The sequence below is a fragment of the Pempheris klunzingeri genome, chromosome 19, assembly GCF_042242105.1.
Source record: "Pempheris klunzingeri isolate RE-2024b chromosome 19, fPemKlu1.hap1, whole genome shotgun sequence".
Taxonomy (NCBI): domain Eukaryota; kingdom Metazoa; phylum Chordata; class Actinopteri; order Acropomatiformes; family Pempheridae; genus Pempheris; species Pempheris klunzingeri.
This window is the reverse complement of record NC_092030.1, coordinates 20,719,246-20,841,141: the sequence shown is the minus strand read 5'-3', so window position 1 is coordinate 20,841,141 and position 121,896 is coordinate 20,719,246. Positions and strand designations below refer to the sequence as shown.

The 121,896-nt window shown below is 42.3% G+C and overlaps 6 protein-coding genes across 6 annotated transcripts; 2 read left to right on the top strand and 4 right to left on the bottom strand.

The window, feature by feature from the left end:
* Positions 1 to 3,178: 3,178 nt before the first annotated feature.
* Positions 3,179 to 27,486, bottom strand: zfyve16 (zinc finger, FYVE domain containing 16). Its single transcript, XM_070850653.1, has 18 exons — positions 27,397 to 27,486; positions 23,067 to 23,175; positions 20,604 to 22,696; positions 18,891 to 18,987; positions 13,911 to 14,087; positions 13,670 to 13,809; positions 12,549 to 12,765; positions 11,565 to 11,687; positions 11,311 to 11,466; positions 10,988 to 11,212; positions 9,694 to 9,776; positions 8,842 to 8,946; positions 8,049 to 8,199; positions 7,277 to 7,357; positions 6,992 to 7,154; positions 6,050 to 6,155; positions 4,855 to 5,031; positions 3,179 to 3,873 (listed from the first exon to the last, which is right to left on the bottom strand). The coding sequence occupies exons 2-18, from the start codon at positions 23,134 to 23,136 to the stop codon at positions 3,715 to 3,717; spliced, it is 4,323 nt and encodes a 1,440-aa protein (XP_070706754.1). The 5' UTR covers positions 23,137 to 23,175; positions 27,397 to 27,486; the 3' UTR covers positions 3,179 to 3,714.
* Positions 27,487 to 29,000: 1,514 nt separating this feature from the next.
* LOC139219282 (ubiquitin-conjugating enzyme E2 L3-like) lies at positions 29,001 to 33,561 on the top strand. Its single transcript, XM_070851093.1, has 4 exons — positions 29,001 to 29,079; positions 31,575 to 31,670; positions 31,769 to 31,955; positions 32,346 to 33,561. Exons 1-4 carry the CDS (start codon positions 29,053 to 29,055, stop codon positions 32,498 to 32,500), a joined length of 465 nt encoding a protein of 154 aa, XP_070707194.1. The 5' UTR covers positions 29,001 to 29,052; the 3' UTR covers positions 32,501 to 33,561.
* An 855-nt stretch (positions 33,562 to 34,416) lies between these two features.
* On the bottom strand, positions 34,417 to 44,968 carry ckmt2a (creatine kinase, mitochondrial 2a (sarcomeric)). Its single transcript, XM_070850066.1, has 10 exons — positions 44,895 to 44,968; positions 43,044 to 43,233; positions 40,884 to 41,082; positions 39,952 to 40,047; positions 39,646 to 39,867; positions 37,821 to 37,906; positions 37,360 to 37,483; positions 36,723 to 36,857; positions 35,764 to 35,889; positions 34,417 to 34,731 (listed from the first exon to the last, which is right to left on the bottom strand). The coding sequence occupies exons 2-10, from the start codon at positions 43,190 to 43,192 to the stop codon at positions 34,615 to 34,617; spliced, it is 1,254 nt and encodes a 417-aa protein (XP_070706167.1). The 5' UTR covers positions 43,193 to 43,233; positions 44,895 to 44,968; the 3' UTR covers positions 34,417 to 34,614.
* Positions 44,969 to 46,540: 1,572 nt separating this feature from the next.
* Positions 46,541 to 79,641, bottom strand: rasgrf2a (Ras protein-specific guanine nucleotide-releasing factor 2a). The gene is made up of 29 exons (XM_070850251.1): positions 79,360 to 79,641; positions 66,050 to 66,156; positions 62,299 to 62,446; positions 61,045 to 61,134; positions 60,695 to 60,948; positions 60,527 to 60,606; positions 59,867 to 60,060; positions 59,672 to 59,781; positions 59,471 to 59,589; positions 59,226 to 59,389; positions 58,006 to 58,072; positions 57,766 to 57,902; positions 57,595 to 57,677; positions 56,874 to 57,122; positions 56,637 to 56,729; positions 55,147 to 55,655; positions 54,337 to 54,462; positions 54,154 to 54,243; positions 53,943 to 54,049; positions 52,665 to 52,777; positions 51,770 to 51,830; positions 51,634 to 51,663; positions 51,337 to 51,440; positions 50,039 to 50,123; positions 49,716 to 49,913; positions 49,557 to 49,636; positions 49,318 to 49,435; positions 48,464 to 48,532; positions 46,541 to 48,362 (listed from the first exon to the last, which is right to left on the bottom strand). Exons 1-29 carry the CDS (start codon positions 79,639 to 79,641, stop codon positions 48,267 to 48,269), a joined length of 3,963 nt encoding a protein of 1,320 aa, XP_070706352.1. The 3' UTR covers positions 46,541 to 48,266.
* A 15,602-nt stretch (positions 79,642 to 95,243) lies between these two features.
* ankrd34ba (ankyrin repeat domain 34Ba) lies at positions 95,244 to 96,872 on the top strand. Its single transcript, XM_070851068.1, has one exon. It carries the CDS (start codon positions 95,244 to 95,246, stop codon positions 96,870 to 96,872), a length of 1,629 nt encoding a protein of 542 aa, XP_070707169.1.
* A 1,433-nt stretch (positions 96,873 to 98,305) lies between these two features.
* On the bottom strand, positions 98,306 to 118,755 carry marveld2a (MARVEL domain containing 2a). Its single transcript, XM_070851067.1, has 19 exons — positions 118,683 to 118,755; positions 116,822 to 116,913; positions 114,755 to 115,732; positions 113,891 to 114,111; positions 112,567 to 112,599; positions 112,247 to 112,416; positions 111,358 to 111,529; positions 110,110 to 110,160; positions 109,067 to 109,181; positions 106,764 to 106,816; positions 106,642 to 106,691; positions 105,758 to 105,844; positions 104,067 to 104,724; positions 103,817 to 103,984; positions 101,585 to 101,715; positions 100,950 to 101,135; positions 100,070 to 100,241; positions 99,189 to 99,230; positions 98,306 to 99,056 (listed from the first exon to the last, which is right to left on the bottom strand). Exons 3-19 carry the CDS (start codon positions 115,713 to 115,715, stop codon positions 98,958 to 98,960), a joined length of 3,369 nt encoding a protein of 1,122 aa, XP_070707168.1. The 5' UTR covers positions 115,716 to 115,732; positions 116,822 to 116,913; positions 118,683 to 118,755; the 3' UTR covers positions 98,306 to 98,957.
* Positions 118,756 to 121,896: the final 3,141 nt, after the last annotated feature.

Below are 121,896 nucleotides of genomic sequence, written 5' to 3'. Positions count from 1 at the left end.
ACCAGCTGCTGTTCTCTAACAAGAAGCTTCACAGCAACATTCACAACAGGTTTGATCCATGAATCCACCAATACATTTCCTGCTTCAGTTAGAATTGGTATTTAAACAGTCCTCCTCATCCTGCTGTTCACATTCTGACATCATGAGACCAAGACGACACCTAACAGTTGATCAGCAGCACCTCAACACTGGAGGCTTCAAACAGGAAGTCCTCAGACGGAGGTGTTCACTGAGCTTAGAGGGTCACAGAGTGTCATCAGGAGGTTGGAACAGTGATACAGAGACTGGAAGAGTCACAGAAAGGAGAGGAGTGGACGTCCTTTGGCCACGTCCCAATTTATTGAGACACTGAACATGTTTTGTTGTGGTATACCTACCACTGTTGGTAGATTTTCTTTCAATAAATTGTTTAAGATGAATAAAATCACCATTGCATGCTTCTACTTAAATGTCCTACTTTCATGATATAATATCACTGTAGCATTCACTTTTTACAGTTTCCATATATTTCACCTGAAAGTTGAATATCCCTAACTTTTAGTGAGTAGTGTACATTAAAAGGGAATTTAAAGCATGAAACCGGTCTGGTGCTTTTCACCGTGTGGTAAAATGATCCAGACGTCACGTGTAGAGGCTGCTGCTGAGCTCCGGGAACCAAAAAACGGATGTTGTTTTTCCAATATTTTGGGAAATATTCGTATTTTCTTTCACGTGGGGAGTTAGATTTTAAAAAATCTGTATAACTTTCACTTTTCACAGACTAAAAACTGTGCAAGCATAAAGAAAATCCACTTTTCAGCAACTTTTTGTTTAGTTTATACAAAAAACGAAGCATAAAAACACCCAAGTTTCAGATTGACAAGGTTTTGTGCTGAATTATTATTCCAGTAAAACCACAACTTTGCTTTTTTTCCTCTTACATTGGTGCACAAAAACCAAACAAACATATAACGTGCTAATTGTTGAGCTTAAGAGGAGCCGACTGGTGGATTTTCTTCATGTTCAGACAAAGCCAGGCTAGCAATTTCCCCGTTTTCAGTCTTTATGCTAAGCTAAGCTAACCATCTATAGCTTTACATGAAAAATTCAGATATTTATATAGAAAGCCAATAAGCTTATTTCCCAAAAAGTTGAATTATTCATTTTTAATGTTCTGAAACAAACTGTACATTTATAATCTTATAAGAAAAAATAAAATGTTTTCAGAGACACAGAATGTGATGTAGAGATCCGATCATCTCTTCAAGTGAAGACAAAATCATCAAGAGTTTACCAACAGCTGCTCGATCAAAGAGTCGAGCAGGAGGCCGAAGGGAGTTAAAATGAGGAGCACGACTCTTAAATTAACATGAGTTTCATTCAGGACGGTATTTTCCCGTCTGTCGCCACTGAGCGGCGGTTAAACTCACTCCAGCTCGGTCCAACAACAACCGGCCTCATGCAAGAAACACTCGTAGACACAAGATTCGTTCTCAAGTGTCACAAACCAGCAATTAATGAGAGGATTTGTTTGGTTTTTTTGAGTTTTCTCGCATTTAGTGAATCACAGCTGATAATTTTGGAGTTTAAAAACACCAAATACACCAAAAACCACCAACAGCTACAGAGAAATTCTTGTAAATGTACCTTTTTTTAATATATATCATTATTATTTTCTTTTTTTTTATATTAATGGCGTATTTTGGCGTGACAACTCAGGTGAACATCCTCTCATTCACCTCCACGACCGTCGTGTCCAGATGTATTTTTCTTTAAGTGAAAGTTAACTTCATGTCAGAATATTCCTTCCTTGTTTCTGTCACAACGGGACTCAAATCTGATCATGTCAGCAGAGTGGAGCTCTGAGGTCATTAAAATACAGCTGTATTTAAGGAGAACTGGTGTCTAAATGACTAATGGGTGAAAAAAAAAGTGTTGGAACTGGTCCAGTAGATCACCTCAGCCAGCAGCCACCAAACGGGCTGCAATGGCTGCAACGTGATCCTTTGGGACAACTGCACCTGATCACAGTAGGTCCACTAAAAGAGCTTGTTTGATCCACTGACAGGCTCAGAGTGTTATTCTAAGTGTGTGACAGCATCATGGAAAGGATCCCTACAGAGAGAGACCTGGAAGATCCTTTTGGTTTAACCACAAACAGCACACACACCAGACTACATTCAGAAAAATAGTGATTTAACCTCCCAGAACGAGGTGCAGAAGAGTTGCTGGTTTATTTGCTGTGACTTTGGTTTTTGAACATGTCAGTTCAAATCAAAACTAACCTTTGACACCAAAACTCACACAAAACCACAAACAAACTCACTAACTGAGGCAGCTGTAGACCAACAACTCACATGTTCTGCCATTATATCGCTCCCCTCAAAGCCACCACCAGACTCCATTGAAAAAAACAGTAATTTTACCTCCCAGAACACAGGAGTTGCTCATCTACTGCAGCCTCGCAGGTTCGTTTGGTTGTGTTATTGTGTGAATTTGTCATTTTAAAGGATCAGTTTGGGCCTGAATTCACACGTACAAACACTTCAGTTATACAGCTTTGTTCTGCGATGAAAAATTACTGTCTGGTGTGTGTGCAGAGAGCGATGTAACGGCTGTTTGTTTTTAAACCAAAAGGATCTTCCAGGTCTCTCTCTGTAGGGATCCTTTCCATGATGCTGTCACACACTTAGAATAACACTCTGAGCCTGTCAGTGGATCAAACAAGCACCTTTGGCAACAACATTACAGCCATTAAAGCCTGTACAGATGAAATCTACTGGACCAGTTCCAAAGGTTTTGTACTTAATTTTGACTCCAAAATAGGTTTAAAATGTCCAAAGATAACCTTGAATACTTTGGAGCTGTTTTGACTCCTCTAACACCACAACCGACGGTGCTTAACAACGTGCACTCGCATCAGTCATCAGGCTGAAACGAGGATAATTTGTGCGGCGCTTCGTGACCTTGACTTCACAGGAAAAGACACCAAAGGACCCGAGAAGTGTTCCTGCATGAGGCCCCAGTGTTTTCCTGCCGTGAAATCAACACAAACCAGCATATGAAAGGAAATCATAGTACCTGGAGAGGAAATGAGATGCGATTTCTTTTCATCCTTCTGTGCTGCGCATCTTTTCGGACGGGTCCAGCTGTGGATCACACGTGTCACCTGTGAAGTACTGAACACTGCAGTAGCCAGTAATGTCCCTTGTTTTAATATCATCATTTCATTCAATAAGCCCATATTAAAATATAATAAATACATCCAAATGAGAGACATTTCGACTTCGAGTGTCCGTGGGAAACATTCACTGAGGTGCTCCGAGCTGACGGACGCCAGCAGGGAGCCTGGAAGGCAGAGCAGAGGAAAACGGTTTCATAGTTTGGTTGCATTTGGTCATGTCGTCGTATTCCTTGTTTAGTGTTTGGCTTCTTGTGTTAAAGCAGCTTCGGTGAGCACACGACACACAAACGTACAAGCAGCTCCGCAAGAGAAAACCCAATTTACATCCCTCCAAATACATCGGAGCGGGCACGTCGTCCCCGCGGCTACTCGCCCTCCCCCACCCTAATGTTTGGCTGCATGTCCGACTGTGCAAACTGCTGCGTTAGCATGTCCCGCTACAATCAACAGCTCCTTTTTCTGTGCTCAACCACCTTCTGTCGAGTGGAGTTTTCATCTATTTATTTTTTGTGTGTCACTCCAATGTGCGCTGAAGTGTGTCGGGTCTGCGTTTAGATGGTGTGTGTGATGTAGAAGATGAACTCCATGTCCATGGCAGTCTGCGGCACGCTAGCGCTACCTCCGTGGATGACGGGGATCAGGGCGCTGTCCAGCTCGTTCATGTAGCGCTGAGGGAGGAGCCTGCCTCCGGAGCCGGCCTGGTACTCCACCTGAGAGCAGACGCACACACAAACACTCACTCAGCACGAGGGAGATGCTCCAAACACAGCAGTGTGTTACGAATCATAAAGGATACAGGATGTTCAGTGTGCTAACGATACGTGACCCAAACAATTACTATTAAAATATACTAGAAAACACATTTGATTTCTGTCGTGGCCAAAAAGCGTCACTGGAACCTGTTCTGAGGGACCAAAGTGCTAAAAACTACTAAAGTGAGCTCTAGTTAACGCTTTAAATCCCACCGTCCCAGAAGGAGCCGAGCAGGAAGCCTGACAAACAAACAGCAAAGAGAATCTGCTCAGTTTTCAAAATAAAAGCCCCCCTGCAGACTGTTAGTGGTTTATTCCAGCAGCACATCAGTATTATTCTCTAATGGGGGGGGCACCAGGCCAGACGTCAGCCGCTCAGAGGGTTTTTAACACCATGACGACCAGAGGTTCATCTTGGATGTGGAGAAACACTCTGACTGTGACTTTAGCTGCTGTCTGTAGCTGCAGCACAACAAAGCAGGAAGTACATCCAAGAGACACATTTAAAGCTGCAGAAGAAGAAACGCAGCCTGTTTGATCCCGTTAGAAGCTCCAACATCAGTTTAACAACCAAACCAGATAAATCTGAGCAGAAAGATCAGCAGGGAAAAACACTCGCTGCCGGGACAGGACTCAGACGAGTCCAGTGGGTTTTCAGGGTCAGTGTGTGTGTGAGCGGCATGATACTGTTGGAGCTGCTGGAGGTGGAGGTGGAGTCCTGACTCCTTGAAGGAAACAGAAAGGTAAATTTCCTCCTCTACTGCAGCAAAACTAAACATTTCAGTAATATCTACAGCCTATAACCCATTGTTCATGGTGTATTTTTCAAAATAAAAGCTCAAAATGTTATGTTCTCCCTCTGTTTTACCTGTTGTAGCCAAACCTTGGCCTCCGTACCGAAACCGTGAATTTTGTGTCTGTTTCAGCTCTAGTTTTTACCATATCGGCCTGCGTAGAGATGCGTAGAGAGAGCGAGTTGATGCCGCTGGAGGTGAGGACAGCGAGGTGAGGAGTCAGGGCGCTGCAGGCGGCCAAAGACATCTCCTTCTGAAACACGCTGCAGGACGACAGCACGGACACGAGGCTGCAGTCTGGAGTCTTCAGCTGGTAGAACACCTGGAGGGACAGTCACACATTCACTCACCTGGTGGAACAGCCACAGTCACCATGAAATACTTTATTGCTGCCATTCAGTTAGTTTGGCTCAATCCAGCTTTTTTGACCTTCAGTTTGTAATATTGTGGATTACATCCTGTGATATGCAGTGTTTTGGATACTCCTTTAATATTCTAATGATATTTTTGTTCTTCTGAAGGATTCAAAAGCTGCTTTTTTGCTGTTGAAAAAGGTTTTTTATTCATGTCAGCATGTTAAAAAATAGAAACTAGGATTGGGCTCATGTAAAAACTTTCAAACCGGTTTGATATTAAGCCTAAAACTGGACCGGACTGGTAATACTGGATTTTACCACTAGGTGTCACATGTGCCTTTGGTAATCCTGAGAGGAAAATGATGAGAGTGTAGCATCGCCTCAATCCGGACAACAGAACCTTCCTTTCTCTAAAGTTTAGGATTAAAATAAGAAAAATGGCTTTGAAGGAAGAAGGAGGAATCAGCAGGGTCGTGATGAAGGTTAAAATTAGCCGGCGTCTGGTCCATCCTTGCTTTGTTTTTAGCCTTGGAGGCTAACAAAGCTATCATTAGCATCCGTCATGTGTCCAGTTGAGTAACAACAGACTGTTTGAGCAGCTAAACGCCCACATGGAGCTCCGTGTCCCAGGTTTGTCTGCTTGTCTGAAAGGTTTTGGGCTTTGAAATCCTCTGGACCGGATACACATGACGGACTAAAAGCAAAGATCAGTAACCTCACTAGTTTATGTCCTAAACAAACATGATATCATGTTAATTTCATTGCCTTATTGCTTATTGAAAGAAGTTAGATTTAGTGCCATCGGCTCACTTTTTAATTTGTCAGAACGTCTCATTGCAACAAATGCTGTGTGTAATGTGTCAGTCCGAACAAAAACAACAGACAACCCAATGTTAAACAGACAAACTGTTGGCTGAAACTGATAAAACAGGCTCCACAGATCACACTGGGAAGGACGTGAAGTTAATTAAGAGGAAGATTCACCTCCGTGCATCTGATGGTGCGTCCATCTGACTCAAACTCTGTGTCCTGCTGCATCCTCACACTGCAGACTCCATCCAGAGGCCTCCCGTCGACCCCGCTGGTTCTGCTGCAGAAAATCACATTACACATAAACAGACGATTACGCGGCTAATGAGGATAATCACATTTACACAGACAGCGAGTCCATTCACTCATATATGAGCAGGGAAACTCCATCGGTGTGCGTGCGGTTAATCATTTTATGGCTATGAGCTATCGGCAACCGACAACAATAACCAGGCTTCTTAAACCCAACAAGCATTTACATATTTACAGAGCTCTTACTTTTTAATTTGAACTTAAAAGGATAAGTTTCACGTTTTAATACAAAATCCCCTCTTTGTGTTACTCCTTCTTTACAGCTCAGCGCAGAAACAAAAGGAGGGGGTTTTGTCCTCTTAATTTGATTAACTCTGCCAGCTGAAGCCTCAAAATAGAGTCAAATAAACTGAGTTCATGCTACTTTCTTCTTCTGTTGCCAGCTTAGAAGCACCTCCTCAGTGCTCGTGTTAACGACGTAAAGAAAGAATAACACCACAAGAGCAAAAACATCTGACGCCTGTGTCCTACACCGTGTAGATTGCAAGCAGCCCCCTGAAGCAAACTGAGATTTTGGGCCATATAAATAAAAACGGAGTTGATTTTAATACTAGAAACTACAGCAAAAAGATTTAAAGGGTCGATCCACCCAAAGAAAGATAAGTACTATTAGCTAATTTCACGTAGTTTTGGTGCTTGAAATCAAACTGCGACGTTAACCACGTGTTTATTACTGTTACCATGACAACGTAGGACCAGGAGGAGGACCAGGGGACGGTGCGAGCTGGATTAGAGAGAGTATGTGGCATGACAGTAGTGCAATGGTGCACAGAAATGTGTGTGTGTGTGTGTGCGTGTCATTACCCCGTGTTAACGGGCGAACTCCGGTCCACCCAGCGCACAGTGACGTTTTCTCGGAGCTCCCCTCCGTTGTTCCTGCCGCAGGCTATGTGGAAGTCCGTCTGCTCCTTCAGGGCGGCGCGCAGAGACTCCATTGTCTCCGGAGGGATCTGCACCATCAGCCCATCTGACACACAGAGACAAAATCCCAGTTAGGTCGGTCACACGTGGTGAAGGTTTAGGCCGAGGTGCTGTGCTCCTCACAGCCTTGGTTTGATGGAATAAGAGGCGATAAGTCAGTGGCTTTACCTTCAACAATGCTCGACTTGGCAATGAAGCCTGAGGAGGCTTTCAGGGCTCCATTGAACACCACAAAACTGGCCCCAGTCACTGTAGCAAACCACAGACCACCAGAGGATTAAATACTCATGTAAAACTGAATCAAGAGACAACAATAACCAGTGCACAGTCTTATGGAAAGGATCCCTACAGACAGAGACCTGGAAGATCCTTTTGGTTTAACCACAAACAGCTGTTACAACGCTCTATTCAAAGAGACCAAATTTCATTGACAAAAACAGTAATTTTACCTTGCAGAACACATGAGTTGCTGGTCAGCTGCTGCCTCAATCGGCTAGTTTGTTTGTACCATTGTGTGACTTTAATGTTTTGAAGAGCTAACTCAGATCTGAACTAACCCTTTAAAACACAGAAGTCACAGGAACTAGATCAGCGACTCCAGTGTTATGCAAGATAAAATTGCTGTTTTTGTCACTGCAATCTGGTGGCTTTGAACCGAATGATATGACTACAGTTATAATGCATATATAATGTACAAAATAGGGCACAAGTAGAGTTAAATTACACAACGTACATTGTTCTGCAATGTACAATTACCATTTTTCTCAGTGGAGTCTGGTTATGTAAATGACAGCCATTGTTGCCTATTCTCAGCTAACTGACATGATCTACTGGACCAATTCCAAAACGTTTTGTACCTATTAATCATTTTGAAAACGACATATAATAATGTATAAAAATAGGACTTACAGAAGTTATCCTTTAACACAAACTCTCTCACCTGTGCGGGTCTTCCCGGGCATGCTGTTGGCCTGCGTCTGATAGTTTCCCTCCTCGTTCTGGAAACACACCAGGTGAGAGTCGGCCTCGGTGCTAAAACGTGCTCCGATACTGATGACGTGCTCATTGGATGCATTCACCACCTTCTGCATCTGTAAGGAAGATTATTATATAGACAGTTAACCATCTGTAGTGCACAGCTTATTATTTGCTAGCATACTTACTAGCCGCTCTATATATTGTGAGCCAGCAGCTGCAAAACGAAAGGAACACTTTGAATTGAAGGTGTTGTATCTGGACACAACCATTAAAGGATAACTTTGGTACTTCTTAAACTTCGGCCCCATTTTCATATCTTATATATACATTATAACTGCTGGTATACAATTTGGTTCAAAGTCACCAGACTCCATTGGCAAAAGCAGTAATTTTACTTGGCAGAAAAGACTGGAGTCGCTGATCTAGTTTCTGTGACTTCTGGGTTTTAAAGGGTTAGTTAAGATCCGAACCATTTCTTCAAAACACCGAAGTCACACAATAACACAAACTAACTAACCGACTGAGGCAACAGCAGACCAGCAACTCCAATGTTTTGCAACTTAAAATTACTGTTTTTATCAATGGAGTCTGGTGTGTGTGCAGAGAGCGACAGAACAGTTTGTGGTTAAACCAAAATGATCTTCCGGGTCTATCTCTGTCATTTACACACCAAATTATGTAAAAAATAGAGATGTGGATCTTCCCATCTAACCCTTGGCAGGAAAGCGAATGACTTTATTGTTCAGCTTTCTGACCTCATTGAAGCTGCTTTTGGGAATGTCGATGTAGCTGTGGCCCATCTCCATGTGGATCCTCAGACCCTCCACAACTGACAGACTGTACTGGTAGTTCCTCAGGTCCTGTGGAGACAAAGAAAAAGAAACAGCTTAAGGATACTGAGCCATGTGGTTATATAAACTATTTTCATGGTTGCACGTACAGGCAAACAACACTGGGCATAAACAACATTAATATGTACGGCAGCAAATGTTTTAATTATTATTTTAAAACTTCATATCTAAGCGAGTAATAGGGATAAACCTTTCTGTTAAAGAGTAACATCCTTTTTGTTTTAACCAGAAACAGCAATTACATCCTTATTTTCAAAGGCACCAAACTCCATAGAGAAAAATAGTAATTTTACTTTGCAGAACATGGGAGTTGCTGGTCAACTGCTGCCTTGATCAGTTATTTTATGTGTTACATATATATTGTGTTGGATCCAAACTAAGCATTTAAAACACCACAGTCGCACAATAACACAAACAAACTAAAAGATCAAGGCACCAGTAGACCAGCAGCCCTTGCGTAAACTTACTGCTTTTGTCAATGGAGTCTGGTGGCTTTGAATGCGGCGATATAACCGCTGTTTCTGGTTGAACAAGAAGGATCTTACAGGTCTAGCCCAGCCTTAAAAATCCTGAAATTATCCTTTAATTAGACTGAACCACAGCAGTGTGGGGTGCCATGTGGGAAATAACCCAATTCTTCAGAATGATTAACAGCGGAGACAACCTTCTCTGTCATTTAATTAAAGGCAGTTTAAAAAATGGGATTAAAACAGAAATACACAGCTTTAGGCATCAGCCTTGTGTTTTAGTACTTACAGCCAGTAAGTTCATAATTGTGTGTCCTGTCTCTCGAAACACAGAGTCCCGAAAGCGGATGCTCATCAGTGTAGTGGGATACACTGAAAAAGAGAACATATTTGGTTTATTACATTATATAAACCATAACATTTCTGGTTAGTGACACTAAAAGACCTCATTTACAGACATTACTGTATAAAGTTTGCTTTAATAGGTGAAAACAATTATTTCATTTTTCATCAAGGGATGTTTCTCCTCAAATAATTCTGGATTAAAATAAATCAAATTGCCATAACTAACCTTTATTTTCACTATTGATTCATTTTGGTGGTTATTTTCTCAATTAATCTACAATCTAATCGATCACAACTTCTTAAATGTCTTGTTTTTCTCTTAGTAGTCCAAATACTTCAAAGATATTCAGTTTGCTGCCACATAAGATGAAGAAAAGCAGCAAATGTTCATAATTGAGAGGACGCAATCAGGACATTTTTGGCATTTTTATCTAAATATGTTCATATTAATCACCTAACATCAATTGATTAATCAACTAACTGTCTCACTTTTAGTAATTGTGGACAAACGGATGGAAAAAAGTGTTCTGTAACAGTGCACTTTACATTAGAGTCCACAGGTCCTCGAACCCAAAGCAGATGATTACTAACATTGCAAAAAAAAAACATGGTTTTGGTCAATAAACATTCTTTTTCATAATATTCCCTAAAGCTGTTCCTCTCTCGTTGCTCACTTCAAAGCCACCAGACTCCATTGACAAAAACAGTAATTTTACATCACAGAACAGAGGAGCTCGCTGTGCTACTGCTGCCTCACTCAGTGAACTCACACGTTAGCTTGGATCAAAACTGTCCATTTAAAACACCAGAGTCACTCAATAACATAAAGGAACTGACCGATCAAGTCAGCAATAGACCAGCAAACCCCTGTGTCCAGCGAGGCAAAATTACTACGTTTAATCAATGGAGTCTGGTGGCTTTGAGGCAAGCGAGGAAAAAGAGAGAGAACAGCTTCAGTTCCCAATCAGGAAGGGCTGTCTGACGTCCGCATACAGCAGTGAAAATATTCTGAACATAACACACACTTACATGGATGCTGATTTATTATAGGTGGGCCTTTTTTTAGGTGGCTAAAATCTGTTTTTGTGCAGCCCCTGTCCACAGCAGTACAAATTTGTTTTATAAAAAATTCTAAATTATCCAGACTATCCCATTAATTCCATGGCTTTCCAGAAATCCCATGATATACAGGGTACAGTACAGGTACAGTATAGAAGGTCACACACACACACACACACCACTGTATTCAGCTCCCAGCCGTAGAAGCAGCCTGAGTGGAAAGACTTTGGCCCACGGCACCTCCAGTTTCTGGACGAGCAGGCCAAACAGGAAAGGCTGAAGTGGGAGAGTGAGGCCATCTAGAGGCTGACAGGTGGGAGAGAAGAAGAGCATCCCGGCGTGGTCTTTACTGCCCAGAAAACTGCTTGTAAAAGTCACGTTGTCCAGCTCCTCCAGAAACTTCCCTGTTAATAGAGCAGAAATGATTTAGTAGTCTTTGTTTTCTGTCCGTCTGAGAGAAATAAAGACAAACAAAATGGCCTTTACTGTGTGTGTGGTCTACCTTTTTGGGCTTCTTGGTAAATGTTGAGATAGAGTGTGAAGAGGTCTTTAGGGAGAGTTTTTTCTTCTGGCAAACACTCCAACAAAAACACCAACTCTCTCTGCCCCAGAGCCTGCAGCCCGGTGGAGCCGAAGCACCAACACTGCCGGCTGCAGTCTGACATCGGATCAAACAAAAACACAGGGAGAGTTAACAGGGTCTGCAGGAGTGCCTGTGAAAACAGAGGAGAAGAAGAAGAGAGAAGATCCACTCACATGTCACCAGTTTGACATTGACCAGCAGGTTGGGGTTCAGAACAAAGGTCAGAGGTCGGGGTCCTCCCTCTTCTAGTAAGTGCAGGATCTGACACGGGGCAGGACTTTCCTCGACCAAGACATCTAAAGGGAAAACACAGCAGAGCACATTTTAAGTTACATGCGTACAATCCAAAGTAATAACCTAATGAATACCTAATCTAGGCCCTGTCTTTTTTAATATTTTGGTTTATAAATGACTAGTAAGCACAAAAAGTGTTGGAATTGGTCCAGTAGATGGCCTCAGCAGGCAGCCATGAGATGGGCTGCTATGGCTGCAACGTGATCCTTTGGGGCAACTGCACCAGATCAAAGTACATCCATTGTTGATCAAAAGTGCTTGTTTTTGGCACTGACAGGCTCAGAGTGTTATTCTAAGTGTGTGACAGCATCATGGAAAGGATCCCTACAGAGAGAGACCTGGAAGATCCTTTTGGTTTAACCACAAACAGCCGTTATGTCGCTCTCTGCTCACACACCAGACTCCATTGGCAAAAACCATAATTTTACCTCGCTTATCATGGGAGTTTCTGCTCTACCTCTGTGATCATTGGTTAGTTTTTGTGTTACACAAACATTGTGTTGAATCCAAACTATTCATTTAAAACACCACAGTTACACAATAACACAAAAACAAACTCAACGATTGAGGCACCAGCAGACTTAAAGCACTCGTGTAAAATTACTGTTTTTATCAATGTAGTCTGGTGTGTTTGCAGAGGGATTCTTTCCATAATGCTGTCACACACTTAGAATAACACTCTGAGCCTGTCAGTCCACTTTTAGTGGACCTACTGTGATCAGGTGCAGTTGTCCCAAAGTGGGGAACTGCTGTTACAGCCCATTTTGCTGCTGTTGGCTGAGGTGATCTATTGGACCAGTAAAGTGGTTCATGTTCAAAAGGAGCAATTTAAACCATGCAAATACACTGAAATAAACACAGACCTCCTGCTTCATCCTCTCCAGTGGTGATGAGCAGTGGAGGGAGCTCGTCCTCATTATCCGGCAGCAGACTGGGGACCCTCCTCACTGAAGAACTGATTCCAGAGAGCAGAGCATAATCCCAGGGTCCAGACATCGGAGGTCGGACCACCTCTGCCACCCCAGACGCTTCGGGGGCCGAGGAGCCGCTGCCTCCAACCTCCGACCCCGCTGAGCCAGGCTGAAATGAGAGGGTGAGTCCCATTATATTTCTGTGGATTCAAGTTCAAGTTCTTTTTTTTTGCCATGTGTGCAATAATCACAGTGAAGCGGTCACCGGCATGGAAAATCTTACATCTCATACATATCGTATTCGTATTGTCGTATTTGTGGAAAGTGTGAAGCAGAAAAATATCCTATTAAAGGATAAAACACACAAGTCACACACAAATTACTTTTTAAATGTTGTTTTTGTGAATGGAGTCTGGTGGCTTTGAAGAGAGCGATACTAACTCTTCAAAAGAGTCACCAGATTCTATTTAGAAAAACAGTAATTTTATCTCACAGAACACAGGAGTTGTTTGTCTGCCATCACCTCAATCAGTGAACCAACATGTTAGTTTGGATCCAAACTGACTCGTTAAAACACCAAAGTCACGCAATAACACAAACAAACTCAACGATCATGGCAGCGGTTGACCAGCAACACCCATGTTCTACAAGGTAAAATCTGTGTTTTTGTGAATGGAGTCTGGTGTGTGTGCAGAGAGCGATATAACGGCTGTTTGTGGTTAAACCAAAAGGATCTTCCAGGTCTCTCTCTGTAGGGATCCTTTCCAGAACGCTGTCACACACTTAGAATAACAATCTGAGCCTGTCGGTGGTAAAAACAAGCACTTTAGATGAGGCACATTTGCCTCAAAGGATTACGTTACAGCCACTGCAGCTCGTTTTGTTGCTGCTGGCTGAGTCAATCTACCTTTTGTACCTATCAGTCATCTTGAGCCCAAAATATGTAAAAACAGGGATCAGGTTTAAAAATACCAGAAGTATCCTTTCACTGCCTGAGGAGGAACTCATTCCTAAAAAAAAAAAAGTCCTATAAAGTGTCCTTGTGCTGTGAGGATGTTGTGTCCGCGTCTTACGGTCATTTGGTCCGGAGAGACGCCGCCGAACTCCTGCGAGCTCCTGCGGCTCGTCACCGACAGCTTGGTCGTGTCCGCCACCTCTCCGTTGGGCAGGATGCCATCGGCGAACCACACGCGCTTCTGCTCACGAGGACAACCTGGTGGACACAGAAAGCGGAGGTCTTTTCACGGCTACAGCCCAGGAGAACAAGCCAGCAGTGAAGCACAGACTGGGTGCGGTACTTAAGAGTGGTCATACTGTCGTTGTTTGGGTGTTTGAGAACGGACACAGGCACCATGACGGTCGGTGGAGGAGAGTTAAGGGTGCCGGCGGCGCGAGCCTGCTGCAGAGGGGGGATGGTGCTGCAGTACTCAGATGGGACGTTGGGGTTTGGACTGGGACCCGCAGGACTCATCATCCGCTCCAGGGCCTGGGCTACAAGGAGAAAGGTGTCACAGAGATGTGCTCATTTAGCACAAACTCACAGCAAATCACTTCTATCTACTGTTAACAAAATATCAGCCCCAATACAGGTTCGCTTCATGTTTTTAGCCTAACTGGGGTTTGGCTCTACGGACGGAGATGTTGGAAAGAGAAAGAGTGTCCCCATCGCAGCTTTTTGGAGTTTTTTTTAATCTTTTAATCAACATAAATTACATTTTTCTTTTGTAAAGTACTGAAAAACTCTACTGATATTAGTTTAAATATGAATCTAACTCTCATCAGCTTCAAAAGCCCTTTCTGTTTAGTGTTAACACGCACATTTTTGTGCCTAATCCAGGACGTTAAACATCGACAGCGTGTTCGCATTTTCACTGTGAGCCTGTTAGCATGCAAACATTATACATTTAACTCAAAGCAATGCTGCTCCTGTAGGAGCGCTTTGAGCTACAAGCTGCAGACTCTGCAGAGCCTTGTTTAGTTTTCGTCTGTTAAAGAAATTAATGTCTCAATTTGTTATGCCTTTAAATCTAAGTCTCAAAATTAAAACCTCAAAGAGTGGCCAGATCTGTACCAGCAGATGGTTTAGTTTGGTTTACTGCTTTAAAGTTTCTGTGGCGGCTCAGAAAGGACGATCAAACACGAGTCACAAGTCGCAGCTAAAACTGATGGATAGTGCCGTTTCTGCTGGCCGTGTAAGGACGCTAATTTAGGCGAGTGTTGCTAAAGATTCTGGCTGAAACAACTGGAAAAGTTGATGCAGTGGCTGATATCAAGGCCTGTTGCTGTGATGTTGTTTTCAAACCTATTTTCTGCCCTCTAGTTAATCTAGCTTAATGTAGCATAGCGGTAGCTCAGTTCTTTAGTCACACAGGACCGCATCACACCCCGTTTATGGCCTTCGTTTCATTCAGTTAAGCCCTAAAGCCACTTCTCTTCACGCTTCTCTCTTGTTTTTAACATTTCCCAGATGTCAAACAATCTAAATCTTTGTTATTCTACTGTTTTTCTTTGACTCATTTTGTGTCAGCGATACAATAAATCCTGTATGTTAGATTTCTGATAATGGAGGATTGTGATGGAAGAAAGTGTGAAAATGAAGATGTGCCTGAAGCGACTGATGATGAGGATGATACTCTCCGATCATCTGATATCACATCACATGATGTAGAGGCAGAACTGGAGCAGGAGCATGACTGTGCCAGCTCAGAGGACATTTATAGACCAGACTGCTGCTGTTGTAATGACCACTGGGCAGTGACTGTGATTACCGTAATGACTCATTTGTGTTTGGAAACTGCTTATGCTTATGTGCAGTACATCCTCGTAGCTACAATTAATTGTTTTCAATGTTAGGACTTGGAAAAAGCTTGATTTGTGCGGTTCAGTCACATGTTTCTTGAGCGAACCGTTATGCTAGAACAACATCAGGCACATTTAAAGGGATAGTTTGGATTATTTGAAGTGGGGTTTGAATGAGGTCCTTCTTCATAGCCAGTATATCTCCTACAGTAGATGGTGGTCGGCATGGCCCAAGTTTGGAGAAGCATGTACTGCTGTGTATGAGGGCAGAAGAAAAACAGATTTTAGCCACCTAAGAAGATGTATCAAGTGTATCAACTCTACAGTTAGAATATTTTCACCGCTTTACCTTGCCATCAGAAAGCCATATTTGATGGGAAACTGAAGCTGTTAAATGCATCTACGCTCTCTTCAAAAGATACCAGGTTCCATTGACAAAAACAGTGATTTTACCTTGCAGAACACCTGGCATTGCTGGTCTACTGTTGCCTTCATTTGTTAGATTCTTATTTGTTATTGTGTGACTTTGGTGTTTTAAAGGGTAAGTTTTAGATCCGAACTAACCCTTCAAAACACCAAAGTCACAGCAACTAGACTAGCAATTCCCATGTTCTGCTAAGTAAAATTAGTGTTTTTGTCAGTGGAGTCTGGTGGCCTTGTGGAGAGCAATATAACGGCTACAGTTCCTTGTCGGAAAGGACTGTTTTTCAGCAAGGTAAAGCTGTAAAAACAACCTAAAGGCGTGCGGACCTCCATCTAATATAGGTAACACACTGACTAAAGTTTAACAACTCATACAACCCCACTTTAAAAAAAAAAATCTGAGCTATCCCTTTAACATTTGCATGACAGCTCGGCTTCACCTGCAGAACGAAGGTTATTGCAAACAGTACTGACGTGAGTTATTACTTCCAGGAAAGCAGTTTGTGACGCCTTCCGGTTGCACTCCCAGAAAACGCTGACGTGGCACTCGTCTACATTATATTGATCAGCCATATATAGATCTTTACTGATGGATTGTGTAGTGACAACAACTACAGCGTGGCTTTCAAAAGCGCAGGAACATCAGGAGGAGGAACGCGGCTTAGATGAAGTGATTCAGAGCCTTGTTAGCGGAAAAACAAAAAGTCTGTTGTTAGTCCCACAGCATCAGAGAGCTGTTTCACCTTGTTCTGCAAGGAAAGGATGACACGGCACAAAAAAAGTCATCCAGGGCTCGAGGCAAAATACTTCAAGTACAATTACAAAATCCACCGATGACCCCATTTCAAGTTTAGCGCTAATACACAGACTCTTCCACGTTAAAATGCACTTTAAGTGTCTGCATGGATCATAAGAGCAACGACAAACCAGCAGTAGCGACACAATAACAACAGTCGGACGCCTCTTACCTCGTCATCCCCTCTGCTAAAACTCAACCAGTCCACATCACTGCCAGTATATTCCTGAGTCTGACTTTAGACGCTCCCATCACTGCCCTGCCGAAGCCGCTCCTCGCCTATTTCCTCCCTTAGTGTGTTATTAGCCGCGTTAGCCTGTTAGCGTCAGGCTGGAGTGTGTGCGGTGAGCCTCACATCCATACTGATGTGAGCCATGGAGAGCCGAGGGAGGGAAAGGAGAGAGAGAGAGATCACATCACACTCGCTCGGGCGTCCGCCGGCCACAAAAAGTGGATCACCTCTTTCTTCTTAATTTAGACATCGTGTGTGAGCATCACATGTCTGCTGCATTGGGCGGATGCTGTAGTGCACGCACACACACACACTAACACACACACACACACACACACAATCAAGGACAAATGCCAGTGTCCTGCTATAACTCTCCTCTCTCTCTCTCTCCATCCATCTTCCCCCTCCCATCTCTCTCTCCCTGTCCATGCTGCAGTCCTTAAGACCAGATGCGGTGCCTCTCTGAAACTCGCCTTTTATAATCAAAGCAGACGTTAAATCGCTGAATTTAAGGCGCAAATCAACGTGGTGCTTGTGCAAAGACACAATTCTTAACATGAATGTTTGAATGTTTAATTAAAAAGCCCCTGAGCTGCTGTGTGCTGCTGTTTGGTGCCTTAAATATTCATAAACTACATAATTAAAGTGTTGCTCTGGTGTTATTAAGCTTTAATGTGTCTGTTTTAGGATTTCACCATGATTCTGCTCCGATGTCGGGATTTTAAAAAAAACTTGGTAACTTGGGGGCAGCAAAGCAAGATGTAGACACAACACTGACATATTGATATGGCTGTCACAATTATGACATCATACATGATCATTAATCACTATAAAAGTGTTCGATAGACATTTCAAAGATCTCACTTTTTGAGTCACTTTCAAGCTACACAAGACAAAAATGTCCACAATCTCAAAGTCTTTGTCATCACATCTAATTTGTTACGATAAGTTGCGAAAAAAAAAAAAAAAAGTTTTACACCCACAGAGATCAATTATTTGTCACCAGCTGTTCGTACTAACTTTTATTGTAGGTTTTATGATTATAATCATCATTTCATTTAAAAATATTGACAGATTTTTGGTTCACATAAGTGATTTTGTGGATGACGCACCAGCTTATGTTGGAAATAAGCATTTTCTAAACTTTCGAGGTTTTGTACGAATCCTGCAAATAACTTTTTGATTAATCATTTAATTGTCTTTATTGCTGTTGTGTTTGGTTTTGCCTAAATCCATATTATCAATTTTAATGGCTGCTGGCAAAGGAGCGTCAATTAAACTTTAAATCGTTTCTCAAACAACATTTCACCTCTCGCTCGGCTGCACATCTGGTGAAAAAGTGGTGAAAAAGTGGTAAAAGACAAACTGATTTTCAAAATTTAATATCCAAATAGAAACCCAAAGCCATAGTTGAAGAATAACTGATGTTTTAAACTTGGGCTCTATTTATTTTTACATATTTTAGCATCTGAAGGACTGGTAGGTACATGAGGGACAATTAGAAGAATGTGGTTTTTCAGCTTTATTAATATTGTGATTAAAACGATATCTTTTATGCAAAACTTTCTGTACCAACCAGTCCTTCAGACGGCAAAATATGTAAAATAAATACCAGAGTTATCCTTCGAATCCTGTGCAGTCACATGTTTTTAGCATAAAACAATAAATCAATGAAATCACAATATTAAAAAAGCCTCAAAAACCACATTCTTCCAATAACATCCGTCCCTCCAGGAGACACACATGAATAATCTGAGCAAACACAACACCTTAATCCACTTTCAGGGGTTTTGTCAATAACTGACAACAGATCAGAAACTAGGTGGAAAGAATAAAATCACCTCTAATGATTCTCAGTCGTCAAGCAGCTCCTGGACGCCTGAATGTGTTGATCGCAGCGCACTGCACATATTTCCATTTTAGAAAACTAAAACCGTACTTGCGGTGTTACAGATTAGCTTGGAGTGTGTGTCAACGTGTCGCAGTGAATCGCGGCGTCGGACAGTCGGACCGAGCAAAGGGGGGGGGGGGGGGGGGGCCTTACCTCTGTGTATGGTGTCAAAGCAGATGACACACACGCGAGCCTCTTTCTCCAAGTACTTCAGCTTACACTTCCTGTTGCAGCACACGGCGCAGTACACCTGCCACAGAGGAAGACAGGACGACGGTGACGAAGGAGGAGATATGCTTCAAAACTCGCACGGACAATTAATTCCCATCATATAAAAAAAAGGGAGGGGAAAAGATCAATGCACAGTAAATCTAAACATGTTGTCCGTCTAGTCCGCCGAGCAGCAGCGGTGGTGTGAACAATAACACATCCTTAACAGGCCTCTCTAATGCTGTTTTAATCACTGGCCTTTAAGGGACTTAGCTCCGTCTTTAGGACACCCGGCTCAGTACAGATCTATAGAGGAGCTGGAAAAAGATCTGCTGACTCATGCTCTCTGCGTCCATGAATCCACCGAGCTATATTTGGTCCTGGGACGTGATCCATTTTATTTAACTATTTCTGAAACACGTCATGAGAACTTCCACCTTCATTTGACTTAACCTGTGATATTAAGGTTACAGAAGAAATGTATGTAAAACAAGCACATAACTGAAGCCGATTAAATGTATCATGTATTTACATTAGACTGTTTAGTCAAATATTAACTTTAGACAGTGTAAAGGCTCTTAAAGGGTAAACTTGAGCCCTATTTTCCACATATTCTGGTGTCTAAATGACTGATAGATATAAAAAGTGTTGGAATTGGTCCAGTAGATCACCTCTGTCAGCAGCCAAGAATCCTTTGGAGCAACGGCACCTGATCAAAGTAGGTCCACTAAAAGTGTCTGACAGCATTATGGAAGGGATGCACACACACCAGACTACATTCATAAAAACAGGGATTTTACCTCACAGAACTCAGGAGTTGCTGGTCCATCGCTGCCTTGGTCAGTTAGTTAGTTTGTGTTATTGTGTGACTTTGGTTAGTTTCTTTGTATTATTTCATGTCACACAAATATTGTGTTGCATCCGAACTAGCCCTTTAAAACACCAATCAAAGCAGCAATAGATCAGCAACTCCTGCGTTCTGCGAGGTAAAATTACTGTTTTCGTCTATGGAGTCTGGTGGCCTTGAAAAAAGTAGTACAACAGCTGTTTATGGTTAAACCAAAAGGATGTTACAGGTCTATCTCTGTAGGGATCCTTCCCATAATGTTGTCAGACACTTCGAGTGGACCTACTTTGATCAGGCGCAGTTGCCCCAAAGGATTATGATTAGCCTGAAGTGATCTGCTGAACCAATTCCAAATCTGTTTGTACCCATCAGTCATTTCAAACCAAAAATATGTAAAGCCTAGTTTTAAAAACACCAGAGTTATCCTTTAAAACAGAGGATGTTCCTGTTAAAACATTGACAATAAGTCAATCAATCATCATTCTAGCTTTGAAGACCACATATGTAAAGAAAACTGCTTTACATTTTGCCCATGTTTTGCTAAATGGGAGGTGTTTCTAAATGGCTGTCAAATACTGAGCACTACTTTTAATTGTCCTCTTATTCACTTGGAACTGTTGAACAAAACTAATAGAGAGCTTCAACGATCAATCATTAGTCAGTCAGTCGATTTGACAATAGTTTGATTAACTTTTCCAACAACATTTCCCTAATTCAAGACTCTCTACTGTGAAAGTTTGCTGCCCTCCCTCATCTCACTAAACTGACTGTTTTGGGGGTTTTGGACCCAGACACCCGATGGCGCCTACCTTTCCGCAGGCTCGACAGTGGTGCCGCCTCTTGGTGAAGGTGAACTTCTGGTAGCAGTTCATACAGTTGGGAGCTTCCGAGTCTGGCACCCAGGCGGGCTGTCTGCTCCCCAGCTCCTCCGCTCCCTCCCTCTTCCAGTTCACGGACCTGGCACCGTCTGTGGGGGATTCCCCGGGGTAAGGCGGGGGCTCTGAGAGTTCGTCATACCCCACACTGTAATCCTGAGGCTCCTGAGTGGTGCACACAAGGCTCAAATCCTTAATGTTGGAATGCTCCTCTGCAGGATTGGGGCTTGTGGGTGAACTCTCCACCTCCTCTGATGTACTTGGCCCTTTTGTGGAACCACTGAGCCCCTGAGCCTGCTCCTCTTCCTCCTCCCCTGCTGGTGGAGATCTAGCAGTTTGGCAGTGTAGCTGTTTAGGTCTTGCACCTCCATAGGAGGGCTGCTGATCAGGGCTACTGCTGTGCTGGGACTGGAAAGTGTTGCTGGTCAAAGAATGGCTTAGTTCTGACTCTTCTTGGCAAGGCCCGCAAGAGTCCTGCATTAGTGATGGAGCACCGTGGTTTAAGCTTCCCTCTGCGGACACACACATCGTTCTGTCGCTTTCAGGAGACGCCAGACCCTCTAAATCCTCCTGTGTGCCTCCACCACAGCGCCGCAGCCCCTCCTCCACGAGCCTGCCCTCCAGATCTCCGTTGGACTCCGAGAGGCTCTCGGGTTGAGTATAACCTCCACTGTTGCTGCAGTAAGACACGCCTGTGGCCTGCTCTGCCTCAGTGTGTGCCTGCAGGAACGCATCCAACTCCTCGTCTGTGACCAGCAGCTCGGCCTGGTCGCTCTCAGGAAGATACTCGAAGCCAAACTCGGGAGGATCGACCGGGCTGGGTTCTGGATGATCGCAGGAGGAGAGGTCTGAGGAGGGAGCGGCAGCAGGAGGAGCAGCAGGTTCAGGAGGGAGATGCTGCCCCTCCGGTGACGCCCTGCCCTCCACAACCTGCTGGGACACAGGAACCGACAAGTCGACGGGTTCCTCTAAGCAGGACTTGTCCCCGCTGGGTTCCAGCGCTGACAGGGAGTCTGCCTCAGTGCTCTCAGAGACGTCTGCCTCATCACGCTGCTCCGTAACCTGCCCAGACTCTTCTTCTGTGGTCTTCACCAGAGCTCCACACATGGACACAGCTAGCGGCAGACACGACAGGCCCACTGATTCGCTGCCTGAGGCTCCTGCATTTAAACCTACAGGACACTCAGCCTCACCTTTGTCTGAGCCTTCTTGTGACTCATCGTCTTTACTCGCTGAGGTTGTTGTTGTTGTTTCTTCAATGCAATCAACAGGCAGAGCGCCGTCCACTTCACAGCGGTCTGAGGCGTTATCCACTGCTCTGTTTGTGCGAGCCACCTCCTCACAGTCCTCTTTGTCAGCTGACTCAGTGGTCCTTGGTGGTGGTGAATCATCGGTGGACTCGCAGCCTCTCTCCACTGCGGCAGGAAGAATGACGTCCAGCAGGCAGAGTGAGGCGGAGTATTCGCCGCCCTGCTCGCAGGAATCTAAACCCAGCAGCTCGTCTTTACCCGCACAGGCTCGCTGTCCGTTGGCGCCCTGGCCTGACTCCTCTCCATGTGCAGTCACCACCGGGCTGTCAAAGTCCACAAGCAGCGCCTCCTCCTCCTCCTCCTCCTTCTCCTCCTCCTCTGCCTCCATTTGCTTTTCCACCATGTCGAGTTCGCTGAAAGCATCGTGGCTGTTGGCCCTGACAAGGATGGCCGAGCTCGTGTCATTAACAAGGTCGCACACTGGCTTCAGAGCTCTGTCCGGGCAGGGAGGGGCGGAGCTTTTAGCTGGCCGGCGGTCCACCGACGAGAGGAGGTCCACCGCGGTGAGTGGCTGACCTTTGACCTCCCTGTCGTCTGCGTTGCGGTGGATACTGCTGGAGTGGTCGGGACAGCTGGTGGCAGAACCATAATGAAGAGAATTGAGGTCCGGGAGGTTTGGTGGGCCGGTGGACGCCTCTGAGGTTAAACACTGCGAGCCCAGTGAGGAGAAGGGGTGCACAGACGGCTTCAGGAAAACAGATTTGCATTCAAGTTCCTCTGGAATAAAAAAAGGAGAACAAAACAAGTTAAACACTTAGACATTTAGACATAAAACTACATTACTGATTTTAAGAATTACTCTATTTGTCCTGTAATTGTTGAACAAATGCAGATGTTTATAAGTCATTTTTTAAGCAAAGATGACTGAAATTGACCTTTTCCAGTTTCTTAAAGTGAGGATTTGATGCTTCTGTTACTGTAAACAGAATTATATTTTATTTCTGAACTGAACAAGAGATCTGAAAACGCCAACTTGGGCATTTAATGGGACATTTAATCTCCTTTTCTGACATTGGACTGACCACATGAACGAAAAGAGAAAACAACAGGCAGATATATACAGTCAGTACTTGTATATAACTCTTACCAGTGCTGAGCTCAAAGTCATCGAGCAGTTTGTCCAGATCACACACAGCCGCCTTGAAGAAGCTGTCCATGCTGGGCTAAAACAAAGGGCCCTTAACCCCCTCCAAGTCCTAGAAAAACACAGAAAAACATTTGTTGTGGTTCTGTGAATAGAAAGTGTTGTTCCAATATAACGCCATGTAAAACTCTCCTTGACAGCAAGAATCTGGGTCACGTCTTGACACACCCTTTGTGACATTCGTGTTTACTCATTACACATGCAGCAAATCAGAGGAACTGCACGGGACCAACCTCACTGTGAACCTGTGTTAATATTTACTAAGAATAGACTGACGCTGCCACACAAGCACATACAGCTTAATTAACTGGGGTCAAAGTTCACCAGACAGCTGAATCATGATATCACATATTTAGGGTCTCCAACAAACCCCAAAGTGGATCGAAATAGTTCAGGAAATTTAAATTTTAACTATGGATCGACTTTTTTTATGAGATGTGCCACACAAACATCGTGTATTTCTATTTTGTTTAGAGAACATTGTTCAGTTTCCTCCTTGGCACCGAGTCCGACAAAACGGACTTAAGGTTGTGAATGAGTGGAAGAACAGCCTGGCTCTGCATGAGTCAAAGGACAATTATGGAGTCAAAAAACTGAAAAAATAAGGTTTAAATCTGTGGAATGGTTGTTTGGGTTTACAGAGGATATTCAGAGGATTGTGTGGATGACACCCAAACAGGTGGAAGCATTTATGTCACTAAAAAAGACCATTTATAATCTGTGTGACTGTCCTGCAGCACTCTACAGTACTCACTGTATCAACTGTCACATGATGATAGACAGTGCGCTGCTTTATCTCTCGTCAGTACGCTATCACTCCAAAACATCCTTAACTAAAGACGACCAAAGTGCAGGAATTGAAAAAGTGCAGCTCTGGTTTGAAGTGCAGTAGATGAGGAAGTGTCCCCATTATTCTCCCACAGGCCAGTTTCACTACAAACATGTTGTGTTGAATCATGTGAGTTTTTTCCTTTCATCAGTGTCAGTGATACCCACCTGACTACTTCAGTGACTTCTGGGTAAAAGAAAATATTGTCTATACTTTGATTTTGTAGGTGTTTTTCTTTGCAACTTGTAAGAGGAGGCGCTCGTTGAGTTCTCTATAATCTGCAATGCAATTTCTATAGATTTCCTGTAAAACGTCTGGGTTTTTCCCACTGAGGCTGAAGCGCCACCACCTGAGGGGATGTCAGTAGTCACACTGTAAAGCTTTAAAAAGGACCTGCAGCTCTTCAGCTGAGCAAACTACAGAAAGAAGAGCAGCAAGAACGGTTTGCCAGAGGGAAATATTCCAGAAAAACAATGTGACAGAAGTCCTAAATCCCCTCATTTCAGAATACGAGTCAAGAGAAAAGTGTGATGATAATGTGGCACAGAGGGATTATCTGCCTGGCAGCTAAACACACAGTATTAAGATCAATAATACCGTCACTGCCACTAAGTTCAGCTCCGATAACACCACAGGGCTTTTCACAAGGATACGGAAAAGTTACCGGCTAGGAGGAGAAATTTGCACTGCTGTCGCACTGTAATTCTTCCATCATGTAAACTGGTTTTAATTAGTGAATATTTTAATGAGTCTGCTGGAAAACATATCTGTTTGATCAGATGCAGCAGCAGCAGCAGCAAACCTGGAGCTCGGGGAGCCTCAAAAGGGGGTTCCAAGGGGGAATAGGTTATTTTTACTTTTATTTAATTGACTAGGAGTTAGTGCAATGAGAGGATGTATAAGAATGATTATACTGTTCAAAGGTTTCACACTATTTACGGTTAATTTGCTGATCTACAGCACAGACAGACTCTCTGAGGCTAATTTTATCAAGCAATTTGTGGGTCCGTTGCACTAAAATATTGATTCAGGCATTAAAAAGTATCATAAAAAATAAAATCTGATATAATTTGTCCCACCACCACTAAATCCTCGTTCTGCATGACAATGATTTGCTCACATTAAGACACATTTTAGCAGGTAGGAGATAAAGAAAGGTAAATAAACTTCTCGCTGCTAAATAGACTGCTGTTTTAAACTGGGAGATGGACCAGCAGGAATGGGTTAATCTAACTGGGAACTAAAATGGGTCAAATTTTAGGAAAGCGGGTCTCTGGCATGGATGAAAATAGCTCTCTGTTTAAAACTGAGGACAAACATCAAACATCTTCTAAAAAAAATCAGCTGCTTCATGAAAAGGCGTCTGAGCGACTGTTACACAAACACTTTTTCCTCCAGAAAAAATGACAGACGGCCTTAAAAGGAAGCGTTAAATCCACAATTTGCACAGTCGATATGGTGCCAAAGACAATATTTACTATTCTGTTCTATGTGATCCGTGATGACGTGTGTCAGATTACCTTTAACGAGTCCAGATTTGATTTGATAATCCTGCATCACTCACAGAAAACAACTGATGTAGACTCTACTATAGTGTTAATAAGCTTCCACAACACTACGGCTGCTCTTTCCACAAGTCAGCGTGAGTTGGTAAAGTGTAACACACAACCTTCTCCCTTCCTCATCCTACAGTAACTCTCTTTGTCCTGCTGTGTCACACGAGTAACTATGTCGGCTACTAAAGGATGAGAATGAGGAAGTCAGTCCTGTTAAATACACCTCTTACAGTTAATCATCGCAGTAAAAAAAGGCACTTCAGTGAATCTGGAGTCACCAGTTGTTCACAAAAGGCATTTTTTTTCACAATTTAAGATGAGTAATTGATTGATCCAACTTACGTAAAAGCGTTACGCTGCTACACCTGAGGTCAGGTGACAGGTAGGATTAGGCAGCGTCCTTCCAGGGACGGAAATCTGTTAAGTTACTGGGTCAGCTATGGAAAAAAACCTCATAATAACATGTGTATTGGCCAGTGGTGATGGAGGAAGTGGTCGTAACTTTTACTGAAATAGATCTAGTGATGTAACTCTGGAAAAAATAAAAGTAAAGTCTTCAAAATATCACTTCAAAGTCTCAGCAAAATGTCCTTCAAGGATCAAAAGTAAAAGAAGCTGTAGCTCCTTTAACTGTGAGATATATAAATGTTATTACTGGAATATAATTACTGATGCATTCACACATGAGCAGTGATTTAACATCACAGCTGGTTAAGGTGGAGCTATTTTCAGCTACATTCAGAGTGGACCTGCAGCGATTAATCAGTTCTTTGATTAATCATCAATCGATTTATCAGTTAGAGTAATTTTTCAAAGACAATGAAGTCAAAACTCTCCGATTCCAGCTTCTTGAATGTGAATATTTTCTGGTTTCTTCACTCCTCTGTGGCAGTAAAGTGATTATCTTTGGTTTGTGGACATAATTAATCATTTGAGGATGACACCGTGGGTTTAGGGAAACACCGATTGACATTTTTCTCCACTTTCTGGGATCTTATAGACCAAATAACTGATCAATTAATCAAGAAAATAATCAATTGAGACAATAACGGTTAGCTGCGGCCCTGTTTTACATGCCTCCAATGATGTATCTTATTTTAGAAGTTCATCATATGTATTGTATTTATTCAAAGTTATTCAAAGTAAACAGTAAATATGCTTAAACACTTAAATGTACTGCAGTAAAAAGTAAAGTATTTGTATTTGTATATGAAATTTAAATATTCAAGTATAGTAAAAGTATCTAAACACATTAATAAATACACATAATTACCTTGTAGTGCTGTTTTTCAGGTTGCATATTATAAAATAGATGTTTACAGATGAAATCCCACATCAGGGCACAGAATCTGACGGTCACAAATACCGTTGTAACACCCATGGAAACCGTTTCAAGCTATAACTATATTATTAATACAACTTTTCCCCATTTCCCCTCTTCTTTCTGTCATTTAAAGAGCCTCTGGCTAACCTACTACACCACACAAGAAGACACATACCGCAGAAAAGCAGCTTGATTGGCGTTTTAAAGGCGTCAGGGCTTCATTTTCCTCTGTTCTCTTTAAAACGTTTACAAAACTAGCAAACATGCTAACTAACCTAGTTAGCATTACAGTTAGCTAATGGTGCTAGCAGGAAACATTAGCCCCTGACATTTAACCACAACAAACAGGCTTAACACTCATCTTGAGAGTTAATTATAGTGGCCACTAATTGTTCAAGACTGTTCTTGAACACTAGCCATGATTAAACAGCCTGTTGTTAGCCACCTGTAAATTAGCAGGTGTAGCTAAAGTTAGCCTGTTAGTTATTACTGGACGCGTTAGCCGGCTAATGTAGCTAGCTTAGCTCCCGGTGTGTTAACCTGGTTTGTTTCTGAATTCCTTACCAGCGCTGTTTTTATTCCATTTCTCCGGCGTCGTCCTCAGCGATTAATCTCACCTTCCGCTTTCAAAACAGGGGCAAACATCGCCCCTACCTTCCTCTCATCCACCCTCCTCTGGCAGGACAGTTGGAGTTGTGTGGGAAGCTAGCTGTTGGATTAGTTTTATTGGGGATGTGTGAATTCTCCACTCAGGCGGCCATCTTGATCAGACTGTGGGGAGGTCACAGGATCTGCAGCCTGCTGTGGAGTTTCTCTGCACACTAAACTGCAATTATTCTGCATAAGTGGTGCTGATTTACCTCTCTGTGGCAACACAACCCTCTAGTGCACGAATTGTTAGTTAAATATGATTTAAAAAAAGACAGTTTAATGTGCTTTTATTGCTTAAAATTGCTTGAATAATGGAAATATTCAACATTTAAGGGGGTGTAGTTGGTAACTTGTTGCCATGTGGACAGTACCACAAATCTAAAAATATCCTTTTATTGAAAACAAGACTAAACAAATCCACCTCTTGCTTGGTGAAATGTATAACCCTGTATTTACACAGCGACATATACAGTAATTAATGGCTTATATGGTCAAAAACTATTCAAATTACCGTCCTATCTGGACTGTGCTGTATTATCAGTGTATTTTCCACATGCACAGCAGCTACAGTATATTATCTTCCAGGAGGAAAATGCTGCTTCTCTACTAAAAATGTACACAAAAGTGTGCCAATATATAGTTTGAGTGGGATATCACTGTACCTTCTGTTAAAATATGATTTCTAATGATGTAATTTATAATCGAGATTATATGTTACACTTGTAAAATGTCTATAATTACGAAATATGACTAAAAAATATGTTTTTTCACATTTAAATATAATAAAATGTTGCGAAATGTAAAATTTCCAATCATAAAATCAAAAATCTTATGATTTTATGATAAGTTAAACAATACATCACCTCAGTTCACTTCTCCAAAAATGTAAAAGCAATTAAAACTCTTAACACATAAACCCAAAAAATGTACCTGCTGTCAGCTGAAACCAGCACAAACTCACCTGCTCTTATGTTATATCATTAATATTCTATATTTATATATTATATTACTATATTGCTATTACTATACCTATTATATCTACAACATATACCATATACTGTTACATATAGTATATGTAGTTACTGGTTCCTGTGCAGGGCACGATAAATATGATTCACTTTTAAAATAGGATACATCGTTGGAGGTTAATCTAACAAAGAATATATAAAGCAGGGCTGTAACTAACCATTATTGTCATTAGTGATTAACTGAGTCATGTTTTTTTTTAGTCAGAAAATAGTGAAAAATGTCAATGAACCTCAAAACCGTAAAACTTTCTGCAAACAGATGAACTTTATCAATTATTTTCAAATATCTTGCCTTCACATTTGGAGATATGAGCCATTAATGTTAGAGTAGATAAAGCTCTCAGATCACATTTTGCTAAATAAACAGACTGTTTTCCTCCTTGTGTTGTAATACCGGGTGTGGCCGTTCCGCTCCGGGCCGGTAGGGGGCGCTGACACGCCGGGCTGCCGGCTGCCGGCCTCTTAAGGCGAAACTGCGAAGAAGTCTCGGAGGAAGCGAAAGAAACAGGAAGAAGGAGGAGAAGACAACATCGGCACCACAATGGCTTCGACTAAAAGACTAAACAAGGTAAAAAAAAATCCTGATTTGGCGATTTATATTAATTCAGGAGGGTTTAGACGACTTGTTTCCCCTTTAGGCGTTCAGCTACGGCGCCGTCGAGCAGGAGAAAATGTCGTTAAGTGCCGTTCGCTCCTCAAGTGAAAGCACACTGACGTCTGGCTGAGAGGTTGGTAATAACTAGTTAATTAGTTTGAGACGCCAGCCGGGCGTGACTCAGCGGTTTTAAGCAGGAAAAACCGCCTCACAAATCGTCCGGCTTTTCTGCCCGTCTGCCTCCTCAAAGGGGGCGAGGTTCGTGGCTGCCGGACGCCGTGGAGGTGACGTCTGGGGCGGCTTGTTTTGCGCGCTGTCACCGTCTGGAGGAAGACGAACATGGAGACTCAGGCCTCATGTGGGCGATATATCACTCAATGAATAATCAATTCAATCCGAGCGAGCTCACACACACATACACACGAGTCAATAATGTCCGGATTAATAGTTAAATCTGTTGCTTTTTTAAAATCCCTAGAGTAAGTGTGTGTTAGTGAATGGGCTCATACTTACACTTTCATTATGACACATCACCACCATTTTTGGTTTTGATTTTGCTTTGTATATGTGTGTTAGTCTGGCAGAAAAGAAGAGACTCCTTCCTGAAAATCCCCCCCCATAGTTAGGTTTCACCTTTCAGGTAAACGAGGCGGAAGTGTCAGCTGACAGGAAGTGATTTGCCACCTGCTGGGGACAATAATGACCCTGTTATAAGTGCTGTAGTTCAAAAAGAAATGTTAGAAATGTTGTTTCCTACTGGAGGAGATCTGCACTGGAAAATAATCTGAAGGATTATTGATCAGGTTAAAGGAGTATCTTTCAAAATGAGTCATCAATATTATCCCATATATCCAAAATATTCCTACAGATATAAAAAGCTGCTCATTTTGTCATTTAGACCTAAATCTAAAAAGAATCTAAAAGATATCTGTTCATTTATTTCCCAACACGTTGTTTCAGGTGTTTCTCTTTCCTGTGATAATGTATTATTTGTCTTTTTAATAACCTGTCCACCAAAAGGAAGCAGTTCTACATCATAAATCTGATTTTATTACCTGTAAAGTCTCACGTTTTATAAATCTACAGCTTCCACAGCTAAGTCAAACAATACAGCACTTTGATTCACTTCTCCACAAAGAGAAAAGCAATTAAAACTCTGAACATATGAACCCAGGTACATTCACAACCTACTGTCATTATTACTATAACTATTAAATATACAAAAGCATTACTTATTATATATAATAATAATTCACACATTATCATCACCACTATCTTTATTACAATAATAATTATGCACTTTGTGTATTTTATTATATATTTTACAATATTAACCCCATTGTATACAATACATAATGTATAATGTATACAATGGGATCTATCTATCTATCTATCTGCAGGTCATGATTTTAAATACTTAAACTAACCGACCGCATCTAAAGTAGGGCAGCTAACCATTATTTATTATTATTATTTTGTGATTAATCGATTAGTGTTTTTTTTTGTCTGTGAAATGTCAGAAAATGGTGAAAAATGTCAATCAGTGTTTCCCAAAGCCCACGTTTATGTCCTCAAATCAACGATGGCCAGTTTACTGTCATAGAAGAGCAGTGAATCCAGAAAATATTCACATGTGAGAAGCTGGAATCAAGAGATTTCTGACTTTCTTTTTACTCAAACCGTTTAAATGACCAGTTTTGGTTTTGGTTTTGGTTTTGGTTTTGCCATGAGGCTGTAGTTTCTGGGGTTGTCTGTGTTAGTCACCGTGACGGGAAGAGCCGGCTCTTCCTGAAATCCCTCGACAGTCCTGAAGGTTATGCTGCCTCGTCACGTATGTATTTTTATACCACGCACACTGAGCTACACCGCTAAGCTCTCACTGAAACATTAAATTAAACAAAGGTCCGGATGATCTTGCAGCTGTAGATGGAGGAGACGCTCTGCAGAGGATAAGTGGAGCAGAGCGGATGTGACTGGACTGGATTTATTAAACAGCTCCTGTGAATCACTTTCACGAGGCAGATTTTGATCTGCTTGTCTGAAGCGTCACCATCAGTGCACTCAGTGGCCACTTTATTAGCTACAGCAGCACAATCTATCAATAAATACCTGAATCCTGCTTTTATGATGCTCACCTTTTGTTGACATTGCTGGAAATGTTTAAATGTAATTGTTTATTATTAAGCTCATTGTACTTATTGTTTGTATTTATACACCTGAGGGGGGCAGAATATTAGAAACACTTATGAATATGATGTACGACACCACCACCAACTACAGGATGATGTCGGTGCTAAAACATCTAATTAAGTTAACACCTGACTGTTATAGGCATCATAAGGGTACAACAGGTGCATTACATTGTACAGGTGTAACTAATAAAACGGCACCTGAGTGTGTAGGAACATGTATATCCTGTGATCTCTGGGTTTTATCCAATTCTTAAATCAAATTGTGTTTCTTTTCAGGAGCTTGATGACATCCGCAAAACTGGGATTAAGAACTTCCGCAGTATTCAAGTGGATGAATCAAATATTTTGACCTGGCAAGGACTGATCGTTCCTGTAAGTGTCGACCCGATGAACTCGTGTTTATTACTTGAAAATGTTGATAAAATCTCTAATAGCGTAACGAGACAACCGCCCCTCTTGTTTTCTCCCAGGAGTGTCCTCCATATGACAAAGGGGCGTTTCGGATTGAGCTCATCTTCCCCGCGGAGTACCCCTTCAAGCCCCCCAAGATCACCTTCAAGACAAAAATCTACCATCCCAACATCGACGAGAAGGGCCAGGTCTGTCTGCCCATCATCAGCGTGGAGAACTGGAAGCCGGCTACGAAAACCTGCGACGGTGAGGCGACAAGGGGGGAGGGGTGTTCACGTCTTTTCTTTTTTTTTTAAGGAAAAGTGGTCAGGATTCGAGATGTTTCTTCTCACTCCGATTGTACCAGGACAGATTTATATAAAAGGAAAAATGTAGAAATAAAATAAAGATGACTTTGACTTTAGCTGCAGTAAAGTAGGAAATGAATCCAAGAGACACATTTAAAGCAGCAGAAGAAGAAACGCAGCCTGTTAGAAGCTCCAACATCAGTTTAACGACCAAATTAACTAAAAAATGCCTGAAAAAGCTCGCGGCGAGCCGGAACGTGATTTTTATTTATTTTTTTATTGTGTAAAGTCTGTGAGTTTTGTCTTGCATGTTCTCACTCTCGCCCCCCCACCGTCGTCTCTCCTCCAGTGATCCAGAGTCTGATCAAACTGGTGAACGCCCCCCAGCCGGAGCACCCGCTGAGGGCCGACCTGGCGGAGGAATACAGCAAAGACCGCGCCAAATTCATGAAGAACGCCGATGAGTTCACAAAGAAACACAGTGAAAAGCGGCCCGTTGACTGACGACACCGCACCGACGCTCCCCTCTGTTTCCTGTTTGGAGAGTCCCCTCCTTCCCCCCCACCCCCCCCGACTCTTACAGAGACGCCCTGTTCTTGCATACCTGCATTGTTTTAGCACTCTTCAACCACTCCTCCAGTAGAGCCTCGTGTTTCTCTTTCACTTCACTCTTCGGTGAATAGGCGGGCTCTGGCCTCTAGGTGTCACCTTTTGGTTGTTTTGACTTCTTTCTACTGATTTCTTTTTAGAAAAAAAATAAGAAAATTGTCAGAGGTGGCATCCTGGAAAGGAAAATGTCAGAAAATTAAACAAAAAAAACAAAACAAGTGCTGTTCTGCTTACTTAAATGTTGAATGTTTTTACTCTCAGATTAATCATTAGCTTATGCAGACCTGTTTACAGATTTTTAAGCTCTTGTTTTGAAAAGTGCACAGCATCTAATGCTGTTGTTTATATCTGTTGTCTCCTTCCTATTTTTCTTTTTGCTTTTCCCCCTTTAAGATACACTGTACGTTGTGAAATCACCCGTTGCCGTGCATCAAAATTAAAGTTTGTCACTGATGCAGAATTTGAAATGTAGGTGAAAAGTCTCTTCAAATTAAAACTCTCCCACCTCTGTCGGCCTCCCAGAGAGGTGCATAGTGTCACCGAGCGTTATATTATTTGTTTTGCTGACAGGAAGTCGGGTGTGTTCACATTTTCAGTTTCCCAGGCACTTTTTTTCCTCGTGTTTTGTTTATTTATCTCTTTTACCAGCTCCAGTCCATCTTCACCGATGATATTTTCATTCTGAGAGCGACGCATTTGAAGCTCTGATTGGTTCTAGCACTGCGATGCGTCCTCGGCCTGCAGTTTGTCTCCGAGCAGCAGGTCTGATTGGCTTTCCTCCACCAATAAACTCAACGCCATTGGCCGTTAATTAATGTATTCTAATGGCTGATGAATAGCAGCACGGCAAAGTAAAGACTGGATGCAGTTGCACCTTTTGAGGCGAAACATTTGACTGCAGGTGGAGGAAAGAGGGTCGTTACTGAATAAAGTTTGGTGATGGATGCTTAATCAAACCTGTACTGTTGTGTTTATTAACATCAGATACATATTTGTCTGTCGAGTGGCTGCTTTGAGTTGTAGAGTCTGGTGTGGAGGAGCATTTTGATAATATCTTTTAGGCCCCAGCGTATTTACTTCTGCCACTCGTCATTTTTAGTGAATTCTTAAGGCTTCTATTGATTTTATATCTTCTTGATTTTCTTCCCCCTTTCATTGCTGTTTCAGATGTGTTTAATTATTTTAGTTATTTGAATCTGGGAGTTTTTCATTGAGTTTTTATCGGTAGCTAGTTATTTATGCTCATTTTTGTTTGACCAGAAACGGCTGTTATATTACTTTCTTCATAGCCACCAGACTCCATTGAGAAAAACAGTAATTTTTACCGTGCTGAACATGGGGGTTGCTGGTCTGCTGCTGCTTCGATCAGTTAGTTTGTTTGTGTTATTGTGTGACTTTTGTGTTTCAAAAGGTTAATTCAGATTCAACATGATATTTGTGTCACACAAAATAATACAAAGAACCTCAGCAGCATCTGTAGACCAGCAGCTCCAATGTTCTGCGAAAATTACTGTTTTTTTCAATGGAGTCTGGTGGCTATGAAGAAAGTAATATAATAGCTGTTTCTGGTCAAACAAAAGGGATCTTCCAGGTCTCTCTCTGTAGGGATCCTTTTCATAATGCTGTCAGACACAACCTGAGCCTGTCAGTGCCCCAAAGGATTATGTTACAGCTATTGTAGCTGAGGCAATCTACTTGACCAGTCATTTCAAATCCAATATGTGTAAAGATAAGGCCCAGGTTTAAAAGTACCACTGAGATTGATAATAAGATGACAGATAAGTGAAGTAAAACTCAGCAGAGTCAGTGTGTTAAATACTGTGGGCTTTATTGAAGACCTTAACATGAGGTAGAACTTCCCCCTAACTGCAGATCAGGTCTAAGATTAGGTTTCCCTAAAGAACAACCTCCTCTGTAGCGGTGGACAGACGTCGCTCCGCAGGCTCAGTGTGGGCGGGAACAGAGATCTGTCCTCCCGCCAACACCGATGGCACCATGAGTCCGGCTTTCTATTTCCTAAACTGAGCGATGGGAGCTGGGACTCTGATGTCCTGCCCCTTCTCCAGCTTCTTCTCGCACTCGATCAGGTAGTTGACCCCGTCGATCAATAGCTGGACCAGCTCCACCTGCAAACAGCACACACCAAAGTTCATTTCCACAACAACAAAACAGCCTCAGATCCTCCAACAAATTCTGGTTCACAGTTGGTTCAACTTGCAAACTGTTTAAGAGCCAGTTTTGTTGTTCTGAATCTAAATGTCTCCAATTTCACCAACTTGAACCCCAACAGCAACAACAACGGCAGAGTACATCGTGTTGCTCCTAGATTTGGGAGCCTGAAATCCAAGGAGAGGTAAAATTACAGTTTTTACGTAGCTCTCTTCAAACACACCAGACTCCATTGACAAAAACACTAATTTTACCCTGCAAAACACTGGAATTGCTGTTCTACTCCCACTTCTATTGGTTCGTTTATGTGTGTTACAAAAACATTGCGTTCTTCTCTTTAAAACACCAAAATTACAGAATAACAAACAAACTAACTGATCAAAGCAGCAGTAGACCAGCAACTCCTATTGTTCTCTGAGACTAAATCACTGTTTTTGTGAATGGAGTCTGGTGTGTTTGCAGAGAGCGATATAACGGCTGTTTGGGGTTAAACCAAAAGGATCTTCCAGGTCTCTTTCTGTAGGGATCCTTTCTGTAATGCTATCACACACTTAGAATAACAATCTGAGCCTGTCAGTGGCTAGAACAAGTACTTTGGATCACAGATCAAAGTTGTAGTTGATCTCATAGACTGCACATAAATTCACATTAACTAATAAAGGGCCTTAAAAAGTGTTAAATAGTCTTAAATATTTTTTGAATGCTGTACGCCTGATCTAAAATTCACTAGATTAACAAAATACCTGAACATTTAATCTTAATTCAAATGCATATCCTGAATTATCCTGACAAAGACAAACCCTATTACGATGTTAATATCATGAAAACCTTTGTGAGCTAGCGATTTAATGCTAGTTTTGTTTTTCACTGCCATTTCATCAGACATGGAAAACAAAGTTAAAGTAAAGATGCATAATACATTTTTGTTGATGCTTTTAAATTTGGAAAAAATATATAAAAAATTGATTGATTGATTGATTGATCTTCACCTCAGATTTGCCGAGACGGTCGTTGTTGGAAATGTCGAAGGTGTCTCCAGTAGCAGCCGTGTCCACTCCTCCTGTGCCTCTCTTCTGCAGCCGCAAGTTGTCGAGGATTTTGCTGAAACGTGGGTCCTGCAGAGTAATTTCAACCGTTCGCAGCAAATTATTTGCAAAATCACGAATGCAGGAAGTAATATTGATTACAAGTAAATACACAGAGTTCATATAAGTGCATCCTGCGAACACTTTGGGCTAAAGTTGAGATTTAAAGTTTAAAGTCTTGACCTTGCAAACGCTGGTTGACAGATCAGTCCACCACACGGTCCAGTGAATAGCTGCTCTGGAGCTTTTGACACATGATCTTCATCAGCACAGTAATTTCCTAAAACTGCTGGTCACTGTAGTTTTTTAATGCAGCCTTACTTACACAAGAGGAAATGGTGCATTTGTTGGGGACTATTTTCAGCGGTGGATTAACACACGCTTGGTGCTCTAGCAGCAGGAAGGTGTGTGTGGAGTCTAAATAAACTACCGGAAAAGTGCAGCAGTGAGGCTCATTAATGTGTTTTTAGTGGTTTTTGGACAACAGAGGAAGATGTCAGGCCGTCATACACATGGATCTCCTAAAACTTGTTCTATATTTTCACGTAATTTGTTAACAAAAAGGAAAAATATAGATCAGACTGATCAGAAATTCCATGACAAAACGTGCAAAAACATCTCCTGAGGCAGACTGTGTGATTGAAAGCTCCAGAACAGCCACTAAATGGACCTTAAATTATTGTTTTGTTGCCTCCTCCAGTACGGTGCTTTGGTATAATTATATATATTAATATTATACACAGGCCATTTTAACCTCCATAGAAAAACGACCACTGCTGGTTATAGTGTGAGTGGGACATTTGTGTGTGTGTGTGTGTGTGTGTGTGTGTGTGTGTGTGTGTGTGTGTGTGTGTGTGTGTCACCTTGCTGAGTTTTGGCAGGCGTACGTGCACGCCCGCCCTGAGGCCGGTGCCCAGGTTGGAGGGACACGTGAGGATGTAGCCCAGACGCTCGTTCCACATGAACTCCCAGCCTCTCTCCTTGATCAGAAGCTCCACCTGTGGGACACAGACAATCACTCAGTCACTCCAAAACCATTAAGATCAATAAGAAATCCTGTTTGCACTTCCTTTTCCCAGGGACACTGAGGAAGTCATGATCTGAGGCTCCCTAAATCAAAGACTAATTATTCAATTTTTAGGCAAAAAGAAAAAGAAGAAACAGTATCATCATGTCCCAGAGTCCCAGGCTACTCTGACATGATGTTTACAACTTTTAATTCCATTAAAAAGAACAAAAACATTATTTTTATTCATATTTCTGTAACTATAACATATTATCTGGATTAAAAGTACACCATTACAGTACATTATATATACTTATATTATACATTTTCTAAGTAGGAGCTGGATTTGTTTGGTTTTTGTTTGGAAAATGTAAATTTTTTCAAATATTTCTGTCATTTAAATAATTTTAAGCAATGAAAATGTGCTAAACATTCTTTATAATCGAGTTTAAATAATAAATGATGTAATTGCCGTCATCAGACTGACTCTGTACCTGTTTGAGTCCAGTGCAGAACCTCTCAAACACCCTCTTCATGTTGCCTCCTTTCTCCATGGAGATGACTCTGGTGTGGTCCTCCTCGTTCACCCAGATCAGGAAGGTCTTGTCATTGTTGTGCCTGAGGAGAACCAGCTAAAGGAACTAAATAAAGAGCTCCTCCGGATTTTCATTACCGGAGATGACTCACAGTCACAAAGGACCTGGTTTCATAGACACTCTGATATTCATGCTGTTTGTCTGGGCAGATTTCATTTGTGCAACGTCAGTTAACACTTAATTGGAAACACGAAAACCACCAACATGCATCAGAAACACGACAATAACTGAATTCATCTATTGAGCTTCACAGGATTTATAAATATATGTTAAATATATCATTAACATGGATCAGGATGTGGAAGTTAGAGCTGTAATAACCACACAGCAGACGTGCAGAAGAGCTGAATAGACCCTACCAGATGCCCCTGGCGTCTGGCCAGTCTCTGGCCATAAAGGCACATGTCAACAGTGGAGAGACGGGCTTGTCAAACAAGAAGTGGTCCTGAAGGAGGGAGGGGGTGAAGGGAAGTGGAGGCAGGTGGAGGCAGAAAACAGAGGTTGGAGGAGCGTAAAGGGGAATTTTTATATTTAGATTTTTAAACATGGGCTCTGTTTTGGTGTCCGGCAGCCGCAAAACAGGCTGCAACTGCACCTGATCAAAGTAGGTCCACTAGAAGGGCTTGTTTTAGCCACTGACAGGCTCAGATTGTTATTTTAAGTATCTGACAGCATTATGGAAAGGATCCCTACAGAGAGAGACCTGGAAGATCCTCTTTGTTTAGCAAGAAACACATGTTGTATCGCTTTTTTCAAAGCCACCAAACTCCATTGACAAAAACAGTGATTTTACCTCAGAGGTCACAGGAGTTGTTGGTCTACCGTTGCCTCAATCAGTGAGTTTTTTTGTGTTATTGTGTGAATTTGGTGTTTTACAGGCTTAGTTCAGATCCAGAGTAACCCCCTTAAAACACCAAAGTCACACAAAGACCCATGTTTACGTCTCATATTATGTCAGGTAAAATTACTGTTTTTGTCCATGCAGTCTGGTGTTTGAGTCTGAGTTTAGACATCAGAATAGGGCCCAGGTTTAAAAAACTAGTATTATTCTTTAAAGAGGAGTAGAAGGACTTCACATAAACACTGTGTATAATCCTGCAGAGGGGAGAGAATTAAGTTTAGGGAGGACTTCACAGACCAGGACTCCAGAACAGGAGAGGGGAATATGTTGGTTGGTTTGCGGCACTAACGGCTTTGGGATGGGATTTCACCAAACTGCGTTGGCCTTACCAGATCCCCCTGGAATCGGGCCAGTCTCGGGCCATGAAGGCCGAGGTGAGTAACGGAGACACAGGCTTGTCAAACAGGAAGTGATCCTTATGTGGCGCAGCGTGAAATAATAATAATAATAAGAAGAACAGAAGGGTCAATTAAAGTGAACCTACATTACCAATGGGTCTGATTGGAGAATAAGTGTGTATGCAGGGATTCTATCAGTGCAAAGCCTTATGGTAACTTTCCAAGATTAAAGTGGTGCATTTATGAGGAAAAATGAAAAATTCTCAGAGATTAAAGTCACACAAACAAAAAAAATGACGTATTTTCTTTTTGTAAAGGAACCACATCGCTTCACTTTGCACGGTTGGATCAACCTCATCATCATCATCACGCCGTGGACGCCGCCGATGGCCGTCTATCATGCTTGCGTTGGACGACCTCATCAAATTATACTTCATTAGTTTTCTTGTAAATTTATAACTTGATAATCTCAGAGAATATTCTCGTTATTTTCTCATGAATTTGTAAATTTACCACGTAAATCTTGGAGAATATCCACATTTATTTCTTGGAAATTTATGACTTTTATCCAGGAAATTCAAAGCTTTGTCTTGCAACATTACTCCTCCCTTCCCACCATCTCTGTTACCTTTCAAACTTTTACCAACAGCGGCTCTAATGTGCCGTCACATAATCCCATAATGTGGGTGAAGCTCCAAAACTGTTGAATCCTTCAGTTCTCATCTTGTGATAGCTTGACGCTGTCTGATTTATAAATGAGCAGATTAAAACGACTCTTGTTAGCTTAGCTTAGCATAAAGACTGAAAACAGAGGGAAACAGCTAGCCTGGCTGACAAAGTCCTCCAATCAGCCCCTCTAAAGCTGCCTAATGCACATGTGATATCATGTTTGTTTGGGGTGTGATGTGCCGGACTATTTCTTTGCAGCATAAGAAATAATCTCACATCAATGAGCTGCTGCTGCTCCTTCTCCGTCATGTCTCCCAGGCCGTAGTAACGTCCGGCCAGGTCTCCCTTCAGGCCGGCCAGCGCCGTCACGACCACCCGCTCCACCTCACGGCGCTCGGCCCTCGAACAGGCCGGAGGGAGGCTCAGCCCGCGGATGCTGCGGCCTGTGCGGACACGGGACGACAGGACGTAGTTCTCATCGAACACGCCGTGGGTTATCTGGAGGTCAAAAAGAAATGATTGTTTTATTCATGTAGGAGCAGCTGCTGATCTTGCAGTCATGGGTTTTTAGGGTGTAAACACCTTGGAGGAGTCCAGGTCAGTGGGGTGGATCATGGTTCTGGGGTCGTAGCCGTTGTGGCGGTCTTTGATGATGGGGTCAAAGAGGTCAGCAAACACCTGGAGGGAACAGGAGACAAAGTCAAGGGTGTTGATACCTTATGGTAGATAATAAAATAAAATACAGAGAATTGTCCTTTACTGCCTTTGATTGATCAATTCCACAGTTTTTTCCTTTTCAGAGAATATTACACTTAAATAAAATATAGATTCATGCTGAAATTAATGAAAATCTGTTTCTGTTATCTGGATGTTGGCAGCTGGAGAGATTTTAACGAGTAAATAAAACTGAAAGAAAAGTGAGTTCTAATCATTTATTTAATCTATGAAGGAGAACTTTTAAATCTGGGTCCTGTTTGTACATATTTGTAGATTAAAAAGCAGCTTTTATATGATTAGCATCAAAAGGCACCAGACTCCATTGACAAAAACACGCATTTTAATTCACACATCACAGGAGTTGCTGGTCTACTGCAGCTTCAATCAGTGAGTTTTTTTTGTGTTATTGTGTGACTTTGGTGTTTGAAATTGTTATTTCAGACCTGGACAAACACTTTAAAACTCAAAAATCAAACAAAGTCTCATGTTTTACCTTCCGTCTTCTGTCAGGTAAAATTGCTGTTTTTGTCAATGGAGTCTGGTGACTTTGAAGGAAGTGACAAATGTTTGCGGTTAAACCATGGACCTGCTGTGATCAGGTGCAGTTGTCCCAAAGGATCACATTGCGTCTTGCAGCTGCTGACTGAGACGATCTACTGGACCAATTCCAACACTTTTTGTTCCCACCAGTCATTTTGAACCCAAACTATATACGAATAGGGTCCAGGCAGTCCTCCTCTAAGACATTGGGAGATATAAGCTTTGAAACACAAACTGTGACCTTTGACCCCTCTTACCTCGTAGCTCTCCTCATCACCAGCCACGCAGCCCACCGTCTTGATGAAAGGGTGCCCGGGGTTGTCCACTCCAGTCTGGATGCACTGGTCCAGCGTCCAGTTGTTGGGGGTGAGCTTGTCCCGCAGTTTGGCATAAATGGCGGGGGTCAGCGCCGACGCCATGCAGTTGTTGTGCTTCCTCAGGTCGGGGAAGTCAGAGCTGGAGGAGAGGAGGAATTTATTTACATACTTAAACATCTCTGTGAAGGAGCAAGAGGAAAAACAGTCTGCTGGCTTGATATAATCAAATATTCAAGGAATGAGGCTCTGCTTGTTATTGCTCGGGGATTTAAACCTGTGAAAACTTGATTCTTGTGTGTTTTGGCTTTTAAGTGAAGTCTAAAGAAACGATTGTGGCTTAAAACTTCATGTTTTAGGGGAAACACTTTCATTTTTGTGAACATTAAGTTCTCATATTATCACGTTTAAGTCGATATGGTGAACATATTAGCAAACAGCCGCTTATTTACACATCTAACAGACCCAGAGCAGCTTTAACACTAATTTGTAGTCATGCTTCTGGACATCTGCCTCTTTATCTGCTAATCGCTCAACTAGTTTCACCAGCTACAGAGACAGACTGTAGACTCTCTGCAAACATACCAGACTCCATTGAAAAAAATAGTAATTTTACCTCGCAGAGCACAGGAGTTGCTGGTGTTATTTTGTGTTATATTGTGTTACACAAACACTGTGTTGGATCTGAACGAACCCTTTCAAACACCAAACTTACAGAATAATGCAAACAAACTAACTGATCGAGGCAGCAGTAGACCAACAACCCTTGTGTTCTGCTATGTAAAATTACTGTTTTTGTCAGTGGAGTCTGGTGGCTTTTAAAAGAGCAATATAACAGCTGTTTGTGGTTAAACCAAAAGGATCTTCCAGGTCCTTTCCATGATGCTGTCACACACTTAGAATAACACTCTGTGCCTATCAGTGGCTAAAAAATGTTTCAATAATCATCGGTCATCACTGTGTTCTTTTATAAAGAGACATGGTGGTAAAGACGAGAAGGTGAAGGTGACAGAAGGTCGTGAGTGTGTGAGAGAGTTGTGTGTGTGTGTGTGTGTGAGGGGGGAAGTGAGTCAAAGGTAACACAGATGAAACCTGAGAGCGTCGTGATACTGTGGGATGGTGCCAGTGCTGCTGCTGTGACCTCCTGTGCTCTTTCATACTCTCAGATGTTCACTGGCAGTGTGCTGACCCAGCCCACACGGTCACACTGATCCTCGCTCTGCTTCTTTTTATCTCCGTACAGCCAAAATGTCCTCCACACTTCATACCGTTAACCTTTGCACACTCCCCACTCAGTATTCTGCACATTTCTGCACAAACTGCCCACCTTTTTCACTTCCAGACTGGATTTATTGAACATATTGTAATTAGATATTTTCATATTCTGACTTTCTGTTTTGTATTCATGTTTTTTTTTTTACTTTCTTGACTTGCAGTGCTTGTTTTTAAACTTCTACTTGTTCTTTTGGTTTAACCACAAACAGCCGTTATCACTTTCCTCAAGCCACCAGACTCCATTGATAAAAACAATAATTTTGCACAGTGGTTGCTGATCTACCGCTATCTTGATCAATTAGCTTGTTTGTGTTATTGTGTGACTCTTCATGTTTTAAAGGGTTAGCTTGGATCCAATAAAATATTTGTGTATCACACAATAAGACCAACAAACTAACCGATCGAGGCAACTGTACACCAGCCACTCCCTAAAATTGGTTTTTTTTCCAGTGGAGTCTGGTGGGTAGAGATCCTTCCTATAACGTTGCTCCCGTTCACCTTCCATCTTTGGCTGCTAGCTGAGGTGATCAACAGGACCAATTCCAAATATTTTTCTGCCTACCTTTCATTTTGAACCCAAAATACTAAAATATAAGCCCACAGTTTAGAAATTCAAGAGTTATCCTTTAAACCCTTAAATTCCCATAAAAATGAACAGAGTCTGGTTGGGTTTTGTCCTCCATTGCTCCCTACTACTTAATCCAAAAATATCCTACAGTAATAGTATATTAGTAACAGTAAAACATTGACAGGGACCTTTTTACCCCACAAGTGATCACTTTAAATAAAATTCTGACCATCTGTGGTGTTGATGTTGCCCGGCCTCACCTGGGAGGGTAGAGCTTATTCTTGGTGTCAGCAACCAGGGAGTTGTTTTCGCTCAACAAGAAGCCGGTCGCCATCGTTCCCGCTCCCAGGCTGGCCAACAGCACAGCCGTGTTGCGGCCAGATATCAGACGTGTGAAAGAGCTCGCCATCTTTCTGCGAGTTGGTAACTCTTTAGCAAATAGCAAATGAGCTGAGGAGGAAAAAAACAAGAGAAAAGACTCCGTTTTATTCACACAGTACAAGTAAAACAGGTCATGGCAGCATTTAAAACGTAAAAATGGGCAGAAATGTTCATTTATGCACAAATTCCCTGTTCTCAGGAATTCTAGACAAGGTGGGATGAAGTTTTTCTAAAAAGGAAACGCAGCTTTAAAGCCTTTTCCAACAAATCTGAAGACACACCGGCTGCTTTAAAGACGCCCCCCAGGTTTAATACAGTAACAAGCTTAGAGCAGGAGGGGCCGCGGCAGATGCTCTTAGCCTCTTAGCATTACCAGAGAGTCTCCCACCCTCTGGAGGACACGTTTCATATGTCTGCTAATGCTGCACTGATCTACAGGCACCCAAAGAAGAAAGAGGGACGTCAGATTAATGCTCAGGAGGGAAAAAGTAAAGATTGTGTATATTAAAGATGTTAAAGATTAAAGATCTGAAATGATCCTCGGTAAAGTTTGTGATAAACATGTGTTTGTAATAGTTAAATAATCAATATATTAGCTCAGGTCAGTGAGGCCTGCAGGCTTTTGGTAAGTTAAGTCGATAAAGACATCTCAGACGGCATTAGGAGGTAATAAATCTATTATTATGGTCATTTTGGACTGAACACACAAGATTAATCACACAACAAGAGAGTTAAAGTGCTGCATTTTAAATGAGACTGTTGTGAGTAGGAAGGTCAAACTCTCATTTGTCCTTCAGAGTCCACTGAGTCTTAATATAGAGGGAAGCTGTGAAGACATCAGCGCTCCTGTTAATCCAAGAAAACATGGCTGCCAATCGGCCCCCCCGAACTGATAACTGAGTAAAATGTTCACTGGATAAATCACAGGATGGTTTTTTACCCACTTTACTCTGTGGAGGTTAAAGACTTTGGACTCTTTGGGTTCAGTGGTGACATTATTTATAGATCACAGGAGGCCAAGCTGTGCTGCCAGGATCCGGTGCCAAGAAACAAGCCGACTCTGGCTCACAACGCTGCGGCATTCAGAACTGGTCACAAGACCAGATCCTCATGAGGCCCCGTCAGCAGGATGGAGGGATGAAAGAAGAGGGGGGGGGGTGGCAGGTACAGAAGAAGAGCAAGGACAAAAACTAACATCCACACATGGAAACACAAGAATATTCTCCTGGAGAAGATAAATTTAGGTTCTGCTCCTGTAAAGCCTTCTTTGATAAATGACACTGGATCACATGGTGGGATTACAGCAGAACCACTACAGACCCGGGATCAGCCTCCCCTCCCCTGACCAGCGTGACCTTCTAACTCTGAGGGAGTCTACGTGCTGCGTGCAGGAGCAGCTTCGTCCTCTTCAGAGGACACAGGAGTTTCAAATATCACACACAGGAAAGATGTCAGAGAGTAAATTCTGCACTGAAACTTCAACAAAGAGAGATTTTTGTACCATTTGTTCAGCTACATATCAACAGTCCTGCCTGTCGTTCTCCTATCTGACTCATCTGAAGCACTCAGATGGTAAAAACCCCTCAGATTAACTATAAAACAGGCAAAACAAAAAAGTAGCATCAACAGTGAAGACACAGTTCAGCCTGCATCTGCTCTGGTAAAAGGTTTGACACACAGGAGGGCTGGAAGGTAAAAGGCAGCCTAGAGAAGAGAAGGAGGTACAGTACCTGTAGGAAAGCTGCTCTGCCGTGTTGCAGGAGGTCTCTTCTTTAAGAGCTTTTCACTCTCCTCTCCTGGGGGGCTCCACCCCCTCATGTGGGATTAAAAACTGGAGGCCAATCATAAGTTCAGAGACACACCGTTATAAACCAATAGAGGGCCACCGGCAGGAGCTGTGATTAAACGCCACCACCAAGCGTCCATATCAGCGTCCAGCTTGACCTTGATACTTTCAGTCACACACACTTGATCTCCTCCTCCTCCTCCTACTGGAGCTCTCACACACACACTGACCCTGAAGAAGAAGAAGAGCTTTCCACCACTATAACGACACATAAACACTAAACAATTCCTGTAGATGTCACACAAGAAGGCACTAAGATTTCACATGTGATTCAAAACGTCTGACTTCCTGTTGGGCTCATTTCATACCTGTAGGTCAAACTGTCAACTTTGTGCCAAGTTTGGTGAGTTCACGAGCACGCTGAGCCCCTCGGTAACGTCATTCATTGGCTAAATGACTATGATAAATAATAGTAAACCAAAATAGAGATCACAAACAAATCAATAACCAAAATTAAGAAGACAAAAGGGAAATAAAACAGTGAAAGTTCTTTCTGTGCTTGTCGAGGCGAAGTCCCATCAGGAGACAAAAATACAAACAGCGAGAGACGAATAAAGTTTTGATGCTGTTTGAATTCAGCCACGAATCACACACACACGACGTTTGTCAATTTAAAGAAGCATCATACAAGTCGAGGAAGCTGCAGTTTGTGGTAAAACAAAAGTCACGTTAGCGTTCGAGCTAGCTGGCTAGCAGCAGTAACTGAAACTGTACAATCTAATGGAGCGTTTTGTTGTATAAAATCACTATAAAGTCACTTTTGTGTTAAGAATCATTTCTGAATCACCAGTTTGTGTCTAAATATTGTTTCTTCTGTCATTTTGTTCCATTTTTTTCTGTATTTTCTGTGTAGTTGGTGGTTTTCTTTTATTTGTTTCTGTATTTAGTTGTTTCTGTTTCTGTTTTCTTGTGTTTGTTTCATTTATGTGCAACATGTTTTGCATTTTCTGTATTTGCGGCTCGTTTCTGTGTTTATTTGACTGGTTTCCATGTTTAGTTGTGTTTCCAATATTTGGTTGTTTTTTCCATATTTACAGCTTGTTTTTATATTTTATTGTGTTTACTGTATTTGCAGCCTGTTTCTGTGTTTATTTGTCTGTTTTCTTTCCCATATTTAGTTTTGTTTCCAGTATTTTTTTTTTTTTTTCTCAATATGTGCATGTTTTTTTGTATTTGCCTGTGTTTCATTTATGTGCAACTTGTTTTGAGTTTTCTGTATTTGCGGCTCGTTTCTGTGTTTAGTTTCCATATTTAGTGGTTTTCTATGTATGGTTGTTTTTTTTTCATATTTATAGCCGATTCTTTATTTTTGCATTTTCTGTATTTGCAGCTTTTTTCTGTTTATTTGGCCAGTTTCCATATTTAATTGTTTTTTACTGTGTGTGCCTGCTTTGTGCGTTTAATAGTGTTTTCTGTATCTAGTTGTGTTTTCTGTATCTAGTTGTGTTTTCTGTATCTGGTTGTGTCGATCTATCGGGGGTAACCGTACCTTCCACATAAACAACTTACAACTACATTACAATTCACACTTTTTTGCTTTTATTGTGTGTAAATATCTGAACATTACACAGAGAAATGCATGGAAAAATACAACAGCAGAACTGGAATTTAAAAGTTCATTAAAGTAAGAAAGCGAGGGTCTTATACACTAGAGCAGTGAAGCGTCCCGACATCGGGAATAAACGCCAAAATAAACGAATAAACCTAAAACTCAGTAACAGTGAACTACAAGTATGACAGTGAGATCAGGGACAGAGGGGACATCATGCTAGAAACATGTTTAGAGTCTATGGACAGTCTTTACAAATCAATAGTGCAAAGATATGACTATTTTACTAATACAGTCAACACGCTTTAAAATATGATTAATTCATCACATTGACGAGGAATTATAATAACAACACCTGTAAAATAAATGTAACTGGAGTTTTGTAGCATGTAAGAAACCTTTCAGGCCAAAATGGTTATTGAGAATCAGAGTTCTGTGTAGAAAATGACGACTGTTACAAAACTGAAAATACACAAACGTGTTTGATTGTCAGGAGAGAGAAATAAAACTATATATATATTATAAATTTGTGCCGACCGCAGCGTCAGATTGGTGTAAAACAGCAGCAGCGTAAACCTTCAGCGTTCACAGACGAGTAAACCACCAAGAACCAGGCGAGTCAGTGAGTGTTAAGGAAAATAAAATATTTAAATCGTCTCGGTGTGACACGCAGGGGCCCAAGACTGTGTGGGCTAAAGCTTTAAAGGGAAATGTCACCACGTTTTATGTGTGCTGTCTGTAAATGAAGCAATAAATAGCTCAACGTGTGCTGGATTGAGATCTTCTGCTCATCATATCCATACTTTTGGGATTATTTCAAAATAAAAGTATCATATAAATGAAAATATCACATCTTATAGTGAGAAAATTGACAAAAATTTGAGTTCCACACATTTTTTAAGGACATACGTCTCTGATCCAAGTGTGTGGAAACCCTTTTTCATCAGTTCGCTATATAGATAAGATTCAGCCAGGTGAGGCGGTGTCATCCTGCAGGTATACTTTAACACTTTAAGGACATTTTGCTGCCAATACGTTCGTTTTTTTACTTGCATTAAATCTTTAATGTGTGACTTTCACTTGTAAAAGAGTGTTTTCTCAGAGTGGTACTGCTGTTTTTACTTAAATAAAATATCAGAGGACTTCTTCCACTGGCAAACACTTTAGCCACATTCATTTGATGATAACAACGTGTCAGATCTGGGTTCACAGCTCGTGACGCTCTCCCCCAAATGGCCAAAAAAAGAAAATTCATTTAGCACACAGCAAACCTGGCGCCCCGTGAGCTTGTTCCTGGGAACCCCACGCAGGTTTATTCGGCCGCAATCATACAAATAACTCATCCGACAAAAGCTTGTGTGTACGACTACAGAGGCAGATCGTTTGGTATTTACAGTGTGATAGCAGCAACTGGTTACCTTCTAGCGCCATGTTTGGTAGCTAACATGGTTGTTTCTACAGTCGTGACTGTACGATTGTATGGCAGAGTTGTGTGTGAACGTTACAGACAGTTCATTCTGTTCACTAAACATCAGATATTCATACGACAAAAGGCACATTTTCTCCTGAGTTTCCTAAGAGCAACAACCGGTGGTGTTCTACCAAACAGCCCCTGCTTTACTGAGAGAGAACCTCAAGTTAATTCACGATCGACGGTATAAAATGAGGAATGTTTGACCGTGTGAACATGTGTGCGTGTGAGGTGAACTAGCCGGGGGGCACTCTGGGCTCGATCTTCAGCGAGAGCTCGTAGAGGGTGTCTTCATCCATCACCAGCGTCTTATCCAGGAGGAACTGGGTCACCTGGAGGGAGGCGGGACCAAAAAACTTTGTGTTAACAGTTAAAGTTGTGCGTCTTTTCATGAACAGTAAAAGCGGTGGAGTGCATCTCACTAAAAACACACCTTGGGCTGGTGCTCTATCCTGTAAGGTGCTTGCTGGAACTGACGAATCTCCCGAATAATGTGAGAAATCTGAGAGAGCAGAGAGCGAGAGTCAATAGACGATTTAATCAAACGACTAATCCACTAATCCACGATTCCCTTTAGCTACTTTTCATGCATGTCAGACTTTCTATTCTCACACACATGTGCAGTTACAGTAATAACAGGTGGTCACTTAATGCAAAATGATGCACCTGATCACAGTAGGTCCACTAAAAGAGCTTGTTTGATCCACTGACAGGCTCAGAGTGTTATTCTAAGTGTGTGACAGCATTATGGAAAGGATCCCTACAGAGAGAGACCTGGAAGATAATGCCAGTATAGAGCCACCAGACTTCATTGACAAAACCAGTAATTTTACCTCACAGAACACAGCATTTGTTGGCCTAATTGCAGTGACTTCAGTACTTTAACACACCTGTTTGGATCCAAACTCACATTCTAAAAACACCAAAGTCACACAATGACAAACACACTAACTGATGGAGACAGCAGCAGACCAGCAACTGCTGTGGTTCTACAGGGTAAAATCACTATTTTTGCGAATGTAGTCTGGTGTGTGTGCAGAGAGCGATATAACGGCTGTTTGTGGTTAAACCAAAAGGATCTTCCAGGTCTCTCTCTGTAGGGATCCTTTCCATGATGCTGTCACACACTTAGAATAACACTCTGAGCCTGTCAGTGGATCAAACAAGCTCTTTTAGTGGATCTACTGTGATCAGGTGCAGTTGCCAGCTGAGGTGAAATACTGGACCAGTCTACTGGGTAGTGAATATAATCATGACATCGTGTTATTAAGGATTACAGGTCTTTACCATCCTCATCTTGGAGAAGTTAACCAGGCCCTCCTCCGTGAAGTTGGGTGTTCCCTCTTCGATGAAAGCCAGGTCCGTCAGGTACATGCCCAGGTATGGGACACATGGAGGGTTACAGCTGCACACACACACACACACACACACACACACACACACACACACACACACACCATGCAAACATTAGGCTGGATTTAAATATTCACCCCTCTTTTTCCCCTCTGGTAATCATCAGTATTTACTTTTTCAGCGTCTCTCTGAGATTCTTGAACCTCCCTTCTGATGACACCGTCTTCTGCAGCCTGTCCATCAGCGCCTTCGTCTAAAAACCAAAAACACCACGGTTTGTGCACACATGAAGTTTCTCGGTGTACAAACCGCTAAAACGAACAGATTCCCACCTGTTTGCAGACTTTGGCCCAGGTCTTCTTCAGCCTGTAGATGGCGCTGCGGTTGAGAGCGGACGTGATCTCCAGCACGCCGTTGTAGTTGTTGAGGCAGCGGCAGATATCAGCCACCGCGAGCCACTTCTCTATGGAGCTGGCCCTGGAGCCCACGTCGGTGTGGGTCATGATCTGGGACGCCACCAGGTTACTCATCTGTGGAGGAGGACTGAAGTCTAAAACGCACTTGTATTCCACTTTATAAGGGTTATTATTAATACTTAATATACTTAATTATGCGGCCACATTGCCCGGCGCTCCACTATAATAAAGAGTCTTACGTCGTTAAAGTGCTGGCTGGTCTTCATGATGTACGGAGTCCTCTCCGACTTGTCGACCTTCATCCAGCCCTGACCGAGGAACTCCCTGCAGGGTCACAGACGGTCAGACACACACGTACATTTCATGTATTTCTACTTTATACTGCTTATATTTTTCTTTTAAATCACTTATTAAAACCTATTTTTATAGACTTTTTAATTAAAAGAATAGAAACAATAAAAAGACAACTTGAAAGTATGTATTTTATGTTTTTGTCTTCTCCTTTATTTCTTCTACCATCCTTATTTTTCATCATCCCTTTGCCTCCTGTTGTATTTTTGCTGGCTAAAAGTGTTACGACAAAAAGTCCCTCTAGGTTATACCATCAATTACAGGATAACAAATGAAATTGAAATGGCTTCTTTTGTGGCAACTGGAATCATCAAAGCAGGCTCAGAGTGTTATTCTAAGTGTGTGACAGCATCATGGAAAGGATCCCTACAGAGAGAGACCTGGAAGATCCTTTTGGTTTAACCACAAACAGCCGTTATATCGCTCTCTGCACACACACCAGACTACATTCACTAAAACAGGGATTCTACCCTGCAGAACACGGGGATTGCTGTTTTGCTCCTTCTTCTGTTGGTTCGTTTATTTGTGTTGTTGTGTGTTACAGAAATTTTGCGTTGGATCCAAACCAACCCTTTAAAACACCCAAATCACAGAATAACACAAACAAACTAACTGATCAAGGCAGCAGCAGACCAGCAACTTCCATTGTTCTGTGAGACTAAATTAGTGTTTTTGTCAATGGAGTCTGGTGTGTGTGCAGAGAGCGATATAACGGCTGTTTGTGGTTAAACCAAAAGGATCTTCCAGGTCTCTCTCTGTAGGGATCCTTTCCATGATGCTGTCACACACTTAGAATAACACTCTGAGCCTGTCAGAGGATCAAACATGCTCTTTTACAGTGATGATTTCCACAAAGGATCACATTACAGCCATTTCAGCCTGTTTGAACGATCTACTGCACCAATTCCACAACTTCTTGCTCCTAACAATCATCAAAATTTGTAAAAAAAATAAGGCCCAGGTTTAAAAATACTGAAACTGTCCCTTAATGTAAGTAAACTAATTGAATATACTGTTTGTTATTTTTATAGTTATTACCAAATTATATTTAATTTTAAGATTATTTGGAAATTAAAGACCCTTGAAAGAGTTTACCAACATTTCTAATGTGTCGTAGATCCTGTGCATTGAAGTTTGGTCACGTGAAGTAATATTTTGTAAGAATATATGTAAATGATGTACTCACTCGTAGGGAATACTCCTGAACACGATGTGATCCAGCAGCGTGATCTGTTCGGCCAGCTCCATGGCCGAGAGAGACTCGAAACACTCGGCCTTTGGGCTCTCCGCCTGGAAACACACACACACACACACACACACACACACACACACACACACACACACACACACACACACACACCTTGTAGATCCATTTCAAAGATGTGCAGTGTCACACAGACACTAAGCTAACTGCAGGTACTGGGAGTCCACCTACGGTACGACCGCTTTACACTCCTCACTACGAACTTCTCATGATTCTTACCACAATGAAGTGCAGCAGAGGGCAGCTTTTCTGGAGATAAATTAGTTCGACATTTGCTTAGAAATAAAGTTTCTTCTTCTTCTTCACGAAACAAGAGCGATAATGAAATGGCTGCAGTGACGGAGGAGATACTGACCATCTGCAATATGTCCTCTATCTTCAGCTGAGCGTCGTCTTGTTCTTCTTGAGAAAGGGCACTGGGGGGGCAAAACGGGCGCCGTTACCACGTGTCCATGGTGCTAGTAGGGCTGTAATAGTGTGTGTGTGTGTGTGTGTGTGTGTGTGTTATATAACTTGTTCTTCACTTTTACAGGCACTATTTTATTTCATGTGTGTGAAATAGTGGAAACAATAAAATCATTATTACATTAAAGGTTTGAAGTCTGAAGTCGCTCCTTCATGTATTCAAACTACAAGATGCACCAGTCTATTAAAAGGAAAACTCCTGTTACCTGTTATTATTTTGACACATTAAGGCATTATTTTGATATATACTAGATCAATATTTTGAGATACTATGTCATTATTTACCGATATTAGTTCATTATTCTGAGATATGAAGACATTTTAAGACATTGTGCATTATTTTTGATATACTAGATCTTTTTTTCGAGACACTATGTCATTATTCTGAGATATTAAGTCATTATTTACAGATATTAAGTCATTATTTACAGATATTAAGTCATTATTCTGAGATATTAAGTCATAATTTACAGATATTAGGTCATAATTTACAGATATTAAGTCATTATTTACACATATTAAGTCATTTTAAGATATTGTGTAATTATTTTGACATACTAGATCATTATTTTGAGATACTTGGTCATTATTTCCAGACACTAATTCATTATTCTGAGATATTAAGTCATAATTTACAGATATTAAGTCATTATTTCTAGATGTTAAGACATTTTAAGATATTGTGTATTATTCTGACATACTAGATCATTAGTCTGTCTGTCTGTCTGTCTGTCTGTCTGTCTGTCTGTCTGTCTGTCTGTCTGTCTGTCTGTCTGTCTGACTACCTTAGTATGTTAGATGTTGCTTTCCTCTCCTGGGGCAGCAGGTCTGGATCTCGCAGGACTTCCTCCAACAGACAGATGACGCCCGACTTCAGCTCACCGTTCATGTCGAAGTCCTGACGGAGGAACACACACGAGCAGCTCAGTCACACTTTGTCCTGTTAAACTCCAGGATGTGACCACTGAAGGACATTAATGCTTAATGTCACATTGGCATTAATTATTCTAGTCTGTAAGTATTTGCTGTATAGAGTATTTCCACAGGAGCTCCTCGTGCTGGAGATCACAGGGGAAGGACGCCCTCTAGAGGACATTTACATCAGCTGATGCACTCTCATGTTTGCACATACAGAAGAATCTCATTTATTTATTTAACCTTTATTAATCCTGGAGAGTCCGACTGAGAATTAAGATGAAAACAGCTGGTTAGTTACAGACAGAAAACACAAAAAGGAGACAAAATATGATAAATAAAGTATAAAAGGGAAGTCTCTGATGGGGGAAGTGAAGCAAAGATGCTCTCAAAGCCACCAGACTCCATTGACAAAAACACTAATTTTACTTTTAATTAAACAAAGGCAGAGGAGGATAAAACCACCAAAACTTAATTCAGGGTTTTTAAATCAATAAACAGAATTTAATCATTTCTGTGGGATGATCAGTCTCTGGGCTGCAACATCCAGGTGCAAAAATAGCATCTTATATAATCTTAAATGAAAATGATCGTCCTTTTTAGTGTCCCTGGGGAGGATGCTGACCTTTCCGCGTGCTTCCTGGGTGGCAGTAAAGACACGCAGAGCAAAGAGCACGTCTATCGGGGGGGGGGGGGGCGACAGCAGAGCAGCCACACAGGCGGCGACGACAAGCAGACAAAACAATATAGATATAGAGAATATAGAGCAATATAGAGCCTGTTCCTTTTTAAAATGAGAACCACTGCTCCAGCAACAGAGGAGCTGCTCTGTTGTAGATCTGAGTCAAAACATCCAACCAAAACACTGTAGGTCAGAGGAAATAACACTGTCAGGCAGAGTTATAACCAAAATATGGACGTCGTGCAATAATAATGATCCTTTAAATAAGAATGGAAACTTCAATTTTGGCTCCTGAGTGAGTTTAGACAAAAAAAGGAAACGGCTTTGGCACATTAGGCGCATAACACAGAAATAGAATAGAATAATACATTATACAGTATAAACTGTTAGTTCTGATAACTAACTGCATCAAGGGTTCGTTCCTGAAGTGACGCCCCGTGCAGGTGAGGAAGAGCTGTGGACTCACCTGGGAGTGCTTGGACACCCAGTGTCGCAGCACGTTGAGGACTCTGTTGGTCGCAGCTCTCCGGATGATGAACTCTTTGTCACAGACTTTCTCAGAATTACTAAAACCTGTGAGGAATAAAGTTAAAGATCAGAAATCCACAAACCCACAGTCGCCTCCCTCCCTCAGCTGTGTGTCTTTCCACCTTCGTGGCGTGGCGTGGCGTGCTCACCCTGGGAGCTGCTGTGTCCGGCGGCGGCGGTGGCTATCGCAAACGCCGAAGCCGGTGACATTGTGCAGCGAGAGTTCTCCCCTGAAGAGCCTGCGAGGAAGCAGAGACATTAAATAAACGGCATGAAATACCACGAGCAGATCCTGTGTGTTTAACGTGTGTGTGTGTCTGTGTGTGTCGCACCTCCCGTCTGTCTGTAGCGGAGATGTCTCGGCGTCGAAGGCGAGCGGCAGGGAGACATGTCGCTCGGCTCGCTGCTCACTGGTGATTCAGGAATAAACTTGTCCAGGGACACTGACTCCAGGACAGCTGTTAGGGGGGAGAAATGGTCACACCTCTAACATCTGGAGCAGGATGTGACAAGACAAGACTTTTCTTTTCTTATCCTAAACTAGTTTCACCAACTAAAATGCCAAAAACCAAAACAAACACACTAAAACGCTCCGTAAAAGCTGAAGGGAACGCAGTCGAGTGATGACACTTTCACATTAAACATCATCTGAGCCAATAATAGTTAAGACCACAGAGCTAAATGCATGTTTGCCTGCATATCAGACGGTGCCTTCATGTGCATCTTTGGTACTTTTGGGTCATTTTCCTCTGAGGAGGCTCCATTTATCTCCTCACTTTCTTTCTCTCCTCTCCAATTTGTTGTCAGAGATTTTCTGACCTAGTGCTGTTTTTACGGTGAACAAGCTGTCAGCTGTCACCAGATGGTGATCTAAGAGCACGATGGCGGTGACCCATTTATGTCTCTCACTCCTCAGCCTGTTTGGGTTGGCAGGCCACAACCAGCGTGTCAGATCCAAGTAAGATATCAGTGAGTAATAAACCATATTCAGTCTGGAGTTTTAGGCAGAAGAGTTTTTAAACCACACTTTCATCACAGGTATACGTGTGAGTCGGCACTCAGGCGTGCGCCCACACGTGTGCCAATGTTCTCATGTGGCCGACAGAGAGTGAATCATACGCTTCTGTGTTGCGGCTTCATACCCCTGCGGATGCTGCGCCTCAGCTTCCCACAGAAGGCGTCGAGGCGAGGCAGCTCTAAGCTGACATCCTCCCCTGCAGCTGGGCTCAGCTCTGGAGAGCTGGGACCACGGCTGAGGTCCAGCGGGGCCTTGGTGGAGAAGGGAGGCGGCGAGGACACCCCAGAGGCCTGGGGGAGGCTGGGAGAGCGCGTGGCGGTGGGCGGAGGGGAGGAAAAGCCAGAGGAGGACCTGGTGGAGATGGGGGGAGGAGAGGAGATGGAGGGACTGTGACTGGAGGTGGGGGAGTTGGCCGCAGAGGAGGTGGGGGTGGCCGACAGGTCCAAGGCTCCTGCTTTCCCGCTGACCGGAGAGCTGAGGGAGAGCTTCCGGCTGTGGACGGGGGAGGAGGTGCGAGAGGGGATGGAGAGGGGGGGAGGAGAGGAAAACTTGCGGTTCAGCCTCGGGGATTTGTTGTTCAAGGGGTCCGTTCCCCACGAGCCCTGGTTGGTCGCGAAGAAGAGCTCCAGAGACCTGAGAGACAGAAGAGGGGACAAGTCAGGATCATTTTTCCTGGTCTGGTTTAGGAATTTAAACTGTTTAACTTCATACAGACCGACTGGATCTGTATTTGAGATGTTAAAACCCGGCAGAACTAACTTATACTGCAATAAACAACATGACAGCATCACAGCCAACATTTTAAATAAAAGTCTTTTGTCATCGTTTGTACAACTGATGTTGGTGTTAATTCGCACACAGGACGATCTGATCACTAGAGTGGAGACATCTTAGTACCAGGTGTGACACTTACACCTGTCCACATGTGGTCTGATCACCCAGGATGCATGTTGACGCCAGGTGTGAACAAGACCTCACGTCCGGATTTCACCAGAAAACCCAAAAACTAACAAGCCAGCAGACAAATCGAAGAGCCAGAGCTCCATGCAAGGTTTTACCAGGTAACAACAAAGTGACCTTGGTTGTGTGCACATGACAGATGCTAACGTTAGCTATGTTAGCCTCCGAGGCTACAGATCAGCTGGGAAGTCCAGACATTAGCCGCCATCTTTAACCTTCATGGTGACCCTGCTGATTCCTCCTTCCTTCAAAAGGTCATTTCTTTATTTTGATAATAAAGATTGTTGAAGTCGAACAGACCTTCAGGTGTCCTGATTCTGGTGCCGCTCATAGACTTTAAATAAGAAGCGGACGAAGCCACTGTGACGTCACCCTTTTATTTTATGGACCGTCAGTTTGAAGCCTCAAATTTGGCTTTACGTGAGCTGCCATCTTGGTTTCATGGAGCCAGAAGTGACGTTCATTTCACCTAGATTACATCTGATTGGTTAGTCAGTGTTATTTTCCTCTAAATGGGACCATAATTCACTAAATGAACATCCTGCTGTGTAAACTAGCCACTGAAACCGTAAATGTTTGCTGAGCTGATGAATCGAGAGAGAAGTCGGCTCATGTTCTCATAGGTGGATGACCAGTCGTGCCGAGGGTATTTACTTGGACTGGTCCAGGGCGAGCTGCGTGATCTTCAGACTGTAGTCGGGACAGAGGGACATGATGGACAGACGATCACATGAGTGCTGCTCGATCCTGGGGCAGTGACAGGAAGAGGAGGGTGACAGATGAAGGAGGGAGGGGAATAATGAGAAAAATGAAATGGAAAGATGGCGTGAATGAGGAGGGACGAGCGGCGAGGATGGACGCACAGTCATCCTCAGGCGAGCTTCAGCCTACCTGACAGGTATGGAGGTAAACGGCTTCTTGTAGATGTCAGCCAGCTTGTCGATGACCACGGTGGCGGTGGTGAAGATCCGGTAGGTGTGGAGGAAGGTGTTGAGGAAGTCTATGGAGAGGAAGCGCAGGTCGGTCAGGCGCTCCAGCAGCCGCTCCACGCTGGCGTAACGGATCTGCGGGACCTTGCAGGAGTTCAGCGTCTTGCTGAAGCAAATGTCCACGTCGTCTTTATGCAGTCGGGCGTCAGACCTTCAGGAAAAAACAACAACACATTCCTGTCAGTTCCAGGAAAAGACTGTATTTTATTTCTCCTTATCATCAATAAATCCCACAAAATGACAAATCAATGTGTTCGTTTCGTCTCTAAACACTTTCTGACTTCCTGTCTGTTGCACTTAAATACACGCAACAGTAATTTTCTGAAACAGCAGGTCACTGGAGGACATACTGCATTTGTTGGGGACTATTTTCAGTGGCGGATTAATGTGTTCATGTGTGTTTATGGTCAAGAGGAAAAGAAGCATTCATGGGATTTATTGACAAAAAGACAAATTGCAAAATGTAACAGTTAAAACACTGTTAAGTCTGACGTCGTATCTGTATTTTAAAGCTCCTTAACTGTATTTTTATTTGACAATTAGACAAACAAATGCATAAAGATTACAGGCAAATGTATTTGTCACTGCTTCAAATTAGATTTTTTTAGTTCCTCTTTTCTTACTTGATCATGTGCGGCACAGAAACTTTGGAGTTCTCCTCAAACACGCTGGTCATCAGGCCGTTACATCGGATATTATCGATGCACTGAAACAGGCATTTGGCGACACTTTAATCCCAACATGTTGGAGCTTTTCTTCACTTATTTGGATCAGTTCAAACCAGTCGGGCTCACCTGGCTGATGTCGCTGGTCCAGGCGGCCTTTTCCTGGCGAGAAGGAGCCAGGAGGACGACGGAGAAGGACTGACCGTCCGGGGGCTCCACCACGATTTTGAACTCCAGATGGTTGAAGCCCTGACCTGCGGCGTTGTCTGCAAAGGTAAAAACACACGCGGTCCACGCCTCAGTTAGCGGCACACGCCGACATCGGGGGACGAAAACGTTGAGCTTCGATATAGTTTGGAAGTTACTCACAGTCCTCGTCACTGGCGTCGAGTTCCTCAATAAGAGTACATTCAATCAGAGACAGCGCTCCTCCTTGCTGTTGGCGGAGAAAAAGGGAAGTTTTGCTTATTAGGTCAAGTGTAAAAGAGTGTTTCACTTCAAAATGATCATATATGACATCTTTTTTCGGTGGAAGTCAATGGTATTATTATCTAACATTCAGTATCATGTATCTGCACTGGTTCTTCTCAGTTATCATTTACTTATCAATCAGTAATCAGGCCTCTAGTTTCAGCTTCAGTAGGTCATATCCTGAATTTATTACCAGCAGAGGTATTTTTAAACCTGGGCTCTATTTTTTCAATGTGTCTAAATGACTGGTAGGGTGCACAAAGTGTTGGAACTGGTCCAGCAGATCACCTCAGCTGGGCTGCAACGTGATCCTTTGGCACAACTGCACCTGATCACAGTAGGTCCACTAAAAGTGCTTGTTTGATCCACTGACAGGCTCAGAGTGTTATTCTAAGTGTGTGACAGCATTATGGAAAGGATCCCTACAGAGAGAGACCTGGAAGATACTGCCACTACACAGCCACCAGACTCCATTGACAAAACCTGTAATTTTACTTTGCAGAACACGGTAGTTGTTGGCCTAGTTGCTGTGACTTCAGTGTTTCAACACATCTGTTTGGATCCAAACTCACATTTTAAAAACATTAAAGTCACACAATAACACAAACAAACTAACTAATTGAGGCAGCGGTAGACCAGCAACTCTTGTGTTCTGCAAGGTAAAATCCCTGTTTTAGTGAATGGAGTCTGGTGTGTGTGCAGACTGCGATATAACGGCTGTTTGTGGTTAAACCAAAAGGATCTTCCAGGTCTCTCTCTGTAGGGATCCTTTCCATAATGCTGTCACACACTTAGAATAACACTCTGAGCCTGTCAGTGGATCAAACAAGCTCTTTTAGTGGACCCGCTGTGATCAGGTGCAGTTGTCCCAAAGGATCATGTTACTGGTATTATAGCCCGTTAGCAACTGCCAGCTAAGGCGATCTACTGGACAGATTTCAAACCCTTTTGTAACTCTTGGTCATTTTGAGGCCAAAATCTGTCCAGATGGGGCATAGGTTTAAAAATAGTGGAATTATCCTTTAAGTAACTTGATTATATTTGCATTGATATAAGTCCAATTTATCCAAACAACTTGTATTAAGTTGGATAAACATCTGCAGACAGGTGAGGCTGACCTTGAGCAAGTGAAGCTTCCCTCCAGATGTTCGGGTGCAGATGAGGAAGTGTTTGGTGAACAGGAAGCACTGTCGCTCTCCCTCCTTCCTCAGTGAGAGGGAGCCCAGGCGGACCTTACTGAGCATGCCCCGCTCGCTGCTGGACGGCAGCTGGATGAGGGAGCCTGGCGGCGGGAAACGAGCGGTGAGTTAAAAGTGAAGGGAGCGAAACGATTTGGGAGGCAGAGGCCGCGGAGGACGCTCACCTTGTCTGACGAAGGTCTGACTCGTGTCTAAGAGGATGTCGCAGCCCTCCACGATCATCCTCTCTATGGCCAGATTCTTCCTGATGTTCTCCGTGTCACTCACTTCATCGTGCATCATCCTGACAACACGACAGATCATCGTCATCGTCAACATCATCACCGATCTATCGCTGCGTGCCTGTGAAATGTGCGCACACTCACTTCGACAGCTCCTCCAGTTTGGATTTGGCAAATTCCAGACTCTTGCGCTCCACGTGCTCATGAGGCGTGTGAGCCAGCAGCTCGTGGAGGGTGATGATGTACCGGGGGATCTAAAGCACCCAACGAAACACACGCGACATTGGCAACACGTTGGTGTCTTAACATCGGTGGGTGCTGGAAAAGCTGGATTTGTACCTGGAACATGGGATAGGTGAGGAAGGTCTCCAGCATGCGGCCCTCACAGGCAGCGTTGGACTCGTACTGCTTCAGCAGCTTGTCGAAGTCTCTGTTCTGCTTGCAGTTTGCCAGAACCTGCAGACTGTACTGGTGGTTACGCACAAACTCCTGGTAAATGTTCAGCATGGGCAGGAGGATGTCAAACAGGTCCGCTGGGCGTGAAAGAAGAAGAAGAAGACACAACACATGGAGGTCATGTTGGTGGAGGTCTGTGGTGGAGAACGGCAGCCAAAGAGGAATCCTTCATGATTTCATGCATGTTTATCCATGAAATAATAAAGGATTTCTAATGATTGAGGATTCTTGGTGCCATCCTTGAAGAGCACAGAGCTTTTTCACCATTTCTGCTATTTTTTAACTCCCCATCTTATTTCTCTTAATTCTGAATTCTTGAAATGCTTTTAATTTGAAGAGTTTGACCATGATCTGCTCTGTTGGAGAAGTGGCTGGGAGCTGGCCTGGTCTCCAGCCAACCACAGAGACAGACAACCACTCACGGGCAATTTAGAGTCACCAATTAACCTGCACGTCTCCGGAGTACCTGGATTCTTCACCACCACGCTGCCCGCTGCCTTTAAATCAATGTGCAAATACTCATAATAATAACATAAAACTCACCCAGAACCAGCGTGGGCCAGTTGGCGATCCGAGCCTTGAGACCCTGATGGAAGATCTCATGCAGAAACATGATGGTCTCACTAAAGAGGGAGAGCTGAATGAGCTTCCTACTGTAACTGTGAACACAGAGGATGAAACACTTGCACTAAACGAGGATACTGAAGAAACCTGTTGAGGAAGACGGTGCTGACGTCGTCGTGGCTGATGGGAGGTTTCTTGGAGCTGGCGGCCATGCGGAGCGGCCTGAGGAAGCAGTTCACCAGGATGGAGAGCTGGTGGACGTACTCCGTCTCTGCCTCCACCATGTTGAAGACGATCTGGTTCCTTTTCCTCATGCTCTCGGCGTGAGGCGAACAGATGTAGTCCTGGACGATGATCTTCCACTTCCTCCGGCACAGCCAGCCGCGCATGAAGCTCTGCACCTGCACAGCCACGCGGCACACCGGGTGTCTCTCTGTGGTCTATTTCTTTATGTCCATGCACATTATTATTGTGATCATGTGCGACCAACATTTTACCTTTTTGATCTTCTTAATATCCGGGTCTTCCTCCTCCTGGTTGTTCTGGTAAGGCTGCATCCTTTCCTTGGATTTGTTCAGCACTAGAATCTGGCACAACAACCATGTGAATAAATCGGCGCAGAGGTTAAAATATTCATGAAAACCACTCCGGAGGAACAAAACAGCAAATATATTGTGCATGATAAGCAATGTGAAACAGCGTCCGTGTGTGAGAGATGTTTAAAATGTGCTTCAGACGTCACATGTGCTTATACTGACCCTCCCTGTCGTGTCCCATCCCGGCTCTCCCTCCCACCCTGCAGTAACCCCCTGCTGTTCCCCATCACCTGACCTCTCCTGCACACGTCTTCCCACTTTTCCCATCAGCCCCGCAGCGTGCACACCGGCCCATTTCCATTCACTCTTTACCAGCTCACTGATTGTTCTCCTGCTCTGCAGCCATCACGTCTTTTTACTCTGTGTTGTTCTATTGTTTTATTATTATTATTATTATTATTCACTTTTTGTGTCACTACATCGTGTCCTGTGTCTCCTTCAGAATAAAAGCAGACAGTGTTTCTCATGTGAATTAGCAGCAGGAGCAAATACCGTGTTAGCACGAGCAGTGAATTAATGGAGCCGTGATACAGAATGAACAGTAAACAGTGACATTAAATTATATACAGTAACACTAGAATACTTATACTTCCAAATACTACTACAGTGTATAGACAATCTGAACGTGTTGAATATCTATTGCTAAAAAATGCATAGTATTAAAAACAGGGTTTGATTTCATGATCTCTCTCTTCTCCTGCTTTTAATCCTCACTGCTCGGCTCTCTGATGTTAAACTGCTCTTTGATTCTACTGTTTTGTCAAAACTCTGCTTTTAAAAGATGATATATAAACACAGTAATCATCATCATCATCATCATCATCATCATCATCATCTGTTCTGCCTGGCTTCACTTTCACTCGTTTTCGGACCACCAGTGAACTTCATCCCTGCATCCTTTCCTAGTTTTTGTTTGGCACTAGAATGAATAAACCGGCGCAGAGGTTAAAATATTCATGAAACCACTCCGGAGGCTCAAAACAACAAATACCTCGTTGCATGTTAAGACAAGAGCGGTCTTGGGATCAGGAGGCCTGCGTGCTGTCTCTAAACTCAAGTGTTTTCCCATCATGCCATTTTCATGCTTTGATCTGCGTGTGTGTGTGTGTGTGTGTGTGTGTGTGTGTGTGGATTCACGTGTGCGCTCATGCATACCTCGGCTTTAAGCCTCTCGATCTCGGTGTCCTGGTCCTCCAGCTGAGTGCGAAGCTGATTGGCTGCGATCTTCTCCGTCTCCATGATCTGGACCAGGTGGATGTACTTCTGCATCAGGATCTCACGCTCGATGATGATGTCGGAGTAACTAAAGGGAGCATACGTGGAAAAAAAAAAGAGAATGACAGATGACCGGTGTTGGTTGTAAACTGGACGTTACGTGTTCGTAAAGTAACATCATGTATGAATAAAGCGAGGCGGTTTTATGGACGTGATGTTTCTGTGGTGTCACGGCGCTCAGGTGGAAACAGGAGAGACGGCGACAGAGAGGGAGAGGGGAGAGGAATGGAGGTCGAGTGGCGAGATCAAGTCTGTGATGTAACCGGTGCAGCAACACAGCACCAGTGTGACCTAAATGTGAACCGCTGCGAGCAGAACACACAGAAACACACACACACAGAAAGAAACACACACACACAGAAACACACACACACACAGAAAGAAACACACACACAGAAAGAAACACACACACACAGAAACACACACACAGAAAGAAACACACACACACAGAAACACACACAGAAAGAAACACACACACAGAAAGAAACACACACACAGAAAGAAACACACACACACAGAAACACACACACAGAAAGAAACACACACACACAGAAACACACACAGAAAGAAACACACACACACAGAAACACACACACACAGAGAGAAAGAAACACACACACACACACAGAAAGAAACACACACAGAAAGAAACACACACACACAGAGAAAGAAACACACACACACACACACACACACAGAAAGAAACACACACACAGAAAGAAACACACACACACAGAAACACACACACAGAAAGAAACACACACACACAGAAACACACACAGAAAGAAACACACACACACAGAAACACACACACACAGAGAGAAAGAAACACACACACACACACAGAAAGAAACACACACAGAAAGAAACACACACACAGAAAGAAACACACACACACAGAAACACACACACAGAAAGAAACACACACACACAGAAACACACACAGAAAGAAACACACACACACAGAAACACACACACACAGAGAGAAAGAAACACACACACACACACAGAAAGAAACACACACAGAAAGAAACACACACACACAGAGAAAGAAACACACACACACACACACACACACAGAAAGAAACACACACACAGAAAGAAACACACACACACAGAAACACACACACAGAAAGAAACACACACACACAGAAACACACACAGAAAGAAACACACACACACAGAAACACACACACACAGAGAGAAAGAAACACACACACACACACAGAAAGAAACACACACAGAAAGAAACACACACACACAGAGAAAGAAACACACACACACACACACACACACACAGAAAGAAACACACACACACACATACAGAGAAAGAAACACACACACACACACAGAAAGAAACACAAACACACACACACACACACACACACACAGAAAGAAACACAAACACACACACACACACACACACACATAGAAAGAAACACAAACACAAACACACACACCAACACATGGTCGTTATGTCAAATGTGCATCAGCACAAAAAGAAAGCAGAAAACCAGACAGTCTTCAACACCTTAAATCATGAGTGTGTTTAACAGGTGAGACACTCGAACACTCGAACAGCTTGTTACTAGACGACGGCTGCGTAAAGAAGTATTCAGATCCAGTACTACAGTAGAAGTACCATTAGAAATACTCTTATGAGGAAAAGTGCTGCATTCTTCAGTAAAAGTAACTGAAGCAGCATGTTACTGCTGGAGCTGTAGTACCAGTAGTACTATCACAGTACCAGTAGTACTATCAGCAGTACCAGTAGTACTATCAGAGTATCAGTAGTACTATCAGTAGTACTATCAGTAGTACTATCAGAGTACCAGTAGTACTATCACAGTACCAGTAGTACTATCAGAGTATCAGTAGTACTATCAGTAGTACCAGTAGTACTATCAGTAGTACTATCACAGTACCAGTAGTACTATCAGTAGTACTATCAGAGTACCAGTAGTACTATCAGTAGTACTATCAGAGTACCAGTAGTACTATCAGTAGTACTATCAGAGTACCAGTAGTACTATCAGTAGTACTATCAGAGTACCAGTAGTACTACCAGAGTACCAGTAGTACTATCAGTAGTACTATCAGTAGTACTATCAGAGTACCAGTAGTACTACCAGAGTACCAGTAGTACTATCAGTAGTACCAGTAGTACTATCAGTAGTACCAGTAGTACTATCAGTAGTACCAGTAGTACTATCAGAGTACCAGTAGTACCAGTAGTACTATCACAGTACCAGTAGTACTATCAGTAGTACCAGTAGTACTATCACAGTACCAGTAGTACTATCACAGTACCAGTAGTACTATCAGAGTACCAGTAGTACTATCACAGTACCAGTAGTACTATCAGAGTACCAGTAGTACTATCAGTAGTACCAGTAGTACTATCAGAGTACCAGTAGTACTATCAGAGTACCAGTAGTACTATCAGTAGATCCAGTAGTACTATCAGTAGTACTATCAGTAGTACTATCACAGTACCAGTAGTACTATCAATAGTTCCAGTAGTACTATACAGTACCAGTAGTACTATCAGTAGTAGTATCAATAGTAGTATCAGTAGTATCAGTACTAGTATTGGTGGTAGTATCAGAAGTAGTACTATCAGTCGTAGTATCAGTAGAAGTACTATAAATAGTATCAGCTGTAGTATCATGGTCTCACACTTCAGTCCTGGGGGGTCCAACCTGGGGGTCGGGGCCCTCCAGAGGGTCACCTGAGGTCACCTGAGGGGTCGTCACATGATTGATCTGTTCAGTTATTTGAATTTCCACTGATGTTTTGGTCTTAAACAGGACTAAAGACCCTAAAGAACAAAAAGTCTGTTTTAATCCTCAACAACAGACTTTATTCTATAAGACCGTGGTGGTTTTAAAGGGATGCTTTGGATTATTTGAAGTTTTGCATGAAGTATTTATCGATAGTCCCGACACAGACGCAGGAAAATGGATTTTAGCCTCCTAAAAAAAGGCCCACCAAAAAAAGAGAAAACAGCAGCTGAAGAGTTCACTATATTTAGATCTTTCATCCCCTGCTTTAGCTTGCTGTCAGACAGCCCTTTCTGATGGGCAACTGAAGCTGGTGTATCAAAAAAACGCTCTCTCAAAGCTGCCAAACTCCATTGATAAAAACAGTCATTTTAACCTTGCAGATTGTGGGAGTTTCTGATCCACCACTGCCTCCGTCGGTTCGTTTGTTTGCGTTATTGTGTGACTTTCGGCAGTTTAAATGGCTGGTTTGCATCTGAACTAACGTGTTGGTTCATTGATCGAGGCAGCGAGAGCACAGCGACTCCTGTGTTCTGCGAGGTAAAATCTCCGTTTTTGTCAATAGAGTCTGGTGATTTTGAAGAATACATCGCTTTGCTTCTGCATCGGGGCTCCAAACTGGAGGCGTGCTGCTGCAGGGCCTCATTAAAGGACCTCATACAACCAAACTTCAAAGAAATCCAAACTATCCCTTTAAAATAATACCTAAAATACTTAACTAGAAACTAAAGCTGTCAGATAAACGTGTTGGAGTAAAAAGCACAATATTTCCCTTTTATTTAGAGGTAAAATGTCTGAAAATAGTAAATCAAGAGTTAAAACCAGCACTGAAATCCTGATTTTCTCACCTGGCCTGCTGGATGCACTCCACCCACTCGTTGCAGTCCGACTCCTCCTCCGTCCGCAGCTCCAGAGGTTTCTGTCCATCGTGGCCAAAAATGACCAGGAAGTAGTGCTGCAAGAGAAAAACAGACAAAATAATAAAAAAGGTTAATCTAATTTTATCCAGGTCACCTTTAAAAACACAATACAGTAGATAAAGAATTATATTTAGACCCCTAATTTAGTATTTATCATTATTATATAAGCAGTGTTTCATTGTTTGTACATACATACATGTACTGAATATATAACACACACACGTGTAGTTTGTATATTAAAAGATTTTACATACAAAGATTAGCTAAACATGAATTATGGTGCATTTTAAATGATCAAAAAAGCTGTGAAATGAGTGCAGTAGAGTAAAAAAAGTAGTTTTCCTCTAAAATAAGGTGGACTGGAGCCAAATCTGTTAAAAAATATTGTTCATATTGTCCACAGTCAGACAGGATATTCAATATAATGTATGTTTTTAAAGGCTCTGCAGAAATATATTAATATAAAAGTGCATTTATTCCACTTTCACTGTAATCTGACAGAAACACAAACCGCTGAATAAACATATTTGCCATTCAGCCGTCCTATAAGCACTTTGCTGCACTTTTTTAATAGAATATATAATGTTTTATGTTGGAAATACATCATTTGAGTGTTGCTACCAATTTAGTTGCATTTCTACACAAATTAATCCCATAATAAAGTTGTACGGTTTATATGCCGTGTTTGATTAAATACATCATTAAAGTGTAAATAATGAGGTGACTGAGAGGGAAAAAGGAGGATGTCATCATTTTAACCCTTTAACATCCTCACCAAGAAAAAAAGCAATGAAAACATTTATTCTTCATATATTTTATTTCCTTGGGGCACTAATTACAAAAATCAATGTCTTTTTAAGAACAGACCCCACATTTTTTTAAATATTGGCCTCTACCAAACGGTTGAGATAAGTAAGTAAAACATGTTTTCAATAAGATATAGTGAGTCAAAATGTGCTCTACCATATGGTTGAGCAGAAGGTTTTAACGCCACTCATCACTCAGTCGAGCCCATTTACACTCAGCAAAGCCACAATTAAAAAAAAATCCAACAACAGAACCTTAAATTTCCACATCAGCGATATAAAAAAATATATCATTAAACACCACAAGCACCGACTCACAGGAGCCGTCAGCACACGTGGACATTAACTTTAAACACAACGTGGAGCCGCAGCACTCTAAATGCTAAATATACCAGTGCAATTGTGGCACTGATGCTTCCTGCTGCCGATGTTATGATGCCTATTGCATTATATTGCATTACGCTGCCCACTTTAACATGCAGCAGTAACTTGATCCCTGCAGATCTGCCTCAGTGGTTCATCGAGGTGTTTGCAGACAACACGCAGCGACAGATGCCGTCTCTCAGATTATGAAAGCTGTCTGCGTTTCCATGCAATGGTGCGAAATCTAAACAAAACTGAGCTTATTAATGAGCTGTTTATCAGACAGGCCTGGCGTCGTGCCGCAGGGCTGTTCAGGACGTCAAGGAATGAGTTTTTAAAATGCCAAATCCTCATATTTATCACCAGATACTGGTCTGAATCAGTGGTATTTAGACTCGTAGCAGCTCAGCTGTGATTCGCTGGACGTTACTTCCTCCTTCAAAGCTCATTAAAAAGAAAGTGAAAGCCACAGAGGCGATCTTAATCTGATAACTGTTTTAAACGGGTGCCTGCTGAGCTGTTAGAAACAGTGTTAGTATCGGCCCACTTTAGTGCTGAGCTGGATGCAGCAGCTTGAACACGGTGACACCAGCTGCAGGTAGAAGCCACAGACTGGGTATAACATGATGTGGTCGCCATCTTTGCCTTCTGGAGCCAGAAGTGACGTTTGTTCCACAAAACCGCATCTGATTGGTTAGTCAGCAGATAGTCCCGCCCCCCCCCACGTTTGGATGTAGAGCGAAACTGAAAAAGAGTTAAAAATGTGATGATCTGCATGAAAAGGAGCATTTTTATTTCTAAGCAGATTGATGGCAGTTTGCTCTTGTTAGATATGAGAGCAAGTTAGATCCTAAAGAAGTGTTAATCACCCTGAATTACATCAATTTGTGTTCCACATTCAAGATATTCAACTCGAAATCACCCGTCAACTCCCCTTCAGTTATCTGGGGAGGCTGCTGTCCTTGTACTGCTGAACGTCAGACCTCATCCTGTCATTTCCCAACAGTTAAATCGCTGCCCTGAAAGTTACCAGTCCTCCCCGTTAACTCCCTGCTCATCAGGAGGTGCTAGCGTTCCTTCACATCTATGTCCCATGATGCCTCTGGGCTACGATGATGGATGCGCACCCCGTCCTTCATAGCACCACGTCCTGCCACTCTGTCAAAGCACATCAACGCCGACGAGTCCGTCGTGTCACGGCACGTTAGGGACCCCTCCAGCGTCGCCACGCCGACCATCAATGATCTGATGAAGTGACTCACATGAGGGGCTCCGACGTGTTCGGGTACTAAAACAATTAAAGACCGTGTAGAGAAACGACACCACTTTTTAAGACTTAAGAGCTAATGTGGCTGTTTACATCTGGGTGTATGTTGGCTGCTGTTTATATATTTATATTTGACTTATTTTAACCCAAACATGATCTTTTCCTACATTAAGTTCATCAAGTAGTTTTGGTGCCGAAACCTCTGCAGCTGAAAACTGATCAGAAGAATAAAAGAGAACTGAAACGTATAAAGTTGACAAATAAATCAATTAAATGTGCAATTTGTCTCACACAGGATTCAAAGCCTGCTCCCCTGTGTGAAAGTCAAACCCCTAAACCATGTCGGCCTGAACATAATCTATCATCATTTATACTGTGCAGGTGTAAACGGGTGAACTGTTTAATTAACTATAATTTAATGGTGTGTTCAAGGGTTCTTTTAACTTTTAATATTTGAGCAAAAACATTTGCCTGCAAAACTTTAACGACTTCTTTCAACAACAACAAAAAAAGAAAAGCACGAATGAGTAACGTCACGTTGAGACTTCATCCATCCAGTCATTTGCTTTATGCACTTCAGGGTCACTGGGACGTTTTAATCAGAGTATAAATAATTTAGAAACCACACGTATGCGAATGTAAATCTTGTCAACATGCCAACTTTTGATTTGCATGTTTATGCATGAGCAGATGTAAATTGCAGGAACGCCACATATTCCTTATGAATACATGTGTGTTTTCAGCCTTTTTGTTTTATTTATGACTTACACACAGAAATCTGGCTGTGCAGAGCTGATTCAGACATTTTCTTCTGAGTTTTACTTGTGTTTTCCCCAATTGAGGCTAAACAAAAAGTAAGATATCCACTGACGGCAGCACCTTGCACATTTATTTTTACTTTGCATTACAGAACCTGACAAAATACTTTGCTCTGAGGCGGCCGTGGGGAGAAAGTAGGCCTGTGTAGTAATGATGTAACGATAAGCGGGTGAGAGACACTTGCTAGCGTGTGACAGCTACGACCAGAGAGAGGCTTAAGGGCTTGTTTGTGTGTGTGTGTGTGTGTGTGTTGGGGGGGTTTACATAACCATCAAGGCTCGTACAGCTCCTTGCATTGCTAATGCAGCTTCCCCGGCCACGAGCCTGCATTAAGCTGGAGGATAACAATGAGAGAGAGAGAGAGACAGGCAGGCAGAGAGACAGACAGACTGAGGGAGCTTTAAGCCCCGTCTTGCCCCGCACACTGCATCACTACGGCCAGTCACAAAATCAGTTAATCTGTCTGGCGTGCACAGACACGAGCTGCGACTTGTGGCCAGCTCTCAGCGGGTGACACTCGGCATCACTTACAACTCGAGGACGACTGGAGCAACGATTCTGGAATAATCATTACATTGTTTTGTAAAATATTGAATAGTTCAGAGTTAAGAGCATCTTCTGTCCAGAGCAGTAGGTTGAAGAGGGGCGCTGACATGAAGCCTCTCTGTGGGACAAACAGTCTCTGATACCAATAAAAGCACAACAAACACCAACTGTTAAAGAAAACAGTAAAAGTGAGTCTTAGGAAGAGATTTAAAGGAGGACGCCGTGTTTTCCTGCCTGCTGACGTGTCATTCTGCCATTAAGTGACACGTTTCTGCAATAAAAGGTGCAAAAAATGGCCGATAACCAATCTGTCCGCGGGGGAGGGGGGACAATATTAGAGTGACTATCGAATAGTGTGTGCTCGACAGTTTAAAACATGACAGCGTCGCCACCGTGCAGGATGCAGTCACACGACCTTACAGGTGTGAAGTAAAGATCACAATAAAAAGGTGGAGTTCAAGGTGGATGTGATGCCGTACAGAAGGCACCATTAGCACCAAACGTTACGCCGATTTATCGGATCTATCAGCAAAAATGGAATATGGTGTTTACAATTAAGTTTTTAGCAGCGAATAATCCTCTGAAACTAAGAATTGTTGTTTTCTTTAGCTCAGAACGAACCCTTTATGTTCACACACACACACACACACACACACACACACACACACACACACACACACACACACACACACACACACACACACACACACACACACACACACACACACACACACACACACACACACACACACACACACACACACACACACACACACACACACACACACACACACACACACACACACACACACACACACACACACACACACACACACACACACACACACACACACACACACACACACACACACACACACACACACACACACACACACACACACACACACACACACACACACACACACACACACACACACACACACACACACACACACACACACACACACACACACACACACACACACACACACGGCGTCGCTACAGTAGCCCAGAGCGGACAAACAAGGGCCTCTCACGTTTTCAGGCTGAATGTGGTGGTGAAACAGAGGATTACTATTCTGCTTCGTGACTAACGGAGGATCAGACTTGTTATTGAGCACAAGAGAAAGCAAAGGGAGCCTGAATCCCTCGTCGGCCTCCGTAGGTCCTCCCACACGGTCGGGGGATTCAGTGCTCGTGTGATCCCATCGCGAGTTGGTCCCTCGTTATACTTCGTTACCGCTGATGTTATTAGGAACAACAGAGTTTGGTTTCAGGTGGAACAACCTGCAGCAGGATGTCCTCTTTCCTACTTAGACCTGACCTGAAGATCTTCATGCTAAACTAGGTTTTAATCCCATATTGTTTTTTTTTATCTGTCTAAATGTTCGATCTTTTTGCTTGTACTGACACACACACACACAAAAGAGACTGAACGCCCGTCACTGAAATTAAGAATAAACGATTAGCAGCAAATAGCTTCGCCACAGGCAGGACGACCTGACCTGTCATCACGCAGACGGTCCTTGTTCTCACCTTCACACCTTTTCCTCTCCAGGTGAGCCATGCTTTCACTTCAGCTTTCCAAACTTAAGAACACGTAAAATGGCTGCAACTGCATTTAGATATTCTTACGTAACCTAACAAGGCATTAATGTACCTGTGGTGCTTAATAATACATGTTTGGTAACATGTTTCTAGTGCGTCAGAATCTGCTGTATAATTATAAATAAGCATGCATATATACTCATAACACATTATAAAGCATCTTACAAGTCAGGAATCATAATCCTTCATCATTTCTGGTGACTCAGTTAGTTAGAGGTTAGAATACATTTTAATACAAATTACATTAGTGACATTTAAATGTCCATTATTCAGTTGTACATCAGTAAAAAGTTATCAAATTGGACTACTCAATTTATGTTATGACCCAGAAAACATTTAAAACATTTACTGTGTTGTTCTTCTTACACACTTATAGCGACTTATAACCAGCGTGTAATAATATCATAATATCTGCCAATAACTTCATCACTTCACTTAAAGCACCCAGTGACCACTTAGAGTAGCTATAACCACATTATTAAGCATTATAACAGTGATTTCAATGCATTCTGAAATAATTATTACAGCACTTATAATACACTGTGATCCCTGCTAATAAAAGATCAGATCAGTGACTGAGTTATTAAGCACTTATTATTTTTATTGTATAATCTATGATACCTTATGTAATTATTGTGTTAAAGCATTGTGAATATTTATGAGTGCTCATAAAGGTAATCCTACACGCAGATTTAAATGCATTATGAGCATGTTTATTATGCATTATAGAAAAAGCATTATGATGTAGATAAAAAAAGTGCAGTGAGGCTGATTTACAGGTTCAAGAAAAGAAGCACGGACACTTTAACAGGAGTTAAAGTTATGTAAAGTCACTGCACACACACACACACCTATTGTAGTTTCCTCAGGATTTGAAATATCCATGTTTTTGGGATGTTTCCACTCCTGTCTGACATCAAGCCAATACAGCTGCTTGTTTCTTTATATGTTTTGCACTGAGAAAAAGACAGACAGATCCACTCAGAGTACAGTAAGTCTGCTACAAATAGCACAGGTACCAGCAGAGTGTGTGTGTGTGTGTGTGTGTGTGAGGTTCAGTTGTGTTGACTTGGTATTCAGACAGTGACTGCAGGCAAAAAGACCAGTAAGGATGCTATTCTTAGCCGAGCACAGCAGCCTCCCAGAGCAGCGCCACATGTTCGCCACGGCCTCACAAACACAAACACAGACAGCGTTTACGTGTTCACAGTCAATTCTACAGCATCCTGCTTTAATATAACACTTTTAATGTGAGTTAACACATTAAAGCATCCGTTTTAAACTCAGTAAGACCTAACTATTATCATATATTTACATCACTGCAAGAGCAAAGCTGTCAAACATGCACAAAAGTCTCATCTAGCACACTTCTTAAAATCCACTTCACTTTTTAATCATCATTATAATCTTTGTCCTCCATAAATCTCCCCTCACTTCAGATCTCTGTGTTTCCACCACATTCAGACTTATTGTACGTGTGCTACGGTACATTAGCCACTTCAACTATCAACCCCCATCACCATGGAAACACATCAGTCAGGCAGTGCAGGGGTGAGCAGCCTATAGTGGGCAGTGCTATTAGCATAAAACAACGTTGTGCAAAAACATCCAGTAAGTCCACTTATACTTCACATCTGGCCAGAGCCTTCAAAATAAAAGCACCAACTCAGTGTCATCTACTTGAAATCAACTAATCAGTTTTTACCTAATGGATAACTTCTGTTTTCTTAACTTTGGTCCTAATTTCTTAAACATATTTTGAGTTCAAAATGACTAGTAGACACAATAAGTTTTGGAATAGGTCCAGTTATTCACCTCAGAGTTTGATATAATGATAGAAACAGCCGTTATATTAATCTCTTCAATGTCACCAGACTCCATTGACAAAAACAGTAATTTTAACTCTGAGACCACAGGGGTTGCTGGTCAATAACAGCCTCAATCAGTTTGTTTGTGTGAGTAATTGTGTGGCTTTGGTCGTAGTTCGGATACAACACAATATTTGTGTAACACACAGTAACACAAATAAACTAACCAACTGAGGCAGCAGAAGACCGGCAACGCTCGTGTTCTGCAAGGTAAAATTACTGTTTTTGTCAATGGAGTCTGGTGGTTTTGAACTGAGCACATAATTGCCGTTTTCTGGTTAAACCAAAAGGATCTTCCAGGTCTCTCTCTGTAGGGATCCTTTCCATAATGTTCTCAGACTCTTAGAATAACAATCTGAGCCTCAGAATTTAGGAAATAATGATATATCAGTGTTATATTTGCAGAATATTCTTTGGTATGACTTCTGACTAAGAAACTGGCTGAAAAACTTAAAGCATAGTACTTGTTTTAATGGGATTTATTCTCAAAATTGATCATAAATTAATTCTTGCAGCTATTACTGAAGCTGTGCTTGCTTGTAGTAGCACACAGCAGCAGTCTTGCATACTTTAAATGCCCCTAATTAAACAACAAAAGCTATGAATCTACCCTCACCATCACTGCCATATCAACAGACCTGGAAAGGGCTTTTCACACACCAATATTATCTGAGGATGACAAGATAAATACATGTAGATTTGTGCACTTAATTGCTCTTGTAAGCTACAAATCAGCACAATTCATGTGAATGCACAAAAACAATAATGACAAGCCTGTAATTCATTGAGCTACATGAGCTTTCAGCCGGGCTTATGTTTCCAGTTCATTAAGCCGTAATCACAGCGGTGAATTATAATGTTCGCTCATTGTTGCTCATAATTAATAGCCTGTTTAACTCAACTTAGACTAATCCGATGAGGGAGGATTTTGCAAACATTGTGTTCACTGGGTAAAAACGCAAGCTGTTCAGGTACCAACCTGGAAACTTGTGAAGAGTTATGACATCTACACGTGCATATATATCATTTCTGTGTCATTTCTGGGTATTGGCTTGTTGCTAAGTTGTTTATTGTGTCACGCACACGGACTAACGACACTAAAATACAGCTGCAGTAGTGTCAGACAAGAGCAATCTGCTTCCTACATATAATATCACAGTGCAAATCACAGTGCTCGACAAATAAAATCTACCACAAAAAAAACAATTTAAAACCATCCAACCAGAAATCAAATCAGAAATAGAGGAAATTTTACCAAAAAGAGTTGCTGTTAAATCATCACAATAAAGTGTCATGTCCATCTGATCACACAGCCTACGTAAAATGTTTGTCCCAAGCAAACAGAAGTACATTTAGCCGTGCGAAACACCAAAATGAGTGAAAAAGTGAGTATAAAAACGAAGTATAGTAGCAATTAAGAGCCAGACTCAGTTGAAATGAAACCCTACATGTTCAATCACCTCTGAATTCACTGATAAAATAATAACTTTAAATATATAAGAATAGATATTTGTGACTATACTTGAATTTGAGCAAGTTAAATAGAGTTTTTCTGGACACTGGATACTTAAATCTGAATTTGTAAACTATAGAAAATACTAAAGTGAAAGAGGAATTAGAGTCATAAAGTAAAAATAGAGGTAAAAATATTTAAATGCAATAAATTCAGTGGTGTTTCAGTGTCGTAATTAAGTATTCATTAGTGGCTTTAAGTCATTATTTGCTACAGTAAAAGTAGTTTACTGAATTTTGGGTGCAAATAAAATGATAAAAGCTACTTTTAGAGGACGAGATGAGCCTTTTTTTTTGCATCATGACTTGTTCTCATAAGAACAAAAAACCCAGAAGCTCATTGAGATCAATAAACTGATCGCAGTAATGTTACTGAACAAGATTATCATGGCCATCATCATGGCTCAGCTGAATAATTAATGCTGCTACGAGAGTATCTGCAAAGAGAGTGGACATCAAATGAGCCCAGTTATCAGTTGCACAGGAGTGCTTTGATGCTCTCTGATGTTTTGTTTGACTTTAATGTTGCTCCATTAAAAAGCTCTGCTTTAGATTTAGGCCGCCGTCAAAATCAGAGTGGCCTTCATTAGTCGAGATCAAACAATGACTGTTCATGTCATGAATCTTGTTGCTTTCATCAGAAAAGGTCTGTAGTTCTTTGCCCCATAGCAGACCTATTCCTAAGTTACCTTTTATAGCGAAGGTCTTAGAAAAGGCGACTTGATTTACAACATTTTTGACAAGTTTCAGTCTGGTTTCCATCATTTGCAATCAATAAGAGAGGCGATTCTTACTGTCTCAAATTATGTGTTAATGCAGGGTGGTGCAGGAGAGCATTCTGTATTGTTGTAATATGTTGTATTGAGAGACTCAGGTGCAACGGGATCATATCTCTGGATCTGGATCTCCTTGTACCTCATCAAACAGATCTCTGTTCTGTGGCGTTCCCCAAAGTTCCATACTGGGCCCGATGCTGTTTGCATCGCACTTACATCCACTCGAGCACATAAGAAATTTAAAACAGTATCTACTTCCTCCGATATGCGGATGATATTCCGTTGTACATTTAATTCAAGCCCCCAAATGTTTAGCATCTACTGAATAGCCTCAGTTCTATAAGACACTGGATGGCAGAACATTTTCTTCAGCTAAATGCTGGAAACAGATGTTCTCTGATGACGTTATCTCGGCTCTAAACCTCCAGAATCTCTAGGTGTTTCTGCAGGCTAGGCTTTGAATCCAGATTTCTGATGTAGATGAGCACACACAACTGACTGATGAATATATTCGTTGTTTTACTATTGTTTTGCTGTGATTTTATTCTGCATGTGATCTTATCTTAAACTTTTATCGTGTCTCGCCTTGGACGACGGACTCTTCAACCCACCTCCGACCGTGGGCACTGAGAACAGCGATAAACGTGGACGGACAACACGTCGTTTGAACTAGTTCTTTTCCAACATAACCCCACTTTAGTCTTTTTGCTCTGGAGGGAGTCGGATGCAGCTCGGCCGCACTGTCCCGTCTGGTCTCCCAGCGGACCATCACTGGCAGTGCTCACTGCAGTGGGGAGTAAACAGCAGCTACAGTGCAGACAGACAGACAGACCGGACAGACAGACAGGCAAACAGCCCCCCCATGGCGCTAATGCCAAGCTGTCACACTGCATGGGTCTCAGCTTAACACCACTGTCCTCCTCCACTGTCTCTTTAGCTTTAGTTTAACGTGTGAGAGAGATAAATACCGAGGGTGTTTGTCCGTGGCTTCAGTTCAAACTGTCTGTTTGCAGCAGAAACAGTTGGTTTCAGGTGCCTGTTTGTTTTTCCTCCCCACAAAATAAAATTAAAGAACTACTGTAGTGATAAAAGTGGCCTTAAATATGCAGGTAACCTCCTGAAATGATTAGCCAACTTAACCATTAGCACAAACATTTCTGCCTCCAGCTTCTCCAGTCTGGGAATTTGCTGCTCTTCTGTCTTATTATCTCTCTTGATCGAGTTTGTTTATGTTTGGGATTAAAGATCTGTCTGTGTTGAAGTGTGATTACCAGGTAACAGAGTGATGTCCTCCTCTGCATCCTGCTTCTCATACCTTTATGTATGACAACAGGATTCACAGCACAGGTGAGGTGTTGGGCAAACACACGACAACACAACACAGTGTACATTAAAAGGCCAGGAAAGCTAGTCACTATCTAAATTCTATTCTGCATATACGACAACCTGAAAGACGAGTTGCTCCTGAAAATAACAGATATTTAGTTTGTTTTTTTGGAGTAAAGGCTGCCCTCCAGGTGCTTTCCTCATTCATGCAAATTAACTGAAGACTCCACAATCGGCAGACAAGCAGCCATGTGAGTGTTTCTCTGCAGCAGAAAGGACTCAGATGTTGGTTGTGGGGGGAAACTGCAAAGCCAAAAGGGCGAATAGTGACTCTGCTGATAGCACAGATGTGCAGCACGGAGCAGGAAGGACTTGGTTTGTCTCCAACGTGCAGAGCGGGCCGTAAACAGGTGAAATACCAGGCGTCGCAAGCTTTAAAAGTAAAAACCTTGGGACAAATATGCTGCATACATCCAAATAACGCTCCTCAAACCAGAATCTAACCAGCATTCATTCAGAATAAGGTCTAATTCAGAATATCTGAACAGAATATGCCGTTTACACGACCCATACCACACACGGACTGCAGTCATATTCGATCTATGTAAACCATTGTAGTGAAGAAACTGAAGCTTTAACACAGACAGGATTGCCGTCATTACGGTGCACAAAGAGCTTTTTGTAACAGATCTCACAAGGGAAGGCTGAAATGAAATATAACTATGAGGTAAGAAAAGAAATAATAGAGCCTCCCCTGTCCGACTGATCGCTTTTCAACAACAACAACAACAACAGTAGAAATGCCAGAAGCAACATGTCTGCAGACTGAGTGAGGGGGTCACAGGACCGGTTGACAGATTCCCTGCGTATCAATGAGAAGATTGTATTCAACTAATCCAGTTTGTATAAAAACTGAAATAAACTGCACCCAAACAGGGTCTGAGGGACGAACGTGAGGAGCAGAGCCGCTCGTCTACGGTCTGCTGATGGGATGAAACACATCTTCCTACCCTGCAGCAGCAGCAACAACAGGAATATGGGTCGTTTAAAATTAGCATTAGCTTTCACAGAACAACTATTTTCATGAGGGCTAATTCTCCCTCTTCATGTCTTCCTCATCACTCAGTGAACTCTCTGAAAAGGATGCGCTATGAGTCCAGGATATTAAGAGAAGTAGCAGACGATGGAAACGTAGCAAAATATGGATTTCGTGTGGAGTTTCTCTGCAAAAAAAATCAGTTCCCTGCACACATTAGTAGCATCAACATCAGGGAATGAATGAATGATGAAGACCATGAGGGTTAGTCGATCAACTGATGAACAGAAAGTTAAAGAAGGAAACTATTTTTATCATCTTTTGAGGTATTTTTGAGCAGAAATGACAAACATTCACTGGGTGCAGCGTCACCATTTCACTATTTTCTGATCATTTATAAACCAAAATGACCTGCAGACTAGTCGATGATGAAAATAAGCATCAGTCCAAATCTAAAAAATACTCAATTTATAATGACATGAAACAAAGAAGAGCAGCAAATTCACACGCCAGAGACGCTGGACCTGGAGAAGTGCTTGAAAAGTGACAGATGCTGATCGATGAATTGACTCGTCGTTCCAGCTCTGGTTTGAATTGATTATTTTAGAACTGAAACAGGCGACCTGAAGTTCCCCTATTCGTCTGTGAACACAGAGCAGGTTTTATTTATAGTAATTTAACTTTATTTATACATCCTGTGAAGACAAGTTGACGTGGGCCTTTGATCCGGGTTCTCATTAATGTCTGTAGACCATTAAACACTTAAAAACTGTTAATTCATATTTTCAGCCATGAAATGTTAGTAATATTGTACGTTTTTGGGTTCCTGGCAGCTTTAAACTTTGTGTAATGACTTATTTTGTGTCAATTTAACAAACTTCATAATCACTTTACATGTACATAGATTGCATTTATGGTTTTACATGTAAAAAGACATTTTATAGATTTCCTGCTCCATTTGTGTGTATAAATGGTTCAACAGTACCTTTTACAACCCTGAACTGCTCTAGAATATCAATTTCAGTAATTTTCATTAAAGATTTGCACATTTCTACGAGCTCCTGTGTCATTTGTCTTTTTGGCTTCCTGGCAGCCTTAAACTATCTAAATTAATAAAAACACAGCTGGAAGAATTTAAATCCTGCAAAAAAGGTGAAACAAAGACAAAAATGAAGCTGGACTCTACTGAGGTGACTAATGAAACGTTATATTTAAATAATTTAACACGACAGAGCACCAGCAGCCTCCATCTCCACACTGAACTCACTTCACTGGTCTAACTGGGCCTCCTCCTCTCCTCCCAGTACGCACCTGCTGTTTCTCCATGGGCTCCTTGCTGATGGCGGAGGACACCTTGGGCGCCGGTGCGCGCTCGCACGTGCATCCCTCCAGCAGGTATATCCCCGAGGGCCTCGTGCTCTGGTCGTTCTCGTAGTAGAAGAGCACGTTCTGGTAGAGCGCGAAGTACTTCTCGGCCCAGCGGCTGTTCTCCGTGGTCTTCTTGCTGAGGAAGCCGCGCTTGGAGCCCTCTTTACGCGCCACCACCGACAGATACAGTGCGTGGCCCTCGTTGTACCGCACGCCCTTCTGCATTTTACGCTCACCAGGGGTTTTGTTTTTTACTCTTTAAAACTTCAAACTGTCGCCGGAGGCATCACACCACATCACATCACACCAGTGCGGGGCTGCGGCTGCGTTCAGCGGAAAGGCGCCAGAGAGAGAAAGCGGTTAATGTCTCCGTGTGCGGGGGGGAAGGTAATCCAGGCTTACCATGGCACAAAAAGTTGGAGAGTCCGCGGCGCATCACACTCAGCAGCTCGCCAGACCGGGGGCTTTAAGGCGGGCTCTCCGACCACAGACACGCCAGCAGCTCACGACGCGTCCACGCTCCAAAACAAACTTTGGCGAGGAGTTACCGAGGCGCGCACTCGCGTTTATTTGGGTTGTTTGTGTTTTTTTCTCCAAACCGAGCGGGAAAAATGTGATGTTTGAGAGATAATCGTCCCGTCAGCGGCGCAGAAAACAAAAATAGATCCAGGGAACAGACGGTGAAAACAGAATCACGACGGAGATCAGCGCTAATCGGCTTTGACACCAACTTAAAGAGACAGGGCGCCGCAGTCCTGCCGCGCGCTGCGCTGCGCCTCGCTGGAGCGCACGAGCCCAGGGACGCCCTCAGAGCGCAGGTGCGCAGGAGCGCGTGGAGGGGCCGAAAGTTTAACGGTGCTGGAGTCAGCTGACCTCCATGTTAAAGGACAAGTTCGCATTTTTCTCCCCAAATCTGTCTTAGAAGAACGATCATCCACCACTCTGAAAATACTCTATTACAAGTAAAAACCCTGCATGGAGACACTTAAAGTACAAATACTTCAAAAAGTACAGTCCTTGAATACAAGTACTCAGTTACAGACCATCACTGGAGGGAAATGTCACTTTTTAATTCACCATATTTGTCAGACAGCTTGACAAATTAAGATGTTTTGCACACAATGTACATGAAAACATAAAATATGATATAATATGAGTTAAAAAGGTCGAGCTGAAACTACTGATATTTGCTATTTCAATAAGTAATGTTGGTTTTCACTGCACAGGAAGGGCCCACATTTACCTCTGAGGCGTAGTGGAGTTACAGTATTAAGCTGCATGAAGTGGAAACACTCAGCTGAGGTGCAACCGCCACTAATTTGTACGCAGGTAAATTATATTTACGATTTTGGCTCATTAAGCTGCATGAAGTGTCTTTAAGTGTCAAACTAATAGACTAGAATAATCTTTAATATTTGATCCTTTAAGGACAAATTGTTCTGTTTACAATGAAGTGATGCTAATATACATGAATATTGTCTCCTGCTAAGATTTCAGACAAATTATGGTGCTGTTACATAAGTGTTTGGGCCTCACACACACTTGTACTTCTATATTTGTGGACACTCAGACATAATGCACTCCTCTGCCCTTCACCCTCATCTTAACCATCACAGCTCAATGCCTAAACCTAACCTTGATCTAAACCTAACCTTAAAACCAAGTCTTAACCCACAAATGGCCCACTGATGTCGTAGGACTGGCCATAATGTCCTCACTGACCTGGTAAAACAACACACACACACACACACACAAAAGGAGGGCAAAAGCAGAAGTTTCTATTTTGGTAAATTGGTGTTATGCTTCAGAAGATGGGTGTTTGTTTTGAAACTGCCATCGCGCCTGAAAGCACAAGCAGATGTAGTGTGTGTGTATGGAGACAGATGTTACATGTGTGTGCATATATTAGTGTGTGTTTTCAGCAAAGCTGCCACTTCTGTTCACACACACACACACTGTGTTAGACTCAGTAACACCCCCTCCATCGAGCAGTGTCAGGGTCACGAGCATGCAACAGTTTAACGTCCCGTGGTCGAGTCACACCCCCCCACAGACGCAGAAACGCCATCAAAAGACACAATGTGACACACAGACGACGGCAGTAATCTGTTAGGCAGCTTAGTATCAGTTCACTGTGATGAAGTCTAACCCTGGTCCACTCTGCGCTGACCTGTCGACAGCGCTGCCGTGGAACCGTAGAGCACATTTACTGAACTTGAGGCACAGCAAGTTTATTTATAAAGCACTCTGACTTGCCCTTTTGTAGAAATGTGCTTTACAATTGTGATAATCCCTTAAAAAAAAAAAAAAGGTGGACATTTAAATACAATAAAACTCAGAGACAGAAAATACAAACTAATAGAATAAGACTATAAAAGGTAGAGTGCAACTGTACACTTCCAGTCCACTGCATGACAGGGGGAAATACTCTTTCTACATATTAAGATTGTTTTGCAGACAAAACAAGAGCTTATGAATTATGTTTCGTTATAAATTAAAGCAAAAAGTGCAGGAAAAAAAAGCAGCTGAACCAAGAACTAAGTCTGCTCACTAGATTATGCTCCATGAATGTTTATTGCCTCCATTTAACCAGAAAAATGCAGAGATTCATTTTATAAAGGAGCTTTACAGGAAAAAACAAAAGAAAAAGTGTGTGTGTCACCTGACAGGTCATGTGATCACAAAATGGTTTACGTTTAATTATTCCAGCTTCTCAAATGTGACGATTTGCTGTTTTTCATTTAAATGATTATTAATTTAAATTTATTTTTGATTACTTTTTAAAGGTTTGGACCATCGATGGGAGAAAACATCATGAAGGAGGCACTTTGGACGCCATTTTTCACTATTTTTACAAGCCAATCAATCAATTAACAAAGATAATCAGATTAATTCAGAATGAAAATCAGCATCAGCTGCAGTCACATACTTAATAGTTCACTCAGAAGAGACAAAACTTACAGCCTCCAAGTCTGAAGTCAGCTCACAGACAGCCGTCCTGAAGTTTGTGCCTGTTAGGGACCAAGCAGCAAGAGCAGGACACAAGAGTAACTAAGGCTTTATTTAGCCAAATTAAACAATCAAGAGGAAAATCAAGGTTGCAAACGATTAAAATACATAAGCAGAAAAACAGAAAGTCTGACTACAGGCCCTTAAATAAACTGATGTCAACAAAACAGTGCAACAGAAATCTAAACTGAACAAACCTGCCCAGGTGAAAGACAAAGAAAGGGGTATATATACACACAGGCTAGCCTACAGACAAACGAGGGGGGGTTCCAACTCCTCACCATTAAACACCCCAAAATAAACCCAACTACCATTTAAAGATATAACCCAAATAATACCAATATACACCAAAAACTACCCAAAGAAACATCCACACTACATAATACAACACAACATGCCACTTTCTGGAAACCTCTGCAGGCCGGAGCACCCCCGCCCAGCACGGGGAGGTGACCCCTTCCACTTCCTGCTTTCCAGAATAAAATGGTGCCTTAGACTCCTCCTCCCCCTTTTTGCCGGGAACTCAGAAACAAGAAGGTAAAATGTATTAACTCAAAACCAGCTTGATAAAATAACTAAATGTGTGCACTCAAATTAAATGTAAATTAAAGAAAAAATAAACCTTAAACCAAACAGCAGAAATGAGTAAAACAATGTTGCATGAAGTTGTGAGAACATTTGTCATATTTCCATCCAAAAGAAGAATCACAGGACTTTAAGTACATTTTCCTGATGATACTTTTCCTCAAGGATCGTTTTCACTGCAGGACTTTGACCTCAGCAGAGTATGTGACAGTGTTAGTGGTGCACAAAGTATTCTGATCATCGTTCTGCAGTAAAAGTGCTGTTTGAGGTCTCATTTGATAAAGTGTTTACGTAACAAAGACACTCACTGTGTTTAAAAAACACTTTCAGCCGAAGCCAGAGTGCATCTTTCCCAGTTCAGCAGATCTGCAGCCACCCACATGAGCAGAGCCGGCGGAGGATAATGAAGCCCACGCTGGTGCAGCTCTGAGCCCGCTGGGATGTTAAAGCAGGACTGCCGGTAGGGGAGCACACGCCAACCGCTAACCCACCTTGATCCTGAAACTCTTGTGCACAGACACGCGCTCGGATGCAAATGAAGCACGCCGAGGGAAAGAGGTGGCACTGCAGAGGAGAACAGAGGCTGTTTAATGTGAGAAAAGGCTTCTTACTGAGGAGACTTTGAGTAAGAAACATCTGCCTATTGCTTTTTCAGTTAAGTGAATCATCATTTAGGTTTATAATAAGTCCAAACACAGGCTCATTTGTCCGACAGTCTAAAATATTATATTTACAACAATTTAAAAATAGAAAAGCAGCAAATCTTTACATCTGACGAGCTTGAACCTGAAGATATTTAGTATTTTAACATAACTCAGCTGGTTGCCACTTAATCTTCTGCTACTCAGTTAATAATAATAATAATAATAATCCTGTAAACTGTTGGTAGTTTTCACACTTCTTGTAAAGTAACTAAAGCTGTAACACGACTGTAGTGTCATTAAAGAGTACAATATTTCCCTCCAGTGGTGAATATAACTAAGCACATTTAACCAAGTTACTGTACTTTAAAGTCTTTTTATGCAAGTATTTCTACTTTTGTCATAAAATCTAAGGGAAATATTGCTCCACTACATTTGAAGCTACGTTGCAGATCTAGATTAAATACAAATTATTAAACTCACCTGATAAATTGTGGTGCATTTTTACAGGATAAACCAGCCAGCAGTAAATTAAAGTCATTAAAATGAGCTCCACATGCTGCATTATTAAAGTGATGAACACATGAATGATCAATGATTATAATCCAATAGAATATATATTCTACATAATGAGCCTCTCTGCATCATGTGGACTTTTAGAAAACATTAAATATTTGTACAAGTACGTTCTTCTCCCACTTGTGTTACTCTAAAACGTAAGAGTTCAATCATAAAACAGCACAGAAACAATACTTACAAGAACCTCAGATTGTTAAACTTTACGTTAAGTACTTGAGACATTGTGCTTTACGTGCCACCGCTGCTTTTATTACCCATAATCCCAATGTTTGTGACCTTTAACCTGCTGTATTGGCAGATACTGCACAGAGCGAGTATGTAAAAGTCATTAGAGTCTAATCCAGGGGTTTGTAGGTAAACAGGTTACTGTAAACTCAGCGATCCAGCCCTTTAACTACTGAGCTAGATTAACCTCATCCTGTCCCATCAGCCGCAGAGCTTTAAGGCCATGTCTGATGTCCACTGGCAAACGTTTGGCGAATGAAAAAGTCTCATTGCAGCTTAATATCATCAGTGGAGCTGCATGGGAGGGAGGGAGGGAGGGAGGGGGGGCACAGAGAGAGAAACAATCCCTCTGAGGTTAAAGGGGAGGGCAAGGACATGTTGCATCATAGCCAGACGCACTCTGCTCGGTTCAGTCGGCGGGTACGCTCATGAAGCAGCAGCACAACGTTTCCACCAGCAGCTGCTCCTGCTGAGCCGAGCAAGAGGAGCTTTGGACTTTATGCTACTGCATACGTTCACTTTACACAGCCCAGGGGTGGGGTAAAAAACTTGTAATTTCCAAAATTTAAGTTGTGAATTTATGAGAAAAACTGAGATATCGTCACAAATATACAAGCAGAAATTACTTAATTCATGAGAAAATAAGTGATTTGGATCGACCTCATCACACCACAGACGACGACGCTCACCGTGTTTTCTGCTACACGCTGCATTCAGATTCAACAAGGAGGAAACACATTTTACTCCAACATTTGTGACTTTATAATCTCAGGGAATATCTGAGTTTTTTTCTTGTAAATTTGTGACTTTAATCTCAGAAATTCAGAGTGTTTTCTTGAACTATTACCGCCCTCCTCTTGCTCTGCAATCATTCTTTACCATGACCTGAACACCACAATGTATTTACTGCATTGAATAGGGAACAAAACACTGGATAAATGCATGTAATGCATTATCATATAACCTGCAGTAGTCCCAGCACCTGAAACGACTTATCCATAACTGGACAGAGGTTGAGACTGAGAGAAACTGCAGATTATATAAAAGGATTTATTAGCAGTGGCTTTTTGAAGGGTCAATAAAAATGTTCAGGCTGCCAGGTTGTGTGTTGTGCTTAAACCTGAGCTTTATTTGTACATATTTTGGTGTCTAAATGGCTGGAGGTCCAAAAAGTTTAGAGTTGATCCAGTAGATCACCAGCAGCAACCAAACAGGCTACAATGTGATCCTTTGGGACAACTGCACCTGATCACAGTAGGTCCACTAAAAAGTGCTTGTCTGATCCACTGACAGGCTCAGAGTGTTATTCTAAGTGTCTGACAGCATCATGGAAAGGATCCCTACAGAGAGAGACCTGGAAGATCCTTTTGGTTTAACCACAAACAGCACACACACCAGACTACATTCACTAAAACAGGGATTTTAGCTCACAGAAAACAGGAGCTGCTGGTCTGCTGCTGTCTCAATCCGTTAGTTTGTTTGTGTTATTGTGAGACTTTGGTGTTTTAACATTCCAGTTTGGACCTGAACTAACTTTTTAAAAACACCAAGGTTACAGCAACTAGAGCAACAACTCCAGTGTTCTGTGAGGTAAAATTACTGGTTTTGTCAATGGAGTCTGGTGGCTTTGAAGAGAGCAATGAACTGAACAGCTGAACCCAATTCCAAGATTTGTGTACTAGCCACACAAACAGTCCTGTCTTCTGTGTGGTAAAATTAGTTTCACATGAGAGGGGCACATCCAGAGATGATGCCAGCAGAGTACTTACAGCGTCACAGTCTGCAGCACAAGGCCACCGACTGATTCGCTGCATTTAACACGTTGGGAGTGAGAGAGAACAAAAAAAGCACGTTAGAGTTAAACTTTGAAGCAACACAAAGGTGAGTGCAGATAAAGTTAACTTAAATTTCTAATTTTTCAAACTCATACTTCATATTTTATAAACAGTTACCAGTCAAATCTGTCGGACCGACGACGTGAACAGTTTTATTCGGTTATGAGGGACTGATGTGTCACAGTTGGTGGTCTTGGACGGGGACATAAGGAGCTTTAATAACAGCACTCTCATCTGTAGATATAGCCAGCAAAGGATTATGGGGGATTACTATTACTGTGTGTGTGTGCCACGCTGACCGCCACACATGAACCAAACATTACTGATCATGATCTGCACTCTTAACTAGTTCTCTGAAATAGACACACAGCAGCTGATCTCTTTGCATCAGTCTTTTTTTCCCCTCCCTGTTTCATGTGGTGTGTTGTTGGACGTCACCATACGTGGAGGCAAGTGAAGCACAACTCCTCTCCAACACTGCAATCCTTCAGTCCGGTGGCCTGCAAATGGAGGCTGGTTCTGTGATCTGAGCCACTATTTGTGCAACAAAATAAGAGATAAACTTCTGAGAAATGATCCAAAAGCAGCAGCTTGAAATATAAAAAGACATTAAACTCACCAACAAGGGAAGAGATATAGTTCTAATATAAGACAACCCACCTCAGGACCTTCTCTGGAGAGTGAAGCCTCAGGATGGAAACACTCAGCAGCTAGAAACCAGGAAGAGGAAAACAAAAATTTGGATCCAGGTTTCTGAGTCTCAAGACCAGAAACCAACATAGAACTAAGACAACCGGACCAGAAACAGCACATCTGGGCTGATATAAGAGGAGACTGACTGATGAGGGAAGTGAGGACAGGTGAGGCAAACAAGGAGCAGGTGACGGCAATCAGACAGACAGGAAGTGACAGAAAGGAGAGGAGACTACTACAAAATAAAACAGGAAATACCCAGCAGAGCATGTGGTGTTCAGACACAGAGGCCCTCGGTTCAGATCCAGTTTGTGGCTGTTATCTTCGCTTTCTCACCTCTATTTCTTGCCACTCTTAAAATATCCTGCAAAATAAAGCTTTAAAATGCAGAAAAATTATATTAAAAGACAGAAAAATCCTCATTTGAGGAGCTGGAAGACGACAAAATAGCTGCAAAGTGGCTTTATGTCCGTCTGCTAATTGATTAATCTGCCGTTCTTGTACATAAAGTTTATATATATATCAAAACGTCGTGTTTTATGAATTCCTCTGATGTTAAAAAAAACAAATCTCCAAATTAAAAGTGTGTTTTTCCCTGAGAGGGCAATCAAGCAGGTGCCTGGTTAGTCATGACGGCTAAACATACAGTCCGTGGGTGTCTTCTGTTTCCAGCTGAGAGTGCTTGATCGAGCGGCGGTGGTTTCCATCGGAGCGGGAAGGAGCACAAGGAGCAGAAGGAGAACAAGGAGCAGAGGGAGCAGGTAACGGCTGCTGAGCTTCACTCTCAGCTGTAGATGGAGGAGTTCAAACCGGGCAGCAGAGCTCTGAGCTTTTCATACAGCACACAGGCTGTTACTCACTCTGCTGTGTTACAAAGACAGGCAGCCTCTTCCCAAGAGGCCTCGCACGTGAAGTACAGTGAAAGAGAGTGAAAGTCAGGCCTAAACCCACCTCCTCTGACTCCAGCTTCACCCACAGACCTTAAAACTCTCTGTCAGATTTAACAGAGCAGCTGAGGGACAGTGTAGAAGTACTACCTGTACCGTGTACTGAGAGTATCTGCAGTAAAAGTACTGATCCACTGGTTCTAAGGAGCTTTTTCACACAGTCGATCCTGCAGCTTCAGAGTCAGAGCGGCCAGTTACTGTAGTACTATCAGTAGTACTAGTACTATCAGTAGTACTAGTAGTATTAGTAGTACTAGTACTATCAGTAGTACTAGTAGTATTAGTAGTATCAGTAACAATAACCTCTGTTTGAATCAATAACCCCTGCTTTAATCAATAACCCCAGCTTTAATCAATAACCCCCGCTTTAATCAATAACCCCAGCTTTAATCAATAACCCCCGCTTTAATCAATAACCCCCGCTTTAATCAATAACCCCAGCTTTAATCAATAACCCCTGCTTTAATCAATAACCCCTGCTTTAATCAATAACCCCCGCTCTAATCAATAACCCCAGCTCTAATCAATAACCCCCGCTTTAATCAATAACCCCTGCTCTAATCAATAACCCCCGCTCTAATCAATAACCCCTGCTCTAATCAATAACCCCCGCTCTAATCAATAACCCCAGCTCTAATCAATAACCCCTGCTCTAATCAATAACCCCTGCTCTAATCAATAACCCCTGCTTTAATCAATAACCCCAGCTTTAATCAATAACCCCTGCTCTAATCAATAACCCCAGCTTTAATCAATAACCCCTGCTTTAATCAATAACCCCTGCTTTAATCAATAACCCCTGCTTTAATCAATAACCCCTGCTCTAATCAATAACCCCAGCTCTAATCAATAACCCCCGCTTTAATCAATAACCCCTGCTCTAATCAATAACCCCTGCTCTAATCAATAACCCCAGCTCTAATCAATAACCCCCGCTTTAATCAATAACCCCTGCTCTAATCAATAACCCCAGCTTTAATCAATAACCCCTGCTCTAATCAATAACCCCAGCTCTAATCAATAACCCCTGCTTTAATCAATAACCCCTGCTCTAATCAATAACCCCTGCCTTACGGGTGCCCTGGTGTCTCACTACTGTTGTGGGGTCCTGCCACCTTGTGGTGCGTTCATGAACAGCACCGTGAGGTCTCAGTGTTTCTATGGCTACGGAGAAGTGATGGAGACCTGCACAGGCTGGACCATCATCATCATCATCATCATCATCATCATCATCATCATCATCATCACAGACAGTCTCCTTTATTCATCACCACACAGGTCTGACTCATCACGTTCAGTTTACTGCATCCACTCGTCTAATATTTGCTATATTAAGAGCAACAAGTGGTTTTTTTGCTGCCTGTATTTTTTTATGTTTCAAGTTATATTTATAAATCAGTTTTTATTTTTAAATTACAAAATACATCATGTGTGTGTATGCAAAGTGAATGCAGACACACACACACACACACACACACACACACAGGTGCACACACACTCCCACACAAAGAGCAGTTCCTCCAGCACAATTACAACATGTGCCGTCATTCGGCCTCCTTGATGGTTGTCATGGAGATGTCATTGATGAGGTGGACAAAATAATTTCTTCTTTTCCAGCTACAGAAAGTCCTGCCAGGCTGTTTTTTTTTTTTTTTTTGCACAATTAAAAGACCCTTCGCTGAGTCAGACCTCCTTTAATGAAAAGACAAAATCACACATGCAGGGTTGCTACAGCGCTTCACCTCACACGTTCATCTCCGGCAGCCTCTTCCTGCTCTGCCTCCCTGTGACTCCTCAGAGCTGATGCTGATGCTGATGCTGATGCTGATGCTGATGCTGATGCTGATGCTGATGCTGATGCTGATGCCGGTGCTGATGCTGATGATGCTGCTGCCACGGTGATGGATTAACCGTTTCTTAGAGCTGCCTGACAACAAGCCTGTATCTCTCTCTCTCTCTCTCTCTCTCTCTCCTCTCATCATCATCGTCACACTTTATCTGAGGAGCAAACACAATCTGGAAAACCTTGACTGCTGCAGCTCCTGCCACACACACACACACACACACACACACACACAAACACACACACACACACACACAAACACACACACACACACACACAGACACACACACACTAACTCAAGCAGCGCTTGGTCACAGAGGACACCAGTCGCAGCTCTGCAATAGGGGAGTAAATGTCCGCAAAAGAGGGCTAATCCTGACTGAAGGCTGGTGAGTAGTGCGGATAAACAGCTGGACGTTTATCATCAACAATTGTTCAACTTCATTTTGTCGTCTTGTGATCAGAATCTGATCGATAACTCTTGAGTTTTAACGTATCTGATGATGTTGAGCTCTGTGGAGGGCTGAGGAAACATCTCTTCATGTTTAATGTTGTATTTGATCATTTCTGACCAACACGTTCTGTCTCTTTGAGAGTGTGTTGCACAGCTCTGACATGTGCACACACACACACACACACACACACACACACACACACACACACACAGAGGGATGTTAGTGGGCTCTCACAGAGGATGAGTGCTGAGCTGAAGTGGAGTTTTCTGTCCTCAATCTGCATAAAACACGCTGCATGCATGTACTGCACAGCACAAGCATGCGTCTGTGGTCAGCTGGTGAGCGTTGGGATGTTTGTTTGAAGGGGAAACCACAGCACGAGGACAAAGTGCAGACTTTTAGCGACAATTTGAGGCTGTTCACACCCACGCCGGGTGAACGCTGCAGGAAATGAACCCCTGTTTATACGTATGTGGCCCTAATATTAGGGAACCCTGGCTGGAGTACAGTGACGCTTCCATTTTCCTTGGAGAGGCGTGTTTTTTGTGTCGGTGTGACTTCCTGCAGGAAACATCTGATTCTAGGTGATTCTAGACATTTGCATTTGGAGTCTGTTGCTGTTTCTCAACAGCAGAATGAATCAGGATAAATTAATAGGAGCCAAAATAAAAGGAGCGTTGAAATCAGTGGTGGAAAGTGACATTTTCAGGTATTTTTACTTAATTATTTCCATTTTATGCTACTTACTGCTCATCCACTACGTTTGAGAGAGAAATATTAAATAATATATATAAGATATTTTAAAATCTTTACTTGCATATATAATACAAAGCATTGTAATTCAGTAAATTAAACCACCCAAATCTACGATAAAACAGCTGCCAACACTAAAAAACTGTACATGTCAATGAATAAATCATTATTCATTTGTACAATATTGAATTACATATCTGTGACAGAGGCTTCTTACCTAAATAGTGAGTACTTTTTTACTTTACGTACATTTTGCTGATAAAAGTACAGTTTTAAATGCTGCATTTTACATTTTACTATAATTAACCGCGCTCGCCGGTCTGTTATACTTTAGCACAGCGGTGCTTTGAGCTAAATGCTAACATGCTAACATGCTAACACCGAGACAGTTTAGCAGGTTCATGTTCAGATTAGCTTGTTAGCATACAAACATTTGCTGTTGGAGACATCGTTATAGTTTTGCAGGTGTTTGGTCATAAACCAAAAAAAAGAGCAAATGAACAAAAGTTTTACCTCATGATGATGATGATGATGATGATGATGATGATGATGATGATGATGACATTTTAACTTTATTCCTAAAATGCTAAATTAAAAAAAAAAGAAAAATCTCCCTCCTCGCAAAACCACAAATACCAACCTCATGGTGGCGCTAGAGGAAAAGTTAGAGGATCCCCAAAGCCACTGTAAAGCCAGATTCACCCTCTGGGAACCATGAATGTCTGTATAAAGCTTTGTGTTGAGATATTTCACTGGATACTTTGGCGATTAAGACAGAAACAAGAGAGATTTTACCACGACACGACCTGCAGGGTGTTTTAGTGACTCAGTGACTGACTTGTGATGGAAAAACGAAAAAGCATCAGCGACCAAAAAAAGGGACGGCGTGATTAAAGTCATACCACCTCCACCTCGTCTGTCAGGTCTGGTGTTTGGTCTTGGCAGCAGCGTTATGAAGCAGACGAAGAAGACATGAAGAAAACACGACACCAAGACTCTGTGGGTCATTAGAGTTAAGCCAAATATTAAAGGAGCATTCCACATTTTTACACTGACACACTGACAACATGAAGATCGGCTTATTCTTCATGTGTATTCCAATACTGACTCCACTTTATTTATATAGCACCTTTCACAAAGTGCTTTACAATAAAAACAAACAACAGATAACAATAAAATAAGTAGATATAGCAGCTAAAGTATATACATACATACACATATAGAACATATAGATGCATAGATGCAGTGAAGAAAAAGCCAAACTGTAAAAGTGAGTCTGAAGAAGAGATTTAAAAGAGGTTTGTCTGCCTGAGATCCTCAGACAGGGAGTTTCCTACAGCTAAGAGGCCTGAACAGCGGCTGCTGGAGGATCTCAGGCAGCAGACCAGAGATATAAGCAGGAGCCTGACCATGCAAGGCTTTAAGATCAAGCAGTGAAATCTTAAAATCAAAAAACTCGCAGCTAAGCAGTGAAGGGCAGTGGTACTGGACTTTAATGGGACGTACAGCTCTACTAGTTTTGTGTGTGTGTGTGCCAAAAATACCAGGATGTCCTACTGCAAATAGTGCATTTGTTGGGGACTATTTTCTGTGGCGGATGAATCTAGTGAGTGTTTAGAGCAGCAGGACAGTGTGTGTGGAGTTTAGTCAAAATAAACTACGGTGTTTGAGTTCATGGTGATGAAGGGAAGATGTCAGCCAAAGCAGAGATGTCTTTTTTAATAGTTTTTTGACAATAATGGAGCTCTATGGCACAGAGGAAGGAGATATAACAGGCTGTGATACACACACACACACACACACACACACACACACACACACAACACTTGTCTGGACGTAGATACATCCACCGTTTTTTTGTTTTGGTCCTTTCATGAGAAGATAAAACATCACCAGATTTATCCTTTAACCTCATTTTAAATTCCTTTTAAATCAAATGGTGCTCGAGCAAACCTTAAAGTCCGTGTATTGATTTATTACTATGTGGAAACTGGAGCATTGCTAATAGAAACATGTGCTATAAATACATGCTGAATGATGTAGGGCACTGATCATCATATGGTTTCAGTTATGAGAGCCACTCACATACGTAAGCACATATATACACTAGCATGTGCTGTAGACACACACAGTACGTGATGCATTTGGACACGTATAGTCAGACATTGGCTGGTTACGTTCTCTCACAACGACACTAACCTTTTTAAAAAGGTCCCAAAAGAGGTGTTTTTCTGGGTGGAATTGGTTGCTGCTGTTCTTTCATAGCCATTACAGCTCCATTATTGTCGGTGCAGTAAACATTTATGGCCCCACACACCAAGCCCTTTGCTCCTTAGCATACTCTTGCAACACACAAAATAATTTCTTCCCTTTATTGGTGTAAATCCTTGCCGTGTTTCAGTTTCACGGGCTGTGACTCACAGGGGAAAATGTTGTGCTAGTGTGTGAGACGTTGGTAACTGCCACCTTATCTGGTCTAACAGAGAGAAGCAAGGACAAGCAGCACAAAGGCTGATAGAAAGTGGCTGCCTCTGCTGGTGCTGCGGAGGACGAGTGCATGAAAAGGAACCGCTGAATGGATCCTATATGCAAGGACAAAAGACAATAACTTTATATGTTCTTCTTTTTCAAACCCAAAACTGCTTGTTTCACACACACACAAGTGGATTTATTGGTATAGAGGATGGTGCATGGAGAATATTTCATCAGTGAAAGACAATCAGACAAGCAGATTCGTAGGTGTGGTGCATGTGTGTGTGTGGTTTAGTATAAACATTCCCTATACTACATGGGTAAAAGGGAAAGAAATTAATGTGGATAAATGGCACAGAGGGGCCGGATTTGGGGTCGTTCCCCGGTGAAAGAGGGCATGAGGCAGCTTTGGTAGCATCCAGCCCCTTTCATCAGGCTTTCCTGTTTATCTATCACTGCTAACAAGTAACTCAGAAACTTTTCCACAAGTGAATCGTGTCTCTTGACCTGTCGTACACACATGCAAAGGCATGTGGTAAGCAACAGGGGCACCAGCTGGGAACCCTCTCGGTAACTGGTGTTTTATTTAGTTGGGTCTGCGACACCGAAAAGGCTCAGCAGTGTGTTGCAGCATCCCAGAACCACCAGCACACCAACCTCTGAACCCAGCTTCTATCGTCTGACAAAGATTTGAGCCTCTGGGGGAAAGATTTCCTCTTGTGTGTCAGACATTTGATTGTTATAAACAGAAATCTAAATATGAATGTGGATCAGTTACAAAGAAAAGCTAACAAAAAGCTAAATTGTCGTCGCATGATAGCCGATGGGTAGCGAGATGGCACTTCGGCCTCTTTTGGCCTCCACATGGACGGTGATTGGTCAACATCGACTACACGACTACAAATGGAAACCTGATTCAGCCTCCAAGATTCAGCATCAATATGCAGAATCTGTTTATAGAGATTACTCGCACCCACACACTCAATACAGGCCTCTGGAGTGAGCTAACACTGTATTGCTAACACTGTATGGCTAACTGCTCTGCTACTTGCATGTGTACATGGTACTTGTGCTAGCAAAAGGGTGTCATGTGATGGAAACAGCTTGTTCCTTAACCCCTTACTGCCTGAATTTATTTACAATTATATAAAAACATTAATTATTTGTGTTTTTGCATTCAAGCAGATGCTAAATTAAGTGGAGATTGTTAATTTGAATATAACATAGCATAGAATAGTGCAATATAATAATAGTATAATAAAATATATATGTATATATGCATAGAATATATATATATTTATTTATGTATGTATGCATCTATGTATATATAATGTATACATAGAATATGCATCAACCAGCATTAGTGGGATACAGAGGCCACCACAGCTGCATCAAGACCGGAAGAGGTTTGAGGCGAATTCGCGACAATAGGCAACAAGGGGTTAAGGGTGCACAGGCTTTTCATTATCATTTGATTTGTCCTGTTTGTATTATGGTTAGCATACTAGCGTCTAATAACCCAGAAAAGTAAAAACGGCGACCACAACCCTAAAATAGATATCTGCGTACGTGGTTGGCAGAAGGCTTAAATTGGATAAACATAGATGAAAAGAAAAGAAAACAAAAGGAGAACTCAATCAGAATGAACTGAGAATGCTTATGTGCCAATTTCAGACATTTTACTTAAGATGCAGCTGCTTCTTCTGCGTAATTCTCTAAAAGTGTTTTGTTGTTTTCCTCAGAAACCTGTGCTACAACAGCTCCAAAACCAACAGCTGGAACCAAGAGGGATGGAGGGGGAAGGCTGTAATCCTGGGGTGGCTATGGACTCAGGTAATCCCCTGCTACGAGCAGTCTTCCTCCGTCGCCTGCGGCTCACACGGCTGCTCCTGGAAGGAGGCGCTTACATCAACGAGAGCGACGGCCAAGGCCAGACGCCCCTGATGGTGGCCTGCAGGACTCAGCACAACGATGCCCAGAGCGCCAGCCGGGTCAAGCTGGTCCAGTTTCTTCTGGAGAAAGGAGCGGACCCCAACATCCAGGACAAGGAGGGTCGCTCTGCGCTGATGCACGCCTGCCGGGAGCAGGCCGGCCCTGACGTGGTGTCTCTGCTCCTGGCCAACGGGGCGGACATCAGCCTGGAGGATCAGTCGGGGACATCAGCGTTGGTCCACGCAGTCATGGCCGGAGACTGGAAGGTTCTGAAGCTGTTGCTGGACACATGCAAGGCCAAGGGGAAGGAAGTGATCATCATAACGACTGATAAATTCCCATGCGGGAAACTGCAAGCCAAGCAGTACCTCAGCATGCCTCCCCTTGGTCCTCTTGATCAGACGGACAAAATGGCATCAGCAGCGCCTGCGTCTCCCTCTGAAATTCAGCTCATCACCTCCCCCCAGTGCTCCTCCTCCTCCTTATGTCCCCCAAAGCCCGTCTTCTCCTTTAAAGAAGCCGAGTCCTGTGGTGTCAGCTCCCATCCGTGTTCTCCGTCGCGGTTGCAGAGGCTTGGCCAAGCGGCGGTGTACGGACTGCAGCAGCCGCTCCTGAGGTTGAACTCTGAGCCCTGGCTAAAGATCCCAGCGTCCCTGCTCACCCAGCAGCCTCATGCAATGTCGTTGCCAGAAAATGGCAAAGACCTCAACCAACCCGAGGACCTTTCTTTCAGAATTCCCAAACTGGATGGGGACAACAGCACAAATTCAACAGCTGACAGCTTCAAATGGTATGAAGGAATATTGGCGAGGGACAAAGGAGTGGAAGGAGATGGAAAGAACCAATGTGCCAAGCAAAAGATTTCCTTACCAGGTCTCCTCTCGTCCCACTCTGCCTCCCACCCTAACCTCCACTCTGTGAACCTTGGAACGGATTCAGCTGCTTCCTCTTCCTCACTTTCTGTTGGCAAAAACCTTCACAGCATGGCCTCGTCGAGCCTTCACAGCATAATACAGAGGCGCAAGCTCGGGGCGGACATCTACAACTCTGACCCCCAGCTGGCTGTAGACATCCAAAATCTCCCCAGCGAGTCCCAGCAGAGAGCGAGAGACCTAACAGATGGCAAGAGGCTGGCGCCCTTACGCTGCTCCAGCACTCTGGGCTCCAGGGACTCACTGTCAACCTCAGGTCCCAGCAGGAGAATGCTGTCTGGGTACGAGCGCAGAGGATCCGGAGCCTTCTTGTTGGACCACAACTCCCAGGCCAGGCCTAGATCTCTGCCACCTCTGGCCCTCAACTCCGCCAATGGCCCCATCTTTAATGTTTGTAACCTCAGCTCCAGTGCTGGAAGCGGTTTCTGTGAGAAAGAGTCCGGCGTAAAGCCTTTCCTTCCCTCTGCTCCTCCCGGGCAGCCCAAAGAGATGACCCGAAGTATGCTGCTGAGGAGACACTCGATGCAGACCGAACAGTTCAAAACCACGGTTTGAATTTCAACCTGGAGGACAGAGAAGCGCACCAGTGTTTTAATGTGAAATGTTGTGTCATGTGATGTAGCGTTAGTGCAGTGAAGTTCAGTGAAGGAAACCAAAGAGGATATGCAGGAAAAACCAATCATCCCTATCAATTTAACAAACAAACTGCAGGTTACCTTCCTCTGCCTAAGCGTGCTTGTGTATCGTCACTGTCTGTGTCGCTCCAGTGTGCAGTTTTTAATGTACAACACTTCCTTGAAGCTGCATCAGGATTTTTTTTGGCCACTTGGGGGCAGCAGAGCAACCTGAAAACAGTCATGTTATGAAGGTCTTTTCTCAAACATTTAACCTGTTCAGACTTCACGAAGACCCTGTGCAACATTAGAATTCATTTAGAGTAATATCACACATGGAAATTCAAATTTTACCCTCCTTTTTTATCTCAGTTTTGGTCTTCACCAAACCCTGAGAAAATTATCTGGCTCTTTAGCTGCTTAATGCTGCGCTTTGTTCACCAGCTAGTTGTTAATCGTGTCTTTCTTCAGTTTAATGCTGGACATGTACAGTATAGTAGGTTCATCCAAGCGTTTTTTTTTTTTTTACAGGAAAACAGGGTTGATAAGAGTGGAATTAGCTGGTTAAGAACCAAAACAATAAGCTAAAATAGACTAAAAAGCAGGATAGACTAAATCCCTGTTCGCATGAGACTTGTATTACCAGGTGACCTTATGTGATTTAGAAAAAAACCCTCACATTTGTGTTTTCTGTACGCATTTGAACGGGTATTTTACTCGAATTTACTGACATTATCCCTCAGATGTGATGTCAAGGCGCTAAATAACATCCATATCATGCTGTGTGGCGAGATGAGTCCCAAAATGCTGTCAAAACCTTCGATAATTATCAACAAGGAATGAAGCAGAAAAAAAACAAAGACAACCCCAAATCACAGAGATGCAGATTTGCACTGGACTAATATCATCAGGTGATCTCTGTGTTTGGCGAAACCTTTATTTTGGAAATTAAAATCACGGACGACCCCGCAGATACGACTAGCCTCGTACAAATAAGGGAACAGCATAGTTGATAGTCTGGTTAAGTCACCTTTCACATTAGCTGTGGGCATTTGATCCATCGTTGTATTAAAAAAAAACATTAATGCAGCTTTAAAGTCACTGTGCAGAATCTGAAAAGTTCCGACATCAGCGCCTCCTAGTGGTACTTTCAAAAATGACACTGTGTAAGACCGCAGCACACTTCACTTTTCATTAATTTTTTCTACAAATGATGCCATCGAACTGCTTTTGAAAGCTGCTATAATCGTTATTCCACTTTGTGGCTTTGCCTGACGAGAGGCTGAGTGCTGGGGTTGTTGGCACGCTCGCTTTTCTCTCTCTCAAGGAGTCCAAAATGTGTCGGTGAAAAGCAATTATGAGCCACAACTGTGCTTACTGTGTCAGAACATCAAGAGAGTAGTTTAATAAATGAATTTATTTCAGTAAAAACTTATCATAAATCATTGTAAAAGTACATCACTATGCATTAAACTTGCATAATCATTTGAAAGTGTCTGTTTGTTCTACCGTCCATAAAAAAACAAAAAAAACAAAACACACACACCATAACACGCACATGTGAATCTGCTAAAACATTAAAAACATCAGTGTTTCCCACATATTTACAGGCAGATTACAGATACAAATGACAATTACTTACAAATGGGAATTAAAAGAGTGAAAATGAGCCTCTAGTGTCGAGTTACTGCAGCAAGAGCCATTAAAAATGAACTGGAATCATCCATAAATCTGTATTCACTCCACAGTCTAGTGGTTTCTCCCCTCTACGGGGCCATCTGAGATCACATTGAGCAAAATAAATACATCTAACAGCATCTACGGCAGGTGATACTCATAATACAGAACAACGGCATGGCACAAAGACGGCGTATTTTGTTTTCTGTGCCTCCAAAGTACAAACAACCTCTGCAACGTTTGACTTGTGGTAACTTCTCTGTTCGATGTACGTCAGCGTAGCTCCGTCTTCTTTCAGATTTAGTCCCTCCTGTCACGTCTCGGACAGGCGTAAATCCCTCGGAGTGGTTCAGGCCCTGCGGTCGAAGTCGGCGACAATCTTCTTGATGTGGTTCAGTTTGGACTTCAGGTATTTACACCTGCGCTTCTTCATCTGATAATCTGGAGACTGTGGCAAACACAAAATAAGACATAATCAATACAAGCTACACGATCAACAGCTTGTAAGGTTTTAAAGATGACCAGACGTCTTGTGAAGTTTTTAAAATCGCTGTAGATCAATAAAAACAACCCCACATACCTTTTTAAGGTTCTTTATCCTGTTGTACTCGTCCATAGCATCCTGATAATGAACAATTTAAAAATTCAGCTCAGCAAAATTGTACATTTAATAAATATATCTCATGGAAACGCGTGCTTTGTTTTGTACGTCGTGGCCACTCGGAGGCAGCAGAACAAGCTGCAACTCATTAACAAATAGCTGCTTCAACTGACTGATCAATATTAGTTTAAGTGTGCGCTATAATCAAAGTATTTTAATACATTTTACATTGCCTTTCTCCCTTCGCCTTCACTCGCTTTAAAAGCAACCAGACTCTATTGAAAAAAACAGCCATTTTTACCTTACAGAACACAGGGGTTTGTTGTGCTACCGCTGCACTTGATCAATCAACTAACATATTAGTTTGGATCTGAACTATCTATTTAAAACACCAAAGTCACACAAGAACACAAGCAAACTACAGAATTACGGCAAAAGTACTCTACCAACTCCTGAGTTCTTTCAGCTAAAATTGCCATTTTTGTCAATGGAGTCTGGTGGCTTTGAAAAGATTTCAGAGAAAGAGGGAAAGGCTGATTGATGGCTATGTAAAGCAGTGAAAACAACCCAAATATGGCATACATTTAAAGTAATGTTGATTTTATTAGGAGGCTCCAGACGCATGCTGACCTCCACCTACTGTAGGGACAAATACCTCATATAAAACCCACTTCAAATAATCCAAACTATCCCTTTAAAGCAGCTTTAATGCTATGAGTTTTAAAGCAAACTACATTTCTGGTTAATTGCTAGTATCCATCCAGAGACACTGGACTGTAGTTCAAGTGGTTCCTGTCATATGAACCAATATAAAGCAGTGACTGAATAAATATCAACAGATTTTGCCGGTAAGCTCTCACCAGGTACTGTGGGCTGCCCTCCTGCAGATCGTCCAGCGCTCTGTCCACCTCTGACAGATTCTTATTGATGGCGTCCAGCTCGGCCTGCAGGTCTTTGTACTCCTGGTGGTCGCGGTCGAATTCGCGCTTGTAGTCGTTGCGCTGCTGCTCGTTTGCAATCCGAGGGAATTCACTGAAGCGAGTGGAGAAAAATGGACAGACAAAGCTCAAGCACCGTATTTAAGAACTATTTAGAGGTACTTTAAGGAACTTTTTACTCCACTACACTAATGTGATTGCTTGAGTTTGCACTAATAATAATAATGACAGTTTATATATTAAAATGCTGCAAATTCTTTCTACAACGGCAATATTCACCTGATCACAGTAGATCCCCTAAAACTGCTTGTTTTAGCCACTGACAGGCTCAGAGTGTTATTCTAAGTGTGTGACAGCATCATGGAAAGGATCCCTACAGAGAGAGACCTGGAAGATCCTTTTGGTTTAACCACAAACAGCCGTTATATCGCTCTCTGCACACACACCAGACTCCATTCACAAAAACAGTAATTTTACTTTGCAGAGCACAGGAGTTGCTGGACTACTGCTGCATTGACTGGTCACTTTGTTTGTGTTATTGTGTGACTTGTGTGTTTTTAAGAGGTTAATTTAGATACAGACTAATGTCTAAAAACATCAAAGTCACAGCAACATGACTAACAACTCTCTTGTTCTAGGAGGGAAAATTACTGGTTTTTCTCAATGGAGTCTGGTGGCACTGAACCAAGCGATGTAACGGCTGATTCTGGTTAAACAAAGAGTTCCTTTTCCTTGTAATGGGGTATTTTTCCACACTGTTGCTACTTTTACTTTAGGACTTCTTCCACCTTCTTCTTCCTACCTGTGAAAGTCGTCGTCGTCCAGCTCGTCTCCAGAGGAGTTATAATCAGTGTCGTAGTCCTGTCCGTCGGTGCGGCGAGGCCGGCCGGCCCGTCTCTTTTTGGGCCTTCCAGTCGAGCTGGCGGCCTCCGAGTTAGAGATGTAAGGAGCCCCGTTACGCAAAGGCAGGTCCTCTTCAACTGGAGGCCTGTGGGACGAGGAACAGTCACAGGATTTGTATTGTTAGATTAACTACACAGAAGAGATTAATAAATAAAAAATAAAGCAAAATAGAGCTGTTTTTATGTCATAATCTTATTATGTTACATGAGTTAACAGGTCAACAATGACTTCCTGTTTCCCATCATGCATACTATGTTCCCTAATCAGCACAAAAGTATTTCACTGATATGATTCATAAGTTTCAGTGAGCAGCAGTAACGTATCGTAGCCCCGCCCTGCCTCCATCCTACACAGATTATTTCTCTACAGCATGTATATAATATTCTTAAAATGCTTCTTAACCCTTTGAAACTCTAATTCAAATGATTCAGATTCAGTTAGTTCTCTTTTTATTTTTATTTCAGTGTTTTCACATCTAGTTTTTATTGTGTTGTTAGTGTATATTAATGCTAGCGGGACACAGAGTGGACTCACTGTGGGGTGTAGTTGTAGGGAGGTTTGTCGTAGTTGGTGCTCTCATCGTCCAGGTGACTCCTGGAGCCTCTCAGCTTGTCGGGGTACTCCGACATCGGGACGGCGTCGGGGGGAACAGACACGTTGTTCACCTGTGAGGGGAAAGAAATAACACACACATTGGCAACAGACATTAAAACACACACGTGTCTGACAGCTTTAAAACTTATTAGAGCTGCAACAATTAATCAATTAGCTTGTTTAAATAGGTTTTTAACCAAAATGACCAAATATTTGTTAGTTTCAGCTCCTCAAATGAGACGATTTTATGTTTGTTTTGTCAGACATCATAGTAAAAACAGGTTAGTCAGACAAAACCAAACATTTGAAACCTTCTCTGTGGATTATGGGATGTTGTAACATGCGTTTTTCACTAATTCACCATTTTATAGACTGAATGATTAATAGTTAAAAAGATAACTAGATTATTTTTAAAGATGAGCCCTATTTCTACATATTTTGGGTTCATAATGAAAGTCTTGGAGTTGGTTCAGCTGTTCAGTTCATTGCTCTCTTCAAAGCCACCAGACTCCATTGACAAAAACAGTAATTTTACCTCACAGAACACTGGAGTTGCTGGTCTAGTTGCTGTAACTTTGGTGTTTTAACATTCTAGTTTGGACTTTAACTAACTCTTTAAAAACACCAAAGTCACACAATAACACAAATTAACTAACTGATCAAGACAGTGGTAGACCAGCAACTCCTGTGTTCTGTGATCTAAAATCCCTGTTTTTATGAATGTAGTCTGGTGTGTTTGCAGAGAGCGATATAACGGCTGATTGTGGTTAAACCAAAAGGATCTTCCAGGTCTCTCTCTGTAGGGATCCTTTCCATAATGCTGTCACACACTTAGAATAACAATCTGAGCCTGTCAGTGGATCAAACAAGCTCTTTTAGTCCGACTACTGGAGTTATCCTTTAATAAAAGTAATTGTTAGCTGCCGCTTTGTGAAGAAAAATATGATCCTTACATAAAAACTAGCTGCACCAAAATCAAGCGATTGCAATATTGTGCAGTTAAAACTGTACAGCCGACCTTTTGATGGGCGGCTCCCTCAAACAAAGCACATTGGATCTGTACCAACTATGGTATGATAAACCTGCACGGACTCGTCCACAGCAAATATGTGACATAACTGAGCTACACCCTGCTGCGCACCTCCAAAACAACCTGTGTGCGCTGCAGGACGCCACAGTCACGCAGCCTCAGCACTTCCAGACGGGTTCCCACAAGCTACAGGGGAATAATCGCCTCTGGTTCCCAGTATCATGTTGCTCCTGTGGTGTTTTGTGTCTGCAAACTGGTGGGTTTCATGGCTGAGAGCACCGGTCCGACCTGTTCTTCCTCTTCAGCGCTCTGCAGTGAACTCAACTGCAAGGACTTTGCTGTGCTGAATGTCATCATGACTTCCAGCTATTAACAAAATGACTCACCTACTCATCGCTACTCACTCTGGTTTGTTATCTCTGAAAATAGCTTCAGAAAGCATGATTCATCGTGAAATGTAAATACTGGGTTTGGAGTGCTCGTACATAAACGACAGCAGGAATTCTTCCTGTCAGCTCCAGATAGAAACTGTCACCTGTGTTCACGCCGCACCTTGAAACTGAGCGCACCAGGAGGAAGCAGCTCACTGCTCCACACTTCCCCTCCCCCGCCGACCTGCCACCAAACTGGTCCCACCACTTCGTCACACACACACACACACACACTTTTACCAAGAGACGAGCTTCTCAGGATCAGCCATGAGGGTTCATCTCCACAAAGTGAGACCAGACTTTAAATCAACAATCGTTTCTGCATCACCTTGAATTATCTTCAGCAGGTAAACCAGCAACTTCACTTAGATAAATCATAACTCTGCTTTAAGCACACATCAGTGAAAATATAAACATTCAATTCTCATTTATTTTAAAGATCCCATGATTTTTTTTTAAACTCATATTTGTGTTTGCTCGGTTTTTCGCTCTCGCCTTCAACATGTTTGCGTTTCCTTTGTGATCTGGTGTTTAGTTTAGTCTGTGAAATGTCACAAAATTGTGGAAAACTATGAAAAATTGAAATGCAAATGTCTTGTTTAGTCCGACAAACAGCCCAAAACCTGGAAATATGCGTTTGGAAATAACATAAAATAGGTCAAAACAGTAAATTTTTTAACTATTTCTGCACTTTTCCAATTCGTCACTCACCCACGCCTCCACGTCCTGCGGTGGCTCCATGTCGCTCACAACCTTCACCTTCTTCCACAAAATGTTGCTCTTGCCGTAGTTTCGGATCTTCTGGCGAGTCTTCAGGGCGAAGACGAGCATGATGATGAGCGCGATGGTGACCAGGAAGCCGAACACGACGGCGATGGCCTGAAACGAGAGACGAACCACGAGGTTAGAAACGTTGTCGCGTACCTTAAAAAGGTGCAGGACAGCGGAGGTGTGTGTTCACCTCTTGTGGCTCCACGACGCAGTAGTGGTACAGGTACTGGTTGACGAAGACTCCGGCGGTTTGCGGTTGTTGGTACTGGGCGCACAGACCAGCGATCTGGTTGCCGTAGACGGACCCGGACGACTGAGCCATGGGGTTCACGGCTACCAGGTAGACTATGGAGGCTATCAGCATCAGCAGCGCTAGGATGGCGCAGGTGATCACCACCGCCAGGTAGAACCTCCTGCTCTCCGATAGGCTCTGGTGAGACACGACGATGATGAAGATGGCCAGGACCGCGATGAAGGTGATGGCCGCCATGGCGATGATAAACCCTTTGCCCTTTCGCGGGTCATTGTAGTTCCCTCCGAGTCCGCCGTAGCCGTAGCCGTTCCCGGCTCCAAACCCGCCGCCACCAAAGGAGCCAAACCCGCCGCCGCCGCCGTAGGTGCCCCCGTAGCCTCCTGCCCCGTAGCCTCCTCCCAAGCCCCCAAAGCCGCCCAGGGCTCCCTGGGAGTCCCATGCCAGCGTGGAGGCAACGCAAGCAAATATGGCCACGCACATCACGATGACGATGATGGACATGATCTTGAGGATCCCCGGCGGAGACGTCCAGCGGTAGAAATGCTGGAACTCGTCATCCGGGTAGTAGGAGTAGGCCGGCTGGGGAGGGACATTACTGCGGAGAGATGAACGAGAAAACATCAACAAAGAAAGGTCAACTCTTTGGACATAGACTGGCTCCAAACAGAGGTCTGACTGAAGCTTCTATCAGCTCAGTGAACATTTTCCTGATGAGTTTCTGCTCTCAGTCTCTAGTTTACAGTCTTCTTCAGCACAGCAGGACATTCATTTAGTAAATGATGATCCCATTTAGAGGAAAATACACCAGGAAGGAGGGCCGGGGCTCAAGGGCTCCAAAAAACCAAGATGGCGACGCCCGTAAAGCCAAACTCGAGGCTTCAAAATGGCTGTGCTGATTCAAAACATGTCTAAATTCAGACACATGAACAAAGTGTTTCTTGACACGTTAATAACCATAACTATACATAGCAAAAGTGTTTTGAAAGAGTGGAAATATTTCTGCAATGTGAGCAAAGTGATAAATTAACTGTACAACATTGACGCCTATAATTACTTTACGTATCTTCACTTTAGGTGTTTTAGGTTAAAACACCTCTGAATTTATAACACTGAAATATTTCACTTTGTGTCTGTATTCATGAGGTTTGAATTATTCAAATAATTTATTTTAAGGTTTATATTTTTTGGGTTAGTTACAGACAGAAAATTCAACCGTTAACTGTAAACCACAAAAGCGTTGAACTAAAACGTTAAGTAAAGAAAATTAGATTTACAAAAAGGAAATAATCAAGATGTCCGCCCTATCAGATTAAAAATATTTTTTGAAATTCAAAAGAATATATAGAACATGCAAAACTATTTTTTCCTCTAAATCTAAATAAATATAATATAAAAATATAAATGTAAAATGTCCTCCTGGAAAAATCATGTAGATGATTTTCAGAATAAAAATTTCACACCATTTAAACAAAAGTCAAACCATTGTGGCCTTTTTTTAACTTCCATATTCATTTACAGTCTGTTGTTAGCTTGAGCTCTGTGAATGTTTGAAGCATATAAATCTAAATAAATCAGGAGCAGGAAGGTGTTACTGTTAGTTTACTGTGTATTCATGGAAAGAGACTCACTATCCGTTGTCGGACTCGTAGGGAGGTGGACTCCCGTTGGGTCTGGACGACATGACTGCTGGATCCACTGGACGCTGTGAAAAGGACCTGCAGGAAGATTTCCATCATTAGGACGGATTTATTTAATAAAACATGTGTGAAATAGAGCTGCAGCTAAAGATTAGCCTCTTTATTTATCAATCTGCTGATTACTTTGTCTAGGGAATATCAGAAACTGGTGAACAATGCCAAGGTGGGTTTGTCCAATCAACACTCACCTTAAAGAGTTTATTATGACAACAACAGGTGAGTTTACCAGGTAAAACACTGTAACTTTGTTTAGGGACGCGCTGTGTAAATAAACTTTATTATCATTATTGTTATTATCATCATATCATCATTATTATTGTTAGAAGAAGAAGGAACAGCTACCTTATTTTTCAATTAAGAAGGTCTAACTGGGATTTTTTCTCATTTGTGCTCCAAGAATTACTTAAACAAAGAATCCATTATATAACAACGTAGCCGAATATTTAGCTGTCTATCACCAAATCGATTAGTCATTTCAGCTTGATTAAGAAATCGGACAACAACCGTCATAACGTACTGTGTAATTTAAAACGGCTATTTTTAACACGAGATCTGGCAAATGTGAAAATGAAACATCTTTAGTCTAAATTCTCGTCATTAGGACTAAAAACTGGAAATATTTCTCGCACTTTTCAAGCAGTTTCTCAGTTGTTTCACCACCTCTGCGGAGACGCTGTTAAAGAGATTTAAATCCGTATCCAACAACACACCTGTCTCTGCTGCAGTTACAGGTAACGAGTTATTAAGCGTTAAAAACCCTTAAAATCAAACAGGAGTCTGGTGCGAACACCACACGGTGAAGTGGACACACTCACCTGTCGCTGTTATCTCTGCTCCACCTGAAATGTCTCAACTGAAACTGCAGCTGCTCATAAACACAGTCAGACCACACCTAGGGGTGCTGCGCCCTGCGTCACCTGGGCCCCGCCTCCCTCACAGGTGTCACATTACCGGAAGTCCTGTGACCAGGGGCCACAGCCTGCTCACTTTCTGTTGGCAGAGAGGCACATGAAGCAAATAACTATGATAATAATCATAATAATCAGCCTGGAGACACAAAGACACTAAAACGATATGAATTCATTGACTATAAACTAAAAATAATGCAAATAACTCCTGGAAAACAAAGTAATATCCAACACTGCTACACTTATTATATATATCAATATATTTTTTCCTGGGTGAGACATGTATATGTGTATAAATAATTGAATTTTTAATTTTTATCTGTGTTTATGTTCTTTTTGTGGCCTGGCGAGCCGATAACTTAAAAATTGCAATTAAATTACCTCAATACTTTGCATCTAATGATTATTTTTATTACCAATTACTCAGACGACTATTATCCAAATTAATCCATTAATGATTTGGTCTATAAAATGTCCCATAAAAACTATAAAAAACTAAAATATACAGTTTTTTTATCATATAAGACGAAGAAAAAAGCTAATTTTCACATTTTAAAGACTGAATTGAATAAATATTTTGCATTTTTGCACGAAAAGTGACACAAACAATCAGAGAAAAATTGTAAAAAAGCCTTTTTTTTTTTTTTGTCTTAAATTTATTCTGCTGAATTTTACACAGCACCCTGGTAAGAATTCTTAATAATACAGAAATAATGAAGAAAAGTCAGAGCACAGACTCGGTGCATGAGCAGAACTGTATTCTGGGGGGCAGAAAGCACCAAGTGATCACTTAAATTATGAGAGAATATGAACATTTACACCAACATATTTACAATTTCACTCGATAACATAAGACAAAAAGGTCCAGTGGTGTAAAGAAGATAAAAGTAGGCACTTTGGATACTTAAAAGAGACACTAAAGTTTGAAATCTTTAATCTGTGAAATGGTAGAACGAAGTGTTACAAAATAAACATTTAAAACTCTGAAATAGGACGCAGCGTGCAATTAAAACAAAAAGTCACTCCACACCAGCAGTGGGTTTTCGTCTGTCTCAGACTGAAAAGTTGTAAAAAATCTACTGACAGAAAAAAATGCAGCATCTTTTATTTTTACCTCTTTTGTCTCCCGAGTGTCGTGTGTGAAATTCAGAGGCTACAATCGTCGTCACAGTGTCACAAAAACAAAAATCCACGTCCGGCTCTTTGCATATTCAGACCATTTAATAAAGAGGAATTACTGGGTATTTTGGGAAACATATCTGTCTAAAGAAGTGGATGTAGCTTCCAGGTCTACACACTCTGCTTTGCTGGCTGCAAACAGAAGCCAGAATGAATGGAAGTCAATGAGAAAATGAGCTCAGTGAACATTTTCCCGATGAAACCTTGAAACCAAGATGGCGGCTCCCATGAAGCCAAACTTGAGGCTTCAAAACGGCGGTCGTCACAGAAGCTAAAGCCAAGAGGCAGCTAGCTTAGCTTAGCTTAGCATAAAGACTGGAAACAGCTTTGTGCACCGCTAACGCTCACTAATTAAGAGCACATAATCCCCATAATGAGGCTAATTGTGCGTTTTAACACTAGAACATAACACAATATCTAAATTATTGAACTTTAGGGGTGTTTGAAGGCCGACTTTGTTTTCCTCAGACAGAGCCAGGCTAGCTGTTTCCCCTCTGCGTCCAGTTTTTGTGCTAAGCTAAGCTAAGATAAACTAATCTGTTTGAAATTCCACCGGGTTACAGCTGCAGCCTGGTTTTGTCCAGCCGGCTTCGTGTCCCACCAGTGGCTCTTCAGGAGCGTTTAGCCCGGCTGAGTAGTTGACTTTGACTGATTTGGTCAGTTTTAGTTGATTTTTCATGCTTCAAACAGGCAGCATGTCTTATTTCTTGTCTGTTTTAATTGTGCTTATCGTAGATATTTCTCCTGCGTTGTTCACTTTAGCTCAAGTTAACAGTATCAGCAATCTGACCGGACGGTGGAATTAGCCAGTGAGGTCGCCATCGGCTCTCCGACTGGTTGGATTAATGGTTATTACAGTTATGATTTGGGAACGTAGGATTATTCCTTTAAAGTATAAAACATTCTTGTGGGCTTTAATAAATGCAGACTGACGCACAAAACCGCTGACAAACATCTGCTCTCAGACAGCCGTGACAGACAGACAGACAGACAGACAGACAGACAGACAGACAGACAGACATGCTCCTGTGGCTTTGACTCAGTCCTACTTTCCAGATAAAATGTCATGTCCACCACCACCAGCAGCTGCTGCTGCTTAGCTGTCGCTCTCAGTGCTGCGGTTGTGGTCAGTGGCGTTTCTCGGAGGTTTAGCTGAACCCGTCGTTCCACTCCATGACTTTATCATATTCGTGGATCTTCTGTTTGATGTGCGACAGTTTGCTCTTCAGGTACTCGCAGCGCTCCTTCTTCTCGAGGAAAGTTGGGTCCTGGAGCAGGAGAGCAGAGACTCGAATGATTAGGCTGCCTCACCTACAGTTCAGACAACTATTATGCTTACAGGATAACCCCCCCCCTGTGTTTAAACTGGGCCCCATTTTACATAGTTTGGTTTCTAAATGACTGGCAGGTGCTAAAATATTTGACTGATCCAGTAGATCCCCTCAGCTGACCTATGTACAACCATTAAAAGTGCTTGTTTGATCCACTGACAGGCTCAGAGTGTTATTCTAAGTGTGTGACAGCATCATGGAAAGGATCCCTACAGAGAGAGACCTGGAAGATCCTTTTGGTTTAACCACAAACAGTAGTTATGTCGCTCTCTGCACACACACCAGACTACATTCACAAAAACAGTAATTTTATCTGCAGGAACACGGTAGTTGCTGGTCCACCGCTGCTTTGATCAATTAGTTTGCTTGTGTTATTATGTGTTGCAAAAACATTGTGTTGGATCTGATTTAAGCCCTTAAAACAAGAAAAAGTCACATAATATCACAAACTAACTAACTGATAGAGGCAGTGTTTGACCAGCAACTCCTGTGTTCTGTGAGGTAAAATCGCTGTTTTTGTGAATGTAGTCTGGTGTGTGTGCAGAGAGCGATATAACGGCTGTTTGTGGTTAAACCAAAAGGATCTTCCAGGTCTCTCTCTGTAGGGATCCTTTCCATGATGCTGTCACACACTTAGAATAGTTCAGTGCAAACCAACAGGCTTGGAGAGCCAGAAGTTAGTGAGACGGCTGCTATAAATCTAAATATCTATAAATATAAATATAAATAACTCTAGACTTGCCCTTTAATTCTCTCATGCTGACACAATGAGTGGATCAATACTGAAACTTGAATCTGTAGGAGGGCAGCAGGAAAAAAAGCTATAAACAGTCTAAATAAAACATCGACGAGACAATGGGCTCACATTTTTCTTCCTCTGGAATTCTTGGAGGATTCGGTTGATGCGATCAACCTCCTGCAGAAAGATAAGAGAGAGAGAAACTGTATTAAACACATTTCAGTGTCAGAACAAACCTTTTAACAATGAAAACAAGGTGCAGTGATGCTGTAAAATCAGCCTTCTGGGTGGAGCAGGGAAGGAATTCGAGGGCGGAGGGGAAGTTCAGCGGGAACAGGAAGTGCAACCAGAGGAAGCTAGAAGACGGGGAAATGAGCCACAGTTCTAACAACAAAAGACGTGTAATCATTACCCACAATGCCTCCTCAGCGCTCCCATACAGCGTGCAGCAGGTTTTACTGCTGACGCACCGAATCAGATTTAGGTAGTGAAAACGTTTTGTCTGCTGTGGTCCACTAAAGGTTTGGTGGATGAAATGCAGATTATAAATAATCAAAACTAAAAGTGACATTATCCCAAACATGTAGAGATTTCTGTGATAAAAGCAGAACATCTTCACATTTGAGAGGCTTATTTTTTGGCATTTTTGCATAAAAACTGACTCAAACAATCCGTTTTTTCCCCACTTGAGTTCTTTTTAACTTAACTTTGATATAAATCACGGTGTCCTACACAAACACACTACTTCCTGCCAGAGTTGAACCATTTTTGATTATTTCACATGAGATTTCTGTGTAAAACCGGTGGGATTGAGCCTTTAAATAATAGCAGGCAAACGTGAAAACAAAAGGCTAAAAAACTGGGTGACTTCAGAAACAATAAATGCACAATAAGGCAAATGAGATTAAACTGCAGCTGTAATTCAGACACGCAGATCGATAAATCTGGCAGCGCTGCAGTGACGAACCACGTCAGTCTGGAAACTGATTTTGGGTTTACGAAATTAACCAAATCCCTTGGATAAACTTTATGAATTGAAATTTAATGCAACAGTCCCCTCTAGTGGAGCATCATGTTGACCTTTTAATAGTTTTCCATGCGTCCATGTCTCAGACTCTTTCACTGCGAGGGAACAGTGAACATAACATACAATCAACGTAAGCTGCTCAAACCGCCAGAATCGGTTATCGGAGTCCTGCCGAACTGTAGTTCAGCCAAAAAGGCTTAAAAATCATTAATAACCAGCGTTTATCTCCGGTGTTCCTTAATAAAACCTTTAAAATATAAAAATTATATATTGAGTTTGGTGTGTTTGTCAAAGCGACAGGAAACAACATGACTGAGGAGTGATTTGAGGCGTGTGTGAGCGGTCACCGTGTGGCTGGTGGGGTTCTGGGGCAGACTGCGCATCATGGCGTCCATCTCTTCAAACTTCTTGAGGGTTTGCTGCACCTCTGAGTGGATCTCTTTGTACTCGGCATACTGGTCATTGAACACCGCTCGGTACTGGTCCCGCTCCTCGTCCGACCGGATCGTTGGGTACTTACTGCAGGACGGAGGGAGACGATGGCGCTTCGTTAACATCGCGAGAGTAAAAACTCGTTGGGACAAGATAGACAAACATTTGTAGTCTGAAAGCAACCAGACCAGGAAGTGATCTTACAGTAAGCAATGAAAATATTCATGCAAATCACTTGGTAACCGTGGTAACACATATGACCGTCAGCACATGAGTGCAGTGTGCTTGTGTCCTGCAGCGTGTAATCAGGCAGTTCACCCTCACAATACGACAGAAAAATTACGTTACATCGCTCTCCTCAAACACACCAGACTCCATTGACAAAAACAGTAATTTTACCTCCAGAAACACGGTGGTTGCTGGTCTACTGCTGCCTTGATCAGTTAGTTTGTCTGTGTTACACAAACATTGTGTTGGATCTGAACTAACCCTTTAAAACACCAAAATCACACAATAAAAGACAAACAAACTCACTGATCGAGGCAGCGTTTGACTGGCAACTCTTGTTTTTCTGTGCGCTAAAATCCCTGTTTTTGTGAATGGAGTCTGGTGTGTGTGCAGATATTTCAAACCCAAAATATGTAAATATTGGGATCCACATTTAAAAATACCAGAGTCAAACAAGACATTTGAATATTCTCTCTTTATGACATAAATCAGTGGGTTTATTGATATCAAAATAACAATTATCTACTTATCCCAGCATGCACAGCTGACTATACGACATTTTTGAGCAACACTTACGCAATGTAGTCAGGTAGGATAACAGGTTTAGGAATGTGTCCTGATGGTATGGTTCCCTGCAAAACCTTTGGTGGAACAGCTTTTGGAGCGGCGTGGATGGGAACCACCGAGGAGCCTTGGACCTGTTCGGGAGCTTTGGCTACAGGAGCCAGAGCCGGAGCCGGAGCCACCTGCAGAGACACAGCGACACACAAACAACTACGTCACTGGGATCGTTCAAAAGAAGCTGCCGAATAAAATGCAGAAGAGAAGCAGCTTCCGTGCAACCCTATATGGGTCTGTAATCATATATCCTGAATGCAGCATTACAGGATGCTCACCAGTGACTGTGCTCGCATGTCGGAGGGATGCATCTGTGAATGAAAAAATAATGATAATAATGATGATTTACAAGTAAAAGAGTAGTTGTCATGTTCTGGGAAATATTACTATGATAATATTTGCTTTGTCGCAGAGAGTAAGATGAAAACTCTCATGTGTGTCCATCAAATTTGAAGCTGGAGCCAGGGGATGGTTAGCTTAGCTTAGCTTAGCACAAAGACTGGAAACAAGGGGGAACAGCTAGCCTGGTTCTGCCCAACAACACTCCTACCAGCACCCTCAAAGCTCATTAAATGACATTTTATACGTCTTTAATCTGTAGAAAACCAAAGTGTAAAAATAAAAAGACATCTTGTGGTTTAAGAAGTTTAATTTATGTTATTATAGTTTTTATATTTATTATAGTTTTAGTTTTCATCAGTTTTTAAGGCGAGTTTGCTGATTTAGTTTTAGTTGAATTTTTATTAATTTTTGTTGGGGAAAAAGTATTGTGTAATAAAAAGATGAAAAACGACATTTTTCTATGACTTTAGATCGTTTTAGTTCGTTTTGTAAAGCTACAATACGCTTTTACTTACTTATTTTTATTAGAGTTAACGAAAATGTTTCTAGTTTTCATGTAGTTTTCATTATTTTGTTAGTTCTCGTTAACATTATGGTGGATCACGTGGTTTTTGACCAGGAACCAGAGTGTGTCGGGCATGTCACATGACCGCATGGTTAATTAACCACAGCCGTCTCTCTTCTATCAAATGGCCAAAACGATAATCTAAATTAAGAGGCTGTATTGGATGGATTTGGTTCCAGGTGAGCGTTCTCTGCCCGTTTCCACTCTTAATGCTAAGCTAAGCTAACCAGCTCCTGTCTGTAGCGTCATATTTCCCATGCAGGCTGCACAGAGTGGGACTGATCTCATCACCATGACAGCTAAAGTGAGCACATTTCCCAAAGTGTTTAAAGTCCTTGAAGAGACGTACAGAGCAGAAACAAGAATGCAAACAATCAGGACTCCAGAGCAGCAGTTTCACTGTTGTAAATAAACCAGATTTTCTTTTTTTTGTGTGTGTTTGTGTGTGTGTGTGTGCAGCTTTTTGCCCTCCAGCACACAGGTAGGATTCACACCCACACACTCCTTCACGGCTGAGAGCCTTGTGTGCAAATGATGTGGTTCGGAGCTGCGTCGCAGTCTGTGTGCATGTAAACATGTTTGGAGCAAGTTTTTTCAGTCGTGATAGTGTTGGAATGGTCCTTTAAAGGTTCTGAAGAATTCCTCAAAGACCCAACCCTGTAAAAAGACAACAAGCAGAGCGCTAAAGGTCTCACCTCCTGGCCGTACCTCTCCCGGTATCTGCGTGCAGCTTCGTGTCTCCACAGCTTGAGACACACGATGGCTCCGATCAGATAAACAACCATGGTGACAAACAGGAAGATGATGGCAGCGGTCTGGCCGGCCTCCGTTCTGCAGAACGCCCCATTGATGCCGTTGTTGAAGACCGGGTAGGAGCAGAGCCCGCCGCGGGTCGTGTCCCGGACGTAGATGATGCCTGACAACACAGAGAGCAAACCTGCTGTAACAGAGGCAGCTTTAGATCCCACTTTCCTTTAGTGCTGCTTAGTCGGTCACATTGTTCTGGTCTGACTTACTCCAGCCAGCAGTGGCTCTCATTCACACTGTTTTACCATTATTTACTGCCTATTACATTATTGGATTATATCACTATCTTCCAAGGCACCAAACTCCATTGACAAAAACAGCAATTTTACCTTGCAGAGGACAGGAGTTGCTGGTCTACAGCTGCCTCCAAACTAACTCTTTAAAGCACCCAAACCACACAAACTCCTATGTTCTGAGAGGTAAAATTAGTGTTTTTGTCAGTGGAGTCTGGTGGCTTTGAATAGAGCAATATAATGGAATCTTTCCATAATGAAAACCTACTGAGTTTATGGTCTGTAGCTTAAGAAAAGATTTAAATATAAAAAATACATCAATGGACACAAGGGTCTTTGCAGATTGAGCTTCTGGCTCCAAAAAACCAAGATGGGATCAGACTGAGACAGAGACTGAGACCTGTAAGATGGTTTTTGATAAGCCACCAAACTCCATTGACAAAAACAGTGATTTTACCCTTTAAAGCACCGAAACCACACAAGCCTCCGTGTTCTTCTGCACTCTAACAGAAAACCAACCTGCTGCCATGTACAGCACCGCCAGCGCCAGGTTCAGGGTGAACTCCGTCAGAGGCCACCAGGAGGAGTCCAGCAGGATGGTGCGGTAGTACATGGTCATCCCCAGCACCAACACTATGACAGTCACCAGCCAGGCCAGCCCTGCCACCACCAGCACAAACGGGGTCTTGGGGCCCGTGTAGTAGTACCCGCCCATGCCGGACCCGTACAGACCTCCACCATAAGCTCCTCCAGGAGACGAGTATCCAAACATGTTGAACCACTCGTTGTCTTTGTGGATGTAAGCGCAGACGCAGGCGAACACCGCGGCCCCCAGCAGGAGCTCCACGCAGCCCAGAATCCTCAGCAGCCCGGCCCAGGACTTCATGTAGGCGTAGCGCTGATGGTACTCCTCCACCCGCTCGCTGTAGGTCAGACCCGAAGGGTGGGTGCGCCCTGACACGGACTCATGGGTGTCCCGTAGCTCCAGAAGCTCCTTGCGTGAGTTGCAGCTGCCGGCTGAGCCGCCATAAGGGTCCCGGTATGATCCGGGCACGGAGGGGGAGTGTGGCGGCGAGCAGCGCACCCCCTCAGTGGTGCTGTTGTTGTTGTTATACGAGGACCCAGACATGGACCAGGGCTTGTTGCTGCTGCGGTTGCTTCCCCTGAAGAAGTTCTTCCAGGAGTCCGGGATGAAGCGGTGGACTGGTTTAATATCGAGGGCGGGGTCGGGGTCCAGGTCTGTGTCGGCGTTGTCCTCGCTGCCGCTGGGGTCGAACTCGGGGCCCACGGGAGGCTGGTCCGGCAGCGGCGGAGGAGGGAGCGGGTCGGTGCTCCGAGCGAGGTGAGCCGCCTGTTGGTCTGTGAGCAGCTGCAGGTCGTAGGAGTCTATTCGGGGCAAAGAGCCCTGTGGTACCTGGTCATAGTGGGGCGCCTGGCGGACACGCTCAGTGCGTCCGTGGTAGCCTCCTCCATAGGACATGAGGATGGTGATGGTCCCTGAAAGCACACACACACACACACACACACACACACACACACACACACACACAGTGTATTAGTATCAGTGTATACAGTAGATGGCAGTCAGCACGCCCCCCAATTTGGAGAGGAGTCCCGGCACAGATGCTGAAATTGAAGCCGTCCTCTGTCTTTCTCTTCGTTCACTTCAAAGCCACCAGACTCCAGTCACAAAAACAGTCATTTTACCTCGCAGAAAACGTGAGCTGCTGGTCAGAAGCCGCCTTAATCGGTTAGTTTGTTTGTGCTATTGAGTGACTTTGGTGTTTTAAACGATTAGTCCTGATCCAAACTAAAATGCCAGGTCACTTGTTGAGGCAGCGATAGCACAGTGAGCTCCCGTGTTCTCTGAGGTAAAATCACTGTTTTTGTGAATGGAGTCTGGTGGCTTTGGAGCAAGCGAAAAGCAAGAGCCTCAGTTCTCTGTCTGCTATATAAACCGGTGAAAATATTCTATATTTAGCATACACTTAAACAGATAGTGATTTTTTTTTAGGTGGCTTAAGACAGCTCAGTGTCTGTGCTGGGACTCCCGCCTGCTTCTCCAAACTGGGGGGCGCGCTAACCGGCATCTACTGTAGGTAACACAGGTAACAATACCTCATATAAAACCCACTTAGAATAATCCAAACTATCCCTTTAACATCTCATCACATTATCATCAGTACAAATCATTGGAGAAGAGGAAATATAAAAAAAAGGAGAAACCAGACAGATGAGAAATTTAAATCAGACTTTTGAGAACTTGATTCATGCAAAGTCATTTCCCTCCACAAACCTAACAAATAAATCTCAGCCCCGGTTCCTGAGCTCACCAGAGAAAAAGCCCTCATGAGTGAAGATGTTATCCCACCATCCTCCATGCAAGCCGAGTCAAGAATGCATTTTTGTGCTGCTGTTGTAATAACTGCTCATATATTGTATCCAGGAATGCTCAACTTACCGGAAGTTGCAGCAGACAGCACAAAAACACATTCTTGACAACCACAATCAGGCCTTAGAGGCCAATTTCTTTAAGCAGACAAGATCTCGAGAGGGTAAAAAATAATATGAACTGTGCTTGAATACCTCTTTCACACGCAGTCACTCAACACGACTTACATTGGCTTGCAGGTCAGAGTGCAAACCTGGTATGAACATACAGAGTGCCGAGGAATCACCTGTGAAGACAGACAGAGGTGTGAAGGTCCGAGCGTGCTCTGACTGACCCCGTTGGCCCTTAAAGGAGACTTCTGGTGTTTTCTTGACAACATTACAGAAAGGATCCCGACAGGAATAGACCTTTAAGATCCTTTTTATCCAACCAGAAACAGCTGTTTTATCACTCTCTTCAAAGCCACCAGACTCCATTGACAAAAGCAGTAATTTTACCTTACAGAACACAAGCGCTGCTGATCTTCCACTGCCTCAATCAGTTAGACTGTTTGTGTTATTGTGTGACTTTGGGGTTTTAAATAGTTAGTTTGAATCCAACACAACATTTGGGTAACACAAAATAACACAAGCAAACTACCCGATGGAGGCAGTGGTGGTTAAGCAATTATCAGGTTCTGTGAGGTAAAATCACTGTTTTTTCCAATGGAGTCTGGTGGGTTTAAAGCGAGTGATGAACTGGTTGTTTCTGGTTAAACAAAAAGGAATGCAGTATTTTTTTTTGCATGGTACTTTACACTTCTACTCCAGAAATATTGTCCTTTTTACTGCACTACATTTAGTTGCCACATACAGTTTCTTGCATTAAAACACAGTCTTTTAAATGATACGATGCAGTACTACACTAATAATCTACCCAGTGGTACACAAAGCATGTAACACAACATTTAAACACAGAATAATACAACCTAATATTCTATTCTGTATCAGCAGTGTGGTTAGTGCTTCTTCCTCTATTCTACATTCATATATTTGTACTTTTACTACAGTATAAAGGCTCTAAGTACTTCTTGCACTGCTGCACATTCATATATTTGTACTTTTAGTACAATAAAAGGCTCTAAGTACTTCTTGCACTACTGCACATTCATATATTTGTACTTTTACTACAGTAAAAGGCTCTAAGTACTTCTTCCACTACTGCAAATTCATATATTTGTACTTTTACTACAGTAAAAAGGCTGTAAGTACTTCTTCCACTGCTGCACATTAATATATTTGTACTTTTACTACAGTAAAAGGCTCTAAGTACTTCTTCCACTGCTGCACATTAATATATTTGTACTTTTACTACAGTAAAAAGGCTCTAAGTACTTCCTCTACTGCTGCACATTCATATATTTGTACTTTTACTACAGTAAAAAGGCTCTAAGTACTTCTTGCACTGCTGCACATTCACATATTTGTACTTTTACTACAAAAGAAAGCTCTAAGTACTTCTTGCACTACTGCACATTCATATATTTGTACTTTTACTACAGTAAAAAGGCTGTAAGTACTTCTTCCACTACTGCACATTCATATATTTGTACTTTTACTACAGTAAACCACTGTCTATGAGCTCTTTCTATCCTGCTGTGACTGAACACTAACATATTAATAATAGTAATAATAGCATAGTCACTAGTAGTATTACTGACTAACAGTACTAGTGACTAACAGTACTAGTGACCAGTAGTACTAGTCACTAGTAGTCAGAACAAACCTGTTTGGCTGACTCCTGCTCCTTAAACACTAGAATAATAATAATGATAATAATAATGATAATGTTGTTTATATGTTCTATAGACTGTGTTTCTCCATGAGGAGCCGCTCTCACGGATCCTTCGCCTCCTCTGGCGGAAACACCGAGCTGGACTTCGCTTCGTCACTTTTCCACATGAAGAAAAACATCAAACTTCACGCGGCAAACGGATCCCGATCGATCCCGGATCGATCCCCGGTGATCCGCAGAGGGATTTAGCGGGACGGAGACGCGGTCTGCGGGTCTGCTTACCTTGTTTTTCCGTCTCTTCCTCCTCCTCCTCCTCCTCTTCCTCAGTAACATTAAACCACAGGTTTCCCCTCCGAGACGATCACGTGAGCTGCCCATCCCTCTGACGTCACTCCCCTCACTGAGGTCATTTACCTGTTTAAAAAAAAACACCTGAGACAAAAAAACTCACTCTGAGACCAGTTTATTCAGATAAAAGCGAAAATTAAAAGTTTTTCTACTTTATTTTCTACTTTTTTTTAATAGTTATATAATATTTTATACTTGTTCTGTGCTGGAAGTGAAGGTAAAAAATCCTCCTGTCAGTCAAACTCTTGTATTTTTACCTTTAAATGCAGAATAATTTATAATAATGATGATAATAAACTTGATTTATGCAGCGCTTAAGTCACAAAGTGCTTCTAGTGGTTAAAAAAAACAGTTCACGTCATGAGATGAATCAAATCAGAGCCTTCAGATAAGAATAAAAATGAAAAATAAAGATTAGAATAAAAGAAAAAAGAATAAGAATTAGACATGCTAATGTTAATAATGAGACAAATTAGTAAAAGTAAAACAGGGAGGTTAATAAAAGATGAGTTTTAAGAAGGGATTTAAAAGACGTCACCAGTTCTGCAGCCTCAGATCCTCGTTGATCAATAAAATATTAAGATTCATTCTAAAACTGACCGGTAATCTTCTAGTGAAGGCCTGAATACAGCGATAAAAAACATGGACGTCCTTCTGAAGATCAGGAACAAGAAATAATCAGAGTTTCTGATATGAAGGGACTTTGGACGACCAAAAACAATAATTTCAGATTTATTTTCATTTAACTGGAGAAGATTTGGGGTCATACGGCATTTTATTTCCGACAGACAGGATAAAAACATTATTAAAATTGTCTATTTCAAGCTTCAAACAGGAAACAGACAAGGACAGGAAGTGAAGGGCGCCTGAAGTTTAACGCCACAATAAAACAGGAAATACAAAACCTTTAAGAATCTCTCTGACGTTGCAGACTCTGCCTTTAAAGTCTGTGGGTCCAACTCTGCCGCGGCGGAGCTCCTTTTAGTGTTGGGGTGTTTATGGTGAATACAGCTCCAGCAGCACCCCCCCCCCCCACACACACATTAAAGTGGGGGTGGGACAGGTCCTTTGTGCACATGTTCCACTCCCACGGCCATCTTGGCCTTTGTGACGCCTCCATAAATCTTCTCCCATCGCAGGGAGAAGAGCTTTTATGTTCCTGCCTCCTTATTTTAAACATAATTTCAGTTTTCTTTCCATCAAACATGTGATGTGATGTGATGTGACCCCCCCTCCCCCCCCCCTCAGAGAGGTCAGAGGTCATCACAGACTCTGGGGATAAAAAAATAAAGTCCTACGAATGTCCAGAAATCAGCAAAAGCTTTTAATAAAAACAGTAAATGTTTTCATTCTGCATTTATTATTAAACTATTTCATTAGTTTGCCAAAAGTTAAAGTACTAATTATGCAGAATGACCCGTTTCAGTATAATAAATATTATAAATATATATATAATATATAAAGATTTGAATTATTTCATATGTTGGTGGTTTAATGCCTAATAATAATACATCAGAATTTATTAGCTATCATTATCTGAATTTGCAAAATAATGTTGGACAAGTACCTCAAAGTAGAGTGGTTGAGTAGATTGACTTTTATTTATTATATATATTCCACCAATGAGAACTGAGACCCGATAGACTTTTATTTTGAAATTAATGAGGCTGTTGTGCTGACATTAGACAAAATGTGAAATAAAACTGCAGAACACACTGGAAACACTTCCTGCTTTTTACAATTTAAATATATATATATATATATATTATTGCTAAGAAAACATTTCAAAGTCAAACTGATGTCTTTCAAATTGTCCTTATTTACGTGTCGTATTGTGTGAATGTTGTTCGTCTTTGGCTGAAGAACAAAAGGAAAAATCCTAAAAAGTTCAAATGTACACACATTTAATCTGGAAATATATTTTTCACACATTATCAGAATAAACAGATGTGATTTTAATCTGATCCAGCAATGATGTCATCACAAACAGAGCAAATACAGACAAAGCACACACACACACACACACACACACTCACACACACACACACACACACTTGCGCACACACACACAGACACACACACACACACACACACACACACACATACATACATATATTACATATTGACCAACACTTCTGATTCACAGTTAATGGTGGACATAAATGAATGACTGACTTATTTAAAATAACAGCAACTCAATAAAATCGACTACACAATTAACGGCTTTATCAAGAGTTGATCAAGTCTCATTTTATAAGCCATTAAACAAATACTTTTGTTTATTTGCAGAAGAACCTGGGCCTATTTTTACATATTTTGGGTGTGAAATGCCTGAGAGGTACAAAATAGCAGTTATGTTGCTCTCTTCGAAGCCACCAGACTCCATTGAAAAAAAGCAGCAATTTTACATCACAGAGCAAAGGGGCTTTGTGGTCTACTGCTGCCTCCATCATTTAGTTTGTTGGTGTTATTGTGCGACTTTGGTGTTTTAAAGAGTTAGTTTGTACCCTACACAATATTCATATGACAAACAATAACAGAAACAAGCTAACCGATCAAGACAACTGTAGACCTGAAACTCTTGTGTTCTGTGAGGTAAAATTACCATTTTTGTGAATGGAGTCTGGTGTGTGTTGAAGAGAGCGATATAACGGCTGTTTGTGGTTAAACCAAAAGGATCTTCCAGGTCTCTCTCTGTAGGGATCCTTTCCATGATGCTGTCACACACTTAGAATAACAATCTGAGCCTGTCAGTGGCTAAAACAAGCACTTTTAGTGGACCTACTTCGACCAGGATCAGGATTTGAACGCAGCCTGTTTCGTGGCTGCCAACTAAGGCGATTTGCTGGACAAACTCCAAAACTTTTTTGTACCTACTTGTCATTTATACACCAAAATATGCAAAAAAACAGGGCTCAGGTTTAAAAATACCATACATATAATTACTTAATGCTCTCTCCTCAATTATATAACGACAGTAGCTGCAACATGAACCACTTCTCACACAAGGATAAAGATGGAAGGAGTTATAGTGACTTCATCTGGTGAGCACAACACACAAATACAGCATTTATATACACGAATATATTGCATAAGGTTAGGGTTTCTTTGTCAAGTATTACTACAGTTGTGGTTCTACCAAGGGTAG

Bases quoted from the DNA above. Each gene is read 5' to 3' on its own strand.
- zfyve16 (XM_070850653.1), bottom strand. From the start codon at position 23,136: ATGGACAGCTTCTTCAAGGCGGCTGTGTGTGATCTGGACAAACTGCTC. The intron at 14,088-18,890 runs GTAAGGCCCCCC...TTCTCCTTGTAG, and splicing joins CTTTGACACCATACACAGAG to CCCAGGCCCTGGAGCGGATG. The intron at 12,766-13,669 runs GTAAGACGCGGA...CTCTCATTTCAG, and splicing joins TCTCTCCGGACCAAATGACC to CCTGGCTCAGCGGGGTCGGA.
- ckmt2a (XM_070850066.1), bottom strand. From the start codon at position 43,192: ATGGCGAGCTCTTTCACACGTCTGATATCTGGCCGCAACACGGCTGTG. The intron at 41,083-43,043 runs GTGAGGCCGGGC...CCTCTCCTCCAG, and splicing joins AATAAGCTCTACCCTCCCAG to CTCTGACTTCCCCGACCTGA. The intron at 35,890-36,722 runs GTGACACACACA...ATTACTCTGCAG, and splicing joins GCCTGCCAAAACTCAGCAAG to GACCCACGTTTCAGCAAAAT.
- ankrd34ba (XM_070851068.1), top strand. From the start codon at position 95,244: ATGGAGGGGGAAGGCTGTAATCCTGGGGTGGCTATGGACTCAGGTAAT.
- LOC139219282 (XM_070851093.1), top strand. From the start codon at position 29,053: ATGGCTTCGACTAAAAGACTAAACAAG. The intron at 31,671-31,768 runs GTAAGTGTCGAC...GTTTTCTCCCAG, and splicing joins GGCAAGGACTGATCGTTCCT to GAGTGTCCTCCATATGACAA. The intron at 31,956-32,345 runs GTGAGGCGACAA...TCTCTCCTCCAG, and splicing joins GGCTACGAAAACCTGCGACG to TGATCCAGAGTCTGATCAAA.
- marveld2a (XM_070851067.1), bottom strand. From the start codon at position 115,715: ATGTCCTATGGAGGAGGCTACCACGGACGCACTGAGCGTGTCCGCCAG. The intron at 103,985-104,066 runs GTGAACACACAC...CTCTCGTTTCAG, and splicing joins GCGTCGTGGAGCCACAAGAG to GCCATCGCCGTCGTGTTCGG. The intron at 101,136-101,584 runs GTGAGTCCACTC...CTCGTCCCACAG, and splicing joins CCCTACAACTACACCCCACA to GCCTCCAGTTGAAGAGGACC.
- rasgrf2a (XM_070850251.1), bottom strand. From the start codon at position 79,641: ATGCAGAAGGGCGTGCGGTACAACGAGGGCCACGCACTGTATCTGTCG. The intron at 55,656-56,636 runs GTAAATACCCTC...TCTGTCTCTCAG, and splicing joins CTCGCCCTGGACCAGTCCAA to GTCTCTGGAGCTCTTCTTCG. The intron at 49,637-49,715 runs GTGGGAATCTGT...TTTGGTTTTTAG, and splicing joins GGGCCAAAGTCTGCAAACAG to ACGAAGGCGCTGATGGACAG.